The sequence below is a fragment of the Puccinia triticina genome, chromosome 4A (assembly GCF_026914185.1).
Source record: "Puccinia triticina chromosome 4A, complete sequence".
Taxonomy (NCBI): domain Eukaryota; kingdom Fungi; phylum Basidiomycota; class Pucciniomycetes; order Pucciniales; family Pucciniaceae; genus Puccinia; species Puccinia triticina.
Genome location: NC_070561.1, coordinates 377334 through 519085, shown reverse-complemented (window position 1 = coordinate 519085; position 141752 = coordinate 377334). Strand labels below are relative to the sequence as shown.

Below are 141752 nucleotides of genomic sequence, written 5' to 3'. Positions count from 1 at the left end.
AAATTTGACCCACAGTAGCACACTCCTTTTTTGAGTGAGCCAACGCCGTGCAGCTCACCATCTGCTCTTGAGAGGGGCTCTTCTGGCTGTAAAGTCTTTGTGGGCTTTGAGTATCCCCAGTGAGGAGGTATGTTTTTTTTTTTTTTAATTTTGGACAAATTACATGTCCAACTCCCATTTCATGTGGCAGAATTACATTCTGACTCACAAAAAATGTGATTTGGGAGTTGGAATGTAATTCTTGGGAGTCAATTAGTCAAGCCCCTTGTTTTTTGGGCTTTCATTATTACTTTTACTGGTAGCGGAGGCACAGTACAATGTTGCGCTTCAAGGAAACTTGTATTTTCCCAGCCATCAAAATATATGCTGGCGCAATCAAGCAGATATCAGATTGCATTTTAGCCATATTGGTGCTTTTAATGCTTTTTGCGCCATTATCCTATGGATAACGCATTACGTTACTAGTAACACAATAAAAAACTGGCCCACAAGCCAGGCCTCAAAACACTTGTTAGTTATAGCAAAAACACCCAAGAATAGTAACGGCGGAAGTTACCCTTTGCAGATAACGGTGGTTATTTTATTTTATTGTGATTACCATTACCAGCGCAGGGTAGTGATGTTTTGCTATGTTATCCACATGATATGTGTAACATAAGTATCCTCGTTAAGCGCTGCGGCCCATTAATTTACAGGTAACAGAGTGTTTTCTAGCCACGCGCGCCATGTAACAGGCCTCATTTTTGTTGACAAGTAATCCTGACAGAAAGATGAATATGCAATATGACTTCCCCGTTCGGTCCCCGCGTACATCAAAGTCTCTGAGCCCGCATACAAACAGTGACTAGATCGCTGTACGTTTCATCGCACTTACTCCGTCGAACATACAATCCCTTAATCCACTTTTGATAAACGTCCTATTGTGCTGTTCGGTTCCGATTCAAACAACAAGACTAGATTCAGAAGATTCAGGAGGAGCACGGTTCAGACACAAGTGGAGGTATTGCTCGACTTCCCCTTTTTCTTTTCTCTCTCATCTTCTCTTCATCTACTCGCTTGTGTTTCTCTCAATATTAACCTCTTTTCTTTTCATAGGCTTGTCTTGTCTGTTTCCTTTCAATCCTGTTGAAATCTTCCATTAAGAATCTTTTCAAGTTATAGTTAGGACCCGAACTATAAGAAGGTATTTTTGATTTCATTCATTTAGTCAAACTATCTTATATTTTTTTCCTTTTATTAACTTTTATTGTTTTCAGTGTTATACTACTACTAGCTTTAGTTTTGTGTGCTGCAATAAAGTTTATAAGATCTCAAATTCCTACAATTTTTTGAGGCTGTTACTGGAATTATCCCCTGGATAATGCAATAACAAGCAAAAATGGCTGTTTTTGGCCCAAATTTGACTCATTCTCTGGCCATACATTTTAAAGCTCAAACGTTTTCCTGAAAATTGTTTGCTGAGTGTGGAAAGGGATGTATGAGGAAACCTCTGCCTTTCTTGGGTAAATAGACACTAAATCAAGCCCACCACTCTCAGATTGTCAGGTTTAATGTAGTGATAGTGTAGTGTTATCAAAATATAACTGTTGCTATGAAGTGTGAAGTTGCTAAAAATGTGTTATGAGTGAAGAGTCTGTAATTCAACCAGGGGATATTTGGCTGAAGAGGACCCCTCAGAGCGTTGTGTTATGTAAATGTAAGTGCTGAGTTGAGTTGTTATTTTGTGTGTAAGTGTTTTAATGTGTGTAAAACCAAAAGATAGAGTAACTGAGATAAATGTGTGTAAAACCAAAAGATAGAGTAACTGAGATATTGTGGAGTGGGCAATAAGGTCCTGCCTGCTAAAGGTGTCAGAGAGGCAAAGAAGGGAAGCACAAGTTCATGTTGGGTTGTCTGTTAGTCTGCTACCATGATGTATCACCACAGTGTGGAGGGCTGTCAGACTGACCCATGAGAAATACCAACCAATCACCCTGCTGGCAGCAACAAGTGTCTGTATCCTAGTTGGTCAAGGCAGTACTCTAGTATGTGTCTCAGCATAGCTGAGGTTGTGAGTTTTACTCTCATCAGACACAGCTTTATTTGGTGGTATCAGAATTTCAGAGAATGGGAAAGGGATCAAGTAATAGGCTCAAAGGCCTGTCAGAACTCAGGAAGAATCAGGATCAGTATCAATAATTCTCATAAAATGAAGGATGGAATTCCATGGGGGAACTTTTCCAAGCTCCAAAGCGACTTGAACTGCAGTCTGGGGATGAGTGGTGTGCATCCAACCCTCATTTCTGACACATTTCCCTCACTATGACAACAAGATACACATATAAAAACCAAAAAACCAACAGAAAAACCGTGTGACACTCTGCAACCAGACAAAAAAAGAAAGGAAACCCTGATGTGGAGATAATCTGCGGACACAACCAAAGAGAGAAATTGGATGGAACAGAGAAAAATAATGTCAGGGAAAGACACATATCAAAAAGAGTGTATTGGGATGGAAAACCTGCCTTGGCGGAGGCTAAACATTAAATGGGGAGGTGGGGGTGGAGGCAAAACCTTAATTATCCCAAAATTTCTTGAAGATTTTTTTGCTAGCTGTGTGTACCGGTACAAACACCACACTGATTTGAGCCCCCCTCCTAGGGTCTCACACAAAAGTCACAAGACACTGAGTGGAACCCATATATTCCCAGCTCCTCCCCCGCCTACCTAGCTTGGTAGAAATTATTCTCTCCATGCTAGGTATGTCTATTTATATTTTCTCTTCTCCTTTCTTCCCTCTCAACTCTTGATGTAGATACTGAAGAGAGATCATTCTCTCCACACTAGTATTATTCTTTCCTCTCCAGAAATACATCATACTTGGGCCCTGAACTCTAGAGAGGAGCTCCTTGCGCCCCATTTGAGACCTTAAGTGAAGAGTCCCAGTTGGAATCTTACGACCAATTATGGTATTCACTGGGAAATTAAGTTCCAGAGCCAGGATAGGGGTTATCAAGCACCAGAGATCATTACTAAGTTGATTTAAAAAAACAATTATGTCACCACAGATGTTTGCTCATCACCTGTTTACGAGTGCCTTTGCACAATTCATGCCAAGGTTTGGTACGATTCTTGTTAGTTACTGGTTTGAAGTCAGTTTGAAATTGGTCTGATCTTGGTTCGAAGACCAGGTCATGTAATGCACAATCTTTACTGATGTTACCTGGAATCATGCCAGATGTTTTGTGTAATGTAACCGTATAATGTACACCATAACTATGTTGAAACCCAGCCCAACTTCATGATTGTTTGTACTCAATCTATAATTTTGACCAAAGATAAGAATTTTTTGACCATGATGATTTTTAACCTCTGTGTAAACCCATACCCTACAGGTTGCTCTGGAACATTCTTTTTATAATTTTCAGCGCACACAGAATTCAAAAGGAGGTGTGTGAGGTGACAGAGTAATTATCAATGCTGCTTGGACTTGGTCCCCTTGGGCCAAGGTGTTGGGATGACGACTCAGGACACTGACGCTCAGGAGGACACGATGAGAAGAGCCAAGAGGTTCAAGAAGAGGGCAGTGAGATGGGGACGCTCACCGGATGCGGCTCGAGGACGGAGCGGATTTTTGAGAGAAGAACCAATGAGGTTGATTGCGCTGAACTAAACTATGACAGATATAGGCTAAATACACAGGGCAGACTTGTGGTTTGGAACACAATGAATATGCAAAGAAAACAATGGAAGGTGATGGAAAGTGATGGAACTTGGGTAAAGGAAGCAGGTGACATTCTCACTATCACAAGCATAGCGCGCGCGCACATAACAGGCACAGTAGATCAGGAAAGCTATACAACACATCAGAACAGGGATTGAGGTCACAGGCTGAGGTAGGAGGATGGCATGACTTGAGCTAAAAGGAGAGCATGTGGTTGACATGAAATGTGGATAGGAGTGACACCTGGTTTGAGGATCATGAGGTAGAAGGAAGTGAGATAGAAATCCAACACAAGGTATAATATGGAGAAGGTATCTTATCCTTGCCAAAAATATGCCAGTTTTTCTTAAATCATGATGTTAATCTGGTTTGAATTTGGTGTGCATTTTCTGAGGGGCTAGCTGGAAGGATTTGTCATACAACTGTACGCCTGTACGTTTGTGTAACACCTATATTACCACACAGCCAAGAGCAATGCTGAGCTGAGTGCCCACACAACACCGGAATATTAGATGAAATATTTAAAAGAGTTATATATATTTTCACCTATATGTACACACATTCTTTTGTTGGGATTTTCTGAAGTAATTAAGAAACCCTGGATAATCTGGGGCTCCCCTGAACTTAGCCCAGAATTCTGACTCTTTTGTGAAAAAAATCATAAAATTTGCTAAAATAATTATGTGAGAATGCTTGCAGCCCAGATGCCTATCTGCCACCTGCAAGATCACAAGGTGGTTATGGTGATTGCTCAGTTAGCAATTTTTCATCATTTGATGCAAAAATAAAACATCAAGGGGATAGCCAGTGAGTGAAGCTAGCTCAGTTCAGAAGGAAATCACCTTTACTCTCAAAGTATGTGATGCTTATAGCATCAATCAATACAAAAGATATAAGTATCCACTATGTTAATTTTTTTCCACAAGTCTATAAATATCTTGAGTGATAAAAACAGAAAGAAGATTCATTGAGTTTATGCACTTTCATCACAAAGGTATATCTACCAAGCCAAAAGTTTGGTTTTTCATATATGAAAACAAATTTTGAGCGGTGTGGATGGCATAATAAGCACATGATCAATGAAAATATATTATTACATCAAGAAAAATCTGGTTTCTGCCAAGAAATGGAGATTGCTTTGCAATGCAGTTGAACACAGGTTCTGGGAAAGACACAATTACTCAAATAGTCCAGTTGGGGTGGATATCAGGTTGATATGAAACCATGTCCAACATGAATTCATACAAGATTCAGCATCAATTCAAACACACTTGAGCATAAATTCAATCCAAAATTACGCATAAATTGTGTTGAGGTTTCACTTGAGGACTGAGGGATTGAGAGGCGAGGAGGAGGGGTTGAAAGAGGAGCTTTGCTGAAGGTTGGTGGCTCAGGTGGGGCTAGAGTTGTTTTGGCTCAGACTCGATACTTTTATTTCATACTCGAGGAGCTGACACGTATACACAACTAGAGAGCCCCCTGCACAAGATCCAGAGGGGGCCTAACAGCATGTAACATACAAGACAAACTAAACTAACATCTGTAAGAAGTCAGTGGCAGGGACAGAACAGGAACAGGAACAGGGAACGGGTACTGGGACTGGGACAGGAACAGGGAACGGGTACTGGGACTGGGACAGGAACAGGGAACGGGTACTGGGACAGGGACAGGGACAGGGAACGGGTACTGGGACTGGGACAGGAACAGGGAACAGGAACAGGTACTGGAACAGGAACAGGAACAGGAACTGGGAAGATAGAAAGTGAGTGGACTGAAAAGCTCAGATTCTGACAAATTGGTGTCAAGTTCTGCAAGAGATCTTAAAGGGTTCCTAAAGAGAGGGGTGAAGGCACTTGCACCCAAGTGCTGAGCAAGCATCTGTGGTGTGTGTAACAAGAGGGTGTGAAACACTACTACAACAACAGACAAATAATCTGAGACAAGTGGAAGATTGTGCATAGATTAAATCAAAATCTCAGTGTGAGTTAATATATGATTTCCTTGAGTTTCTTTACTTCAAGTTGATAAAACACTATTCTAATATGTGCCTTCTCCTTTAGGAATTTGATTATCCCACCAAAAAAAATGGAGGGTGACTACTCCTCAGCATGCTTACTCATATTGGAGTATCAGCGCATCAATTCATTTGTAGAAGAGGGATTTTTCCTCCAATCCCAATCTCAGCACAAATTTTGCAAGCAAGGTAAAAAAATAGGGGGTTTCAACGTTGGCCAGATGTGACTTGCATGCACTTTTGCAAGTCGGTGTTCAAGTTCATTCTTGAACACCGAGTTGCCAAAGTACATGCAAGCCACACTGTACTACACCCCCTAAGCCTGCTTGGATGTTTTTTTGAAATTTTGTGTTCAATAAAAGCCTTGAACACCAACTTGCAAAAGTACATGCAAGTGGTGCATGGCCAACTTTGAATCCCCCTAATGTATACATATCTCAAAGAGGTGGTGAAGTGTGATGCAATCTGTGTTGAAACCGTGCTCAATCCTCAATCCCAGATTGCGTCTTTGGATCTTTGAATTGTCTTTCCCTGCCAAGTACAAATATATGTTCAACTTACTGAACAAACTTATCAAAACCCAAAAGGCTCAAGTTCAAGCAGTGTTGGAATGATACCGTTCAGACCAGCCCCACAAGTTGTTGATAAACCCAAATCCAGCAAGAAAGCTTGAGAAGAGATCAAATACTTTCCTGATGCAGCTGAGGTGCCTTGCATAGATGAGCTCACCATCTATTTAGGAGGTAATTATAAGTTAACAACATCACGGCCAGCATAATTGGCAGGGTTGAGGTTATCCCAGTTAAACTGGGAGGAACTCGACCAATTTAAACTTGGTTGATCTCAACTGATGAAATATAAATCCAAGGGACCCCCCTTGGTTTTATATTTCATTGGATGAGATCAACCCATTTTAAATTGGTTGAGTGCATCCCAGCCAAATATGCTGGCAGTGAATCTGAAGCAAGTGGATGCTTGAAATGGTGTAAGGTGAGCACACTTTAATGTCTCACCAGGCAAATAGACTGGATTTGAATTTTATTGCTATGATAGGAACATGATCAAGAATTCCCAGCCTTGGCACTCCTAGCCAGGTACTATCTGGCATGCTTGGCAACCTCTGAAAGTGTTGAGAGGTGTTTCTCTGCTGGGGACAATAAATGTGATGGAGATTGAGGGAGTCTAGCCGCAAGAACCATTGACTCCTGTGTTAGTTCTCATCAATGGCTTGCGCAAGGCATTGAACCAAAAAACACTTTTGAAACTGCACAATATATTATCACCCAGGAAATCTCACATAATTCCTCTGAAAAAAAGAAGATGATCCCCAATGACTTGGCATTATAATCTTTTCATTATTATTCTCTCTATCATATCATCAGTGTAGAAAAATCACATGTACTGCAGTGCAAAATAAAAATCCCAGCCAGCCAGGATTGTTACTGTATTACTATTGGGATATGATAAAATGAAAAGCAATGCTTCTTATTGCCTTCTTGATACAATACAATGGTATTGTATTGGGAATTCACTATGATACTATTACACCTCTTTCTGAAAGCATAGATTGGAAAACCAACCCAATACTACATATTGGCCAATCCCTGTCTTGGATCAGATTGGTTTAAGCATTGCTACCACAAAAGGCCTTGTTGACCCCACAGCAGTAGAGAATTAGGCCTTAATCTTGGTGGGGACTTTTTTAAAACAAATCTCCTGTATGCTTGTCTGTACCTTTTTTGCTCTAATTTTCATCTCTGGGATGGCCCATTCTGTCTCCATCTTTCTACTATTTTTTCTAATCCTCAACTCTTCTAGTTGAGCTGCAATCAACTAGAGGTGTAACATCATCAATTTCAGATTCTGTACAGTGCAAAAGGTGACATACCCAATGAAGCGGGCATATTTCAGTCACAAAAAATGAATTCAATGGCCACCCAAGGGCCTGAAAAGTAGCCATATTATGTACAAAGATTCTTTGTGAGCTTGTGCATTTTTTTCCACCTAAAGTTTTATTGCTCAGTGAGAAATGGTGTGTCCAGCAAAGATTAAAAAAACCCATTTTCTTAATTCTCTCGGGCTGTGCCTACCGGATGGCTTCCTCCCTCCAATAGAGGGCTTAGCTAAGCTAGTAGTCAGTGGTTTCCAAGTTTATCTTGGTGATAATTTTATAGCACGGTATAAGGTGGCAATTCAATTTTCCAAGTCAAGATAATATGGATTCCAAGGACACAAGTTGAGAGGAAACTATGCTTAGTAAAACAATGGGTATGGTGAAATGAAAGAAAACAACTAATGTTATGGAGGCGATAGCTTCCGTCGGCCCCGGGCTTGCGCGTTGTGAATATTTTGAAGGTTACAAATGTGTTTATTTATGTGGGATGTATGCTTGAGGTTTTTTAGCTTGAGTGATAACAATAAAGATAATTGATAGTATATAAAAGATTGAGACCAGTGCTTCTACTCTAGTGGATTCAGAAATTGAAGTAAATATGTGGATAAGGCTAGGCTCATCGGGAGAGAAAGTTCGGAAACCGAATATACGAAGAAGAGGGGATGAGCTGGGCAGGATCATAATTTACACAGGGCCAGACACCAAACACGACATCTTATCTGCCGTTGACAGAACAGCTCAAGCGCTTATGGATGAGGTCGGTAGGCTGTAATCTGGAAGCCGACATGATAGAAGATCCGCGGTCGACGAAACCGGCGAACGTTTGACTGGTACCGGAGATAGACCTTCTTTTGGACGGTCCGAAAGCCTCGTCGAGGTCGACGTTCTTCAGCCGATTCATGTCTATCCTCTTGTTCCGAAAGATCGCTGGCACCGGGCCGCATGAATGTTCAAAAGTAGGGCGCTCGTTGCTCCGACGCTCACTCATTGAACGGAAAGAAGCGCCTCGAGGGGTGCTGATGGATGGCAGCCTCGAGGGTATGCGAGTTTTAGGTGGAGGAGTATTGTGGGTGTCTAGTCAATCGGCCAAATCGTTAGTGGCTGTTTTTTTTGTTTTCGCAGTTGCAGCAGGGACTTGTTCGACTTACTATCCACAGTAGGTAACTCTTTCTTCTCTTCACCTAAAACTGGCGAGGCAGCTGTAGAGAAAGAAAGAAGAAGAAGCCATGTTAGTTGTGGGCAGCCTAGTTTGTAGACGAGCAGGTTTGACTTACGAAACGGTGTGGCTGGGCGAGTGCTCAACATGGTCAGAAGGGCGATGTTTTTGAACCGTTGTTGTTTGCTTGGAATAAATGGAGAAGCAGCTGCCTAATAGCCAAGAGGAGGGACCACAGATGATCAGGAGTAAGGTGGAGAGGGGATGCAGGTGAGGAGATGTGGGAGGAGAGTCAGGGATGAAAACAGGGGCAGTTATTATAGTAAACAGTTCAGGTAGACCGATTCCTTCGTGGTGGTCGATGGCGGATGGTTGAGGAGCTTCGTGGGCCAGGAATGAACAGGCTCTGACTGGCCATCTGGACAAGTCTCTTCACTCCTGGTCCACTATCCATCGCGTCTTGCCGAAGGCCGTCGGGCAAGTGTGGGTGGGCTGGCTGCCCATCTCTCTCCCAGTCCGGACACAGACCTCTGGGGGAGGAAGGGAGGCGCAAGCAGTCTGGACCAGACAAACTTGGTTGAAACCGCCCAGGTTCGAACTTAGTCAGTCCCTCTTCTGAGGAGCCTCCGAAGGAGGGACTTAGTCCCAAGTCCCTCCTGACGGAGGCTCGCTTCGCGGGTTCAGCCTACCCCCCGGGGGCCCGACGTCTCGACGGACTTTGTTAAGTTCGCTCGCCCCTCACCAACATCAGTTGCAGATATACCTGGCGATATCGATATACTCATCCAGAAAATCCCGGCGAAAATGGACGCTCCTACTCCGAGAGTCTCTTCGAGCTTGTTGGCCCAGTACGGTAAGCGCCCCCCTACCCTCGATTTTCCTGGCGTTCTTGAAATCCTGCTGTAGCAAAAGGATTCCGATACTGATCGTAGATTCTTTTTTTCATGGGATGTTTGGCTGAATCTGCAGTTGGCCAAGTCGTCAGGATTGCAGGAAAGGTGATCAGTGTGTGTACCCCGATCCACCATCTCCCCACCAATAAGAATAACAACGATCGTGGGACTGACCGAGCGATTCTTTCGCAATGGGATCATCGCCAGTTATCCCCAGAGTTGATCATAGAGTCGTCGGATGGAGGCCAAGTAACAGTAGGCGACACGTCGGCGAGTCCCCATTCCCTGCCCCCCCTTCCGCTCACATCCATCGATCGTCCCGTCCGCTGGGCTGATCCTGTCTGGAGCGATTGATGCTGTAGGCTTGTGCGACAGAGATCACGGATGACTACATCGAGCTGATCGCTAAAGTAGAGACGGAGAGCCGGGTCAAGGCGCTAGACTGCTCGAACTTCGGCGACAAATACGGTGCGTTGCCCCACCTTTGGTTGCACATCACTTTCGACAGCTAAATGGCCGTGTTTGTTGCGGGCAGATCTGAAGCTGGCGCAGGCCGTCGTCGATATCATCCATAACCCGAACCTCAGATGCGAACGCGCTCCTTGCTTCTGATCGCAAAATTATAAAAAAACCCCGTAACTAGCACGGAAAGTCTCTCCATAACCCGTAACCAAATGCAAAAAAAAAGACACAGAATCCGTTATGAAAAATGAAATGACAATCCGTTACGAAAAATGAAATGCCAATTGTGTTCGCAACAAGTACGTGAGATGAGCCGTCACAGTGAGGGAAACCGTTGCCGTCGCGACAAGGATGCGACGAAAGGCAAAGCTCAAGTTCCCGCTCCCCCTGGAGGCATCATTGGTATAAGGAACCGACGGTGTCCTCAAAAAAATACATTCTTATTATTTACTTGCTTCCATTACTGCTCACTTCGACACCCTCCCCATCGTGCAAGCGCTTCCCTTCCAAATTTTTGCTGTCTTCTTTTGATCTCTACTCACCGGTCAGGTGTCTCGATATCCCGGCTATACTAGAGAAAACGCGGCGTGTTACGCCGCGCGATTGGGAAATTGAAATACGATTTGCAAAGGAGTACGGACCGGCGCGCCGGCGTCCCATGTTAAAGGAGTGAGCTGTGAGGGGCCTGATTTTGCCTGTCATTTGGGGTGGGCCTTGCCGCTGTATCTGATAGCTCCTTCCCACATGTAACACCTTGCCTGGTTTTTTTTTAAATGAAAAAAACCTAAGCCTAAGCCTAACTCCCGCGCGATCAGTGTTAAGAAATAAGAATTTTGAGCAGTGTAGAATACGCATATCCGCGTGTCATTGCCAGGAAATAAGGGTCAGGAGCAGCAAAGAAACAAACAAAATCTCTCACTCCAGAATATTAGCTGGGCTTTTTGGTGGGAGTCAGTGGCATTTTTGGTGTCACACCTTGCCAAACTTGACACCTTGGCAAGTTTTTTTCAAAAAAAACTGCCCTGACCCCTAACCCCTAACCCTAACACCAGGAAAAAAAAGTAGTCACTTGATGGCAAGTGACATGACACAGCTTTGTTTTCAGCTCCAACACTGCTCCAATGCTGCTCCTCTCCACCAGCACATCTAGGGCTCACATGATAGGTGTCAGGATCAAAGCACTCAATGTGAAAAAACCAGATGGTGCTCAGCTTTGGCCCTGGCCCAGCTGATGCTCAGCTTTTACCCTGGCTCAGCTGATGCTCAGTTTCTCCCCTGGCCCAGCTGATACTCAGCTTTGGAACTGGGCACCTGATGATCATCTTTGGCCCTGGCACAGCTGATGCTCAGCCTTGTCCATGGCTCAGCTGATGCTCAGCTTTGGCCCTAGCCTAGCTGATTTTCAGCTCTGGTCCTGTCCAAGCTGATTCCCATTGTTTTCCCTGGCCTGGCTCAGCTGGTGCTCAGCAAGCTGAGCATCAGCTGGCCAGCTGGCCCAGGACTGGGCCAAAGCTGAGCATCAGCTGGGACAGGACTAGGAGAACGCTAAGCAAGGACTGGTACAAAGTTGAGCATCAGCTGCGCCAGGACTAGTACAAAGCTGAGCATCACCTGGGCAAGGAATGTTCAAACGGCTTTTTTCCAATTCTGAGAGTGAGCTGCGTGAAAAAGCTGAGTATGAGCTGGGCAGAAAAGCTGAGTATGAGCTGGGTACCAAAGCTGAGTATCAGCTGGAAAGAACTGAGGATCAGTTGGGCTCATCAAAAACTGAACAGGACCTCCTTGGTAAATTTTGGAAGTTGAGGAGATGGTTGGGAGATTGGGGTAGATAGTGGATAGATATTGGATAGATGGTGGGTAGCTGGCTGGAGCTGGTGTAATGTCACTTGTCATCAACTGACTATTTTATTTTCCTGGTGTAACACCCAATAGTCATTCTCTATGCATGTCTTCTCATATTTTTGCACTGCGGCTTGTGCTTCACAGCTGTGATGTGGGGCACAGGTGATCAAATTATGGGAATCCTGAGCGGACCCCACCCAGGGGCAGTGACTTGCCTGATCAGTTAGTTCCATAGATTGGAGTTGAAATTCAAACGGGGAACCTCAATGGCTGACACAGAAGAACTAAATGACTAATACTAACACTCTCCTCAGGAGATTTCACTAATTTTAATAACCCCAGATGAGATATTGATCTCAAAAGTCCAAACGTGACAGCCTCTGCTATGTAAGGTCCATATACCTCCATATCATCCTGATTGAGCTCCTTGGCACCCACCCGTAGCATTTGTGCCAGCAAGAGTCAACACAGTTGCAAAGCTTGTGACAGCCTAAATTTTGAATTTTCCTTTGGGTCAGGGACTCTGTATCCAACACAGATTCTTGACCATAGTGGACGCCAACAGTGTTAATTTTTTTATTTTCAGCCAGTGTTGCATGATCAGAGACAATGTGGAAAGAGTCATAAATTGCACAGTGTCAGACAGCCAGGTATGGCACCTCAATCAGGGGACAGGGCCCAGGATTTAAAATCCCAAGCATACTGAAATTACAGAGGATGAGAAAAAGAAAATAACACAGTTATACATAGATCTAAATGATATAAGGGAAAGAATAAGAGAGTATTGGTGTATAGACTATATATTTGTGTTGTTTTGAGAGTGCTCCTGCCCGCAACACCTTAGAAATTTGAGGTGGACAAAAGTTGTTCTTTTTGTTCCTCCAATGGTTGAGCAACAATTCCCAGTGATAGGCCTGCCACATAAATAAGTCAAGAGAGGGAAAAATATAGCTGCCAGTGGCAGCTGGCTGAAACAGTTCAAGGCCCAAGGGTAGAATACAGCAAATTTGCCAAGGAATTGGCCCTGGGATTTGTTTATTGTGAGAGTGAATGGAACTGCAACAGGTAGTTGGTGACCACTGGAGAATACACCGTGGTTGGCTTCCTTCTCATGAATCAGCCTGATTCTTGTGATAAATTTTTTGATGCTCATGCACATACTGGTTGTATAGTGCAATTCAGGCTTTCAGGTGCCAGAATTTTGATCAATGAAATAGTTCTGTTGATCAATAAGCCAGCTTTTGAATCCATGTTTGAGAGTAGGATGATCAGTATCCCAACTTTCAACCAAGGTGAGGATTCTGGAAACCCAGGTGTTGATAAATTGTGGACTGTTGCTTGCCTTGAAGCGCTTTCTGGTCTTGCATCAAGTGAAGTGCCAGGGGAATTCATTGTACAGGGACGCAGAAGAACATTTTTGGGAATTTTCTGTGGATCAATTTGTTCTCTACCCCCTTTTCTTTGTTGATGCAGTAGACTGCATGCTTGTTTTCAAGATGCAGGGCAAAAATCTGAATTGAAGGCCATCTCTTGCTCATTGGGAATTGTAATATGTGGTATTAGGGGAGATAAGTTTAGCATCTTATTCATAAACCCAAGAAGAATTGAGGGATAGGGGGCTTGCCTTCAGAAGGCCCTATGTATTCACCAGGGGGGAATGTGTGGCACTCTCTAGAGAGTGCCAGACCGTATGTTCCTTAGGGAACTTTGTCAGATTTCAACAGTTTGTGTATGTGTGAATCAAGCGCCAGAAAATGTTGATGTTGTTTCAAACTAAAGCTGATCTCATTGGTAACTCAATATGGCAGAAAAACAGATTTTCACCTTGGCCAATGCATGAATCCATTGCAAATCAACTTAAATTGTATTTGAAGGCTTAGTAGGCTCTGGGCTCAGGTCATGGGCTACTTTCACAAATTTAAGATGCAAAAACAATGATTCTTTTGTGGGATCTCATGAGGTATGATTCTAAATTATAGCTACATAAGGGCAGCAGTAGGCTGAATCATAAATCTGTCTGTCCCAGCACATAGATTATAATTTCAGGGAGGTTGAATCAAACCTCATAGAGCCCAATATTTTATAATTTCTCTTTAGCAGAATCTCAAGACCTCCAAGGTGGTTAGAGTAGGCTCAATGGTGCATCCTTCCTGGAGCCAGGTGGATCTGTGAAGTATGATGATGGAACTTGCAGCTGCGGAGCATGTATGAGTTTCTTGGTCCTTGCTTTCTCACCAGCCCCTCTGAGCCATAATCACACAGGAGCTACATCTTCTTCTCAGTGTTGATTCATGGTCCACATTAGACCTGGGCTCAGTCCGGTAATTGTCAATGGGGACATGTGGTGGGGATTAGCATCTCCACCACAGGATCTAAATGATGCTTCCAAATCCTTGAGTCCAGTGACCGGAGCACAGTTTTAGCACTGTGTAATGGGTGAGCTTAGCACTGCAAGCTGTCATAATTGGCTGCTTATGGTTGTGAATTGGGCGGTATAGGTTTAATGTCAGGGGAGGTGGAGGGAGGATCACAATGGATATGTGTGATACTCACAAAGGTGGGGTGGTATCCTGCTTCCAAATTTCAAATAGGATAGTTCCCAAGAGGCAAATTCATGGCTTTGATGCAGGTTTGCCACCCGCCGTGAAATTGCTAGAGTGGGCTTGGGCTGCCATACTTGGTTTAGTAACCTGGTTTGGCATCAGCAGTGGAGATGCTACACAATCTGGTGAGTTTGCCTGGTCATGGGGCATCATTTCTGTGTCACTTGCGTGACATGTCCACTCCTATGTTCGGCCGAACGTTAGGGTGGACACATACATGCTGGGTCCACCAGGACACCCTTGATGATGCTTGGCCACACATCAGGGTGCTAGGAAATATGTTATGTATGTATCAATAACAGCTGGTCATCGAAGACATTGAAGAATCTGGATGACCAGCTGTGCCAGTATTCAAACGACCGGTATGGCCAATCCAGCTTGTCATCAAGAGAGTAGCTCCCCTCGATGACCGGTCTATACCGGTCATCAAGTGGAGTTACAGCTTCTCTCGATGACGGGTACAGACCGGTCACCGAGCGGAGTAGCAACTCCTCTCAATGGCCAGCCTGTACTGGTCATCGAGAGGAGTAAGTTTACCCTTGATGACTGGCACAGGCTGGTCATCGAGGGGAGTGACAGCCTCGACAACCACCTGTACTGGTCATCGAGGGGAGTAACGACTCCTCCCGATAACCAGTACAGCTGTTCATCGAGAGGAGCTGTAACTCCCCTCGATGACCCGTACGGGAGGTCATCGAAGGGAGTCACAACTCCTTGTGATGACCACTTTTAGGGAAGAGTTGTAACTCCCCTCGATGAACTCCCGTGCGGGTCATTGAGGGGAGTTACAGCTCCTCTTGATGAACAGCTGTACTGGTTATCGGGAGGAGTCGTTACTCCCCTCGATGACCAGTACAGGTGGTCGTCGAGGCTGTCACTCCCCTCGATGACCAGCCTGTGCCAGTCATCAAGGGTAAACTTACTCCTCTCGATGACCAGTACAGGCTGGCCATTGAGAGGAGTTGCTACTCCGCTCGGTGACCGGTCTGTACCCGTCATTGAGAGGAGATGTAACTCCACTCGATGGCCAGCCCAGACCAGTCATCAAGGGGAGTTGTTACTCCCCTTGATGACCAGTACTGACCGGCCATCAAAGGGAGTCACAAGTCCTCGATGACCAGCTGCCATCAGTCATCGGGAGGTGTAACTCCCCTCAATGGCTGCTCAGTATTGGTCATTGAGGGTAGTTACAACTCCCCCCAATGAACAGTACAGACCCGTCTTCAGGAGTCGTTGCTCCCCTTGATGACCACCTGTACTGAGCATTCAGGGGAGTAACGACTCCTCCCAAAGAATGGTAAAGACCAGTTATCAGGAGGAGTTGTTACTCCGCCTGCACCAGTTATCAAGGTGTGAAGAACTCCTCCCAATTGCCGGTACAGATTGGTCTTCCAGAGTAGTTGTTACTCCCCTCAAAAACTGGTACAGAAAAGTCATTGGGAGGAGATTTTACTTCCCATCAGCCTTGTTCTGGTGCCTCAAACTACAGCACTTCTTAAAAAGCTTGCTCTGAGGGAGGGGTCAATTTTGAGTTTTTTATCTTGTTAAGCGACCACTTATGCCTCATCATCATGTATTCAACCTGGTGTGGCTACAGCCATTAGGGATTTTTTTAACTTCTACAATTTTGAGATTCATGGCTTGAGAGCTGGAGCATACAAATCCTCTCACTTTGTAGGGTCCAGTGGCATTGCCATCTCATAATCACAGGACTTGGAGTAGTCCGGTGCACCCAGCCTGAGTGCGGGCAGGTGGCAGTTGCTCCAGTAGTGCCCCAGCATTCATTTCACATCCTATACAGCCATGTGTACACTGAGGATGCAAGGCATCATAATCTGGTGACATGAAAAAGAATCTTGCAAATGTGAGTGGTCCCAGAAAACTTGCTTTCTGGGAAGCACTGTACACATGGACTTTGCAGCAACTTGTTAGAGGAAACCAATCCTGCCAGAAAAAGGGAGAGAAGACAATATCATAAGCCTTCATACAACTGCATATACCCCCATGCCAAGTTGGCTTGGATGAGTGATCACCAATTGGCCTACACATGACACACCCATATGAAGATACTTATCACAGATGCTCTCTGTTGACAGAAAAACTTCAATGCCTATGGCAAGGTAATTGAGGATCAGTCATTGGCATGTCCTGCCAAATCAGAATATGAAAGATGAAGAAATCTAATCTCATGAGCAAGATATACTATAGTTGAACAGCAATTCATGAGGAGTGACTCATGAGTTGAACTATCCAACATGCATAAAATCATCATACTCACATGCAATAGTTCCTAATGAGTTATAAAAAAAAATTAAACAAGAGGTGAACACTGACATTTAACTCACTTCAGACCAGCATCATGATAAAATTACGGCCTGGCACTCTCTAGAGAGTGCCACACTTTCTCCCCTGGTGATTAGTACCAGCCGTTGATGAAATTTACTATTTCATCCTTCTATTCCAAGCCCAATGCCACAAAATCAATGCCCTTTGAAATTTATTTGAACAAATACTTGACTGCAGCAATTCCAGAAGGTATACTATAATTGGGCTGATTTAACAGCTGCAAAAAAGTGAGAGGAGCTTATTTTAAGAAACCATTTCCTGTTGGGGAATATTCTCCGCCCCCCTTCCTGACAGTACCCAACTTAAAAAATTCCCTCTAGACTTTGGGGGTGAACTCGCAAAGCAAGCCTCTGTCAGGAGGGACTTACCACTTATCTCCCCAAACTTGTGCACCAAGAATGGATTATGAAGGTAGTTTGTTTGATTTTTCTACAGCTCACCTATCACATCCGCTCCTATATTTTAGCCCGCTTTCATCAGAAGATGCTGCAGAACATAGTGGAATTTGTTATATTGCCAATGACCCCCTCTATGTTCTGGTGGAGAGCCAACTGTGGAAACAGAGTTGGTGAGCACAGACCCTCTGTGCAAAATCCATATTTTGGGTGGATTTGATGTTTTTATTTGGAATGGAAGGAATACCTTCAGATAACTCAGATTCTATAGGTTGGACAGGAATCAGCCAGTCTTCAACCTCAGCAAATTCAATCTTGATGGAAGCAAGGAATTTTACACATCCAAAACTTCCTTCCACCCAAATTTAGAATCTAGCCCCTGCAAAAAGGGGCAATAGGGTGCAAGTCCCTCCTTCCGAGGGCTGTCGGAGGCTCTCTTTGCGAGTCACATGCCCGTATCAGCAAGGGACTTTGTTATGGTTTGTAACAGTACAGACTTTGTCCAGCCATCGGGGCTGGGCAATCTTGATGACCAGAGTTGGAAATCCTTCTAGCCGTCTGAGAGGATTCCTCCAGTGATCAAGACTGTACTCAGTCACATCCTTCCGGCTGCCAAGACGGTGCAGTTTTGGCGGGTGAGTCAACGATCCCCCCGGTCAAGGCTGTACTTAGTTGCATCCTTCCAGCTGTCGAGACGGTGCTTCTGCGGCGGCTGAGATGACTCCGGTGGTCGACACGTACATAAGCATCGATGATGAGCGCGGTGCAATTGCTACCCTATTGATGATGAGCACAGACAATGTGAATTGGTGTCAGAAGCATCATGATTTGCGTCTCCTGGGCTGGTCTCAAGAATGATATCACGGCGCGGGACTTTCAGCCTGGAGGCAAACTCAACGCAGTCCCTCCGAGGAGGTCGCGCGCAGCGCGACCTCCGCAGGAGGGACTTGCCCGCAAGCGGTGAATGTTGGCACAGGAGGAACTTGATTTTTTGCCAAATTCCCAAAATTTTCAGTAATCCGCCAGTCCCTCCCTCAACTTAGCAAATTCTTTCCTTTTTTTTTGACCAAATGAAAGATCTCCATGTTGCGGAGAGGACCACATTTTCAAAAAAATTATTATCCAATTTCTTCAACCTGTAATTGGAGCAGTAAATCATCCAACTCCCTTCTTAGGTGGAGGGTTGAGTAAATCTATAAAGAGCCCTCGGATAGGCTTGAATCCTTTTTTTACCTTCAAGGTTAGACAGATTGGTTCCACATCATGTTCAGTTTTCTTAGCTAATCTTGCTTTGCACGTTGACCTCATTCAACTGTCAGTGAGCGTGTGAGTTTATGGTCTCTCAGGTTTCCAGTGCATTCCTCAATCATTTTTGCCTTTGAAGCACCCGGACAAGTAAGAATGTAGGGCTGAAGAAATGGGGAAAGGATAGGAATGAAGCCATGCTTCTTAGGTATCATTTGATCCAACACACCATGTAGGAAACCTTTGAGGTGGGGGTTTAAAACTGATTCAAAAATAAAGACCTGGCATTGAGGCAGATTTTCTGTTCCTGCCACCCCAGCTTTCACCGCTTAGGTGCAAGTCCCTCCTGCGGAGGGCCCTTCGGGCCCCCCTCGGAGGGACTTTGATAAGTTCGGCCTGGAGGTGACCTTGCAGCCAACTTCCCGCCACACCTGGGTCCAACGACTTGCATAAATAGTGGCAGTGTTCCCGCCGTTGTTTGCTGCCCAGGGTTCCAAGGCTGGAGCGCATCTGTAGCCGGCGCCTCTGGTATCCCGCCTACTTAGGCCCTGAAACGCCTCACCTGGACTAGGCCACGCCCTTCGGACGCCACGTTCCTTGGCCCAGGTTTCAGGCCCTGGTTTCATCTGTTCCAGGCCACTAGGCCCTTGTGTAGCGGCTCTCCGCATTATCTCTCCTTTCATGCGTTTGTGCTCTTAGGTTGTTCCTTGGGTATATAAACCCATTGTATCCTCCCCATTTCCGATTCCTCAGTCATCTACGTTTCATTGTCATTTTCATTGTTAGCATCGTTTCTGCTTCCTTTTGTATTTCATAGCCTTTTTAGCCTACTTGCTTTGCCGCAGTCATCTTCGCCCCAGAGTCCTGTGCCCCCGCGGTTACACATCAGCGTACGCCATGTGTTGAGTATCAAACTCAGGTTTTATTCTTGTTTTCCTCTTTTTATCTGCTTCCCACATTTCACTTCTTTCTCCAACATTTCACACTCATGTTACACGTTGTATGTAGGCTACCTGAGGCAGCAGGCGTGGAAGGATCCCTTTCATCATCCTTCCACGACCATCGAACACCGCCCGCACCGCTGCCTGCTGTTCTCAGGTAGGTTGTAGTTTCCTTTCCTTTTGTCCTCTTAGTCTCTCTCTCATCTCAGTCTGACATGCAATGTGATCATCCTTCCACGACCATCGAACACCGCCCGCACCGCTGCCTGCTGTTCTCAGCTTTCTGCCTGCTCTCGCTCATCACCATGCCCCTCAAATATCTAGCTAGGCGCATTGGCGCTGAGGCTGACTTGAAATACAAACAAACACCAAAATTACCCACATTAGGGCCTTGGGGCATCAGCCCATTGATCCTTTTTTTACTGCTGTATCAGCACAGTTTCTTTGCTAGAACATCAGCTCCCCACCAAGCACCAGCTGCCGTGCAGCTCCGAGGCCGCCAGCGGCTTCGCCGCAAAATTGCTGCTCCAGTGTTGGGGGCGGCTCCGCCGCCAAACGCGGCTTTGCCGCGACCCAACTTGCGGTCTCAAGGGCCCAGGATCCTGGAGAAACAGGGAGAGTAAATGCCCCAGCCCGCACTTGTGTCCCCCACATCCCTACTCCTTACCTCACCTTCCCCACCGCCAGGCGCCCACTTTGTTTGCGAGCCTCTTAATTGTAACTACTGTCGAAGTCTTCCCTCGCCACATCTTTGCACTCCAAAATTCGGCGTTACTTATATTTCATTGCTCAGAGTCATTGCTCATTCATCATCATACAATACAAAGACTCAGTCAAACCACACCAGCACACCTCTTTCCAACTCCTTCACACAGTCCAGCCATGGAGGTAGAGTGGGGACGATACAAGTACTAGAACATTAGAAGCGAAATAAAAGAAATAAGGTAGTGACGGTAGTAAGTAAATCCCCGATGAGCCAGAGAGGTTAGCGGATCTGTCTGCTGCGAGCCAGAGAGGTTAGCGGATCTGTCTGCTGCTTGAACCGGTGGCCTCCTGAACCATGTTGAGTAATTCCAGCGCGCCCTCCTGGAACCTCACCATGATGTCGATTGTGGCCGCCGCCGCGAAAAGTTTGCAGTTCTTTGGTGCCCGCATCGCCTTGTTGACCCTCTTCAGGGCTCTCAGGCCCGAGCTCTGAAGACTTTGGATCCTCTGTGAGTGCTCCTTGGAGGTCATACTGTTGTCTTGGGCTGTGGGCGGGGCAAGGCTTGTCCTTCTGTTCGCTAGTGGCTGAATTCCAACTGATTGGTTCTCCAACGCGGGCGGTTCGACTGGTGTGGAACCAGATCCATTGGACGAAATCACCTCGATGTCCGAGTCTCCGTCGTACAAGACGTCAGCTGGACAGAGTGATAGTGGCCGCAAGGGTTGGTTGGATGGGTTTGGGCCGCCCAAGCCAACCGGAACAAAGGCTGGTGCGGGGTCGAGCTCGGTTATGGCGCCGTCTTTGGACAAGCTGTTGAGTAACGCTTCGATGTCCATCGGCGGCGCTTCGGGAACGCATCCTGCCTTGACAACCAGATATTTGTACTGTTTCGCAATGCAGAACATGTTTGCACACACTGTTGTGTCGCTGGAAGTGCGGGCACATGCACCTGAGGATTCGCGGCTTTGCGTGCCGCTCGCTTGGCACCTCATAATCCACCCAGTAAGCCACGGCGAGCAGAGAAGTGAAGGAATTGATGACAAACTGTGTAGATGATATAGATGTTGTTAGCAAAAATATTATGGGGATGAACAGAGAAGCTTACATGGTCCGCCCATTGCGTAATAAGTATGCCGAGGGTGCACATGATGTCAGGGGTGTAGCTATCACCGTCCACGCGGGCTTTGAGCTGGAATTCATTGACGCGCTGTTTCTGGATGCCCAACTGGACACGGGCCGACTGACGCTGGTAGTACCCTACCACGTCGTATTTGAGAATTTGGATGAGTTTGTCCATTCGGCGTTTTCAGGTGGGGGGATGAACTTTGTCTTCAACGTCCTATGCCACGACTCTACATAATTGTTGGTATGAATGCCCTGAATGGCATTCTGCAAGCAAGGCAAGTAATCAGTACATGACATGGCCATTGAAGAAAAAAAGTGAAACAAAAAAAGCCAAACAAAAACTTACTGTGCGATAATGTAATGCCCAATGTCTACAATTGCCGTCCCATTGATGTTGGACATAATGAGCAAACAGGCCACTGATCTGGCTCCATTTAGCATTGAAAGCGTTCTGCATTGACTCCGGATTGCCTCCACCATACACAAGCCATCAAAAGTCAGCAAGGGCTTCCTCAGACTGGGCACCCAGGTGGGCCAACACATTGGCTTTGAAAGCCTTGAAGACATGGAACAGGCACCAGAAATGGGGGGGCGGGTCGTTGAGGTCAGAGTAGGCGTCGGCAACAGCGTTTCGGATGGCCAGAGCACAATTGCTCATGACTGCACCGGGTACGTATCCGGTGGTCTGTCGGATCCACCTGAGGATGCTAAGGAGGGGCTCCCTGTGGGTGAGATGGGTGTAAACATTACAAAAAATGTTAGCTCATCATGATTCGGGGTAAGTCGGCAGTTGGAGTGAGGCAAACTTACTTTGCCAAAGAGACGGTAAACGCCCAGCAGATGGGCAAACCCTTGCCTGTCACTGGGTCCCAAATCACAAAGGTGTACAAGCTTACTTTGCGGTTATCGCCAAACAAAAAGTTGCTGACACTGTTGTGGGTCGCGTCAAGCATGAGTAGGTTGCCTCCATGTCTCAACATCATGTCGGTCTGCCATGGTGATTGGAAGGCAAAGATGAATGCCAGGTTGTCGTCCGCAATTGGAAGAAAAGTGTTGTACCCTTTGGCGTCAAGCTGGTCTTTCCATAACGCCACAGAAGTAAAGACGTCCTTTTCCTTCTTTGACAGGACCTTGATCCGCTTCTGGATCAGATACCATACGTGGTAGAACTCCACGTAATGCGCCTCAGGAACGGAACCATTGGACAACTGCAAATGAAAGGGAATTAAATCTCTATGCTACTAAGTGTGCTGAGATGTTGCAAGAGATAATGGGATCATTGAAGCTTACAGAAAAAAGGTCCGGGCAGGACAGAAGTTTCTCAATAGAAGGCCATTGAAGCCCACGTATAACCTGTTTGGTTAACCACTTCATGACAAGCTTTGGAAGACGGTGCTTCTTCATTTCAGTGTTGGAGTCAGGCTGGTGGTTGTGCTGCCATCGCCAGCACACGCGCAAGGAATTGGTGGTAACATTGTGGCTGATCCAAAACCCTGCAAGGCAGCCGCATCTCTGAGATGGTTCAGATCTCCTTGAATTTGGGCGAACAATATGTGTTCCATTCTGGGGGCATTTGAACTCCAGCTTGAAATGGTGTTGTTGGGGGCGGCCGCCTCTGTTTGGAGCGTTGGCAAGGCAAGGAGCTGGCGAGTTGGTCTTGGTCTTGTGAACGGCCCAGTACACTGTAGCCTGCATGGCCTCGACAAAGATGTCCGCAATTGCACGTGTATTTCCCGGGATGGTGAAGTGGTGGGGATGGTGAGGGAACACAGGCATGGCGCCACCGGCCTTACGAACCAACCAGAGCGAGTTTGGGTGAGTCGATTGATCTGCCGGCAAAGGGACCTCCTGTGTCCAGGGCAGCGGGACAACTTTGTAAATATCTTTGACAAGGGGGAAATACGGCTGGGTGGTGGATCTTAATGTGGGCATTGCGGGGTATGAGCGGGAAGCGAGAAGGGGCTGGGAACTGGAAGCAAGAATGGAAGGGGAGCGGTGCTGGGAGCAGGGGATTAGGCTGGGTGTCACGAAGTAGAAGAGGATTAACCAATACACAAGGAACAATGCCCGTGGTGGATGCAGAGAGAGAAGAACTAAGTTAGAAATGTGGGTTTGCTGGATGATTGTGATCTCAGTCGGTGGGAGAGAGACAGTAGAGTTTATAAAGGATGATGCAAGCGGTGGGAGCAGGAATGATGAAGGGTTATAGAAGGTTAAGGCTATTTCTGACACAGCAGACAATAAATATTAAGCTAGGGAGCGGTGGTGGGGAGGTAAAAGTGGAGGCCGGTGGAGAAGCGTTCTCTGGGAGAAATATCAAGCTCAAGCAAGGGAGCGGTGGTGAGAAAGGGAAAGTGGAGGCCTGTGGAAAAAGCGAAGGAAAGATAAAGTGGAAAAGGAAGTCTGTCACAGCAGACAAGAGATATGTAATAAAACAAAATTAGAGGTGAATGAAGCGGAAGCAGTTTAGGATTGGGTGCAAATGATGTCTGAGGGGTCAACAACCTCAAGGGACGGACGAGGGTCCCGTTATTTATGGTACTGGAGAGCCCGGTTAGACATGCGACTTAGAATTTCTCAGTCCCCCCAATGTTTCGCCAACGGAAAACCTTGCACAGCCTTGCACCTTGCATCCCCGCGGTGATAGTCTTCCGCATTGGGGTATCCCAGGAAACTTAATGATCTGGGTTTGTCACCTGGCTCATCTCCCAAAGGAGGTTTTGGGAGCCACCCAAGGTTATGGGTTTCGGGGGGTTTTTAGAAACCTCGCTTCTGATCCCCGAGCCGAAAAAAAAACACTCCTTGCCACTCGTCCGTCCCCAGCGACTTTTGTTCTTGTGGGTCCTTTCATCTCTCGTCATGTGTAGAATAACTTGAAAAACAAAAACAAAACGGAAATCCAGCACAAAGAAAAAAGACTCTTGAACGACTTTCGCTGCTTTGTAAAGTGCAGGACGAGATGCTGAGCAATCATGATGCCTTGAGATGATCAAAATGTGAAGTTTTCAAATAAAGCACGCTATGTCCGCAAGGTCATCCATGAGATTGTGTGTTATCCACTTGATCAAGCCCACCTGAGCGTCGAAACTTAGCTCAGGAATAGACATTGGACATTCATGACATACATGTATTGATTGGTAGTGACTTGCTTTATTCATTTGATATTGATTTCGATTTTTTAAAAAGAACAAGAAAGACCCAAGACTAAACAACACAAACAAAAACAGCTAGATATATATAAATATCTACGTATACGCTTGACAGAGACACGACTGATAAAGAACACATACGTAACACAATAAGAGCACTCAAAAGAAGCCTGAAAAGCTCAAGAAAACAAAGAGACGGGAGCATCTGCATGGCGATAATGATGATGGTGGTGGTGGCAAGATAAGACGAGAACGAACAACAAACGAAGCGAGGAGGACAGTGAGCAGCGGGGGACGAGGGTTACAAAAACAAGGCAGCATTTGTCTACATTTTTTTCTGGTTATATATTTCTTTGGATAGAGTATGCAGTTTTATGGACACTCCTTGCTTCTCTATTGGCAAAAGAAGAAGAGTGAAATGGGATTTCAAAGCGTCTGTTTGACTTGCCGGGTCAGTGTGTTTCTAGACCCCTCCGCCGACGGCGGGCAGATTCTGGAACTCGGGGGCCGACCGATGGCGGAGTTAGTAGTGGTAGTGGCGGACGAGATAGGCATAGTGCGAGGCCTGCCGCTGAGGCTAGCAGGTTGAGGGAGGGCGGGGCGGGGCGGGGGGCCATCGAGGAGCGAGGAGCGGGATGTGGTGGTGGCAGAGTAAGGGCGTGGCGCAGGGAGGGTGTGGGTGGTGCCGGGGACGGGCAAGGTGTTACGGCTCTTCGTCGGGCTGGCCATCTTGCTTATCGTGCCCGTTCCCGTCGTTGTTGTTGCTGATGCGTTGGTGGTGGTGGTGGTGGTGGTGGTGGGCGGGGGACGGGCGAGGAGAGAGGGCTTGGCGGGACTGGCGTGGAAGCGCAGGCGCGGAGAGTTGAGGCTGATAGTGGAGAGCGAGGAGCGGCTCTTCATGGTCTTAGGCGATCCGGAGGGCAGTCCGGGCTTGCCGAGGTTGTTGGAGGGCTTGAGCTTGGTGCGGACGCCAGTGAGAGCGGCGGTGCTGGGGCGGGAGAGCTTAGAGACGAGCGGGGTGATGGCTGGGGCGGAGGTGGAGGGGGGCAGCCCGATGCCGATGTTCGACAAGCGCTTGGCACGGACGGGGACGACGGAGGTGGAGATGCAGCTGGTGCGCGGCTTGCCGACCGGATTCGTCGCCGTCATTTTGCCCTCCGTCGGCTTCCCCCCAGGGAAAGCGACGACGTCCGGGCCTGACAGCCGCTTGGCTGCCGTCGGTCGACGCTCACTGCTCGGTACCGGCGCCTGTAGTTTGGGCGCTTTCGGAGGCGCAGCAACCGGCCGACCGGTCTTCTTCTCTCCCTGGGATACTAGAGAGGGCGGGGGCGCAGACATCAGTTCTGAAAACAGATCATCCTTCGTCACCGATCGGGGCTCTTCCTGGGCCGACAACTTGATCGAGTCAATCTTTTTCTTCAGCCGTGCCGTCACCTCGTCCTGCACCTCTCCTCGCTCGCATAAGATACGATGGTCGACACTCGACATCGAATATCGCTTGGCCCTAGGTGCGCTCGCCGGTTTCTTCATGGGCTCTTTGGGTTGGCTGTTTTTCCATAGTTCGTCTCGATCGGTCGGTAACGGTGGTAGATGAATCTTGGACGACTCAAAAGTGGTTGAGAAATCCGGCGAGCCTCTTAGATTGACTGGTGCCTGCTCATCTTTCCTAGAAACCCCAGAATTTGAAAGATAACAAAAATAATGTAAGTATTCTACTACTAAGCAATCTTGGGTGTAAAAAGATGGCTGACAAAGCCAAGTTATCCGTTGGAACACTCTTTTCATCTTCGAGCTGCCGGGCCAGTCCCGAAACATCGACGGATTCTTCTTCTTCTTCTTCTTCTTCTTCTTCCATGATACAGTCTGAGCCTCTGGTCGTGGAGGTATGCTTGGCAAAAGCGGAGCCGGGCCGAAGCTTGGCCAAGTTTTTCTTGCCCAAGAGTTCCATCATGGCGACATGGTTCAAGTCGATGGAGAGTTCGGTGGAAGGTTCTTTGCTATCTCCGCCAGTCCAGGTGGTCTCGTTTCCGACGAGGAAGCCGCCGCTCTCGTCCAAGATGTTGGAAAGGTTATCGGGCGCGTTGAAGATCAAACTGTTTGAGACTGAGCGCTGTTGGGTGCTCTTCCGATGGGCTCTGGCGTTCATCAGATACGATGCTGGGGGTAGGGAGGGTGGAGAGGGTGATGGGGATGTTGAGTGCCTGGGTAGGATGGGCTCGATGCCGAGGTCGATCGGTTCGGGAATAATAAACTTGGGGGTATGGTGGTGTCGACGGGTAGTCGAGGCAGATGATGGTGTTGGGGCTGTTTTGCGGGGGGGAGAGGGAGATTGGGGGGGTTGATTGAAGGTCTGTTGTTGTTTGGGACGGGTCATCGGGGGCTCGTCCTTCTGAAATTCGTGAATGATTTCGCGTCCTCGACAGTTGCCGTGTTCATCCACCCAGCTAGCTTCGTTCCCATCGCTCTCTTCATCCCCGGTTGGATCAGACAAGACTCGGGGGCTGAAGAAACGGGCCCGGGTACCTTTAGAGGGGCTGTTGGGCCTCTTGAGGATAGATTTCGTGGCTTTTGACTGATGTTTTTGCTGGTGGTGGTGGTGAGGTTGATCGTCTGATGGTGAGAATGCTGACTGAGGCTGATGATCGGTCTGGTCGCGGTGGTGGATGGCTGTGGTAGATTTGGAGCGCGAGATCGGTGGGCGGGGTGTGTGATGGTCGTAGAGACCAAGCAGATCGACTGACTGTGTTCGGGTGATGTTGCTGGCCAGTGCGCTTTTGGGTCTGTCTGGGGTGGATGGGGGGTGGGTGAGGTGGGTTGATAGGATTTTGTTTGTGTGTTTGGGTGAGGTGGGGGGAGGGGTCCAGTGGGGATGGGGCGATGCTGTGGGATTGAAGAGTAGATGGTGCCTATTTCGAGATGACTGGAATATACATATATATAAAGTCAGATCATTCGCAAGAAAGAGAGAGAGTGTGTGTGGGACTGACTGGAGTGGATGGGCTGAGTGCTTTTGGCAGGAGATCGACGGATGAGATGGAGTGGTCCATGAGGTCAGGCTGGTTGGATTCCGATTCCGTTCCCGTTTTCGTGCTGTTTCTGGTTCTGGCTCTGGTGGGTGTGAGCTCGATGAGTGGTGGTTCTGGGCTGATGATGCTGGTGAGTGTGTTTTGGTCTGCTGGTGCCAGGAATGAGCTGCCGGAGATTGCGAAGAGGTCGGAGTATTCCTGTGCTGCTCGGGCGGACAGCTCGGGAAGGATCGATGGTTCTTGAGTCATCCTGCGCTGTTTTCGGTGGTTCTTCGCAACTTTTCCGAACCGCCCATGGCTCAGATACATAAATATTTGAAGTCTCCCTCCAATTGGAGCATCCCCAGCAGTCCAGCCCGCCCGTGGGGCAGCCGCCAGCCAGCGCCAGCCGTCCACTCACCCGGACGCGGCGAGACGCGGTGGCAGCTTGACTGCACATGGAGGCATTTGTTGTACACGAAACAGAAAACAGAAGACACAGATTGTGCCGTTTCTAAGATGCGGCGTTTCAGGGAGACGTCGACGGACTCTAGGAGACACGAGGAACTGTCGGCCTGCCCATCAAACGGTCACACCGACGCCAACCACTCCGGAGACACCCCTTTGCCGGCTAATTGGATACACTCTGCTCTGATGGCGACCGGGCATCGAGACACAAGCAGCCCATGATGAGTGACGGACGATCTGGCCTCCAAAGCTGGATCAACCCATCCAAACCTTCAATTGATGGGCTGATCCACTGATCCAGTATGGACTGAAGTTGACTGCTGATCCGGCTCTGCCTTCTGGGTTCTGGAAGGATGTGTGCCAGCGGAAACATCCGATGGGAGCATAACATATTTATGGCAGCCAATGCCGGCTGCCTCGACCGACGGCCTTGGTTTCATCCCCTCCGTTCTTCTCCTGAGAGATACCAGCTCGTTGACAGTCTCCAGTGAGACTCCACGAGGCCAGGCGCACTGAAACAACTACACCCACACGGGTGCCTCCTCAAACATCCCTATCCATCTTCTTGCTCGGTTGACGTTTGGCAGTGGGTATCTTCACACCCTCCTCTCCGTTTTCTCGTTGTCCTTCCGCCTCGGGAAAACTCGCGCCCCCTCCGTAGCCTCACATCTGCTCTCCACTTCCTGCGCTGCCGTCAACCTCCAAATCCCACATCTGGCGGCGGACTTCCCTGCCTCCAACAGCTCAGTCAAAACTCAAGAAGACTTGAAGCCCATCGGCACCCTTGGACAGATAAGCCGTATCAATGCAATTCATCCACGCTACGCTGCATCCGACACGGTTTTGATCGAGCTACCCACCCGGACACCAGCAGCACTTGGATTGACCACCTTAACTGGACTTACTAGGCCCGATTCGACATCCTTCTTCACAACCTCTCAACATTTCAGGATCTTGATACAGCGGCTGCCTCATCTTGAAATCCTGTCGCGTCGACTGGCCCTACCTCTCGTCGGCCAACTTGCCATTTGCATTCTTGCTCCAAGGGCTTCATCGCATCTAGAGCTCACTTCCATCAGCTTCAGCCGTCAGTTTGACCCACTCGCAAAGGGCATTCAGTCTTGAACGCGACACCCACCTCTGAAGTCTTACAACCACCGACTCCTCGACCTGCTATTCATCCCCACAATCGTTTCTTAAATTAATTTAGCCATACATACCCACAAAAACATCAAAGCTTCATTATTGCAACAAGAAAAAAAAAAAAAAAAAAAAAAACGCTCATCATATAACCCGGTATCAAACCCTCAGCAAGCCGCAGTCGAATTTTTCGCCACCTTTTAGAGTTTCACAAGCATCAACAGTTGACTCGAAACGCTGTACAGTTTGATATTCAACATGCCGCCATCATCACGCCAACCAGACCGACATCATGAAACCGACTCCCTGGAACACATTGCTTTGCCTAATCTGAACCGCGAGGCTACATCCTCGTCGTTTGGCGAAGACGGTGCGAAAGCTGGTGGTGAGAATGAAACCACGACCCATCATTCCCGCTCGAAAGAAGAGGACCTGAAGGACGATCAATCGAGCCACTCAGAGAAAGCAAGCCTTCACAAAAAGACGCCTTCCGAGCCTCTGGTGATCAAGAAGATGGCAGGCATAGACGACATCCCCCTGGAAGACGACTCTCACATGCCAGCTATGACATTCCGCGCCCTACTCACGGGTCTCTTTATCAGCTCGACAGCTGCCGTAATTCAGCAATTCTTCTTGTTCAAACCATCAAGATCTCAAGTACAACCCCTCTTTTTGCAGGTTTGTCTTCACGCTTCTCTATATCTTGTGCCCCCTTAATCCGCCAGATATAAATCTAACAACAGATCACTCCACGCAGTTGGCCTGTCTTTTGGTCGGCCGCAGTCTCCAAAACATCCCTGGTCCCACCTGGTGGAACCCAGGACCCTACTCGATCGTGAGTCTATCATCTGGTCGAAAATCTTGCTGCCGTGATCAATTTCTTATCCTGTGATTTGCCGGATCCAGAAAGAAAACACTTTGAGTTCGATCATGGCCACTGCAGCCGCCGTTGGCACCCTGGCCGTCGAAGTAAGTCTTATTTTATCTCTCCACACATGTGGGGTACACGGCTTGGACCGCATAATGACATCTCCGTCCGAAGATGATAGCCACTCAGGAACTGTATGAAGAGCGTCCATTTCATTATGCCACCGCGATGGCCATCATGCTGTAAGTAACTTGCACAGGTTTGCTTCGCCAGCGAGATGTCATAACACTGATGGTTTGATACTTGCCGCTTTAAAATACTGCGGAATTCCACCCCTTGCGTCTACAAAGGAGTTCGCAGTTGATCGGGTATGGGTTTGCTGGTTTATTGAGAGCTCCGTTGGTACATTCAAAGAGAGCTGTCTTCCCGTAAGTACCATTTTGTCTTATCACTAAATCTGATCGAGTTTTTTTTTTTCCTTTATGAGATGAACTAATCTCTACATATTCCTTGCTTGGTTTGGCTAAAACTTCTAGAGCTGTGCTACCTGCCGTCGCTCTTTTCCACTCGTTTCATTATCGAGATGGCATGCACACTGAACGCCATCTGGGATTATTCAAGACCGTCTTTTTTGGGACTGCCATCTGTACGTCCATCGTCTTCCAAAGTGATTTTCCTCGTAACCTCCGCTGACAAATGACGCTGTGATCGACTTGGTCTTTCATGTCTTTCTTCAGACGAGATTTTCCCACAATACATCGCACCTACTCTTCAGGCAATTAATCCTTTCTGCTTGAGGTGGCAACATAGTCCCGCCGTCACCCGCTTGTTCGGTGGCGCTCTTGCCCATGAGGGACTGTAAGCACTTCATTCTTATTTCCCTTTAACAAAGTTCGTGCTTTTGACTATTCCTGGACGATTGTCATCTTTCTCTCATCTAAACAGTGGAATGCTGAGTTTGTCATTTGATTGGAACGTTGTTGGTGCACTGGGTCCTCTCTTCACACCTTTTGCAGCTCAGGTTAGTTAAGCTTGCACGACATTACTTTCGTGAAACTTTGACTGTACTGAATTTTGTCCGTTTAAACTAGGTTAATGAATGGGTCGGTGTCCTCCTCGCCTACCTGTTTTATCCAGTGGGATGGGAACATTCGTGGTTTGGTATGTCCATTTCCACCTCTACTTTTCATCCCTCGCACCCGCAGCTAATCAGGTCGTCGGCAAATGGATCTGTATGAATGAGTAGATGGCGGCAAACATGATGGCTTCCCATTCCTCAGCACGCAGCTTTTGACCCACGATGGAGAGCTATACAACCGCACTGCAATTATGAGGGAAGACGGTACCGGAAATTGGGAGATGATAGAGAAACTCGGTGCCCCCTATTTTAGCACTTCGTACATTTTGGCCAACATTGCTACCAGTTTAGCTGTCGGTGCGGCCGTCAGTCACTGTCTATTATGGGGATGGGGATCTATCACTTCGATATTCACACGAAAGGGACTAGAAGAGGAAGAAGTTGACAAGCACCAGATCGTCTGCCGCAAATATCCTGAAGTGCCTCTATGGTAAGATCTACTTCGATTTGCAATTTCATACGGAAGTGGAACACTTCGAGCTTATGAAGCGTCATAATTTTTGCGAATATTATAGGGTCTACCTTGCTATGCTCTTCTTTGCTGTTTCGGTTGCGTTCTTGGCGGCCTCTCTCACGGACTCGGGATTGTCGGCTTCTGCATTAGTCGTGGCGCTTGTTTTGGCCGGTTTATTGACAATTGCTTCAGCCTATCTCAAAGCAACTACGGGTGCTTCCTTGGAAGTTGAACCCGTTATCCAAATGCTTGGGTGGGTCTCATATTCTATTGTATTTGTGACTTTGGTCACTGTTATGAATCCTCCTCAGATTACTGATATTCACGAGCACATTTCTATTTTTTGAACCTCAGAGGTGTACGTTTCCTCCACTGATTCCAAGAAATTTTGACGGGAACATCCGAGCGGTCCCGCAGTCGATGAAACCTCAAATAACGCATTTTCTTTTTATTTTCCTCCCGCAGATGGCCTTCCCAAGCGATGCGTTCGGGAATATGTGGTTCACCACGTAAGTGCAGTGCCAAATAAATTTCAATTATACACCCGTTCATACAGGCTTACCTCCATCGGGTGAAATTGCCGACATCGTTAATCACAGGTATGGATCAGCAACGGTATCCCAATCAATCAGCATGCTTCAGGTAAGGTCTTTGAATTTTTGACGGGAAGATCTCAAACTGATTGGCTCACTTCTCATGGAATCAGGATCTGAAACTGGGGCAATATATGCATCTACCACCGGTTGGTTCTCCCACCTCATGTCTCTTCGTTTGCCAGATTGGCACCCGAATTAGTTTTTGCAGTATGCTGATGAATATGATTCATTGATTTTTAGATGAGCGTTCTGATTTTCCAGACAATTGGCACGTGAGTAGCTGTCAGATGCAAAATTATCTGCCGAACTATGTAGCCGCCAGACCAGGACAATTTCACTCATAAGGGTCTGACACTCTACAGGATTGCGGGTGTTATTTTCAACTACATGGTGATGAGCCTGGTGGTCAATACAAATCGAGAATTACTAAGATCAGAATATGGCAATCAAGTTTTCACCGGCGTGGTTTTGGAAGATTTCCAAAGTCAAGCTATCAGGTGAGATAGAACGAAAAAATGTGTTTTTGTAATCCACAAAAGATTAGTGTCACTGACACCACGCAACCCTTACTGACATTCTCCAACAGTTGGGGAATCTTCGCACACGAATTATTTAAAGCTGGTGCTCGCTATGTCAGTTTTCAACAAGGCTTGGATTTTAATTTTCAGAGCTTGAAACTGATATCCCGAATGGTGATCAGGTTATTGTACCAATCAGTCTGGGGTTTGGTTTCTTGTTACCCATTCCATTTTTTATCTTGCACCGTTCTGTACCGAGGTTTCGTTTGGATCTTGTCAACACTCCCCTAGTCTGTGGTACTTTTGCGCTGGTTCTTGATCGTAAGTGTTCCCCCGGTATTCTATAAGGAAGCAGAGATGTGAAACTGACTTTCTCCATTGCCCAGGTGCCAATGCGGGATTTACTATGTCTGTTCTTGTTGGATTTCTGTCTCAATTTTATGCTCGCCGATATCATCCGCACTGGTAAGTGATATACTTGTCAAAGTTAGTGTTGGAGCACAATGATTGATTGTTATCTGATTTTAATTAGGTTCCATTGTTCAAACTATGTGCTCAGCGCCGCGCTGGACGGGGGTGCCCAAGTGGTAAGCTCTGTCTATAATCGCCAACTGATCCAAAATTTCCTAATCGCCTGATAAACAAAGTCCGTACTTACTTGTTTTTTCTATTCAACACAATGATTTCATAGACTGCCGTCCTTCTAGGTTTCGTTGTTGAAGGTGGGGCAGGATGGAAGCGGCTCAAGTTCCCACAGTGAGTACCACATGATCAAGCTCGAAAATCGCAGAGGCACTGTCTAATGTCCTTTACCCGTTCGATGGTTGCGCTGTGATTACAAACAGATATTTCTTAAACCCTGCAACAATACCTTTTCGTGAACGTGCTCCGGATTACTGCATGTTGCACACACCAACAGAATAATTCAATAAAACATGGATCCAATCACTAGAGGCTAAAACATAATTTTTTCCCTTTTCATGCACTGTCCATATCATCACCTTGCATTCCACCTCGCATTCTTCACTGCCTTGATAGACATCATGTTTTCTTTCTAGTGTTTCTTCTCCGGTAGATTTCTTTGAATAGACTATGGACTCTCCCTCATTCAGTCTGTTGTTTTCCTTCCCTTTTGCTTGATTTTTTCTATATATTTTTTTTTTGGCAATTTGATGAAGGCGGCCTGTTGTATCTTCCCAGTTTAGACTTCAGAACATTTTTAGGCCTTGTGAAGTTATCTTATGGATTGTAATGCTTATCTTTTTCTTCGAGTGAATTCAATCAATATTTGAACTTTTCCATGGATTCATGAGAAGCAGAGGGCACGTGAAAGGAAATTTGGGGACATGAAGGAAACAGAAAAAGGCACCCCACATCTGATGGCCTCCTGCTGAAAATATGCCACTGGTAATCGGGGAGCACAGGACATGTGACCTCCAGACATCACGGAGCTCTTTACTGTGGCAAGACCGATTTGTTTCACCAGTTGGTTACCATGCGAGGAAAAATGTGTATTATTTGCGTCTCATCTGTTGCTCCTCGATTGTGCGCATGAAAAAATGAGTACATATTGTTGTGCGCTGTTTCCCCATTTTAGCCCTTACAAACAGAACCTCCGTTTCGTGGGATATTCTGCCCAACAATCATAATCATATCTTATTACACACTTGGAATTACATCATCTCCTTCAAATCACTTTGAAGGCCATAGTGATACAGAATCTGTGTCAATTATTCTCCTTAGCGGATCGTACATGAGCGGAGAACCACAAATCGGGAAACATTCTTTCTCTTCTGCTTTCGAATACTTTTGGCATGAGAGATCAGTTCAATCAATCGGTCCAAGATAGTCCTCCTGAGGGGGTGATTTACAGACATAAAAGAGAAAAGGAATGAACGTCAGTGAAAGTGAAGAAGACTGAGGGGACAAGCCGACTGCGAACCTTAATCGTCCCGATAGCAAACTGGAGTCCAAAGATGGGTCGATATGTTAATTTTATCAAGAGTGTTAAATACGATCATCATAGAAGTCGAGATGCGCTACTACACTCACAATTTCCGTAGCATCGACACGTGTTCCGACAATCTTCAATCGGATTCGTGTCCCCTTTTCAATCGTTGCTTGATCTTCATCCGAGGAAAAACAGGGCGGATTGGCGTTGGGGTCGAACTTGAGGTCTGAGGGGATCAGCTAGGGAAAGTACATTTACATTCAGCATAAGGGCCGGGACGTTGAGAAACAGTTTCATTCGGGAAAATTGTCGACTTACATGACTCGAAACGAAGGCTTGTAGTGGACCGACTTCAACAAAAAAGCCCATCTTGTTTACCTGGCCAACGATCCCATCGACGACTTCTCCTTTGAAAGGCTTCAATACAATCGCCTACGGATACCGACGCACTTAGGACAGCTTTAGAAACCGTTGTAGATTCTCTAGGCGAGAAGGGCATGAGCCTACCGAATATCTCATCACAAATTCGGCCATGCCCGTTCCAGGTTGAATGGTACCAGCAGATGTACTCAGGATCTTGAGGACGGCAATGATGTACCCAAACCGGCCTGAACGCGAAGCAGAGTTCGAACCATTAAAAAGAGGTTCTGGGGAATATTCAGACGTGCATGAACTGACCCGTGCAAGTGCCTTCAACATCTCGATTGAGCTTATCTTCGAGGAATGCAGCTGTTCTTGGACCGAAGAAGGAGGGATGCAGATTGATCGTATGCGTGAGTTCTTTCTGGTAGATAAAAAGATCGTCGAGCCAGGTCGTAAGGATATGTGAAGGATCACATGTTACTGAAACTATATCACGAAAACGGACAACAAGAAGCGATAAGGGAGTTGGCGTACAATAAAGAACATGTTTTAGCTCCCTATCTTCCTTCTCAGTAGTCGTTTCCTGTTGTCGTTGAACCCAACCAAATGTGTGGCTGAAGGAAACCCGGGGGAGAAGTTGATATCGTTGAGGTAATCGCTGGTAATCGGGCCGGTGGAATGGACCCCTCTGGCCGGGGTCTGCCCCGGGGCGTGGATATCCCGATGTCCGAAGCGGAGGATCACTCCGAGTCGGTCTGGTAATACGTCCGGCCCATCAACCCATCAACCCTGTACGATACCTATCACCCATCCACTTCTCCGCTGAACATGTCAGTAGCTTCACTCCGCACTCTCGAAGAGTTCCACTCAGCTGTCAGTCCTATCCTGTTTCCATTATCTGTTAAATGGCGTGAGTTATGAGTGCTGATTTTGTTGTCGAGTGGTAATTCAGATCGGTCGAGGTTCTGAAGAGGAAACCTTCGCCATTGTCGATTTTTCGGCAACCTGGTGAGTACTCATATACCCTTATTGCCTCTTGACTCTCCTATCCCTTGACTCTTCACAAATCTCTCCGCTGCCCTTTTTTGTTGTTATTGTGTGGGTAATGATGCTGGCTCCACAGGTGTGGCCCATGTAAAGTCATTTCGCCAATCTTCGAAAATCTTGCAGCCGAAGATAAGACGTGCAAGGTGAAATACTACAAAGTCGATGTCGATGAATCTCGTGTAAGTCAAGGTTGAATAACGCAGCCAGCGGCTTTTCCTGTTTCTCTTTCCGCCCCCCCTGGTCTGATGACTCTCCTACGTGCTCTTGCAAAGCAGCTACATTAGCTGTGGATTTTGAACGTCCAAGACTGACGAGTTCTGCGTGATCCTGGGAATTGACAGGAAATCGCCTCGGAGGCTGGTATCTCTGCCATGCCAACATTCATCGTTTACCAGAAAGGCTCTCCAGTTGATTCGCTGAAGGGCGCTTCGCACGAGGGTCTAAATGTTGGTTGATCACCCACCCTTCTTGTCTTTGATTGCATCGACCCCTTGGTTTCCAAAGACGGCAAGTTAGCTGACGCTGGATTGGTTAACCATATTTTGTTTATCGATCGGCTACTCAGAGATTGATCGCCAAGTGTCACTAGCACAACTCAAATCGATCTTGTAGGATCATCGCTCCTGCCATTTTTCTTTCAAGCAGCAGAGCCAAACTTGTTCTCAGCAGGGTATGATACATGTTAAGATTTCTCCTTATCGGGCCAAATAAATAACTCGAAAACACCTTGGAGTTGTGACCCCTTCATCTATCAGATTGTTGATTGGATTCAGTGATACACGGATAGTTGACCTTGAGAATTAGTCAAGTTGTGTTGTTGGGTAGGCTGAGTGTACAGAGAAAAGCTTCAGGAGAGTGTTGAGCTGGAGGTTGAAAAGGCGAGTCGCCAGGGCCGTGGATGCCACGATGACTCAGACTGTGTGTACGCTGCACTTCAGGTCGAGTGGCTAATGTTACTAAAGTGCGGTTGATCACGAATCACGAATAATGTTTCCAATCTTCGGCAAACCGCCGAGGTCAACACCCAGATCCACGTCAGATTGCAGGCACGTGCCGGTCTCAGGCAACGAGCTTGACAACCACACGATCCATCATTCCGTTCGAAAGGCTTTGTTAGGCCAGGATCCATCCCGTCTCTTGTCTGCTTCTTTCTGATCCTAAACCACCAACTGTCCCTGCGGTCAAGACGTATCATGTATTCATTTTTTTCGAAATTTGATGCCACGCCGAGTTGTAGCCACGCTCGCTCCCGTTGAGAATTCCTCGCAAGTCCTCAGTGGTCACCCGGGTCGTGAATTCCAAGCTTTCCCTGAGATGATCAATCACCTCCGTAGCAGTAGTGATCCGGACATGCTGCCGCATGAGTTCTGGAATCTAGCCTGTTGTGTCAACATAACCATCAATCACCTCCGGAGCCTTCGTGATCCATACCCACAATAATTGTGCCTGCCGAAGCTCGAAACTCACATAAGATGGCTGAGCTCGGAATAAGCCTCCACATCCGTTTCTATAAACATTGTCCCATTTGTTCAAATAATTGAAATTCGCACCGATTCCCTCGCATCGAATAGTAGTAGTACCCAGTTTAGTCTCATCAAGCAACCGTTCCAAATCTCACAAGAAGTTGTTGAAGTTATCCAATAACCTTCGAAAATGAACCAATTCACACTCATCCTCTCCTTCGTCTTATTGATCGCCGTAGCGAAGGCCACGATCCATACCACATGTTACAACCACTTTTTGAAGAAGGACGGATGTATTTACTCTTCTGCAGCCAACAATACCCGCTGCCAACTTCCAGCCAAGAACAACCCCTCTCCGGCTGGTCAGGTTAGTTAATCTGCCATCCCATCGGTTTTGGATTTCTGATGGTGTTGTAGCTCCAACCCTGACAATTATTGTGTCACATTTTTCCCTAGCTCTCCACGGCTTCCGAGAACACAAAAAGGAGCGAGCCACACCGTCTAGACCGCCGCTACGACTCTCAACAACCAGTTTGTTGCGAATCTTTGTTGCTCAACTTCAGAGTCAGTACTCATTAATTTTGAAATGTACACCATTTTCGCAGGTCTTTCCTATTGGTGGCGGTAAAGGGGTATGTTTTATTATTATTATTCTTCCTACCACTACCACTACTGACAATAAGCTTTCACATCCATGGTCGGATTCATAGAACTGTGGTGAGTATAAATCATCCGAAGTGCTCGGGGTATGTCTGTGGAGTGGAGCCGAGCAGGACAACCCTACCGTTGAAACCGCAGGATGGCTCAACAGGTATGTCGAATACTCAAAACTAGTTCTCAAGTCCTCCTTGCGTTTACTAACATCCATGCAAACCGAATAGTCTCAAGACATCCAACTGTGGAAAAAGAATGTAATTAGCTTCCTCTTATCGAAAGTCTGAGACAAATCGAGCCTAAGCTTATCCTCAAATCACTTTCTCAATCTATGAAAGATACATCCACCGAACCGGAAGGCCCGATACGGTTCAGTATGCGAAGGTCGTTGATGGTGAGTTGGAGATCCTATGCAAGTCTCGATATTGACATATTATATCTAACCTCTGTCTCGTTTACCAGGCTGCTCGTTCGACACTAAAGTATTAGATCTCGGATGTTCTCAGATTGGACTGTCCGTTAAGGTGGGTAATACATATTTTCGAAACAAGTAGAGCCACTCTTTTTAACTGATCAACTCCAATATAGCTGTTCAATAAATTCAACCCCACGGACAAAGAAAAGAAAGATCAGTTCCTTTACGGTGGATTCACCTGGGACTTGTCAGTCCTACTTACTTTTCCTACGTTTTTCTTGTTTCTAATTAATTTTTTATTCCTGAATCATTCTTTAGTGACAACTTGAAAGGTAAAAGTCCCCAACAAGGTCCGGTCTAAAATCATTTTGTGCACTTTTCTATTTTCATATTTAGTTGTACCATACTCATTGTTATTTGTGATATAGTTAAAAAGTCCATTGCTAGTACCTTGTATATACATGATATGGCAGATCCAGTCAACTTTAAAGACATCCACAATGTCCGAAAGGTTTCAATGTAAATATATAATTTTGAATTAGTAGTTTAATAAGAAGTGTGGGAGTGCTCAGAAAGATATAGAATATTGGGAATGAGCAAAGAGCAGACAAGGACAATGTCCATGACAGACCATAAATGCCCTCAAACAAATAATGAGAAGCAAATAATGAGAAAACCCCTAGAAAATCTACGGCTATGCTTATCATGGATCAAGATTTGTAAAGGGCTTTGTAATGGGACCCTGGAAGCCCCCATAGGGGTGGTTAACCAGAAATCCAAGATTTTGCCAAATCCATACATTGGGGGCCACTGGGGAGTGGTTTTTATTGGCTGATTCATACATTTTTGTGCCTCTGCATGGGGCAAAATCCCCTGAAGAACCTAACAACCCCAAAGACAAGCGGGGCTCTGCGGGCTTTGGCGGATTAAACTGAGCATCAGCGGGAATTCATTCATAAATCCCACATTTGGTCCTTTTTGGATTTCAAACCCGATTCATACCAAATTTGTGCCTCACATTTTTCAAAAAAATATGTAAAAACTCATATATTTAGGCTACCCACCTACCTTGGGGGTTTCCAGGGTCCTTTTGTAATCCCTAAATTAACACTACTTCCCCCTGATGGGAGGCTCACTCTCCAGCCTTGGCTCTGGCCACAAAGCTTCCCCTTCACCTGTGGATGCACTGCAGCTCATGAATGGTACTGCCACCCAGAATGCAGTGGGGAGATGAGGGGTTGATTCCTCCCGCCTGCACTATTCCTTTAAATTTCTCTAACCTAAAAACCTTTTAGTCTTGCTATGGCTCTACACATACCCATGAATCCTGAGCATATTCTCTATATTTTGGCATCCTCAGAATGTCTCTATCACCTGCCATTGATTTTCCAAAAGAAAAAAATGAAGGTGGTGCACTTCCTGTAGATGGATGTGCCAAACTCAGTGTATATAGTTTGAGGTGTCTTTTTGTGGACCCAAACATCACTTCTGACCAGTTATGTCACTGGAAGTAAAAAAAATCATTGGCTATGGGGGCACCGTGCACTGAGGATTCAAAATGGCACACAGACAGATCCTACATCCTGCAACCATATTGATTTTATGATTTCCTGCCTGTTTTAGAATAAGGGTGTTTGAAGTTAAAATCATAAATTTTTCAAATCATAAGATCATAATAATTTTGTGTGATAATTTCTTATGTACCATTTTAGAATCATTGCACTGTTTTGAGTGATTAGGGGAGTTCACCATGGAATTTTAGGCCCCGTTTGGCTGCCGCGTTATACGTAATAAATGTGCAAATTTATCACGCGCGACCCAAAGTTTGCCCCCCGTCTCCAACAAAAACTTTGAGCCCCCAGGGGTCATGCATGATAAACAAGCCCATTTATCATGTATAACGCGGCAGCCAAACAAAGCCGTACAAAGATTTAGGACATATTTTAAGGTGTTGATGAACATTTTTTCTAAAAAATTGATAGGTTGGACTGGTATCACTTGCTGCTGTGCATTGTACCAAAATTATAGAATTTTGTTCACAATGGCCTTAAATTTAGGGGTTTGAAAATTCAACTCCCCCAAAAATTAAATTTTCAACTGCCAAATGGAGCGGACGTCCTCAGGACTGCTGTGAGACTCCTAAAGCTGTTTGCACCTCTTATGGCTGAATTTAGAGAAGTATGTGTGGGAAATCCCCTGCCTCTCTGAAATACAATGACTGACAACACCCCCAGCTAGGCTGGAAGCAACAAGACAGTGGTCTAGTGTAGTTGAACACTTTTCTCACAAGTGGCTCAAAATGGACTGTATATTGCAAAATTCAAAGCTAGTATTTTATTATGGTGGCAAAGAGTGTGAGGGTGACAATTTGTTTGAATCTCTTGTGGGGGATTATCTCTTGGATTCAATAGGGGAAAACAGAAAAGAGAGCCCCTCCTTATATAGGAAAAGGTGAGGTGTTTGTGCTGGTGGTCTATGTACATGAGGGGTTTTGGCTGGTGTGCCTTTTCCAAATGAGATGTTTTGGCTGGTCTGCTGTGCAGAATACAGCAATTTACAGTGTGGCAGTGTAGACATGAGAAAATTTAGCTGGTGATATAGTTGCAAGTGTGGCTTACACAGCCCTCTGGTTGCTATGTAGTCTTCTCAAGTGACCTGCACAGCTTTCTGTATTGCTCTGTATTCTGCTTGAGTGACTTGCAAATCCCCATGGTTAATATGTGCTTTATTAATGTGGCTTGTGGTTGCTAGGTTACTGTAATAAGTGGCTTGCAGTTGCTACACAGCTGCATCTGAGGCTGGCTGGTTGCTATGCAGCAACGGTGGGTAGTTATTGCTACAGTAACGCGTAACGTAACGATAATGTAACGTTTTTTGGCCGTTATTGTTATTGTTACCAGTAACGGCAGTACGATATCAATATCACACCAAGAGTTTTTTTTCTTTTGCGACGGCCGTTACTATATCTGAGCGCGTAGCAACAGACATCGGGCAAGATAACAAGCAATGAAAAGGCCAAAATAGGGCCAATTTGGCCTTTTATTGCTCAATAACACGTTATCCGCTGGATAACGCGTTACTTTACTGGTAACGGCCTCAAAAAAAGAGGCCCGTCACGTTACGCGTGATGCCGCTGTTCGCGCGTTACTGCTAACAATAACGGCGCAAAAAGTAACAGCGGGTAGTTACTTTACAAAAATCCCGCAGATATCGTAAAGTAAAGTAACTACCCACCGTTGTATGCAGCCACATATATACACACAGATTAACAGTTTAACATTAAGCGGACCGCCGCGCCCACCATCAAAAAAAATGGCAGCATTTCCCCCCTCCCCTACCCAAAAAATCAATTTCAGGCCCCAATGCACCTGGATCGCTTGGCTCTTTAAGCAATTGGCGCCAAGCAAGAGCCAAGCGATGACCTGATCCCGTCTGCAGGCCGTGTTCTTTTATACTGTGGCCCTCCCCCCATTGTCTTCATACACAAAGCGGCTAAAACATATGACAAATTTTTTATTCTTTCCTTTTGCAACCTTTCAAGTAATGCCATGTCCACGTTGCATTCCATTTTTGTTGTGTGGAAGCTGTCAAAGACTGCCACCAACGTTGCCTGGTCGACATCTTGCCAATACTTCCTCAATGTCCTCAACCGGGAGATATTCGCATTTCACTGCATTTATCGATCCCCGTTCCCCTCCCCCCCAAAAATGGGAAACTCAGGTCGCTTCTGAAAAACGTTGATGTGAGCGCGTTTCCGGTATTTGATCTTCCTCCGAGGCCTCCTGAGAAATCTTGCCTCACTCATCACAAGTATAATAATACTTTGCCATGTTTTTTCCCTTTTCCCCTCTCACTGTCATCACCCGATATTGCCTTGCCCTTTTGCGGTCCGTCAACCGTTTCCGTGCTCATGACTATCCCCCCCCTCCAACATAAATAATGTCTTGCCATGTTTCTTTCCTTTTCCCCTCTCACTACCATCACCCCATATCGCCTTGCCCTTTTGCAGTCCGATGTTTCTCAATGACCATTAATAAGAGCCAAGGTCAAACTTTGAATGATGTAGTCGTCCTACTGAAGTCTCAAGTTTTTGCGCATGGTCAGTTATATGTAGCTTTGTCGAGGGTGACATGCCCAGAAAATTTGGCAGTTTTCCAGATTGGGTCGTCTATGGACCTATTGAATGTGGTTGATAAATTTGTGCTGCATTAGATTTTGTGTAGTTGATTACTAAGTCTTGGTCCAATTGTGGTGGGAGTTATAATTGTGGTATAAGTGCACAAGTTGTATACTGTTTTTCCATAGCACTTATACATTGTTGACGGAAATGATAACATCTTTCACAGGGCGGCGAAGCCGCCCTTAAACCCTAGTATATTTAAAAGGGTAGTATGTAAGCTGTATGCATGCAGTTTTGTACAACGTTGTATGTAAAATGAAGGGAGTGTGTGTGTCAAAAGAGGGTGGAATGTAACACTACACATGTAAACTAGAATTTTTTGATTTTTCCCACCCAGAACAAAAGTGTTTATCACACCACAGATTGATGTCTACCCTGGGTCCCCAGGACCCAGATTTGGTCCGGAGGATTTCTGGGAGTTGGAATACTAATTCTGCACTATCCAGATTGGTAGTTGAAGATTTAATTTCATAAAAAAAATTCTTTATGAAATTAAATTCTTGACTGCCAAGTCCCAATCTGGATAGCAGAATTAGTATTCCAACTCCCAAAAATCCTCCGGACCAAATCTGGGACCTGGGGACCTGGGGCAGACATCAATCCGCGGTCTTCAGGATATCTGCTCCATTTGGGAGTTGGAAATTTAATTTTTGGGAGTCAATTTTTCAACCTAAATTTAGCTCCAAAGTTTAGTAAAATTCAAGATGAACCCCCCCTTTCACATTTGAATTTTTCAATTCGGAGCTAAATTTAAGGCCTTTGCAAACCAAATCTTAAAATTTTGGTAAAATGCACAGCAGCAACTGGTACTGATCACTCAGCCCAATTGATCATTTTTTTAAAAAACTGTTCATACCTTAAAATGAGTCCCAAAGTTTTGTAAATTTCAATTGTGAACCCCCTTGGGTGTTACATATTTTTTTCAGATTATAATTTTATAATTTTATGGTGTTATGATTTGCAAGTCAACTTTGAACACCCTCAAATGTATTTTTGAAATTTGTGCCGGACAATCCTTTCCTCTACCATGTATGGAGAGCAGACCAAGTGGGTTCCCCCGGCCCCTCCGTTTGACTCCAGGTGAGTGGCTTTGTTGAGCCAAAGGTAATCCAGATGACAAGCACTGTTGTTGACTGGTAAGAGTTGCAGTGCACTCTTTCCCCTATAACATATGAAAGTGCAAATGTGTTTTGTGTTGAGAGTTGGTAGATTCAGTTCAGGAGAGCTTTGAAAGCTTCTTCACTTCGATCAGTTGGCATTTATTGTTTCTGTGGGGGTTGAGCTTTTTCACAAATCCTAAAATTCTCAGAATTAGTTATTACACATCCAGGATCTATGCTCCTGAGCTTCTCCACATTGGCTTCGAGTATCGACATCATCAATTCAGCAGTCGGGTTGTCCAAGGGGTTTGTACCGGCGTTGATCAAGATACAAGCACCAGTCAAGGAGGAATCGCAAAGGCTGAAGCGTTAGATTTAATTAGAGTTTTATATTTAGCGATTCAATTAATTAGGAAAGATACGGAGGGCGGATGTGTTTAGGGATATGTCAATCAAGGAAAGGAGAACAATTGGCCAAGGAAATTCAAGGAAATCATTGACTGGACCTCGATCATTGCCTCCTGGATTTTCCCCGGCAATCCCTGAAGATGAGCTGGATTTATTGGAGTCGAGACGGGCAACTGGTGGATAGTGATATTTAACCTGTAGGATTTTAATGCACGGCAACCCAAAAATCTGAAATTTTGAGCGCCCGAATTCAGACCCAGAAAACCACAACTTTGCCCGCCCGGCACTTCAACTCTCCGCGTCTCTCCGACTTTCTTTACTTCGACTCCTTTGTAAATTGTGACTCATCTTGGCGAATTCCTCATCGGCAACCACCACTACTTCAGCAAGTGACTGTGTGCTTATTATTCCCCCTGCGATCTCTGGGCTGTTTGGTTCAGAAACCGTTACAAAGAGGTACAGATACACAATTGCATCACCCCCCAACTGCTTTTTTTGCCTGGAAGGATTAAGAAGATTAACCTCGGAGACTTGAAACACCTTTCTTCTCGCAGATCCCCCTACATAGCACACATTTAGTGCTGTACCAGCTCTCGACCCTTAAGATGGATCACCTTCTGAGTCTCGACACGATTTCAGCCTCGGTCGGAGTACCGGTAAGCACAACATGACCTATTTATGTTTATCTTTCTCGCATGAGGAACAATCGATACCCGTTTTCTTCTCATCCTTTGCCAAGCGTCGATGCTATTTTTACGTCGGTTCAGTTCTCAAATTATCATGGCGTAAAATGCCAATCTCTACACATAAAAACAGCTTTCTCCCCACGCTTCTGAAGCCCTTATTCCTTCGCCTTTAGAAAACGATGGAATCCAAAGATCAAATATGACAAAACACACCGAAACTTAGCTGATCCTACAAATTATACAAAAAACCACAAGCCGAATGCTATTTGATCGAGCCTTCTGCTGATCGGGCTTGTGATCCCCCCGGATTCCGAAGCCTGTCAATGTCATCAAGTGGAAATATTCACATATCGACCCCTCAGCTTATCTGGGTAGCGCCCTGATCAGGTTGAGATGCGCATCACATCGGTTGCCCACCCAGACATAGCTTTTTACTGCTTTCAATTTGATGGAGGTTTGCTCAAATAAGTTGAAAGTATAGCGGCCCCTGTCGTGGATGCATTAATGCGCTCGATCTAAGTGATCTTTAGGGTATATCCACAAGTCTTTTACCCCACACCCACAATGCGCCCGCATGAACATCAGATCGATCATTTTTCATTTCGTTTATCAGGCCGTGCACCATCCATAACTTCAAAACACTTCGAATCTTGTTTGCTGAGAATCAAGATAAAGAGTGAACCCGAGAAAATTTCATCAAGCTGACTCTGGTTTAAATATTTATCCGATCAATCTATTTTGATCTTCCACATCAATTCCTCCAGAAAGATATCCTAAAACTCCTGGGCCTTTTGATACTTTCAACACCACTTTCGATCCCATTGGCCAACTTAAGATCGACATCAATCCACATTTATTCGATCCTTTGTTCCACCGTATTCCTCCTGGGCGTCTTTCACTTAAAATCCGGTTTTATTCAGCTTGTCTTGAGTTGCTTGGCCACTTGGCTGGCTTTGAAACTTCAACTCAACTCCAAAAACTTGAAACCCAAAACCCCATGGTTGATATTCTTCGGTTTGCTTGGACACTTGACAATCAAGTTGAGCCAGCGTTCTCTTGCTCATATCATCTTTTTTGCAGACTCAATCTAACCCAAAAGTTTCTGTACATGGAAAATTCAGTCATGCTCGTCGTCTTTTTTGGAATGTTTCACCGGATACAGTTGAGGTTCGTCGTCTTTATTTTCAGGTTTAACTTTGAGTAACCGGATCTGATGGTTATGCGAACATCCAAATTAGATTACTGGCTCTCAAATGGTCCTCGTCATGAAACTTTCGACCTTTGCTTGGAATGTCTACGATGGTCAACAGCCACCTGAGAGTTTGGACCCATATCAACGTTCTACTGCAATCAGGGAGCTTCCAGGACTGCTCGAATTTTTCGGTTACTGGTAGCTTCCAAACTTATCATCCATTAACTGAGCAAACTAAGGACCTTGTGAACTGAATTTCTTCCATCTTGACAATTTCAGCTTCTTCTTCCCATCCTTGCTCGTCGGACCGGCAATCCCGTTTAGCGATTACTCCAAATTTACTACTGGTCGTGATCAAGGCCTTGGTATACCTTCTGGCCGTGGAGCTCATGCGTTGCGCAAAATCGTCACTGGTCTACTTTTTGCTGCTCTCGTTGGCCTGTACGGTGGCCAATGGAGTTACGAAAGAATATTGGAAGACGAATTTCTAACCAAAAGCTGGTTGCAGAGGTAAGTTGTTCATGCTATTAGTAAAACACTGTTGATTATATCTTCATCAGCAAAATATCGATAACATGGCCCACCTTCCCAACAATGCGTCTCTCTATGGGCATGATCGACTCTGTTTGTCAAACGATGGTAAAACAATGTTTTTTGTTATGGCCTTTTCTTCTTGAAGACTATGGCATTTGCAGGTTGCTGGATTCATGTCAAGAGCGAGGTATTATCTAGTCTGGAGTCTAGCGTGCGTGCATTATTGCCTACAAACGAGCCAAAACACATGAACAAAAACTAAAAAAACTGTTTGCATTACACTCAAATAATCCCGAACACAGTGAGGCCTCGTTAGCGATGTCCGGATGTGGATTCGATCGAATTAAAGGCGACTGGTCCGGTGGACGCAACATTGAAATCAAGGAGATCGAGCTAGCACAAAACTACAAGGCAGTGTTTGACAATTGGAACATGAAAACGAATATTTGGTTGAGGGAATGCGTTTATAAACGAGTGGCTGTCATTGAGGGGAACAAACCAGGGTTTTTGTCGACGATGGCTACATTTGGAGCATCCGCTGCGTAAGTCACAGCCAAGTTTTCTTGGAAACATGATCCGCGTGGATAAGCTGACGGTCCTCCCTTCGATCAACATCAGTTGGCACGGCCCATTACCAGCCTATTTCGTGGCCTTTATCTCAGGGGGCTTTCTACAAGCCCTGGGTCGGTCGATCCGAGGGGCCATCAGACCATTTTTCCTTGCTTCTTCGCGGACGAGCAAGATGGTCTATGATGGCACGTGCATCATTGGTACACAGACCACGTTAAACTACCTGGTCGTGCCGTTTGTATTGCTCGACATTGGAGGAACAAGGGTAGTTTACAACCGACTCGGCTGGTATGGCCACATCATCGCTGGCATCCCGATGCTCGTTTTATGGGCTGGCGGATTGGAACGCAAACTGCGAAAGCGTCACGCGACGAATGTCACCGAGAAGGACAAGAAAGCGCCGAAAGTACACAAGCAAACCAAATTCAACATCACCGAGCCCCTCGTCGTCGCCTCTGGAAATACCAAGACACTCATCACTGCCACTACCAATCCCGTCGATGGCCAAAAGACTATCTCTATGACCACTGTCATTGACGCAAAACTCAAATCAAGCTGAGACAAAATATTTTCATGTTGCCCAGCTCACGGCAAAAAACAGAACGTCTCCTGCTAATCACTTTTGATAAAATATGACAGATTGACAGAGCTTATCTGGAAGCAATGTCACCAGTTCGTTCTCATCTGCTGTGCCTTTCTTTTGTTGATTGTATTCCTAGCAACAAAATAACTGCTCTGCCAATCAGTTTGCACCTATCAAACCTTTGTGATGCTTATCACTGTCTACCCCTTCTTTTCCGTTTTCCATGCTTATTGCTACGGGATTTTACTTTAGGCTCCTGTCAAGTTTCCTTTATTTATCAATTTTTTCCAAGCTGGAGATTGAGAAGGCTCAGCCATGTCAGTGAGATCAGGGTGTTGTGTAGGTTGAGTAACATGTGAAGAATCCATAGATCTTTTCAAGCCATCAGGGGTGTTCATAATTGAAATTTACAGAACTTTGGAGGTGAATTTTAATTTTGCAACCTACATTTTTTGCCTGTTACTTACATAGTTCTCCATTTTGATACCCCTCAAAACCTATCCCCCCCTCCCTCTTTCCCCTGCTTCATGTTGCAAGATTATGCTCATTGATACACCAGACTCCATAAACACACAAGATTAGATACATATTTATGTACAGGAGATTAGAAACCTTTATACATCTGCTTGTCATATATACACAACAAAATAAGCAATACAGATACTGCAATGCATGTGATGCACCCAATATGCATTTCCATCTCCCCACATTTTGTTGAATTTGTGCATCACCAAAAAAAGGTGATGCAGCCAATATTTATTGGCATTGCATTGTTTCTACAATGGGTTCACAATTGAGTTTTACTAAACTTTGGAGCTAAATTTAAGGCTGTTATGGACAAAATTTCAAAATATTGGTCAAATGCACAGCAGCATGTCATACTGATCAATCAGTGCAACTTGTCAATCTTTTAAACAATTGTTCATAAACACCTTAAAATGTGTCCCAAAGTTTTGTAAATTTCAATTGTGAACCCCCCTAATATATGCTTGGGTCTCTCTATGACTTTATATAGTCAAAGATACTACAGCAGATTCAGAAAAGGATGGCAGTCTGACAAAATTTTGGGCCTCCTCCCAAAATTATTTTTGAGCCTGCAGGCCGTGTATCTGAACTGGGGGGTGCAGATGTCTGGCAAACCTGCCAAACTGAGTCCAAAGCTCAAAACAGGATTTGAAAACCAGAAAAAGCATCTTCCATACGCCAATGACTCAGACTGGTCCGGCAGGGCCACCCTTTTTGTATCCCCCCATCTGCCACCAACAATCAACCCTTCATTCTCAATCCAATAACCGCAACCCTTACAACTTGAATTTCTGATATTGCAATCCCAGAAACCACTTTTAAAATGTCCAATCAGCAGTACAGTCAGTAATTTGGCCAGCCAGCGCCAATCACCTTGGCCTCCGGATTAATGGTTAGGCAATGCAATAGGGGGTTTCAAATTTGGCCAGGTGCAACTTGCCACTTTTGCAAGTTACATGTCCTCCACCCCCCCAATCTGCTTAAATGTTTTTTTTGAAAGTTGGTATTGAAGAAAAGCCTTGAACATCAACTTGAAAAAGTGTATGCAAGTCATGCATGGCCAACTTTGAATCCCCCTAATATGTAGTAGGGGCAATAAAGCGCATTGGTTGAACAATGCAATGCCAATAAATGAGCAACACTGCATTGGATCACATCACCTACAGTATTGGTGAGACAGTCCAATCTATCAATTTTTGAAAAAAATGTTCATAAACACCCTCAAATTTGTCCTAGAGTTTTGTAAATTTAAATTGTGAACACCCCTAGTATCAAGCCAAAAACATCTAGGGTTTCTTTATTTTAACAATAACTGTAAAGTAAAAACAAACTTGTTTATGGAGAATCAAGATCAATCATTCATCCAGAGGGAGAGGAGGAAGCTGAGTTCTGCTTGTCAGTGGATGACTTCCCTTTGTGTCTACAGCCCTCACAGATTTGCCTAATTCTTCATTTTCATTCAAAAGTAATATCTTTCTCAAAGGCTGGGATTAATTATTGTCACATGCACTGATTGTGATGTTGATGGCGGTGTTAATTTAGGATCTACAAGGACATCTAGAGGTGTCTAAGACTAAATGCCAACAGGAAGTTCTCCAGTATTAGCCTTGGAAAGATATGAATGGATAGGAATGGCATCATGGATGATTACATTTTTCAAGTGAAAGTCCAGATCCCAAGGGTGACTGTCGCGTGACAGACAGTGACAGGGTGTGATAGGCCACACTCAGCTGACAATCACACGCGGGCTGGTCCGACACGATCCGGTGTACGCGAGGCAATAGGAAAACTATGTACATATTTTTATTTAATCAGCATAACTTCACTCACTTCAACATTTGGCGGCACAAAACATCGACACATCCTGCCAGAGTACTGTCTACTCCCTCTCCAATCCCTCTGCAACTGGCTTTGTGTTCATTGACCTGTTTGCCTGTCTCTTTCCCGCGTTGCAGCTCCTCCATTCACGCGTCGGGACCCGAAAACTCAGTCGAAGTTGTCACGTCACGCGCCCCCCAGCCTTCAAGCACCAGGCCATATCATTTTCCTCGTCGAGTCCAGCCTGCGAACTTACGCATCCTTCATCAGCCTTTTCTTTCGTGACAACAGACTTCGAATCCCATGAAAAATGGCCAAACCTTCCAGCATTCCTCGCAAAGCATTTCGGGCTACTTCGTCTCACAAGCCTCCGTCCTCACCTTTGAGACCCCAAGTTTTATCTCGGCCAGCTCCCGTTCCCAATCAATACTCTTCCGATGATGAGGCCCAGGACGACGATCGGGGCAAAGCAAGAGAAGACGAGGAAGAGGATGAAGAAGATTTCAATCCGTTCACTTCCCACAAATCAAACGAAGCATCAGCAGCTGCCTCATCGTCTCGCCAGCAAATTCAGAGCCAATCACTACAGGCCGAATCATCTCTTTGGCTTTTCAACGAAGACAGAGGGGCAGATTCAACTAATATTATGCAGACCGACATGGCCACTTGGGGTCTTGCTGCATCTGAAGACGAGGAGACCAGCTTCACTCATCTGGGAAAAACACTCCAGCGGGCTCCTTCAAATAACAGTCAGTCCGTCTAACTCCTATGAGGAAATTCTCTGTAAAAATAATTGTCATTTGCTCTTCACTCGCTAACTATCATGATGTCGTCCCACGATCTGCCCGTCATACCCGAAAGAACAACCGACCGACCAACTTCACTCTAGACGGGCTCGCGTTATTTCCCCCGTAAATGATATGGCCTCAAGACTACTATCTCCAACCCATAAGCTTACCCGCCAGTTATACCAAACAGGCAACGCGAACAGAAGGCCCCTGTCAAGCTGTAGCATTTTACCATCCAAGTCTTCCGAATGCCCAGCTACAACCAACTCTAAGTCATCTCAAACGGCCAACAAAGTCAGTCAACAGGATCCTACCTATCAATCTCCAGTCGCATCTCGCAAAACCAATATCTCGTCAGACCTTGCTGCCGAAGTCACAGCAAAGCCCATACCCCACCCTTCGGCTATGAAAAACCATCGCGGCATTTCGCTGGAACCCCCAAAATCCCTCAAAAAGACACGCTTTGCTGATTTCGATGAAAATGTTAACCGGTTCACCACATCCAATCCTGGATCGATAGACCCCGTTCCAGCTGCAAATGATGCATCGGCTATAGACCCCTCCCAAGACGTTGCAACCCCTCGAACGGCAAATTTGAGTGCAAGACTCGATTCAGCAGCATCTACATTAATTTTACCAACCCGACCTGCCATGGACTCAGCCGCGTGCCCTTCTAAAGATCAAGAACGAAATAACCTACCCACAATTCCCAAAGCCGTCAACCAAACCACTGCCTTTTCATTGGGATCAAGCACACTTGAGCAGACTTCTACGTCAGCCAGACGCCTCCCGCCGATCAATGAGGCTCCGAATACGACACACCCTTCCCCCATAAAAGTTTTGCCCATCCCACTCTCGCCAGAACGCCCCCTTGCTTCGCGGTTACAATCATCTGGGATCAGTAGATCTAGTCGTGCGTTATCTGTAGAACTATTATCTGCAAATTCCCGGGACCATGCCAAAGTTAGCGACCCTATGGAGAAAGTAAAAACTCAACACACACCTTTATCGAGTTTCAAGCGGCTGTCCCGCACCAACTCAGCAAACAGCAAAGTTTTCCAGACCGTTCAAACCGCACCCACTTCTACCCTTCAGAGAGCATCATCGGTGTCCAATGCTGAGATGCTAAGGCCCTCACGGGTTGTGCGCTCTCTTGCCTCCCTCAGCGGGGCCTCCGAACCTGAATCCCAAGTGGTCCGAACTAGCATAAGCTCTGGCAATCATTCCAATCCTGCTTCTGAACCACGAGGAAAGACAGTTGAAGCTCAGCCCACCAGTAGTCTCGAGCCATCCAGTGCAAGTCAATTGGTTTCAAATATGCGTAAGGATAATGCCCAGCGTTTGCTTTCCGGGCAGTCAGACTCGTCGAAAAGGAAGTTGTCGAACCCTAGAAGGCAAATCAACTTATCTAGCGATGAAGAAGGCCCGCGAGAGCCCAAGAAGGCAAATTCCTCAGCTGATAGTTCGCGGAACTCGAAGGCAGAAAGCCGAAGACCGTCCAATCGCATCCATGTTAGTGAACGTGCAGGCTCAAGGCTCAGTGCGCTGATTGAACTACCTACACCGAACTCGACGGTTGAGGCTATCAGCTCTGGGGATCTTGAAGGAGGGGGCATCGGCAGTAACCTCTCGATGGTTTGCCAAAACGGCGGCGTGCCACAGTTTTCGACTCCTTACTCTGCTGGCCCGGTCAGCCTTCCCTTGCCCCCTGATACTATCCACCTCTCAGCCTCAAGGCTCAGAAGAAGTGGTCGAAAATCTTCAGCCGGCAAACGTGATTCACCATCTCTAGTAAAGCCACCACTGGTGCCGTTAACGTTCGGGGATCCACCTTCTACATCTCATTCCCCCTCTCATCCAAATCATCTTGCTTCAACCCCTCCCTCGAATGACCACACGCGTCCGTCCAGAGAAGTAACAAAGCTTCCTGACATTGCTCCAGTTACATCCACGCCTAGCACTACAGAAGCCGTATCTTCTCATCATCCAAGCCGGAATGATAGCGCGAATCCCACATCAACTGTGGCCCTCAACGCACGTGTTCCTAAAAACCAGGTATGATCTCAGTCCAACTTTTCCATTTTTTTCTAAACCCTCCAAAAGCTCAGCATACTAATGAGTCGAGCATTTGCAGGAATCGAATGCGGCATCTTTGCCTTTGATTGAAGCCAAGAAAGGTAAGGCCAAATCTGTCGATGGTCCTACCGGTCCTGCTCACTCTATAAGAAGGGAATCACACACAAACGTTTCGAACAAAGGTGGCAAGCAAGCCAAAGTTATATCGAAACCCCTTCCTGAGAACAGGGCAGATGACCCGCTATTTACCGGACATTCTAAGCCCAAGGAGCCCGCTGCCTGTCCCCTCACGCCATCCCTCAGTAAACCACAAGCCGTGGAGCAACAAGAACAAACACAACGAGGGGAGTTCACTTCGCAAGTCACGAATAAGCGGTCAGAGATTGCCGCAATATCTCCAACCTCACCTGCTGAGCCCATGCCCAACGCCAGGGTCCCACCGGGCTCCCTGCCAGAAGCTACGGGGGCCTTGGCTCCAGCACCGCGCTTGATCAGAGTGAAGCGAGCCCCTGCACTCGACGTCGATTCCACTTCGGCCGTCTCAAAAAAATCGCGCGTGCCTTCAACCTCAATCAACGAATATTCTGGCGTCCCCAATGACCAGCTTAGACCTGCGAACCGTCCTCCCACGTTTACCGCTAAGTCCGCTCTCGACGCCATGCCCCCAGCATCTGTGCATCCTTCCGAAGCTACCGATGTGATGGCCCCAGCAGCTCGCTTGAATGGAGCGAAGAGGCCGTCTACACTCGATCCTGATTCCGCTTCAGCTGCCCCCAAGAAATCACGCGTGCCTTCAGGTTCATCTGGCGAATCTCCTAATGGCCCCAGTAACCAGCCTGGAGTTAGAGACCCTCCTTCAACGTCAAGCGCGAATTCTGACGCCAGACCTCTATCGCCCGCGGATCTTCCGGTTGCTGTAGTCCGAGGGAAGAGACCATCTACACTTGATGGCAATTCCAACACAGCTGTTTCGAAAAAGTCACGCGTTCATTCAAGGGAAAGTGGAGAACCTTCTAGGGCCATCAGCAATCAATTTAGAGCTGAGAACCGTCCTGTAGCATCAAGTTCAACCGTAAGATCAGTTTCTGACGCTCGCGCCCGATCCCCCCCATATTCTCCCGAGGCGGCTCCCGTGCCCAACTTACTCAAAGGCAAGAGACCCATTGTAATCGATGTCGATTCAGTTTCTGCCACAACCGTTGCGGCGAAAAAGTTACGTGTACCTTCAGCGGGAACTGGCGAATCTTCCAGAGTCCCCACCAATCAGCCTGGACCTGCCAACCATCTTCCACCGTCAACCTCCAGGTCCGCTTCCGACGGCAGGCCCCCATTGTCCGTGGGCTCCTCAGAAGCTACGCATGCTCCGGCTGTAGCCTCGCACTTGGTTAGAGTGAAGAGACTATCCACTCATGATGGCGATTCCGCTTCATCTGCGTCGAAAAAGAAGCGCCTGATTTCAGCGGGAACCGGCGAACCTTCCAAGCCCCCCAGCAACCAACCAAAAGTTGATAATCCTTCTGGAAAGTCTTCAGGCCTATCCCGGAAACCCTCCAGCGTACAACCTCGCTCTCGCGTGACTTCCAAGGCCCAGGATAAGATATCCTCATCAAGACCATCAGCCGGCGCAAGGTTGCCGCCCAGTCAACAAGTTGATGTTTCACAATCTTCTCGCGATTTGTCACCTGTAATTCCCCCCGGTATAAACGAAGAGTTGCATGTTTCAAATGACCCAAAGATTATGGAAGCCGCTGGTAAAACTTCACATACTACTACCAGGTCTGCGGACTCGCATTCAAGACCAGTGGTAGAATCACAGGGCAGCCAATCCCTCGAGTCTGTTTCCATTAAGCACTCGGGAGAAACAAATGCGACTGATAGTAACTCTCAGCGGGCAAGTTCCGTAGATGCTACTTCATTGCCCCATGCGGACGAAGCTCCCTCCATAGAATCTGCGGAGGCTTTCGATGCGAAATCTGCCCAAGCCAAGACAATAGGTTCGTCAACTGAACGTCGGTGCACTGTTCTACTCGAAGTGCCGTCTGATTCCGATACTTGCCACTCGGTCGCTAATCCAGAACCATCGACATCTTCTGGCACACAACCTGTCACCAAATCAGGTCATATTGAAGCACCACATGTCCAGTCCTCAGCACCTTCTAATAAACAGCCAGTCAAGAACAATGCATCAAGTGCTAGCACAACAAGCCATGAAACCGGCGGCCGTAAAACATCAAACCATCCCACACAAGCTCCGATTTTGACCCTTCCAAAAGAGTTTGATTTCGCCTTTCGATCAACAGTGCCTACCAAGCCAAGAATTAAGGAACTTCGAGCCCAAAATGGGAACTCAACCCAGACAGTCGCGCCTTCCAGGCGGCCGCCCGTTTCCGCGACATCGCAGGCAAAACCTTTGACTAAGTCAAAAACTCTCACTAGGTCACGCCCTGATGACGGTGATGTTGATAGAGCTCCCAAGGTTTGTTCATTTTACGATAAATAATCAATATCTATCCTTCTTTTTTCGTCATCTAAACTGATCCCAATCACGTCGTTTACTCTAGCGACTGCGTGGTAACCAGCCTACTCTCGCCTCACCATCCCGTACAAGAATCGGGCCTGCTCGCCCTGGTCCTTCGAACAGGGTCCGAAATGCGGTGGGGCGTCTTAACAGTCTCGCCAAAACTAACAGTCTCGCCAAAACTGCCCCGGCTCCAATGACATCTTCCCTCGCTCGTGGTATCCGTCCGAAGCCATTAAACAACCGGCATCGAGCGACTGGCGGCTCATCGCAAACTATTGGCGCTGCTTCCCAATCTCTTGCCTCTGAGAAAAATGTTCAAACTATCTCTAACCACAATAATCGAGTGGCGCCAAATGCCTCAGCTCATCAGTCCGCCTTGAGGAATCAACTCATGAGGGAAATACGCCAAAAGGCTGATATGCGTGCTTCAAAACAGGGAAGAAGCATGTCTGACTCGATTACACCAGCTTCCCGATCTTCATCTGATAATATGGGAGGAAAAAATAAGGCAAACCGTTGCCTAGCTGATATCCCTGAGGCCTCATCTCAGCCGGCCCCGCATAGAGTCATCCAAAGAAACGTGTCGGGCGCTTCTTCATCTAAGGTATGTAGAACTTGATGTGGCGACGTGATATATGCATACATTTAACTTACGTCATCAAAATTTCACAGGAACATAATCCGCCGAGGCCCCAAGAGGGGAGGTCACAGAAACCGATTCCCCAGAATTCTCGTCCACCAGCGAGTGGGTTCCAAAGCTGTTTGAATCAGGTACGCTTTGCAGTGAAGCAGGTGTAGATCTATATACCCCAGCCTTAGAGTTTAGGTGCTGAAGCATATTACCAACGAGTTTCAGTGGCGAGAGGTTGAAGCGCGACAATCAACGAGTTCTGTACCTGGCTCACTAGGGAACAGCGTCCAGTCAAGGAAACTCCCAGAATGGCAAGACGTCTCGCTTGTCCACCACGTCTTGCCAGTCAAGGACCATTCAAGGCCCAAAAAACCGACGATGAGCTTCGGCTTGGCGACCGAACGAAGAATCTTGGAAAGAGAGAATTGGGAACAGACGAAAGCAAATAAGGAGAAGATTGAAGCTGAGATCAGGGCGCAAGAAGAACTTAAAGCGCAGGAACTTGAACGGGAAGAGTTTATCAGGATGAGGAGAGAATGTGTCATCAAAGCCAATCCAGTTCCTGGTTATCTCAAAAAGCATGCATAAGTTTTACTTGTTTAGTTTTCTTTCACATGTTAAGGCGTTTCCGCTATATTTCATGGTAAATATCCTTTCGTTTTTTTTTAAAAAAAGTTTGTCTAATCTTCTAGTGTCTTCTGTTAGTTCCAGTAACAATAAGTGAAGTAAACAGGTTTCCATCGGTCCTGTTTTATTTTGCAATGTCCATTGCATTTCCTTGGAACACTTTGTATTTCCACTTGACTGTTGCTATTTGTTGTCAGTGTAATCCAATATACTCCCCTCTTCTTGCCTTGTCATCAAGTTGGTGATAGATAACGAACCGAGGCCCGGCTCCAGCTGGAAATTCTGTCGCGAACTCGGGTGGATGTAAAATCCCTCCACCTGCACTCGGCTTTCGTCTACACATTTCAATACATTAGGCTCCACTCCAGCCCATACATGTTTATTTACTTGGCGGCGGAATTCCTTTTCACTGTTCAGAATGTCGGCACACATGTGACAAAGTGCATTGCCACCTATTGCCACCCTCTTTCATGCGAGTAGACCACAGCACATATGTACATAAATATTTAAATACATCAATATGATATTTAAATACATATTTTAAGTTTGACTTGGTCTAAGATTGATCAAAAAACCAACCCTGACGTCATCCTCATGCCCACTTTGCTGGTATTTAATAAGCCGCAGTCCCCAAAGTGTTGACCATCGAGGAACCCATCGTCTTCTGCATCAAGAGGCACAACGAGCAGAAATATCATCGTATTGCACCCATCTCCAACCCGAATCCATCAGTGACTATGCCGTCTTACAAGCTCACCTACTTTGACATCAAGGTCCGTGACGGACGTAAATTCCATCGAGCATCACAAGGTTCTCTGTTCATTGTCTGATAAGATGTGTCTTTCATTTCTGAATCGTTCTTTCAGGGAGGCAGAGGAGACAGTATCCGACTCGCGTTCCATTGCGGTGGAATCCCGTTCACAGACGAGCGCTTGACTAGGGAGCAATTTGGCGAGCGCAAGGAGTCCTGCCCTTTCGGTCAACTGCCCACCCTTACGGTTGATGACAAGACTGTGATCCCCCAAGAAGGGGCAATCTTGCGCTACATCGGCCGAATGACTGGTGCTTATTCTGACGACAAAGAGAAAGCCTTAAAGCAAGATGTGATGATGGAGTTTGGCGATGGTATGTCAAATCTCCGGTATCGCTTACAAAACCCTTATTGATGCATTCAATCGTACGCAGACCTTTACTCTGCCGCTAGCGTCTTTTTCGCAATGGACCACGCGGGCAAAGAGATGTTGAAGAAAAACAGCATTGACGAGCGGATCCCAAAGATGTTCGGTTATCTTGACAAGCATCTCTCCAACCAAGGAACGACCTACAGCGCTGGAAACGATTTGAGCGTCGCGGATTTCAAACTCTATGCGGCCCTCACCCTCTTCAAATCGGGTATGCTCCAAGGCTTGTCCACCGATATTGTCGACAATTACTCCCACGTTGCGAAACTCTACCAGGCGATCGAGAAGCATGAAAAGATCGCCAGCTGGAAGAAAAGTCAGGCCAATTAGACTCTTCAGATCTATCTGACTATGTATTACACTACCAAAATTCCTAGCATATTCGCCAACTTATCCCCCGAAAAACAAAATTACAATTTGTAACATGATGCGAAAATATGTATGTTGCTGCCCACCAACATCAGTGCAGCTCTTCCGGTATATGGTGTCGCAAGCCCGTCTTGGCACACACCAAAGTTTGGTCACAAAAAGGCCAAGCGCGCTGGGCCGCCCTTGTTGCACACTCTCAACCCCCGCTTGGCACTGTCCCTAACTCAACGTCCCCCCTGGTGGGAGGCTCGCTGTGGCTGGCCGCAAAGCGGCCCCTCCGTGCAGGGAGGGACTTGTGCACAAAGTCAAAACTTTGGCTGAGAAAGAAGTCACAAATGGCTGGAGGAAAAATAACTAGAAGCCTCCCCCTCAGCTCCTGTGGATCTGCCCCAGAGCCAAAATACACTTCTTGACCTCAGCTTTCAAATGGTGCTGGTCTCATCTCCCCAATCCCTATCATTTTCACTGTACTAATCCTTTTTTTTTAAAAAAAAAAACACAAAGAAATGTAAACTAAGGAATCACAACCATGGTCATGTCTTGTGGATCTTGGATTCACAAACCTGCAGATATCTGCAGATAATACCCCTGCAGCCACTCAATTGTTGCAGATAGGATATTCAATCTTGCATATCATCAGAAAATCCAAAAATGTATCTTCAGAGCAATGGAATATCCTTCAGGATTCCTTTGACCTTCAAAATAGATTCCTTCAATCTGTTTTGGAGTTTAGGCCTCAAAAAGATAGGTGAGGGTGCACATCAGTGTCAGAGTACAGCAGATGAGATGCTGCTAGCCAAGTGGCATAAGGGAGAAACAGGCTTTGCTGCAATGCAACGTAAGCCACATGTTTCATTCCCCCAAGACAAAGCCTCAGACACTGATTACAGCAATTTCCTTCCATCTCACACAGATGAAACAAGCAATGTGGCTCCGAGGGCGCAGACCAAGACCGTGAAGCATAACGACGCTACAGCATCCACAAGTTCCAACAGAGCAACCCAAGTGCCAGCCTCGTGAGTGCTTAAAGACTGGCTCTCAGCAGGGAAATTGATCCTCAGACTAACAGTTGATTTTGCCTCACCAGCTCTATAGCCTCCAGAATATCTCATTCTCTCAATAGCCTAGCAACTTGGATCAGTCCCAAGACAAAAGAGTAAGCCCTTATCACAGATCATGTGATGTCAGCTTGAGCAGTTAGAACTAATAGGATATCACAAATAGCCTTGAGAGGAACACCGTGAATCTCTCCCAAGATCCCAAACACAATTAAGCAAGCGTGCGGAAGAGATCAGGTAATTAAGTCACCTTAGACAAACATGTCCCCATCAGCAGCTTGACTAATGACTGCATTGACTTGTTTGGCAATCAGACTCTTATTCTCTCTCAGCCAATTCCTTCTATACCATCTCTCCTATCTCCAGATTCATTCTTCTCCTCTCAGTCTCTTAGACATCTCAGACAGCACGGCTATTTCACCTTCTCTTAGGTAAATACCTAACTCATTCCTATCTCTTAGATCATTGATCAACATTTCATTGTACATAGTTTTATTTCATTCTAAATTTGAAATATTATCTTAGTTTTCCAAAACTTTACAGATTTGCAGTCTCAAATGCTCAAACAACCTCCATTCCAGCAACTAGGAGCAGGATTGAAAATGCCAACAGCTACTTGCCAGGGATCCCTTCCACCAATCAGCATCTCGAATCCAGGCACTGCCGTTGCTTTGAAATCCAAGAAGTAAGAGAAGGAAATAATTGTGATCCCAACTTTCAATGGAAGCAACTATGCCAACTGGCAGAATGCTATGAGTGCGTACATGGAATACAAGAAACTCTGGCCAGTTGTTGAGAAAAGCACAGAAGACTCAAGCAATGAAAAGATCAAAGAGCAAAAGTTGGAAGCGTGGTTGATTCTGAACTCAAAGATTGTCCCAGAAATCCTAACCAGCTTAACCAGTACCTGCGGTTGGGATCCCCACAAAATCTGGACCCAACTCAAAACCAATTATGCAACAGCTACGATCTACGGTGTAAGACTCAAAAGTGGTTGTGAAACCCTTTTGCTGAATGGAGAAGGGGATGATGAAGGTGCAAACTCTGCCCTTCTATACTATCAGATAACAAGACCCACCAAGCTAAGCTTGGCAAGTTTTAATCAAGTGATAGGTCTGGCCTAGTTCCAGATGAAGTTGTTTGATGACAGGTATGTGAAAGATGAGAGAGTTTATGAGGAGTGGAAAGGGTGAAAGTTGACTTGATGTTTCCGGTGGGGGTTGAACACAGGTCCTCAAGAGGGTGATATAAGAAGTTGAGAAGAGTGTCTGGACTGAGCAGGGTATATGTCTCAGTTGGGAGTTGAACCAGGAAACGGGTGACTTGTGACAGGTATGTGATATGTCAATCAAGAGAGATGAGAGTGAGTTCAGTGGTTATTGCAGATGAAAGGGATTATATGGTATGTTATATGATATAAAGTATAAGGATAAAGATAATGGCTGATGGGTGATGTCTGTATGACTGGTGGATACTGAACTGAGGGAAAGAGCTCCTTATATAGACAAATGTGAGGGATTTTAGCTACAAGGGGGACCCTGGATGAGGGATTTTAGCTGGTGGGCTGTGTACAAGTGGTGTCAGAAGATACTAAATACAGGCAAAAAGTGGGGTGAGAAATGAAAGATGATGTCATACTAATGCAAGGAGTGCATAAACAAAGCGTGGAAATGTCAAATACAGGGGTACCTCATGCAAGGGGTGCATGAGTGGTGTCAGACTAATGCAAGGAGTGCAGAAATGGGGTCAGAAGAGTGCATGCAGCTGCAAGGGGTGTATAAATGAAGCGGGGACATGTCAAATACAGAAGAAATGGGTGTTGAGGGGGACCAGGTGGACTGAAACTCAGAGGGCTACCGGGATCACGAGGGGCTTGACCGTGAAATATAAGGATAGATTTCAGTGGGGAAAAGCTAGAGAGTGAGAGGCCAGTAAAGGAGTACATCTGGGCTACTTAGTAGAAGCATAACTAACTATAAGCATACAAGGAGTACATACGGGCTACTTAATCTTAACATCCCCCCTTGCTGATAACTAAGTTATATTTTCAGTATCATAACAGTAATAAAAATTTGGAAATTGTTTCTCTACAAGTTTGAATAGACTAGTAAAGATAAAATTCCCGTTCAGTAGGCTGGTGATAAGCGTACTAAGAAAAAAAAATAGGGTGATAGTTAATTGAGGATCAGTTACTCGTAGATTACGTTGACTTCGTTTTCATCGTCGTAAGAACCTGATTCATAACCGCCCAGCTTGACGGCGATGGCGGCGCCAGCTTTTGTTTTTCCAAAGTTCTTTGGTTTCAGACACTCGTTGGAACGATGTCCACGTTTGCCGCAGTTTGAGCAGGCGACACGTTTGTTATAGGCGGCAGAGGCAGAGGCTAGATCGGTGGTCCTGTTGCCGTTTAAGCTGACTTTGTGGGCTTCCATAGCTCTGATGACGTTGTCGAGGGACATTTCCGTTGCTGTGTAGACGATGCCATCCCGAACGTTCGACCAAGAAGAGTCGAGTCCTCCAACGAGACGATTGGTTGGGAGTTCTTCAACCGTCAAGAGATCGTCGGCAGCTACCCAAACATGACCGATCCACAGAGCAATAGGCTCATTCGGGTCGTGACAAGCGTTCCAAAACGCTTCGTGGAGACGCATACGCCGGGCCCTAGTGTTTTTCTTGTAGGCGTTGACAATGGTTGAGAAAAGCCGAGAGGCCGGTTTAACCTTGCAATATTGTTGGGAAAGCAGGTCGGACAGGGTTAGCCGGATTGTATGACAGGCTAGATCCAAGAGTGAATCCCAATCGGAGGCTATCTATTTTGGGTTGTAGCCTTTGGTGAAGTCGGCCGAACGGATTGCCGAGGTGTCCTGTTTAGTATCTTCTTTAGGACGAGGTAGAGTGCCTTTGACGATGTTGAGCGTGTTCTGCATACCCAGGACACCTTCGAGTCAATCGCGCCATCGAGGAAAAACGGACTCCGTGCGGTCCAGAGTTTTGGCTAAGAAATTCTTCCATTCCAAATGGTGGAAAACAGGATCTCATCCTCCATTTGGAATGGAAGAATCACTGGAGCTGGCTGTGGTCAGCTCTGGCACGTTCAGTCCAAATTCCAGCTCACACAGCTCCACCAAGCCAGCAGAATTCCAGCTCACCCATATCCTGCCACACCAATAATCCAGCTCATGCAGCTCCCTTCATACCCAAAAAACCAGCTCACCCAGCTCCACTGGCAGCCCAAATTCCAGCTAACCCAGCTCCACTGGCACCCAAAATTCCAGCTCACCCAGCTCCCCTCCAGACACAAAATCCAGCTCACCCAGCTCCAGCTCACCCAGATCCTGCCACACCAATAATCCAGCTCATGCAGCTCCCTTCAAAACCAGCTCACCCAGCTCCACTGGCAGCCAAAATTCCAGCTCACCCAGCTCCACTGGCACCCAAAATTCCAGCTCACCCAGCTCCACTGGCACCCAAAATTCCAGCTCACCCAGCTCCACTGGCACCTAAATTGCTCCTCATGCAGCTTCCCTTGTCACCCAAAAACCAGCTCACCCAGCTCCACTGGCACCCAAAATTCCAGCTCACCCAGCTCCCCTCAGGACACAAAATCCAGCTCACCCAGCACCCCTCAGCACACAGAATTCCAGCTCATGCAGCTCCCTTTGTAGCCAGAAAATTCAGCCCACCCAGCTCCACTGGCACCTAAATTCCTGCTCATACAGCTACCCTCATCACCCAAAATCCAGCTCATACATCTCCCTCTGCACCCAAAAATCCAGCTCACCCAGCTCTCCTCAGCACCCAAAATTTCAGCTCACCCAGCTCTGCTCTTCTCAACACACAAAATTCAGCTCACCCAGCTCTACTAGGGCACCCAAAGTAAAAGCTGAACTAGTTCCACTCTTCAAAAATTCTCAGCTGACCTAGCAGCACCTGTCACACATTTGCAGCTCACACAGCGGTGAACAGAGCGAATTCAATTAGCCCTGGAAATAGCCTGTTTTTGATACACTCAACACACAATGTAAAATTTTTGGGTTGAAATAACTTCATAAAAAAAGTGGATATTGAATTTTACAAAGTGTTATTTACAAGGTACAAGGCAGTAAAGAATTCTGGGGGGTATGTGTAATTTTAAAATTTCTGTTCTAGATTCCCACCTTTCAATATGAAAACAACCTTGTAAAAATATACCTGAAGTCTTCCATGTGGAATTTTACTTGGTGTTTTTTTTACAAAGTGCCACCTTGTAAAAAATGCACCTTGCAAAATTGCATATTTGCAGACAAAACCTGAATTTTACAAGGCCAATTTGGAGGAAGCAGTACACCATGCAAAATATACCTTGTAAAAATCAATAAAAATGGCAACCAGGTTTGAAATTACTAGCTGTTGTGTAAATTTCACAATAATGGTCATTGTACCTGGTAAAATTCACTTTGTAAAATTCACCCACAGCATAAAAAAACTACTTGGGACGTAATTACCATATGACAACCTGCAATATTGTATCAAATTGTTCAGCAATTTTTGGACACAGCATTATAAATGGTAATGTTAGTGGAGAATGAGGAAAAGTTTGGGTTGGATGAGTCATAATTTATCAAGTATGAGTCCAAAAAAAAACTTGCCCACATGCACCAGGAAAAAAAAGTAGTCACTTGATGGCAAGTGACATGACACAGCTTTGTTTTCAGCTCCAACACTGCTCCAATGCTGCTCCTCTCCACCAGCACATCTGGGGCTCACATGATAGGTGTCAGGATCAAAGCACTCAATGTGAAAAAACCAGATGATGCTCAGCTTTGGCCCTGGCCCAGCTGATACTCAGCTTTTACCCTGGCTCAGCTGATACTCAGCTTTTACCCTGGCTCAGCTGATACTCAGCTTTTACCCTGGCTCAGCTGATACTCAGCTTTTACCCTGGCTCAGCTGATACTCAGCTTTTACCCTGGCTCAGCTGATACTCAGCTTTTACCCTGGCTCAGCTGATAATCAGCTTTTACCCTGGCTCAGCTGATACTCAGCTTTTACCCTGGCTCAGCTGATACTCAGCTTTTACCCTGGCTCAGCTGATACTCAGCTTTTACCCTGGCTCAGCTGATACTCAGCTTTTACCCTGGCTCAGCTGATACTCAGCTTTTACCCTGGCTCAGCTGATACTCAGCTTTTACCCTGGCTCAGCTGATACTCAGCTTTTACCCTGGCTCAGCTGATACTCAGCTTTTACCCTGGCTCAGCTGATACTCAGCTTTTACCCTGGCTCAGCTGATACTCAGCTTTTACCCTGGCTCAGCTGATACTCAGCTTTTACCCTGGCTCAGCTGATACTCAGCTTTTACCCTGGCTCAGCTGATACTCAGCTTTTACCCTGGCTCAGCTGATGCTCAGTTTTTCCCCTGGCCCAGCTGATGCTCAGATTTGGAACTGGCCACCTGATGATCATTTTTGGCCCTGGCACAGCTGATGCTCAGCCTTGTCCATGGCTCAGCTGATGCTCAGCTTTGGCCCTAGCCTAGCTGATTTTCAGCTCTGGTCCTGTCCAAGCTGATTCCCATCTTTTTACCTGGCCTGGCTCAGCTGATACTCAGCAAGCTGAGCATCAGCTGGCCAGCTAGCCCAGGACTGGGCCAAAGCTGAGAATCAGCTGGGACAGGACTAGGAGAAGGCTGAGCAAGGACTGGTACAAATCTGAGCATCAGCTGCGCCAGGACTAGTACAAAGCTGAGCATCACCTGGGCAAGGAATGGTCAAACGGCTTTATTCCAATTCTGAGAGTGAGCTGTGAGAAAAGGCTGAGTATGAGCTGGGCAGAAAAGCTGAGTATGAGCTGGGTGCCAAAGCTGAGTATCAGCTGGACAGAACTGAGGATCAGTTGGGCTCATCAAAAACTGAACAGGACCTCCTTGGTAAATTTTGGAAGTTGAGGAGATGGTTGGGAGATTGGGGTAGATAGTGGATAGTAATTGGATAGATGGTGGGTAGCTGGCTGGAGCTGGTGTAATGTCACTTGTCATCAACTGACTATTTTATTTTCCTGGTGATGATTCACAGTCCAAAATATGGTCTGTTGTGAAAGGTTGGTGATAGCCTGAGACATCCCCTCAAGTTGCATACTGACACGCAACCTGAGCCTGAGAAAGCCCACTCGGGAAAATCTACCAAGAACTAGCTCCAAACAGCATCCGAATCAGAGTCACCAACCTAGCTCCAAACAACATCTGAATCAGAGTCACCAACCAAGAGATATAATACTTCAGGTAGCTGATTTATGCTTAAATGACTTCTCCCTTTAGCTGATTTTGTAATTCAATCTCATTTTTTGAACAGTCATCATGGTTTCAACCCGATCAAACAGAGGCCAAGCTGGCCAACAACCCCAACAAAACCGAGGTGGGAGGGCCAGTTCTACTCGTGGTAGAGGAGGAGGACGACTCAATACCAGAGGTTGTGGTCGATCTCAATCAGATTCAACTCATGATGAGCAAAATCGACACCAAAGCTCACCTCAGCCAAGTTTGAACTTCGGAGCCTTATTGCTGGACAATTACAAGATGCAGTTGCCTTTGTGGTCGGAAAACCAACTTCTAAATGGTCTAGCCAAACAAACCAATCAATCCAATCGGATTTCAAACGAAGTTCAAGAAGCACTTAGATTCCATAAGAACAACTACACCAAGATCAAGCTCATGTTGGCTTTGGTTGATAATGTTTCTATCAAAACAATCAATTCCTGGTTGTGAGTCAATGGTTTGCTTTTCACAATTCCTCAAAACCCTTTTGTTCTGAAATCCTGAATATTTGTCAGAGGGGAAGATCGCCCTCCTAGGAAAAAATGCTGCTGGAACCGGTTTGTTGCATTCAGTATGGCCAGTGCAACTATTCCTGGTATGTAAGTTTTACAAAAATAGTTATCTTTTTTAAATTGACCAGTGGTCAATACTTAGTCCCCCATAAAGGATCGACTCTTGGATGGGATAAACAAAATGGAGACCTTGGAATTGCTTGGAAATCATTATCTCTAGAAGAAAAGGAGGTTTTTGACTCACGAGTATTTAGATTCTTTTCCAAACTACCCATTCCCTATGAAGGAGAAGACGAAGATGATGAAGAAGAAGACAACACTATCAAGGAACTTATCTCCCCTGAAGAAGAAGCAATTTATCAGCCCCTGTACGAAAAACTTGTCAACCACAAAAAGGTCCAGTTGTTGCTCAAAACAAAACACACCCCTGATGCCCAATCAACAGTTGAGAAACAAGCTATGAATCATATTACTCAAATCAATTCTGAGGTAAGCAATCCAATTCCGTATCTTTTTTTACCAACCATTCACAAGTTGAACTTATTTTTCCAATGTTCAGCTTTATACGATATCAAATCTTTATAATTTAACTTACTACTTAATGGCAGCTACCCGATTTCCTGGTAGGGGTAGTTTCTGTAAAGAACTTTCCAATGATCCTGTATGGCTTGGTTTTGCAGAAGATAAGTGGACCTCAAAAGACATATTTGAATCCTATAGTCAAGGTCGATCCATTCAAGAGATTCTCGAAGGACTTCAACCTCCAAAAAAAAGGCCAAGACTATTGCAGGCCAAACGATCCGATGCGATACGAACTAAGTTAAGGGAAAAATTGAATATGTTGCTCCGTGTGTAATAGAACACTATTCCTGCCTGATTATTCCTTTATTTATTTTTGGAGGCTAATTGACATTTGAATTCACATAACAGGATCAGTTGTCAATCTTCCCAACACAACATTTCCAAAGAAACCAGATCCGGAGGCCATCCTTCTTGCCAGGTTCCCGCATTTAAGAATAGTTCAATCTGAAGAATCTACCCTTACTAGTGATAATTTGAAAATTGGCTTAGATTCAATGATCACCGATGTTAGAGAATTGTGGTTAAGTGACATTGATAGTGGTGCCTTCCAAATTGTTCATGCAGTCACTATTCCAAACACCCGATGAATATCCCATTTTTCAAACACTTCTCAAATTGTTGAACATTGTTTTGTTGTAGTAGAACTTAAACAATTTACCCTGAAAAGTTTGACTTCTATTACCTGCCCCTAGTGGTCTCATGAAAACAAGATCCCATCTCTTTGGTGAAAAGTTTGACCAAACTGGTTTTTCAACTCTCCAAGTTCAATCATCAGTTGATCCAAATATATCAAGGGTGCAACCACTGTGCTGCACTTTGTGCAGCACAGTGGTTTTGGCATCTGCTTTGCTGCACAGAAAGTAGCTGCCCCACTAGCTGGACTGCTTTAGAATTAGGGACCTCTACTTTCAGCAGTGAACTACCACTGTTTGGCCTGCTGGCATAGCGTTCCCCTGCTGTGCTGGCAACAGTGGGTCAGGCGCAGCACAAATGCGTCATTTTTTAGTGTAGCATTAGCGCAATCCTGTGCATCTGTGCTAATGCTACGCAAATTTGCACCCTGTGTGCGTAGCTTTAGCCCAGATGCGCGTAAATTAGCTAACACTAAGCTGTGCTAATTTTTAGTGTAGCATTCACAAAATTGCGCGCATTAATACTACGCAAATGCGCACAGGGTGCAAATTTGCGTAGCGTTAGCGCAGATGAGCGCAAATTTGCTAACACTAAGCATGCAGGAGATGAGCGCAAATTTGCTCACACTAAGCATGCAGGGCAAAAATGTGAGTGCGCTACAGCGCTTTTTGTGTCAAAAAAAGGCCTTTTCTTCACTAAAAGCACCTTAGAGCAACATGGCGCAGCGTAGCAGCTGTAGCAGGCGCTAAAGGCCTTTTCTTCACTAAAAGCACCTTAGAGCATCATAGCGTAGCTTAGTGGCTGTAGCATAGCCCTTTTATTGGCTGTAGCATAGCCCTTATTCTAAACAAAAATTGGTGCTAAATTCAGCCCAGTGCAGTGGCGCTACCAGCTTGCTAACACTATTCAAAAAAGGCTGGCGCATTTTGCTGCTTGTCTGCGCAGTTTTCTGACTGAGTTTTTCAATCAATTTGCCTAATATGAACCCAAAAAAGCCTGAAAAAGTCAAACAACTGCTTGGATAAGACTGCATTCATGTGAAAAAGTGAACAACTACCAATTTTATTTGAAACATGGAACATAGGAAACATGGCACAAGGTTAAGATTTGATTAACTAATTGGGCAACTTATTCTTCTGCTTCATTTCTTTGTGTTCCTGACGAACTAGATACTTTTGATCTGACCAGATCTTTTCAACTTTTGTGCCATCATAGACCGGATAAATGGGGAGCCAGTAAGATGATGCACTAAGTTTCTGTAGTTGAAAAACACTGGCAATCAGTTCAGATCAACCATCCACATGATTTATCATCATTGTACATGATTTCCAGTTCGATAGGCTTCATGCCTAGCTATTGCAGCAAAGGACGAAGCTCGACTCCAGAAAGCCACTGAAAATTGTCTTGGTTTTTCCTCGTGCTCTTCAAACCCAAACTTTCCAACGCCATGCCAGAGTATCTTCATAGGACCATGAAACGAGTAGCCAGAGCCCCCAAAATAGGCTACACCCAACGAGGGAAGGATAAATTCCCCACCTTTGTGATTCCCAAAGAAGAAAACCGAATCAAATAAAAACGAGTTGTTGAAATTGCAGTGGGTTTGGACCTGCAAATTGACGCTTATTGTTTGGGCTGAAACATTTTGACACCATGAGCTTTTCAATTGTTTTTTTGGTTGGTTTCGCAATGGAGGAAACACTCACAGGCAACAATTGGATTTAACTCTCTAGACAAATCGGCCTTGAGATGCTCACTTCCCCACTTTTGAAGATACCTGACTCCTTTTTCAGCAACTTCACTGGCCTGCGATAAGAACCCCTTGTTGATCCAAAGGGACAAGATTGCGTAGTAAGCCATATTGTTTTTCAGAAATATACCAGAGTCCAATACTTCGTGGCGGGGGTCTTTTCAGAGCGGATTTGGAAGAGCAGGGGGGGTTTTCTCTTTCCAAATCGGATCGATGCCTTGCAGTTGAGATACTACTATTTTTTTATTGTAATGTTTGATTTTCAGATCCGAAACACCTTTGTAGTTTTTCTGAAAAGTGAAATCAAGTGATCAACAAATATTCTTCTATCTGTTGTGAAAATTCAACTCACAGCACCTTCCCCGTACCCGTAAGTTTGAAACAATACTGAAGCAGCTTTGGCGTCTTCTTCAAGCCCCTTTGCAATCCGTTTGGTTCCTTTGTTGCTCTCGTTCAGTGGGTAAGGTGTTGTGGGCCATGATTTCTGAACGTATGGTTGTTCGGTTCTCTTGTGGCAGTTGGTATTGAGCTTATTAGTTTGCACAAAATGTTCAAGACCTTCCTTTGCAAGTTTCTGTACACCAGATATCAAAATTATGCATTTAAAAGGCTTTGCAGTACTATATATTTGCTTGACTAACCTCTGCTGATGGATGAACACTTAGCAAATTCTCCTCCAGTCGTGGGACCCCAACTCCGCAACACCTTCTGCTTTCATCCAACAGAATCACCATTTTCTGGGTATCAAGAAGTCAACATTGACCCTCAAGAGAAATGGCATGCTTCAAAACATCAGCGTGAGTTGGAAATCTGAGGCAGAAAGGTTTGGGGATTGGATCGTCTGAAGGTGGATGGGTTTTATATTTAAGAATCGTTTTTTCAACCTGTAAAACCGCATCCTGGTATTGCTTATGCAGCATAACTTGGGGTGGTGAAGTTTCATTAAAGGCCTCTTTGATCATGGTAATGATCTCTTGGATGTGAATCCCTGGAAACTCCTGCATTAAAAAAACTGCAAGCAGGTCATAATAAACATGCTTTACTACAGCTTCTTTTCGAAGTTTCATCAACCTCTTGAACATCCTCTCTTCCATGGCAAACGTGTTGGAGTACGAAGACCCCTTAGCATCCCCTTCTGGTGCCTTTGTGGGCAGATGCTGCAACCTGTAATTATAAAGACAAGAAAGGTCAGTATCCAGCTGGAATCACCCAGTTGTTCCCAATTGGAATGGTGGCAGCATATTCCGCACAACCACCAGGGTCCAAGAAAGCATTGGCTTTAGAATAGATTGGTTGCAGCATATTCCGCATGACAACCCAATTCTACTGTGCAACAACTTGAGGGTGTGGAGAGGGGGCCTGTCTGAATCCTATGCAGGTAATATGGGAACAACTTACTTGGCTTTTTTGTTCGGCATTGTAGAGGGAATAGGTAGGTTTGTTGGGCCCTGGACGCTTACTAGTTGTCTGCAAGACTCGGTGGAGCGTCAGAAAGCAGGGAGCAGGCCCCTTTGCAGCGATGGAGCTGCAAAGGGGCATAAGAGAACTTTCTTGAATCTACTGACCTCGTGGACCAGTCGGCCGGGTGCTTGTGGCTTGGAGGCAGTCTACAAGACTCGGTGGGGCGTCGTAGAACAGTCTGAACAGTCTGAACGTGTCGGCGGGCTGCTCGGGCTTGGAGGGAGGCTATAACACTTGGCTGGTCGTCAGAAAGCAGGGAACAGGCCCCTTTGCATCGATGGAGCTGCAAAGGGGCATAAGAGAACTTGACTCGATCTACTGACCTCGTCGACCAGTCGGCGGGGTGCTTGTGGCTTGGAGTCAGTCTATAAGACTCGGCGGGGCGTCGGAGAACAGTCTGAACCTGTCGGCGGGCTGCTCGGGCTTGGAGGGAGGCTATAAGACTTGGCCGGTTGTCAGAAAGCAGGGAACAGGCCCCTTTGCATCGATGGAGCTGCAAATTAGGGGCATAAGAGAACTTGACTTGATCTACTGACCTCGTCGACCAGTCGGCAGGGTGGTTGAGGCTTGGAGTCAGTCTACAAGACTCGGCGGGGCGTCGGAGAACAGTCTGAACCTGTCGGCTGGCTGCTCGGGCTTGGAGGGAGGCTATAAGACTTGGCCGGTTGTCAGAAAGCAGGGAACAGGCCCCTTTGCAGCGATGGAGCCATGGAGCTGCAAAGGGGCATCCGAGGATCTTAATCAAACTACTTACTTTGATATGTTTGATTTGTGGGCCCAAGCGAAGCGATTTCTGGTTGTCTGTGTCAGGTTTGGAAACAGTTCTTTGAGAAAAACAGTGCTGCTCTCGACACAGAAAGCAGCAATCAACCTTAATTCTCACTGTCTCCGCACTGCTTTGTGTGCTTTAATTCTTTGTCATCTCTCTATACTCTAGCTTGTGTTCTGCCCCATTAGTACTTTCTTCACCCATCTTATCCACCACTGCTTCCTTAGCAGCACACTCACTCTTTGTCCAATAATCCTTACTTGAATCTACCCTTGCTCTTAGGTAAGAGGAACAACTTGTCCCTGATTCTCATTTCTCCATTTATGGTCCTTAGTCTAATCAGAAATAAAACTCTTGGTTCTTCTGAATCTCACAGTCTGGACTGGTTGGCAGGGTATGAAAGGCTTGGCTGCTAGTCAGAGAGCAGGGAACAGGTCCTTTTCAGTGACTTATCTTGCTGTGGAAGCTTGTGGAGGTGTGGGAACTTGGGCTTCAAAGCAACAATGGGCCTTTAATTTACAGTTATTGGTAAAGTAAAGATTTAGTAGATGTTTTTGGCTCAATACTATAACAGATAGCACTCCAATAAATACATAATTTTTCTTTACTATAACACATATTTGATTTTTTTAATTTTTTTTATAGAGGTACGGTATCAGTTAAAGTAATTTGTCTTGTTTTGTTGATGGGAGCTTGCAAAAGGCTCTTTATAACCACAAAAATGCATTTGTACCTAGTTTTGCCTGTTTTTATTTCAATAAGCAGGGGTAAAAGTACATTTAAACTGGCTTTTACCCCTGGTTATTGAAATAACTAGGGTTTAAACATGTTTAATAGGGCTCTCTACTATATCAGCCCATTGGAAAAAAATCCTTTACTACAACCAGTAAAGTACCAGAGATGATAAAAACATCTATACTCTACTGGAAGGGCCTGGTTATAGTAAAGTATAGTAAAGGCCCACTGTTGTTCAAAGTGGTCTCAGTTTCAGGATGCACACTGGTGATTGGTTTCAAACGTACATACACCAAGCATACAACTTGGGCACATAAATTCTAACCTTCCAAGTTGCAGCCAGCAGGGGACCTTGCCTATGCATTCTTTTCTTGTTTAATTTTCCCACTGGTGTTGCTCAGATTTGATGAACAAACCAACTTAACCAACAACTACATGTATTTGTATTCAACTAAGATAGTAATCAGATTCTGACTGAGGATTGGACTGTATACTATCTTAGTTGGAGGAACATTCCAATGCAGAAGTAAAATACAAGTGGTCCATGTGTTTTGGCTGCATCCATTAGGTGCTGATCAATTTTTCAAAAATTGTTTAAGAGTTGATACTGTTTCCTCTTCAACATTTATACCCAGTTCTTTTGGGGTTTTTAAATCAAAAATAAATGAGGGAAGGAAAAAATAGGAATCTGGTTTGTGTTTATTACTGGAGAAATTAAAGGTGTTCAAAGTTAAAATCATAAATTTTTCATATGTTCAAAGTTGAACTCATAAAATTAACATTTGTTTTTGTGTGGTGTGTGTGCTTTATTGATGCAAGCCAACTTTAAACAACCCAAGGCATAAGTAAATAGATGTGGGAGTTCATTGAATGGTATCCATCTGGAAGTGGTAAATGGATCCTACCCATTGGATGACCAGTCTTTTGCCAATTGATTCAACTTCTATATGATAGCTGTTAGGTGAATATATTTGAATGGATATGCACACTCTTGATCATTGGATTTCTTGTTAAAAATTTTAATTGACAGGAATTGTTTTATGACCCAGTAGTAGCTATATAAATGCCCTGGGCAGTACCAGTCAACAGTTCACTTAGGTATATTTTGACAACAAATTGGTAAAAGTAGGACAGCAAGATCTCTCAGGAATGTGAACAGAGCTGTTGAACCTGCAGCTAGTAATTCCCCTTTTTGTCAAACACTTTGTGGCTATAATTGTAGCTGAGATTGGACTACTATGTAATATTAGATTAGTGTAACAAGAAATGCTAGAATGAACAGCTACAACACCAAGGCAGTGTTTGGCAGGTTCATATTACGCAGTGTAAAAAGTTGACTTGCATAAAATCATAACACCATAAAATCATAAAATTCTGACCTGAAAAAAATATGTACCACCCAAACACTCAAATTACAGCAACATCTCTAGAATGGTACATATGAAATCATCACTTGATATATCTATGATTTTATGATTTTATGTATTAAAAATTTTATGATTTCAACTTTGAACACCTTAAATGAATCAAAAAAACCAACCTTACATATTTTTAAACCACATTTGTTTAGGATAAACTCCTAAAAGTAATCTTTCATTAAGCTTGACAGCTTACTACCAAATTATCAGGCCAAACAATTATGGTTTACATGTTGTAAAGGAAAATGCAACACTGCCAGACCCAGCCTAAATGTAGTGTAGTAAAACTTGAAAGCTTACTTCCAAATTATCAGGACTAACAATTAGGGGGGTTGCTGATAACTCTATTTATCTTCTAGAATATTCTTGCATTGACCTGAATGAGCAGCCATCAATCTTTAGCAAGGTTTGTAGACTGATTTCGAAATCAGGCTAACTTGAACCCCCCTATTATGTTTTACATGCTGTAAAGGAACATGCTGCAATTATGTATTGTGTGAGAACTACACTGCCAAATGCAGCATAACTGTAGTGGGGCATGTGAAGCCTTGCTCCGAGCCCCTTCGCTTTTCACTAAACAACAAAAAGTTGCATATCAATCAATTTATTGGCCTTTGTCGATTGATCGATCCCAACAATCCACCTACCAGGTTGGTGAGCCCCTTTTATTTTTACTAAAAGCCAAGTGTTTTTTTACTGTGGAAGATGAGATTGACCGATCTACATTAGGACACCGGTCAAAAAACTCATTAACTTGTCAGCAGCTTTGCTTTTCACTTTCACTACACATCAAGAACTTTGCTTGGCTGTTGAAGATGTGACTAACTGATATAATCGCCTTTGGTCATGTAGATTTATTTCAGAGCTGGATAAATTGACTGTATATAATTCGATCAGAGCGGTTAGCCAGTAAGCTATTCTTTGTCAAATATATAGTTTGCTGGTCTATTACTGTTAATTTCTGACCTTCCACAGTTTCCTGGAATAACCGGTGATTCACTATCTTGTCGAAATGAGAGGCTATGAAGGAAAAGGGGGGAAGAAGCCCAAGAAGAATAAACGGCCAAAGACCAGCAAAGGAGTTGCCCTTTCGGAAGAAATTGCTGAATCAAGCAGACGAATCGTTGAAACAGCTGGTCCTCTCCAACCCCCAAGAGCAGTACCATATCAGCAAACATTTGAACTTGATGACCAAAGCGACCTCCATATCAACCAACAACATAGACCACAATCAGATGATCCCCAGGTTGACCCAACAGCCCAGTATACCGAAAACCAGAATTATGCAAGGCAGAGGATTGCGGAAGAAGAAAACTGGGAAGAGGCTTATGATCAAATGTTCTCTTCGTTTTATCAGTGTTTGCTCAAGACGTCGACCTGGGGTGATAACCAAAAGTGGAACCATGACTGGAAGCCAACATGCAGCTGTGCAAAACCTCGTAAACAACCAGTGGTCCTTGTAGATCTCCTCAGTTGAGTATTAATTTCTACATTTTGATCTTATGGACTGAAAACTAGAGCTCGATGTTATAGTCCGCAAGCAATCAATAATCGACTTTTGTGCATGCCAAAGTGACCAAGTACGACTCATTCAGATGGGGTACATCGGAGCCTCACCAAAATTCCCAAGAACCGCTTTTTCAATTCGCCTTTTAAGATTCAACCACATAGTTTGGAAACATTCAGCAATACCCATTCTCCCCTTTGCGAAAGCAATTGATGAGTTCCTCAAAGCCGACAACCCACCCATCTGGGTCCCCAATCGGAAAGAAGGTTCAGACTCTGGCTTTAGTGTCAGTGATCATATTTTTCTACTTAATCAATAGAAGACCAACTGAGATCATCGTTTGAACCAGACTCGAGAGTGGAGGAGAACATTAACTTCAGCAATTGATGCTTACAGGGAAATGTTGAGGAGGGAGCGATTGTTGGCTGCCGAGATCATGAGCATGAAACCTATGGACCACATGGCTGAAATTTGTTCTAAATGCTACGGACCTCAAGTTTTTGGGAGCAGACCAGATGAGCCTGATTATATTGTTTGTATGGATGGTAATTTTCAGCACAGACTACACTTAGCAGCCAGTGTGGAGAATCCAGAACACCTCAAAACACCAAGTCTTTTTGTTGATCCTCAAACAGTATTGGAAATGGCGCTATCTATGAACCCTCATTCTATTAATAACAGTGTTGTGAGTCAATTAGGATCTCAAACTAATTGAAAAAGCTTTCTCATTAATTTCCTTGAGATTTAGGATCGGTGTTCTCAACAACACACTGCGGCGGATGATACCAGAAATGGAACCACTTGGAGAGAGTGTGACGAAACCGGTCTTTTTGGGATGGCTTGTCGCCATGACCAAATCATCAGTCTGATCAACATTGTTCAAAGCGGTGAGAAGTCAGTACATGGATTCTTCACTTTGTTAGATACTCCGAAATAACACACTCAACCTCAAATGACAGAGCATATTATCCGATGACCATGATTGATCATCTGATCAAAAATACCAAAGAAGAAACTGGTCAGCCAAAGAAATTGGCATTTCTTTACGATATTGGCTGCCACATTGAGAAGGGAATAATATCTGTATGTAATTTCACCTTAAAGTTTGTTTCTCTATCACCTGAAAATTGATGTAACAAATTATCAGAGGAATCAATTTGCAGAAGAGCGCGAGAAAAAACTTCTAAAATTTGGAACCAGTGTATTTCATGCCTATGCACATGAGTGGTCTTGCCAGCTCAGGTATAATCCGCGACTGAATGAGGGCTGGGGTATGTCAGATGGTGAGGGGATGGAGCGGTATTGGTCGGACATGTCACCGCTGATCAGTCAGCTACGATACTGCACTAAAAATCATTGACTTACAGCGTTGGATTTCCAATCCATCCATCACAATGATAATGGAAAGCTTTCTGCTAGTGGGTCACTTATGTCATCCAAACTGCTTCTTCTTGGTCTAATATTTTTTTTCTAGTCCAATTGCTTTTAGAGAGAGGTGAAACAGTGGAAAAATCAATGAAAGACTCACAGAGAATCTTGTATCAAATCAAACAAGAATATGGTCACACCACTACCTATTTGAGCGAACAATGGACTCGTCAGCGTGACATGCAACTTGCTGCCATGCAGAATGAAACCAAGCTTGAAATGAGGAAACAAGTTGAAGAGCTGGTACTGCTGGAAGACAAACTTCGTGAAGCACAGTGAGAATCATATGCAACTCCTTCCAATCAAAAAATGTTCAAAGAATTAATTTGTCTTTCTGTTTACAATCAGACAAGAGATGCTTGAACTTCGGCAAACCAGACGGAGAAATCGAACCTTGCTTCAGAGGGCGCAGATGGAACAAGCACCTGATACCCTTGTTTTCCTAGAAGGAGAAATAGATAAGATCATCGGAGATTTGGGCTCCGATTATTTCAGGAACTTGCCTGGTGCCTCAGGTAAGTGAAATGTTGGTATCCTTGAAAACAAGCAGATTTTCATTTTCTTGACTTCGTGTGCATAGATGAAGAAACCAAGTCCCTCATCAAGCTGAAAGTTAGCAAGTCCAAGCTTTATGAAGCCAAGGTTGGTATCATTGAGATGCAAAAAAGATGGGATCAGCGAGGATCAGGTATTTAATTGAAATGATTGCATCTTGAATCGCTCTTTCTCATTGTTTGCATATTGTTTTCAGGTACCAGGGTCCAAGAGAGATTCAGGAAACAAATGAATTCCAAAATGAAACTTTTTAAGAATAAATGGCTGTCTTATAACAACAGGTCGATCAAGTACAATACCAAATTTTCTCCGGATATCCAGTTGCCGACCCCAACATTTGAAGAAGTGAGATCATTTGAGGTGGACAATCCTTTCTGGAGTATCGGCTTGCTTGATCCTCCAAATGAGCCCTGGGCTGTTGATTCTAACATTCAAAACGGGATTCAGGCTTATCTTAATGTGATACACTGTTCTGATGAGTTGTGCCGAATATCGCGGGAGGTCCGACAGGCAGTCAAATGGTCAGTCAAACAGGCAAGAAGTTTGGAATCAGTCTACAAGGCATTGGAAACTGGTGGGTCATTATGTGAGATTTCGACGCAATTCACACCTTGTTCATCTTCTTTTTACTGTAATTTGTTGCAGAGATGAATGAAGAAACTACCCTCGGCCCACTTCAACAACATTTGGTGGAAGTCTACACCAATCATCGTATTCCAAAGCAAGTCTTACAGGCTGTAGTACATAATCTTGCTAAAAAGCAATGTGGACTATGGATTTCGTGGAATACTCATTGTGTTAAGCTGCTCAACTGGAGTAAGAAGTGGATCGATTCACTGCATCCTGATTTTGATCTGACCGAAGATTGGAATTCAGTCATCATTTGTTCTTGATCAATCTTGGAACAGCTAACAAGTTACCAATTGATAATTTTTGAGCCTGAATCAGAAGATGAAAATGAAGAAGGAAATGACCAACCAGAACTCAACCAGTTCCAACACCATGAAGATCAAATTGAAGAAGACATTTAGCTATACCTAATTCTTGTATCATGGATTCCAGAAACAAAAATCAAATCAATCTTTTTTTGAGTGAAAACTAGTTGGCTCTCCAAGAACTGGTCTTTTTTGTACAGTACACCTGCACCATTATCAAAACACCAGAATCCAAAACTTAGACCAAGAAATGTGGCAACTTAGTTATATTGTTATGATGGATGCTTTATCTGTGTGATTTGTGTAATTTAACTACCAACTTGATCCACCTTGATCCACCATAACCTGTTGGGTTACAAGCAACAGCTATTTAATTGGCATATGGTTATAATAACCATTTTTTTTTCAATGCTGTAGTGACACTAATTTATTGCTTGGATAACACAAAAATTAGGCATCAAGTGCAAGCAGTTTTCGCGCCCTGGAAAATGGTGTGTCATCTGGCGCACTGCATACCTGATAATGTAAAAAGGATAAAACAAGATACAATAAATGGTTGAATAACTTATTGCACTAAAAATAGCTTTCCTAGCGCAGCGCAAATACACTTTTTTTTAGCGTAGCAGTAGCGCAATCAGGCACATCGGCTATGCGCACAGGGAGCAAAGCTATATTAGCTTTTACGTTAGCGCAGATGGGCGCAATTGCGCTAACGCTAAGCACCCAGGGCGCAAAGCTGCGCTACAGCGTTTTTTGCGGCAAAAAAGCCTTTTCTTCCGCTAGAAGCGCCTTAGCGCAAAGTAGCGTAGTGTAGCTGCTGTAGCAGAGTGCTAACGCTAAACAAAAATTGGTGCGCTGTTAGCCGGCTGAAAATTAGCACAGCGTGCCGCGCTAAGGCTATTCAAAAAGGCCGGTGCTTTTTGCTGCTACAGTAAAATTTAGGGCTAAAATAGCGTAGTTTATCCTAGCAGCCTATGGTTGTTGTAATCTTAAGGCTGAAATAATGTTAGTTTAATGTTACAGTCTCACAGTAAAGAAGGTTTTGATACAAGCATGCCTGCACCCACACCCTTAAAAAAAGGGATTATTGCACAGCACACCTACCTTTAAACCAGCTAGATTAGAGATTGTGGAATTGCACCTGTTGTGGGTACCAGCCACATGCAACAGGTGCCAGAGGGTCCGGGTGCTGGTGTGGGTTTCTGGAATTCTAAGTAAAATCTGGTGGGTACTGTTGAGTTAGACTCAGGTTTCTGTTTTCTGTTTTCTTTTTCTGCTTTACAAATGTCTCTTTCTTTTCACACACATATCACAGATTGTATGTAGTGTACCTGAGGCAGCGGTTGTGGAAGGAAATTCTCCTCATCCTTCCACAACCTGGTCCGCTCCCCACACCGTATCCCCTGTCCTCAGGTATGTAGCTTTCTTTCCTTTCTCATCCTCTTTCTTTTTCTTCTCTTCCTCTCTCTTGTCTTCTCTCAGCTTCATGACTGGTGTAATGAATCTCATCCTTCCACGAGACTCTTCCGCTCCCCACACGGTGTCAGCTGTCCTCAGTCCCAGTCTTGCTCATCAGGTACAGTAATTAAACCACGGCCGCCAGAACCTGCCCACCTCTTTGGCCAGAAGGTGGTATTCCCTTCCAGTAGCAAAGGTTGTAAACCCAGGAAAACCAGGATGAACCCCTCCTGATTGCAGATGTTAGCCTCTGAGACCCAAAGGAAATCCTCCTGGTCAGAGAGGTTATATAAACTAGGTGTTTCAGCAGCCAGATTGAACTCGCCTGACTGGGGACATGGTTGTAACAGAGGTATTTTGCCTGTTTCTCCTGAGAGAAAGAGTAGAAAACGGGTTGCAGAAAGGACATAGGCATCCTGGCCTTTCTCCTGCAGATGGTGGGTCTGGGCATGGAAAAAATCTTCAAGTGGACATGTGCCATCTTTTGTTGGAAATCCACAAGTTCTCCTTCCCCTCTGAAAAACAAACCAAATTGATATCAGAATCACGCAGGAGTGGATCCAATATGGTGTCATCTCATGCACTCAAGATGATTCTTTCTTTGAATTTGGATTGCATGAAACAATCCTACAGTACTGGCCTTTGTAATTTTTCCTGCTGGCTTTTGGTTGTTTTCACTGTCCATTACTATGTGATAGTAAATATGCATAATCTACATAGTAAATATGCATACTATTCACATTATATACAACATGCAGGGTTTCTTGCCAAGGGCATGAGAGCCAAGAACTTCCAAAAAAGTCAGGTGTGCCCTGCACACCTTCTTTTTCAAAGGGTATGGGCGTGGGCTTGGGTGTGGGCTTGGGTGTGGGTTTGGGTTTGGGTGTGGGTGTGGGTGTGGGTGTGGGTGTGGAGGGTTTTTTTGCACACGTATATATCAACATGCAATCAAGTTGTGATCTCACCAAAGAACATGATCTGGAAGGTTGCAAGACCAATCTCATACAGTTGTACATATCCCCTTGATGACCAGTCTGTACCAGTCATCAAGAGGGTTGTATGTTCTTGAATGGCGGTCTGGTTTGGGGCAGGAATTCAAATTGCTCTTGTTAGTAGTGAGTACTCCATCAATTTTTTGATGCACAGGTGGAAGAGATTGGTCTGTAGAATTCTGCACCCCAAGATATATTGTGGTGTAGGAAGTTTGGTAGTGCAAATGGTAATTTTTGGTAGTGCCTAAACCAGCATTGTGGGTAGTTAAGTTACTTGACTTTCTCCACGAAATTTTGGTAACATAAATATCCTTTTTGCGCATTCATTGAATTCCTGTTATTAGTAAAAGATGATTTTTTAGTCTTGCACTTAACAAAACAGTCCTGATGCTGACATATGTTTAACATTATGGCTGCAGAAGAATTCACTTAGCCCTCTGCACTAACACAAGGGCTAAGTTGAGCTCATTTTTGCCTAGCATCTCACTGGTGATGAAAGGGAGATGGGGAGCCAGTTAATGTTAGCCCTGATGGGTCTGTGTGAGCTGGAGGTGTTTTGGTGGTGGAGGGGGAAATAAATGTGCTTTATTTTGGTACCAGTGGGGAATTTTGGGTGCCAGTGGGCTGGCTGAGCTGGATTTTAGTGTGCTGAGTTGAGCTGGGACAGAAAGAATTTGCAATGATGGGGGAGCTGGGTGAACTGGAATTGTTGGTGCAGGGGGAGCTGCATGGGCTGATTTTTTTGGTGCAACCAGAGATGAATGAGCTGGATTTTGGGTGAGCTGGATTTTTAGGTGCAGACAGGAGCTTGATGAGCTGGAATTTTAGGTGAGGAGGGGGCTGAAGGAGCTGAATTTTGGGTGCGAGGTGAGCTGCAGGAGCTGGATTTTAGGTGCCATTGGAGCTGGGTGAGCTGGGTTTTTGGGTGTGGGAAGGACTTTTGGGTTCAGAGGGAGCTGAATGAGCTGGATTTTGGGTGCTTGTGTGCAGAGGGAGGCTTGTGAGCAGGATTTCGGCTGCCGGGTATTGAGGGTAAAAACCTTGATTTCATTGCTTCCCCCCCGGACCTCCTCTTGACTCCCGCACACTCCAAATGTGGAGTTTGTCCACCCCACACTCCAACACCCCCCCTCAAACTCCACACCTCCAGATACAACCATAGAAAGATTTGAGAGAAAATGAAAAAAGAATTGGAAAACTGAGTGGGGATAATGAAGAGAACAAAGGAAGAAAAATTTGAAGGAAACTGAGTGGAGATAAAGACGGAGAGACAACAAGATTAAAGAAGAATCACAACTGAAGATACAACAAACACAATTTAAGGAAAGATTTTGGCCATTGATGTCGAGTGAAGATTTGCGCGCAGAGGTTTGGTAAAGAAATCAGCGATGTTGTCGGATGTGGAAACCCAGTGTAGTTTTATCCCATTTTCACGGACCGCGTCATTCACAAAAAAGAAGTTGCGTTCAAGGCTTTTCATCCTGCCCTTGGATGCGTTGTCGTCAGAAACCAAAACTGCCGCGCGGTTATCGCATTTGAGGATTATTTCTGGAGTTGAGTCGAGAGATCGAACAATGGGAATGAGAAACAACAAGAAGTCGACAGCCGAACCGATTGAGATGAATTCTGCAGCACATGTTGATGTTGCTACTAAAAAGATTTCAAACAACTGAAAATAATAATTTCTCCGTTTAACCATTTGTATTTACAAGCTAATAGTTAAAGATGAGAAATATAATAGGACAGAAGCTCTTACCTGAAAGCAACACTGGAGGGTGCTTGCTTAGGGCTCTTCTGTCCGGTTGCTTGAGTCTGGGTCTGATGGCGTTAAACGTGAGATCGGGGTCTGTCTGGACGTAAATACGATACTAGAGCCGATCTCTCCGTTAGCTCTTGATCTTACGCCACGCTGCGCTGTTCTGTGTCTTGTACTCACTGAGACAGAGACCAATCAGCGTAGCAGCTTGGTCTTATCCTGTCGGAACGGATGTTCTTGTTGTGAGTCTGTTTGTTGATTGCGCAACGTTCTGAGTCAGTTTTCTTCTGTCTCTTTGTTCTGTCTTAGCTGTGTTTCTTCTGCTTACCGGGCGCTTGGGCTTCCGATAGTCTTACGAGTAGGTCTTGTTTCTTTCTGGGTCCGAGTTGATCCGCAAGAGTTCTATGGCAGAAAGATAAGATCTAGTCAGCCTTATTTCTAAGTCTTCTATAATCTAGCTCTTGGAACATACAAGGTTGGTCTTTCTTGTTTATTTGGCTGGGCTTTGACCTGTGCGGTTCTTGCTGGTTGATCCGCGGCTGCGATCGTCACTACGATGTTCGTCAGCTTATGGTCTGGGGCTTTGTGCTGCGAAAGGGGCTTAATCAGCTTACCTTTCTTAGCTGCTGGGCTTGGTCTGGTTGCGAGCTTCCTTGCGGAATGCTGCGCGTCTGGGGTTAACCGCGCGAGCTTCCTTGCGGGTAGCACATGGCTTTTCGCACACGTGGACGACATCGTGATAATCAGTCGACGCCCGGAGGTCTTTAAAGTCGAGATGGAAAGGGAATTTGATATCAAATACCCTGGGGAGGCCGAGTTCCTTCTAGGAATGAATATTGAGCGCTTCGCCGACGGTCTCCAGATTAACCAAACGCAGTACATTGAAAGAAAGCTGGTTGAGTTCGGACTGGAGAACGAGCACCCCGCGAGCTGCCCCCTGAACCCTAGAGAACGGTTATCAAGAGCAACCGAGCAAGAAATGGTAGCCTTCAAGAAGCTTGAAATTAACTACCGTGGTCTAGTCGGCTCATTGAACTACCTGAGCATCCTCACGAGACCTGACATATCATTCGCAGTCAGCCAGTTATCTCAGTATCTCGAAAACCCAGGCATCAGGCAGTATCAGGCCGCCGTTCAGGTTTTTCGCTACCTGTCCGGAACTCGATATGTCGGTCTGACATTCAAGAAATCTGAAGGCGCCAACCTGAAGGCTTTCTCTGATGCGGACTGGGGCAACTGCCAGGACACTAGGCGCTCGACCACCGGCTTTGTTGTCACCCACGGCACACACTTACTCAACTGGAAAGCTAGCAAACAGCCAACTGTCTCGCTATCCACCGCGGAGGCAGAGTACAAGGCACTGTCGGACCTGGGCAGGGACCTAGCCTGGTTTGCCAGCCTCATCAAGGAGATTAACCTGCAGTCAACGGTCAAAGACATTGAGGTGGCGGTTGACAACAAAGGAGCGATCGACCTAGCGAATAGCGAAACGTCCCAAAACAGCTTCAGGACGAAGCACATGGATATACGTCTACACTTCGTTCGGGAGCTAATCCTAATGCACCTAATCAAGCTTCGGTACGTCAAGACCACCGCAAATGCCGCCGACTTTCTCACGAAGGCCCTCGGCAGGTCGGTAATCCGACGCTCTCTCGCCCAGATCGGGGTAATCCAAATCTCGGAAGTTGCTTCGAATCTCACTATATGGACCCAGACCCCCACCCGCAGCTACCCGCAAGGAAGCTCGCGCGGTTAACCCCAGACGCGCAGCATTCCGCAAGGAAGCTCGCAACCAGACCAAGCCCAGCAGCTAAGAAAGGTAAGCTGATTAAGCCCCTTTTGCAGCACAAAGCCCCAGACCATAAGCTGACGAACATCGTAGTGACGATCGCAGCCGCGGATCAACCAGCAAGAACCGCACAGGTCAAAGCCCAGCCAAATAAACAAGAAAGACCAACCTTGTATGTTCCAAGAGCTAGATTATAGAAGACTTAGAAATAAGGCTGACTAGATCTTATCTTTCTGCCATAGAACTCTTGCGGATCAACTCGGACCCAGAAAGAAACAAGACCTACTCGTAAGACTATCGGAAGCCCAAGCGCCCGGTAAGCAGAAGAAACACAGCTAAGACAGAACAAAGAGACAGAAGAAAACTGACTCAGAACGTTGCGCAATCAACAAACAGACTCACAACAAGAACATCCGTTCCGACAGGATAAGACCAAGCTGCTACGCTGATTGGTCTCTGTCTCAGTGAGTACAAGACACAGAACAGCGCAGCGTGGCGTAAGATCAAGAGCTAACGGAGAGATCGGCTCTAGTATCGTATTTACGTCCAGACAGACCCCGATCTCACGTTTAACGCCATCAGACCCAGACTCAAGCAACCGGACAGAAGAGCCCTAAGCAAGCACCCTCCAGTGTTACTTTCAGGTAAAAGCTTCTGTCCGTTGATATTCCCCCCCCCAGTTAGCATCTGACCAAGTAACTAGCTGGTTGTCGGTGTGTTCCAGTTTTAGTCGTTTCGATCTTGTGGTCGAGATATACTGAACAAGGTGTTTGAGGCCGCTCCAATGGGTTTCATCTGGGTTGGAACTGAAACGTGCTAGGTAATTTACCGCAAAACTGAGATCGGGTCGAGACCCCAATGCGATGTAGTTCAGCGATCCAATCAAAGATTGATATAGGGTCGCATTAACCGGTTCTCCCGAAGATGTTACCAGATTGTCGCCAGCAAGAGGAGTGTACGTCGGTATGACCTTCTGTTGAACTTCCGCTTGAAACTTCTTGATCGTCTGGTCGATTAACAGCGGTTGGCTCAAGAAAATCGATCCATCTTCATATTCCATTTTGATACCAACAAGTTTGTCCGGTCTGTTGTCCCATTTAACCCGTAAATTGGACTTGAGTTTCTGACGGAGGATCTTGAGTGCCGTATCATCGTTGCTGAAAACAATCCCGTCGTCGACGTGGATCCATATGATTACAATTGAATTGCCCTTCTTATACCTGTATAAGCATTCCTCAACCTCGTCGCAGGTAAACTCCCACGCTTCTAGAAGACCTTTGAAGTGTTTCCACCAGCATCTACTTGCTTGGCGGGTCCCATACAACGCTTTCTTCAATCGGAGGACTTTGCCTTTCAGCTCCGGAAAAAGTTCGGCTGGAGGATCAACATAGATTGTCTTGTCTATCGGACTGTGCACGAAGGCGCCGGTCACGTCGAATGAGTTGATCTTCCATTTGTTGACGATTGATAAGGTCAGAAGGAGCCGTAATGTCGTCAGGGATGCCGTGGGTGCGAAAGTAGACTTCACGTCCCGTCCGATCCTTTGCTTGAAGCCTCGGACAACAAACCTAGCCTTCAATTTCTCAACCGATCCGTCCGATTTACGTTTGATATCAAAAACAAAGCGGGTGCCGATGGAATGTTTATTTTCTTTTTCTTCTATCTCAAAGGTGTCGATCTGGACCAGTTGGTCCCACTCGGTCATGCATGCCGCACGCCAAGAATCCCGTTTGGGGCATGCCAGTGCGGACTTCAGATTCGTGGGAATGTCAGCGTCCGAAATCGCTTGGATTGAATCGAGTTGATCATCTTGAGCGTCACATATCTCCTTTGTCGGCTCCTGGCCGAGGGTAAGAGTTCTACGAGCAGAAGGAAAATCAGGCGAATTTTCGGGGCCAGGGATCACCAATTTCCCTTGAAAGTCAATGAACTCAGCACACTCTGAGTTTATGACCCTTTTGGTCTCCGGGTTCCAGAAGAACCATCCACGCTCATCGTCCTGGTAGCCGACTAGGTATCCGAGCCAACCTCGTTGATCTAACTTGCGGCGGCGTTCCTTGGGTATGTGCACGACCGCCTTGGTGCCAAATGGGTAAAAGGAAGGCCCCAGGGGTTTTCAATCAGACCAAAGTTCGAGGGGTGTCGTTTTGCAGCGCGCGTTAGGTATGCGGTTAATCAGGTAGCACGCGCATTTGTATGCGTATGACCAGAGAGAGTCGGGAAGTTGAGAATGCTTCAGGGTCGTACGGGCTATGTCACCGAGGGTACGATTCAATCGTTCGGCTTCGCCATTTTGTTCAGGTGTGTACGGAGAGGTGAAAATTATTGATGTGCCGACCGAAGAGAGGTATGTCGAGAAGGATTGGGTTGTGTACTCCTTAGCATTGTCGCACCGGACGTATCGTGGAGCCGATTTGAAATGGGATATAATCCGCTTGATGAGAGATATAATGATAGAGGGTACTTCGGAACGATTTTTCATGGGAAAAGCAAACAAGTAGGTGGTCGCGTGGTCTCGCACAGTGAGTAGGAATCGATTGCCGTTGATGTCCGGGTTGAGCGGTCCCAGCACATCAGTCACAAGAAGGTCTAGTTTGTCGCTCAAAGGAATAGATTCTGGGAGGTGATGACGGCGTCGTTCGCTCTTGGATAATTTGCACGATTCACATATAAATGGAGTCCAGGATTTGATGTCGAAGTGTGGCACGAATCTCTTCAGAAATTGTTTGACGATGTCGTCCGAAACGTGCCCAAGTCGGCAATGCCAGTCGAATGATGGATTAAAAACAGGAATAGGGGGAGAAATCGATTTAATAGAGGAACAAATGGGTTGAAAAGCGCCGGACGAGATAAACCAAGAACGGTTACGATACGTGGCCGTGATAGATATAAAGGAAGAGGTTAGGCGGATGTCGTTGTTCGGAAGGAACGCCGGGTGGAAACCGGAATCAATAAATTGTCCCAAGCTAAGAAGCGTTCCCGTCATGTCCGGGCTGTACAGGACCTTCGGCACCGCCAGTGTACCAGCCCCATTGGTTATCCTGAGGTGACCACTGTGCGTCGCAGTCATATAACCATTCGACGAAGCGAGATTCAGTCTCAAAGGCGGTTCCAAAGCTGTCATAAAAGAAAAATCACGGAAAGAGCCGCTCACGTGATGGGTCGCCCCAGAATCCAAAACCGTGCCTGCGCCAGCGGCACTTGTCGCATCCGCACCCACTGCCGATCGAACCGCCGGAAATTCATCAGGCCGAGTGGGTGGGTCGTTCGGAAGTGCGGCTTGGCGGGCGAAACCGGAAACGGGGCGACCATTGACGGGGGTATTGGGTTGTTGCAGACCGGCGTCTCTGCGGAGGATCGGACAGGTCGATCTCCAGTGACCCAAGCCCCCGCAGTAAACACAAGGTCTCCCTGCGAGGAGATTGGGTTCGCTGGGTCCCGTATTTCCTTTGCGAATGTTGTTGATGGCGGAAGCAATGTCATCAATCGTCGGATTGCCTGGTCGACCAACGTTTTGATTGCGGGTGTTGTTGTTGGGCTGTTGTGGTCGTTGGAATGATGTGTTCTGTTGTCGGGAGTTCGGGTTGTTGCGTTGTTGTCGGCCTTGTTGGTTTTGCCCAAAGTTTTGCTGTGGGGCACCCCATGGATTGGCTGTGGTCTGACTTGGTCCCGCTTGGAAAACCGACGGAACTGTTGGTCCAGCTGAATCAAATCGAAGTGATTCACCGTATGCCGACATGATGATGGCTTGAATGTCTCGCGCAGATACGTCGGCTTTATTACCAAGCTGCAAGGAGATGTTCTGGAAAAGCTGCGATCGAGACATCGATGTCGGAGGCGGGACAATACTTTGGAGCACAAGACTCTCCACGAGTGGCGAGAGTGGAGCGCCGACCTTTTGTAGATCGGAAAATATGTCGAAGGTTTTATTGAATAAACCGGGTATTTGCGAAGGCTCGGTATTAGGGCCGGAATTGCGCAATTCCAAGAGCTTGTCGACAAGTTCCATCTGGCGAAAACGGATGGTCCCCTGGAAGTTGGACTGGACCGCTTCGTTGGCTTCGGTACCAGTAGTGAACCGATCAACCAGGGATGACAGTTCGTCATGTACCGTGATTTGAATGAGGAAAAGGAGGCAGGTGTTCTCCTGTGCCGATAGCTTGGTGTAGTTCTCCACCTTGTCGAAGAAATTAGCGTGGCCGAGCGTGAGAAGAATGACCCGAGTAAGGCCCCGTTTCCATTTGTTGAAGTTGGAGCCGTCGGCCAACAGCAGTTCCACATCTTGCTTGTAGATACTCGGTTGTTGTAGGAATTTGGTTCTGGGTGAGATCTCGGTTGTTGTAGGCTGAGACATAGGAAGGGAGGTCGGTCGGTGCCTTAGTTCGAGTTCAGATATGGTGGATGAAGTTTCCGACGAAGAATGTGCAGGTGATGTTCCTCTTGGGTGGTTTGATCTCGGTCGGTATTCCGGCTTTGGGATGATGGCTGTGATAGGTAGTCCTAAGGGATTCGGGACCGTCCGGTGACCAGGCAGAAATGGGATCGAATCTAGTTTTTCGTTGTCGATGTGTCGGGTTAGTGTCTTAGAGAAAATTTAAGAAACGGCCGAAATGAAAGGAGACGGAGGACGATTGTGTTCGAGTGGATCGTGTTTCTCCTCGACAGGCGACGGCGGGAGTGGGGGTAGTTGGAGAAGGGCCTTGTAGGCTTTTGTCTGTTTCGGACGTTTCGCACGAGTCGGTGGAGGTAAGGGTCCCGATAGTTCAGGTTGTTCCCGACGAGTATTGACCATAAACCGGGTCCGTCGGTGCCGATAGTCGAATGTTGAAGAGTAGCTCAGTTGGTGGGCTGAAGACTCTTAATCTATTGAGGGTAAAAACCTTGATTTCATTGCTTCCCCCCCGGACCTCCTCTTGACTCCCGCACACTCCAAATGTGGAGTTTTTCCACCCCACACTCCAACACCGGGGGAGCTGGGTGAGCTGGTATTTTGTGTGCTGGACCAAGGTGCGTAAGCTGGATTTTAGGTGCTATGAGGAGGTGGGAGAGCTGGAATTTTGTGTGCAAGTGGAGCTGGGTAAGCTGGTTTTTTGGGTACAGAGGGAGCTGCATGAGCTGGATTTTTGAGTGCTGTGGGGAGCTTCATGAGCTGGATTTTGGTACTCAGAGAGCTACATGCTGATTTTTGGGTGTTGAGGAGAGATTTGTGAGCTTGTTTTTTGGATGCAGATGGCAGCTGTATGAGCTGGATTGTTGGGTGCAGAGGGAGCTGCATGAGCTGGAATTTGGGTGTGAAGGGGCATGAGCTGGAATTTGGGTGCGGAGGGGTGCTGTTTGAGATGGATTGTTAGGTGCAGAGTGAGCTGCATGAGCTGGATTTGGGGTGCAGAGGGAGCTGAATGAGCTAATTAGGATGCTGAGGGGAACTGGGTGAGCTGAATTTTGGCTTCTGAGATGAGCTGGGTTAGCTGGATTTTTGGGTACAGAGGGAGCTGGGTGGGCTGGATTTTGGAAGCTGAGGGGAGCTGGATGAGCTAGATTTTTGAGTGCAGAGGGAGCTGGCTGAGCTGGAGTTTTGGGTGCGTAGGGAGCTGGGTGAGCTGGATTTCTGGGTGCAGAGGGAGCTGGGTGAGCTGGATTCTTGGGTGCAGAGGGAGCTGGGTGAGCCAGATTTTTGGGTGCAGAGGGAGCTGGGTGAGCTGGATTTTTGGGTGCGGAGGGAGCTGGGTGAGCTGGATTTTTGGGTGCAGAGGGAGCTGGGTGAGCTTGATTTTTGGGTGCAGAGGGAGCTGCATTAGCCAGATTTCTGGGTGCAGAGGGAGCTGCGTGAGCTGGATTTTTGCTTGCAGGGAGCTGGGTGAGCTGGATTTTTGGGTGCAGAGGGAGCTGGGTGAGCTGGATTTCTGGGTGCAAAGGGATCTGGGTGAGCTGGATTTCTGGGTGGAGAGGGAGCTGAATGAGCTGTATTTTTGGGTTTAGAGGGAGCTGCATGAGCTGGATTTTTGGTTGCAGAGGGAGCTGGGTGAGCTGGATTTCTGGGTGCAGAGGGAGCTGGGTGAGCTGGATTTTTGGGTGCAGAGGGAGCTGGGTGAGCTGGATTTTTGGGTGCAGAGGGAGCTGGGTGAGCTGGATTTTTGGGTGCAGAGGGAGCTGGGTGAGCTGGATTTTTGGGTGCAGAGGGAGCTGGGTGAGTTGGATTTTTGGTTGCAGAGGGAGCTGGGTGAGCTGGATTTTTGGGTGCAGAGGGAGCTGGGTGAGCTGGATTTCTGGGTGCAAAGGGAGCTGGGTGAGCTGGATTTCTGGGTGGAGAGGGAGCTGAATGAGCTGTATCTTTGGGTTTAGAGGGAGCTGCATGAGCTGGATTTTTGGTTGCAGAGGGAGCTGGGTGAGCTGGATTTCTGGGTGCAGAGGGAGCTGGGTGAGCTGGATTTTTGGGTGCAGAGGGAGCTGGGTGAGCTGGATTTTTGGGTGCAGAGGGAGCTGGGTGAGCTGGATTTTTGGGTGCAGAGGGAGCTGGGTGAGCTGGATTTTTGGGTGCAGAGGGAGCTGGGTGAGCTGGATTTTTGGTTGCAGAGGGAGCTGGGTGAGCTGGATTTCTGGGTGGAGAGGGAGCTGTGTGAGCTGTATTTTTGCCTGCAGTGAGCTGGGTGAGCTGGATTGTGGATGTGGAGGGGAGCTGGATGGATCTTTTACACAAGGCAGAGCTGGGTGAGCTGGAATATTGAATGAACGTGCCTGAGCTGACCGCAGGCAGCTCCAGTGATCCTTCCATTCCAAATGGAGGATGAGATCCTGTTTTCCACTATTTAGAATGGAATGGAATTGAAGTATTTCTTAGCCACAGGTGGCCGTCCAAGGTTGCAATCGCTGCGAGGATGGAGGAAACATTGTGAACTTGGCGGAGGTTGGACATGCTGGTTGAGACAATCAAAGATGTAATCGGATGATTAGTAATTCGGTCAAAGGACAGCGGCGAGTTGATGTTCTGATTCCGAGAGGATGAAGACGAGCGGTCAAAGCAATGTTATTGAGCAAGACTAGGAGGGTCTCATAAACTGTTGAGGGGGACCAGGTGGACTGAAACTCAGAGGGCTACTGGGATCACGAGGGGCTTGACCGTGAAATATAAGGACAGATTTCAGTGGGGAAAAGCTAGAGAGTGGTGTAAGACTCAAAAGTGGTTGTGAAACCCTTTTGCTGAATGGAGAAGGCACTTCAAGGATAATTAAATTCCCCAACAAAAATATTCAAAGTTCAAGGTACGGGAAATCATAATTTTTTTTATACTCAAACGCACTAAAAAAAGTATGTTGAGCTGAGTATCCTCAGTCCCCACAACACATGAGCAGATTTTTTGCTTCCTTTCACTTCAGTAATGATGTATCATTTGATCTTATTTTTTGTTCATTTTTTTCTTCATTTTTGAATTGTTTTTCATTTTACTTTTCAATCAAGTTTATCTCATTCACTTACATGTTATTTTTCAGCTTTTTTTTCCAGCCTCATCTGGATTTCTTTTTTATTTGTTTTGTGAGTAGTTCTGCACATAATTGTATTTTATACTCTCAAATGAAAATCTTGTTTCATCATACTTCATCTCCCAAGTTCACCCCAGTTATAATTTTTTGCTGAACAGGAATAACCAAAAAAAGTGATCATCCTGAGTTGACAAATTACACATATATATGGGATTCCTAATTCATTGTATGTAATGTAATCCAAACATGAAAATTCATTCTCGATCAACAGACACCAATGCAACAACTGGATAGTCTATTTCAGAAACAAGCTCACTTGCAGAATACTCAAGCCAAGCGCAGTGGGAAACTATGTCTGTACTTTTAATCATGTATTCATCATTGATAGCCGGTAATCGGAGATGTAGTTGAAGATGAGGGTGATTTAGGTTGGCAAAGACATCAGAGGTGGTGACTGGGATTGGTGGCAATGGCTTAACTTTGAGCCAAGTATCGGTTATATGTTCTCCATTGGTGGTTTTTCTGACATGGGTGAATATGGTTTCAATCCGAGCAAAGTGGAGAAGTTTTGGAAAAGAGGTATCCACAGAAATGATGCTGTTGTTAGGATTACTTTTCCACATTGAAAAGGAAACATCCTTATGAGTGATCTGACCATGAAGCTCGCATTTAGAAGACAAAGGAGCAACATTCAGTTTTTCGGACATGCTCAAGGAAGCAAAATTACTGGATGTGACCCAAGATGTTTCGCCAGACGTTGCGTTGATATAATCGACTAGTTTCTGGCAATCCGAACTGCTGAGGGATTCTGTTTCCATTGGGTGGGTAGAGTACTTTGGGACAAAGGGAGTGGGCTCGTAAAGCTTCTTCAGCCTAATTTCGTGCGACGGCAGTCTTCATTCAATCTTTACCACTCGGAGTCATTGCCACCAAACGTCGCCATGCCCAAAACACCAATCCAGCGACGGGAAAAAACACTCAATCCGAATGATCCCAAGGTAACTCCTCGAGAATTAGTCAACTTTATAAGACTTAGGGCGGCCCCGGGAGAGTCGAGTGGATACAATTTGAATACACCAATAGCTGAACTGCGAAGTGTGGCGGACAGTCTCTGCAAGCCACGTACGCCTGACTTTTCACGCTTTTGTTTTTCTGTATTTATCTTGTGACTGTGAGGTATCAAAGACGGAGCACACGCTGATAGCGAACTTGACCTCTTCAGGATTTGGTGAAGGACCTTTGCAAACGGAGCAGCAAGTTACAGCCCCGTCAAAACCGCGCCTCAAACTGGTCCTCCGTCGTGAGGGAAACAATGGAGATGGGATTCCGGCGACGATTCCGGCAAATGCGAGCCAGACGGTGGGAGGGGGCGATCCCGGGCCTATAAGTAGTCCTTTAACTTCCGTGGATGGCGACGAGGGGACAAGAGCTAATAAATGTGGCGAGAAGAAAGGTCCAATTAGTTTCATAGCCACAGCGCCGAGGGGAAGGGCACTTGAATGTAACAAGAAGGAGCAGATGGTTTCGAGTCGGGGGAACGGTACGTGTGAGAGTTAAACCAATCATGCCATTATTATCCAGAGCTGAGGACTGATCCTTATTGACATACCTTGTCATTGTGCAGGTCCTGCGCGTCGTAAAAAAGTGAAGTCTGCGGCGACCAGTGGGCGATCCAACTTCGAGCAATTGGAGACAGTTGCTAGTAGTTCGAAGAATGCTTCAAACAAGCGTTGCCTTGAGGAAGTTTCATCGGAGATGGCCGCCACTGCCGGACGCGACATCCCAAAGAGAACAAGACTGTCCCCCAAACCGATTGATACTGTCCATATTGCACCTCTGATTTCGCCAACGGGAATAGAACTGTCGCCGGAGGATTTACCGGGTCAAGGACCTATGATTTGGTTCGAGCCAGATCAGCCGTTGGAATCATCATCCCCTGGTATGACATCCAGTTGGACTCCTCTTACACCCACCTTCAGAAATATATCGACGCCAACCAATGAACCCGTATATGAAGCCGTGAATCGTTTCGTGGAGGCCGAGCTAGAGGAAATCGAAAGTTTACGTTTGAAAAATTGTTTCCCCGTTGATGAAACGTTGAGTCAGACCGTGGCGCAAGTTATGAAGACGTTAGAAATTGGGTTGTTAAACAGTGAGTTTCAAACAAAGAAGATTTTTAATGGCTTGTGGGCTGATAAATTTACTCACCAATGCGACGAATGCTGGGATCAACCAGCGAGTGGGATAGATCTATGTGATACCCAAGGTGTTGATGGATTTTTCTCCGAGAGATCCATCTGTTCGAGGGAAGAGCCAACGGATGTCTTCTTGGAGAAATTAATAGAGAGGGGTCTCATTGTCCGTCCTCGGCCACCTCCACCAGCGTCAGATGCTCAAGCCGATCTGCAAATGGGACCAGCCAAATTGGTGACTCCGTCCTCAAGCGAGAAACCGGGAATGGTCATTGGATGTCTCGAGTCGATCCTTCCGGTAGATCCGCTGATCGTTTTGAGTCCGCCCCTATCCACGCCCGCCGGGGGGGAATACGACCATTCTCAGTCTGACTACGGAGTTGCAAAACATCAGATCATTGGCCCTACACGAGCTTCAGCAAGCAAAGTAGCCCCAAACCCTGACTGTAAATCAGGAAGTTCCAATGCAAGTGCTCACCGCCTTTCCTTGCCCCCCTCCCGCCCGCCCATGGATGAAGTCAATGCAGCGCGTGATGAGATCAACTGGGACAATATTGAGGATAATCAGCGCACTGACCCATACAAAGGTGAAAACCGTTGCCAGTAAGAATTTAAATGGAAACCGAATACTTACGCATTGGCCGTGTCCTTCCGCTGGTATTACAGATTTCTTCGAGGATGTTTACAAGCATGCCTATGAGGCCTACTGCAATGCCAAGCCTTCTGGACGCCAAAATGGGCCTTCTAGTTCCGCCACTGGAATCTTCAAAATCCACCCGCCGGTCTCCGCGACATGTCAAACGGATATGGCTTACTAAATCAGTTGGATCTTTTATTATGCACAGTCAAACCTCTGTCATCCGCGTTGCCCATGGATCTAGATATAGAATCATCAGGTAAGCGACCTTTGCCATCTAATGAAGTCAAGAAAATTGCCTATCACCCAAAAAAACATGTTTGTCAAACTCGTGGATGGTTTACTATTTACATCCCGTTCATGAGCAGTCCAATCCGCCTCGGCCAGCTTTGTCCCTATGGATCTAGGCAGCAATCGTTCAAGTAAGGTTTAGAGTTTCACCATTGCATTGCATGTAATTCGTTATCAAATCCTTAAAAACGTTAACCTAATTGGTGGGATGGTTTACAGTCGGACCCGAGTCATCCGCCTTGGCCAGCTTCCCCTCAAGTGATCCAGACATCAAATCAGGTAAGGTTTCAAACTTGAATGACCATCCTTGGGTATAGCTGACACTCATGGTTCACACACACCTTTAGGGTCAGGAAGCGAACCCACACCAAACTTTCTACCCGTAGACTTAGATGGATCATCAGTCACGGGTGACCTCGTGTTTGCGCCGGGCAGGGAACCAAATATACAATCGTCACCCTTTCTACCCATGGAATTAGATAGATAATCAGTCACCGGTGAGCTAATTTCACTTATATGTATTTATAATATATCTAAAGATCAACATTTTGCTCTTGTGTGACGATAACATTGAAACTCGTGGACCCATCCACTCTTCAAACCTCTGCTGCAGATTCAACTTCTAACTTGCCCTTTCGGTCACAATGGCCGGGCGGGAACGCGGATGTAAATAAACCAATATGACGCAAGATCCAGCCGCGCTACATTCGGGGCTCTCTCCTATACTCTCCTCCCCTTGTGTCATTCCTTGTTTCATGTATATACACATTACAATATACTTCTACAATCAACTACCGGGAAATTATACATGTATTTAGGTATACATAATTATGTATAACTGTGTAACTTTGGAGACCACTTCGGCACCGATTTTCTAGCTGCCTTTGATTTGTGCAAATGAAAGCTTAACCATTGGCCCCGCGCATCTTCATACATCATGTGTGTCGCATGACATCATCAAACACCAATATTGATTGATCAATGGGATTTAAATGTTTAGCGCTCTCCTCACGCATCTCCCCCTCTCCCTGGCCACGGCGGGGCTTCTCACTCAAGACCGCACTGCACGCATCATTCTCATGCGACTCCCCCTCCGCCTTCGAACCGCGTGGCATTCATCTCACTCTCAAGATCGGAATCCGGAAGCATCATCAGTTGAGGCGTATGTATAGATCTAGTTTTCAGGATAACAACAGACCGTATGGAATTTGATATTTACATTTATATACAGGACTGATAAAAATACATCGCCAAAGAGGCCAAAGAGCAAACAAACTAGAGAAGACAACCTGGATAGCCGAAGAAACCACGACAAAATGCCAAGTTAATCACACAAAATCTATCCACAAGCGACGAGGATTTAGACCACCTGTGGCCGCTGGAAGTTGTATGGCAGCACCTACCCATAGAATAAAATTGTAAGTATTTTGGGCACTGGACACCAAACAATGACAATATAAACTCAGCTCGTATAATTTCCACATCAGTTATACCTTGCGCGCTTGCTTGAGGGACCAGCAACAGGCTCCGAGTCGACAATATTTCGCTTTGATTCATTCCCAGTCGCGACATTCAGGCCCCGTTGATCCTCAGCCGCGTCGACCCAATCCTCCTCTGCATCATCTGCTGGGCTCATGCGGACCAAATCAGCCGTCGGACTTGCTCCTGCTTCGCTACGCTCAAGTGACTCGGGGGCCGGACTCGCCTCTGGAGCTGGTGATTCGACTCGCAGTGGTGGTTGAACTTGAAAAGCCTGGTTGTCCTGTTGAGCAGCCTCTTCGGCCATATCACGAAGTTGTAAGAGGCCGGTAATCCTCCTCATATAATCCTCATACCCTTCCCCGTCATCAGCCACATCCGCCCAATCCTCTTCGAAGTCCGCTCCTTCCCATCGCATCCTCACTTCACGTTCGGCGTACCACTGATCTTGAATCCGCCTGTGTTCAGCCTGGGCGTCTTCCTCCTCATCGTAGAAAGTCCTCAAAAGCTCGGCGTCACTTTCCTCCAGTAATTGCGTCGCACTTGCAATCCTCAATTCGGCCCGCGCAATTGTCCGCCTGGCCCTTCTGATGGTCCCCTCCATCGCTCTCATCTCGGACCGAATCTTGTTCCTCCTTGCATCCCTTTCCCGAGCCCGATCCGTGAAAGTTGGCTCCACCCAATCACCATCATCTTCACCCCGATCCACGACTGCTGGCTCCACTCGACCTTCATCCTCACCCCGTTCCACGACCGCTGGCTCCACTCGACCTTCATCCTCCCCCGGATCCACGACAGCCAACTCGACTCGACCATCATCCTCATCCTGATCCACGAAGACCACTTCTTCCGCCGGCTGCCGCTCAATCATCAAAGCTGTTCGGTATTCGGCCACTTTCTGCCAAAGATGTTTGTCAAACTCGGCCGTTGCTTTTTGTTCAGTCCCAAGTAGACTCCAAAACCTTGCCCGGAATTCCGCCTCGTCTTCCCAAGCCGCCCGGTTCAAGCCGTCCAATACACGTCCCACAAAGGCCTGGTCAACAATTGCGCCCACCTGCGCAACCCCATGCACTGGTGGAATCCCAGCAGCACTCAGCAGCCGTGCCTTTTCTTCCTCGGTAATACGACCAAAAAGTTCCGAGTTGAACATCGTAGATAGCACAGCACGAGAAATACTCTTCTTCATTGCTGCGACCAAGCCGTGCAATGCTTCGATGTTGTCGGGAATTGTTTCGCCATCGGGAACGTTTGGCTCAGGGCCCGCGCGCTCGTTCGTCTGGTGGGGATCAACTGAGTGATCCACGTCCATTGTATCTTCTCGTTCCGCTGCGCCAGGTGATGTTACATCTTCTTCCTCCACGGTATCTGCCACCCTTGCTTTGGGAACACCGACCATCCCACGGCCTTCAATAATTCGCAACAGGCCATCAATTCTTTCCTCCACCGCTTCAATATCGTTATGGAATTGCCTAGCTTCGGCGTTACATACTTCTACCCCCACAGCAAAAAATAGGCAATCATCAGCCAGTGAGTTGAAGTTGACTACAACTCACGGCAAACTTACGAATTATTTGATTGACTTTGTTAGTCAGGGATCTTAGGCGCGCATCGGTGTCCATTCCTTCGGGGTTTACTACTCAAGCAAAACGTCCATTGAAAGCTGTCAGTAAAGTTCACTCAAAGCCAAATTTTTGCAACGAGCCACTCACTCTCTTGGTACATCTCCGGAAGCGCACTCTCAGGGACAATCCGACGGTCATTAAAGTATATGATTGTGCGACTGACGCGACGATTGCCGCGATTAGAGGACGAGGGCATATTCGGGCGCCTTGGTTGAGGAGTCAGACGAGGATGAGGGACAGGGATAGATATTCCCGATTTTTGACCACAGTTAATTAAAGAGGTTTTGAAGTTGTAAGACTTGGAAATCACGACGAGCCAATAGGAACGGACGACTGCGAAATAGGTAAGAGGTAGATCAAAATTTCAGTCTTGAGCTGCAGTGGCCAACGTGTGGGGAGTAGCTCTCTCCGACTAGTAATTGTTGTCTTTGCTCAATTCCCTTCAACACGACAGCTTGAATCCATTCACGATTCCTTTGATCATGACAATTCCTGGCCCATGTGTGCCATTTCCCCCGGCTTCTCTGATCTGGTCAGACCGCCCGCGGCTGCCACAATACCCAAACAACATAATTTGATTGTTTTACGCTTATTGAATAAGTTTGAAACAATAAAATACGGATCTGGACCCCCTTCTCCTTCCAAGACATATTCGGGTCAGGACCCAGTTTTGACCGCCTAATTCCACTGAATTCCTTGGCCACCTATCGCCGAATGACCGCACCATTGTCATTGTGAACTCGACCTGGCCAAGTATTAGTTCCCAAACTCATACACACCAAAACCCTGATTTTAACTGTCAAATCAGACAAGCTCAATTAACGGCATGATCGGTCCTCTTATCTTGAGTTACTGTGCACTTTTTTTTCTACCTACACTTAGTCTCAACCGGACATCACCTTCCCCTTTGATCACCAATAGCAGCCACCACTTGACTTTTTTCGACTTAGGAATGTGTCACGCAATCACTAATCCCCCTCTCCGATCATCCCACCGCTATCCAACTCGACCAAACAAGGAAAACTTTGTCACCTGTACCATTGTACACAGAAACAGTTGAGTGAATCTCGCCACCGGCAATTTATTACGTTGCGAGTCCTTAGTCCGATCAACCCACCGCTAACTAACTCCACCATTTTTTTTTTTTCATCGGCTGTCCCCTCTTACACAGAAACCGGTGAGCGGATGTCTCAACCAACAATCTGTTTTGTTGCAAGTCCTTTGTAACATTTCTTTCCCCCCCCCCCCCCCCCCCCCCCCATTCAATACTACCAGCCCCAGAGAAATTTACAATGGCCCTCCCATACGCCATTGGTAACGGCTGCCGATTCACTCGTGAAAAAAAACTTGGATTTACGTTACAATATAACAAGCCATCAAAGACAAATGGTTAATCAATTGTGATCCCCATTTGTCTTTGATTCCCTTTGTCAGTTGTTCATCTCAAGCCTGGTGCTTGCCCTCAGATTTTTGGAAAATACTGACATCCGATTCGTCTGCCCACATTATTGATCACCGTTTTCATCTGTGATATTTTATTGACTGTTCTTTGAATTCACCTGCCAAAATATTCCTTATTAATTAAAATTCTACATGCCACCCAAGCGCCGACGCCAGATCCCCCGGATCATCCCACCCTCACCATCAGACCCGCAACCGACCCTTCATCAAACACTTGCGCCGCGACAAACACGCTCCGGAAAAACATTTGGTGCACCCGGAGAATCTTCTATACGCTGTGGGTTCATTCATTCACAATCCCTGACGCTTTGTGTCACATCGCTCATGTGCCCCTATCTATCTCCATCCAGCGCGGCGCAGGCATCCCAGACACTTGACCCCAGGATCTCCGCCTCACTCACCTCCTCGAGCTGCACGAAAACGAAAGTCCCGGGCTGTTCTCGAAGATAGTGATAGTGAAGAATCAACCAATGATCAAACCTATGAGCCTCGGATTACTCGTCCGCGTCGCGGAAGTGCCCCAAAAGAACTCACCGTGATTGACGGCCAAGCCCATCAGCAGACAACCAACGAGGCAACCGGTATCGAAGGAACTCGACAGCCCCGACGAACCATCAACTTCCCATGGGGTTTTTCCATACCTTTGCCGGAGTTAAGCCAAACCGACCGGCACCTGTCGCTTTTTGCCCCAGTTGAAGAAGAGAAGATGAGATTTGTCCTTCGGGAAATCGGCTGCAGTGTTGTGGGAAAAACTCGACCTCAACTCGTCAACTTATGCATTCGATTCGCACAGCTGAGTATGTGTCTCTTAAGCTTAAGCTATTGCCATTACGTATATCTACATATCAAGCTGACATTCCAACATAAAAAACAAAGTTGAATCACTTCCTAGCAACTCTTCTCAGTCCGCTTTGCCCAACGCTTCTCCGACCCCGGTCACCACTCTCTCAAACTCAACCAATATCCCTTCTAACGGTGCAACACAACAGTCACATGATAACTTAAAACCTCCATCTCCGCGTCCGTCTCGGTCTCCTCTAGGCAACACTCCTCAGACGCCGGACGCCACTCATTCAAACCCAACAAACATCCCTTCGAACGGTGGACCACAGCAGTTGAATAGTAACAACTTGAACGTCCCATCTCTGCGTCCGTCTTGGTCTCCCCTAGGCCAAGCTCCGTCTCGGTCTCCTCTAGGCAACGCTCCGTCTTGCTCTCCTCTAAGAAACACTCCGTCTCGGTCACCTCCAGGAAACGCTGCTCAGACGCCGGAAGCCACTAATTCAAATCCAGCTCAAGTACAAGGGGCAGACCCCACTTCCATTGTTGAAGATCTGATCCAGTGGAACACACCGCCTAATGCTCGAAAAACCCCGCCTTGGCGAAACATACCAAATCGCCGTAACCTACCGCCTGACTCTCCAAACACACCTCCTAACCCTTGGCACCAGCCAATGTACATAGGCTCCCCCGGCCCATCCTCTGTTCCCGTGATTTGCCATGCAGGCGATCCTGCCTCATTGCCGGGCCTTAATACAGATCTTCCCAAAAACCATGAGTAAGTTTCTTTCTCGCATCAACATCCATCCAGAGTAAAATTGATGTAATTGTAATGGTGACCGCTGCTTGTGATGTTCCAATGAAGTGGAGACCATGCCGAGGCCTCTAGTAATCACTCCGACGGAGCGCTACACACGATGCAAGATAACCAAATTGCAATCATTGAGCTGCTCCAAACGCACTCCAAGAAGTTTTCAGATCTCCAAGACGACATAGCTATAACACTTCGAAATCAGCAGGAAATCAAAGAGAAGTTAGAAAGTTTATCAGGCGTGATTCTGCACCAGAACGTGCGTCCGGGGAGACCTGCGCGCGCCAACCCCATGGAAAGCAATGTCCCTGCGCCGCAGGCTTTCCCTCGGACGGCAAGGCTCAAAGTATGTGGACTTTTGTTTCACAAACATTTGCGCTTCTTACTGATCATCTTTTCTGCACAACACATCTAGCAACTCCTAAAACTGCATTTTGAATCGTTGTTTGGGTTGCCCGCCGGGGCTGATCTACCTCCCTCTCCTCCAACTACTTCGGAAAAGGCAAAGTGGCGTGTTCATATAGATGATGATTCACCAGACGACGCGGAAATGGAATGTGACGGCAATAACCCTGAGTCAGACAAAGAGGCTTCAGATCCGCAATTCCCGTACCGTGGCGGTCCTGGCCATCCCTGGGCCTCACAGGAGCAGCTCAAGATCATGCATCGGATGTTAAGAGAAAAAGGCATGGAACGATTTCGTATGGATCTCACCTTACGTTTGGACGACCCCGAGAACAAGTTCTGCTTGTCTGTTGCTCGCGATATATTCGTCCAGCTAGTTGAGTGTGGCGAATACGAAGGTCTCCAGCCTCACAAGTGTGAAGCGGACTTTATCTTGCAGCAGCTAACAGAATATGTCAGGGACAAGTTTGCACGAAAGTAAGCCTTTAGATATATTCCCCTTTTACACACACTGAATGCTTTTCTCTTTGTTTAGGGTCAGAGAGAGCGCCAAATTCCCCATGGCAGTTCAGCTATTGCGAGCAAAGGAAAAAAGCAGGAGTACACAAAAATTGACTGTAAGTTTTTTAGGCCTGTCCACTTAAACAAACCGGGACCTTGTACTCCAATCAGTTAAACGCATTCCACATCGATTCAAGGTGCGAAATAATCGAATGAAATCCGCTCTCGAAATTGGCGGCCTGCAGCCGTTATTCCCAATCATCAAAGCTTGCACCAGTGACGATGAAACCGATGATGAAATCACTCCAGCCCCCGTAGCCTGTGGGTCTTCATCTAGACGGAAGAAAGAGGTCAAGTATTGCAAAGCCCGGCAGCTAGTATGGCGTAGCAAGGAGGTTACGCAGGCGTTCGTTCTACTAGATGAATACCGCGAGAAAAAAATATCCTCGACATGCAAAGCTCGCAGAGGAATTCCAGCACGGTTACGACGACGACCGCCGTGCCCAAAAATCAGTACAATCAAACCAGCTCAAGCTTTAGCTAAAGACGCTTACGATAAAGACTGGCTAGAGGCCCAAAATCAGATCATTGTTGATGAGTTAAATGTTGTATCGCAACCAGTCATGAAAAAGATACTGAGCAGATTACAATCACTTGCCTAATCTTTTGGAGACAGTTGACTGCCTTTTTCGTTTCATAATGTCCATATTATTTTGTTCTGTTTCACAATGTTAAATAATTGTTTTTCTAACTTCATGTCAATAATTGCATCACATCATATTTTTACCTTGCACCAAATCAGGCCAAAAAACCAAAACAGGCTAAAAAGAATACAATGCCATGAATGATAAAATTGGATTGATTGCCAAGTAAAGGAAAAAAATAAATCCAAAATGAACTAGAAAGAGAACAAAAAATAGCATAAAATAATAAACATTACAAAAGTGAAAAGAATAAAAAAAACTACATGAGAAAGCATCAAAAAACAAGAGGAAAAAATTTATTTGTTGAGGCTGAGTTTTCTGGTCATGTGTTGTGGGGACTGAGGATACTCAGCTCAACATACTTTTTTTAGTGCGTTTGAGTATAAAAAAAATTATGATTTCCCGTACCTTGAACTTTGAATATTTTTGTTGGGGAATTTAATTATCCTTGAAGTGAGGGGATGATGGAGGTGCAAAACTCTGCCCTTCTATACTATCAGATAACAAGACCCACCAAGCTAAGCTTGGCAAGTTTTAATCAAGTGATAGGTCTGGTCTAGTTCCAGATGAAGTTGTACGATGACAGGTATGTTAGAGTTGAGAGGATTTATGATGATGGAAAGGGTGAAAGTTGACTTGATGTTTCCGGTGGGGGTTGAACACAGGTCCTTGAGAGGGTGATATAAGAAGTTGAGAAGAGTGTCTGGACTGAGAAGGGTATATGTCTTAGTCGGGAGTTGAACCAGGAACCGGGTAACTTGTGACAGGTGCGTGATATGCAACCAGTGATATGAGAGTATGAGAATATGAGAGTGAGCTCAGTGGTTACTGCAGATAAGAGGGATGATATGGTATGTTACAAAAGTGTAAGGGTGATGATAATGGCTAATGGGTGATATCTGTATAACTGGTGGGTACTGAACTGAGGGAAAAACAACTGGGGGGAGAGAGCTCCTTATATAGACAAATGTGAGGGATTTTAGCTACAAGGGGGACCCTGGATGAGGGATTTTAGCTGGTGGTTTGTGTACAAGTGGTGTCAGAAGATACTAAATACAGGCAAAAAGTGGGGTGAGAAATGAAAGATGATGTCATACTAATGCAAGGAGTGCATAAACAAAGCGGGGACATGTCAAATACAGAGGTACTTCATGCAAGGTGTGCATGAGTGGTGTCAGATTAATGCAAGGAGTGCAGAAATGGGGCCAGAAGACTGCATGCAGCTGCAAGGGGTGCATAAATGAGGCGGGGACATGTCAAATACAGAAGAAATGGGGTTGGTCCCCTGCATATGCAGTGGAGATAAGAGGGATAGAAAAGAGTATGTGTTTGGCTGGGGCTGAGTATGTGTATACCTGGGAAAGTTGACTTGAGGGTTGTGACAGGTTGATGACTGGGGCTGGCCGTGTCCATGAGGGTCCAAGAGGGTGTAACTTCCAATCCAGCGGGGTTCCAGTGACGCTTCCAGTGGTGACTAGGGGTAAAATTTGCCGTAGAATCCATTTATGAGGTCTATTTGGTGGTATCTTGAGGCCTAGGGTGAGTAAATATATGTATGAGAAAAAACTTTTGATTTTTCACTTTTCCGTCTACCACACCGGTAAAGGAGTACATCTGGGCTACTTAGTAGAAGCATAACTAACTATAAGCATACAAGGAGTACATACAGGCTACTTAATCTTAACAATGGGGTGAGTCCCCTGCATATGCAGTGGAGATAAGAGGGATAGAAAAGAGTATGTGTTTGGCTGGGGCTGATTATGTGTATACTTGGGAAAGGTGACTTGAGGGGTGTGACAGGTTGATGACTGGGGCTGGCCGTGTCCATGAGGGTCCAAGAGGGTGTAACTTCCAATTCAGCGGGGTTCCAGTGACGCTTCCAGTGGTGAATAGGGGTAAAATTGGCCGTAGAATCCATTTCTGAGGTCCATTTGGTGGTATCTTGAGGCCTAGGGTGAGTAAATTTATGTATGAGAAAAAACTTTTGATTTTTCACTTTTCCGTCTACCACAACGGGATCTTTTGAGTGTGGTCGCAGTACCTTCAAATCTTGTACAATTGTGATATTCTCAGATACATAATCAAGGTTGAAGCAGCTCTGGCTGAAATTAGTACCATTGGTCTCAATGTTATGAACGAACTCATTTCAGTCAGCATCATCAAGACTATCACCAAGAGAAGACCAATCATAATGGAGAGAATCTTAGGGGACATGGAGACCCTGTCCAACCTGTTTCTTCTGCTTGACAAACTCAGACTAATCACGAACCATGAGCAAGTCACAAAGCTGAAAGTCGCCTAGTCCGGCGGTCCCAATCCACCATCTGGACCACCATTGTCAACCGCACTTGCAACCAACCCAAGAAAAAGGCCATTTGTAGCCTGCAAAAACGGGAGACACAACCCTGATGTGATGCATGAAGAGCATCAGTGCTGGATTCTGCACCCAGAACTCCGACCAGCCAAGAAGAAAGCAACAAACCTCACCACAACAACCAGAAACAGCCACAATGAAGGCACTTCCCAGAGTTATGCTTATCACATCACGGCAGATGAGGTAGAAAAACATTCAGTTATCCTTGATTCCGGGGCCAGTCAACATATGTTCAACTCGCTGAACTACTTCACCTACCATTATCATCACAATAAGACTGGTAGCCTGGCTCAACAGTCTTAATTGGCAATCAACACAAATTTATTTAGCAGTGTCTTAACACCGATTATGGCAGTTATCACCAGGGAGGAATCTGTGGCACTCTCCAGAGACTTCCTGGCTGTAATTTCATCTGAGGTATTTACTGGTGTGTAGTTCATATCACCCATAACCTCTGTTTTACTTTCAACCCCATGAGGAGTTTGACTGTAAACTAAAATATGTTGAACTGATAAACAGCTCATTCATTGTTTATTTTGAACTAGTGTTTATCTGTAAACCATGTTATGCAACTTCATACAACATGTATGAATGCTCCGACCGTTTGACAAGAATTGCCAAATATTCACAGGTATAATTTTTCTGCACTTCTGACTTGAAGAGATGAGCATTAAAAGCTTGCTTGAATCCCCAAACACTCAGATGGTCATGCCTCCCTACACCAATCATTCCTCAAGTTTACATAAACACTGAGCAGCCTGTCAGTTTGCTTGGCGCAAGGTTTCCAATTCAGTCTGGATGCTGTTTTTAAATCTAGAGAATGTGATGATTGACGTGTCTGAAGCATGGATGGTAAGGGGTTTTTGATTCTTTTTACCTACATGGCTTGGTTGTACTGTAATGCTAGAGTGGGCTCACTGTGTAATGAGAAGAACAATAGGGGTCCTGGTGGTGCCTCAAAGATTTCCTCTTGATTGCTGCAGCCCACAATATTGGAACACCATAATTAGTGTATTTGAGCAGCAAAAAATCTCTAAATTCACAGCATACAGTCTTGAAAGAATCTCAGAGAAACTTCAAGCACTCTGCAGCTCTAATCAAGTTGCAAACAACCCTGCCACCCATCATAACTCAGGAGATTCATCAGCTGGCAATGCCAGGCCAATCGGCACCTCAAGGGGTTCTTCTACCTCACTTCGGGCTCATAAGCATGTAGATTAGTTTTTCTTCTCTAATTGTGCTGTGTGTTTCACCGCTGCAAGGTCCTTGTCTATGATAGCAAAAAGTTGTCCAATATCTCCTGGCTGCTGGATTCCTGTAGTGCAAAATATATCTGATCTGAAACTTAAATTTTGGTGGCAGGAGGCTGGGCCTGTGAATGATGGTGATGGCATCATGGCTTGACATGTCGTGAGCGTGTCTAACTTTATGGAAGGTGTGCAAGGTCATTGGATCAGCAGGAACTTTTGTGGGGTAACTCCATTCTCTCCGGTGTGGAACTACTCAAAGGGGAGAATAGAGCTTGGAAGGTAAATGGATAGCAACACTAGTACTAATGTAAGCTATGCAAGGGTGCTGATGAGGCTGCCTTCCTGACTAATGCTGAGGGGATGAGAGTAACACTAAGAAAAAAAGAAGAAAAGGTGTGGCTGATTTCTGCTTGATCTTAGGAGCTAGTACTATGAGCTTTAACTACTGACTACTGAGGGTAAGAGAGATGGAGGATTGATGAGAGTGGGGAACTTATAATTTCTGTATCCAAAATTATCTATAAATTCTGTATATATTTCTCTGCATGAGGTGCAAGTGAGGGGGGGGAAGACAATTCTTATAGTAAGGAGGGATGAGCACAGACAATGAAGAGTTCTGGCTATGAGAATGAAGGTTGTACAAATGAGGAAGAGTGATGTGAACATAGTAACAGTATGTAATGATGAGCAATGCTGAAAAGGGAATGCTGGTTATGGGAATAAAAGAATGTACTAATGGGGAAAAGTGATGAGAACATAGTAACTACTTGTAATGATGAGCACTACTGAAAGAGGTAAGCACAGATCTAATGATGTAATGTGTACAATAGCCATAGTACATAATGAGGAATGTATGTAAAGGGTTTAGTATGTGAAAGTAATTATGTAAAAGGGATGTACTGTAATGATTCCAGTAAGTTACTAATGAATTGAGTATTGTAACTAATGAAGACTGTAGATTATCTGTAAGTCTTATATCCTCTATAACTATTGAACCATTGAAGATAAGAGTATACTATGTATGAGTGACTATATGTAAAATTTGATGTAGAATCTGAATATGCAATAATAATGAGGTATTTGTGAAGGGTTATGGAGAAATGGGCAATGTAATGATGAATATATTGTAAAAGAAAGCAATAAAATACTACTTATGGTTTGGAATGGAGCACCACATCCTCCCCCAACTTATTGTCTGTCCCCAGGCAATGCACCAAAGAGAAGAGTGATCCAGAAAGAGTTGAAGAATGTTGAGTCCAAGAGTCCAAAGTCCAAAGTCCAGTGTTCTTCCTCCAAAAGGTGAAATCCAAAGTCCTGAGTAGCAGTCCAAATCCAGAGTCCAGTGTCCAAAGCCAATTAGAATCCAAGTATAAACCAAGTCCAGTATATCTGCGTCCAAGGTATGCAAGTCCAATCCAAAGTCCAATAGTCCTATGTATCCAGAGTATCCATAGTCCAGTATCCAATCCAAAGAGTCCAGTATCCAAAAGAAGGTCCAATTATCAATGAGGGTTGAATGTATAAGAATATCTAACTCTGCTGAAGGCAATATCCTTGAGACAGACACATATTAGACTAATTTCCACTCTGGAGAATAATTTTCCCGCCTAACTGAGGCTAAGGAAGAATGCAATGATTGATGATGATTGATTGATTGATGGGGTTGATAATTGTAATTTCTGAAGGGTGTGAATGATTTGGAATTGAATGACTGGATTTCTGAGTTTCTGAGTATATAATGTAAAGTTCAGTGAAGAGAATTTGAAGTCCAGAGAGGTTGATAAGCTGTCCAAAGAATATTCTTGCTCAAGTTGGGTGGTTTCTGAGCTGCAATGTGTTGGAAGAAATTGATTATAATGATGAATGAATGAGTGATTGGATTGCTGATTGAATAATTCCTAGAATACAGGGTGAAGATGATGAAGTTCCAATATTGTGGTGGTTGGATGTCCAGTAATTGCTATGGGATGGTAAGGAATAATGATGGATGGATGGATTGATTGATGGATGATTGAATTGATTGATGATCCATAATTGATATTAGATGGTAAGGAATAATGATGGATGGATGGATTGATGGATGGATAAAAATGAGTGATGATTCCAGAATGAATTCCTTTTCCATGATGATGATTCTTTTTCTTCCCTTCTTCCTTTTCTTCCATTATTCTTGAGTACTTGACTCCTTTTAATTTCCCCATGTCCACTACGAAAAAAAGCGTTAATTTTTGTACAGATGAGGAATGGAACATGTGTCCATGCGCGCGTGCTGTCGAAAGAGGGGTCCAGTTGTCTGAGTGGGGGCTCCAAGCGGGAGGCGCGCGTGCGGAATGACGAAAAGAAAAATAGAAATTGATCGACCTGTATCTCCGGAACGGCTCGATGAAAATTCTTGAAACCAAGTTCATTCGAAAGAGGCAATTCTGCAGATTAAAATGGTATATACTGGTTATTTTTAAGGGTTGAGTATCGATTGTGTAGGGCCGGTTAAAGATCCAAGCAAGACCCGCGGGCGCGCGTAGTAGTAAAGCCGTGCAGATTAAGAGACCACTTCCTCCAGATATAACTCAAAAACCCGTCGATGAAATTTTCTAATTACGAGCTCATTTGAAAGGCAAGAAGGAGGAGATGAAACTAGAATAGATTGATATTGAGATTCCTTTCGGCCGATAGGTCGCCGTAAACGTTTAATGAATGGCACCCGCGGGGCCGCGTAAATCCTAGGGAAACTTTGAGGGGTTATAACTTCTAAACGGCTCGATAGAATCGTCCAGAACCGAGTTCAAATGAAAGGCAAGATCGCATTTATGAAGACTGTAATAATCAATATTAAATTTGAAGCCGGCCGACCGATTATTCGAGCGATTAAAGCTTTATTATGATTTTCCGCGGTTTCCATCGTATAGGAGTTGAAGGGAGATGAATACATGATGAAATACTCTTAAGGTAACGCCAAGGAGCTGTCCAATTAGAATCCTGAAGCTGGCCAATCGATTGAAAAAAGTTATAGGCGAAAAGAATGACGTGAAAGCGTTCCAAGAATTTAATTAAACTGGGTCGAACACCAGAGTCAACATTAAGAAAATGAAAGAGAATCCGCGCCACACGATTCTGAGCGGTGAAGGCGTCCATAGTGACGTCATAAAATGAAGAAAAAATGAGTATCTATAAGGCCCCTGGTTGTCGGCCAACGGAAAAGTTCCGTTATCGCATTCAATATCCGTAATGTTTGCCTCCAGCGCCACTTCCACGCCTTCTTCGCCGAAAGAAAACCTCGATAACTCATTAGATTATTCTTCAAACACGTCCATATCATCTTCGCAGCTTGACGAAGAGGCCGTCATTAGCCCCTCTTACGAAATACCCTTTTCTATTCGTAGAGCGCACTCGTTTGTCGACAACATTCACGCGTACAACGCCGGTATGAGAGATTCTTTTAAACCTGAAGAAGTCGATGCCTTGCGTCACTATATCCAACAAGGACTCCTCGCCTTTGCTCGTGAAGACCTCGACGACCCGGTTGCCGCACGAAACGCACGCCTTAAATTGTATAGCTGGTTCCACGACGCTTTTACACATGTATGTCGAATGGATTTCGTATGTATATGAATAAGAATTTGAAAAGAAAGAAGATTGATTATAATACTGATATTTTTCCCTGTTTCTATTTTGATTTTTAGATGGATACTCATTCCATAATAGATGCCATGATAGAGGAAACTGAGGAAAAGAATGCCCTGGAATTATTAAGGATGAGGGACCAAGTGGAAGAGGAGGAAGATGGTTGGAGGGTAGAAGCAGAAATGGAGAGGATAAGAGCTGAGGGTAAGTTCTATTTTTATTCTTTATTGAGGATTTTTACTAATGTTATGCTTTAATTTTTCTTTTGATGTCTTTTGATTTTTAGATAAGGAGAAGGGAAAAGAGAAGGAGAAAAGTGAAATGGAAGAGGGTGATGTAGTGATAAAAGAAGAAGAGGTGAGCTTTTGATTTTTATATTTAGTTATTTTTATTTGAGAGTGTTTTTGAGACTGATTTATATTGATTTATTTCTGATTTGTTTATAGATTTTATTTTATTTTGTTGTTATGTTATTGTGTAAGAAGATGAGAAAGAGAAAAGAGAAAAGAGATGAATTGATTATTCCTTATTTGTTTTTACCTGGAGTGGTATTCCTTGACATAAGTTGCAGCAAACCTTCTGGCTAATTCTGTGCCATCCAATTCTTCCAAGATGTAAGATCCTCCTGGGTTTTGAGCTTTGATTCTGTAAGGGCCATTCCATTTATTTTCAAAGAGCTTGCCAAACTGAGAGTCCAAAGATTTATTATACACTACTACTAATTGACCTTTCTTTAGTGGCTGCCTTGATGTTTTCTTCTTGTTCCAATAGTCCACAGAGTTCTTCCTGGAATCCATAAGCTGCTGGTGTGCTTGCTGCAAGATGGTATCCCTGTTTTCAAGCTGCTGAGTCCTAGCCAATAAAAGATCCTGAGTTGATTCTACCTTTGACCAATCCACTCCAAAGAAGGTTTCCAATTCTAGGTCAATGGGTAAGATGGGGGGCTGTCCAAGAACTAGTTCATAAGGTGAGTATCCAGTTGATCTTTTGGTGGAAATTCTGTCTGCAAATAAAACCACAGGTAAATAATTCCTCCATTTCTTGCCTTCCTTTCCACAGAGCTTGACCAAGGTATCCTTAATTGCCTGATGTCCTCTTTCTACCATACCATTTGCTTCAAAATAATAAGGGGTGGTGACTTTGATTTTGATTCCAGATTCCAGAAGGGATTTTTGAAATTGTTGTCCAAATTCAGAGCCTCCATCCACTGTGACTGACCAAGGGGCTCCATATCTGTAGATCCAGTTGTCCAAGAACCACTGGGAGATTTTCTTTGCTTGAATCTTTTCTAGTCCAACTGCTTCTACCCATCCAGAAAGGTCATCTCTTGCAATTACCAGGTATTTCCATTTGCCAGCTTTGATGTGAACTGTATCCAAACTGACTCTTCCAAAGATGGTTGCTGCTCCTGTAGGTTTCTTGGGTTCCATTGGCAATTTTGAACTCCTCTTCTGGCAAGCTTCACAAGACTGGACCCACTTGGTAACACCTCTCTTGAGACCTGGCCACCAAAATCTGAGTTTAATTCTTCTGTAGGTTTCAGCAATACCTCTGTGGCCTAAGGATTCATGAAGGGAATTGAGGATGGAATTCTGAGCTGAAGAGGAGGTGACTACTATCTGGGAGAATGGTTTGTTGATCCTGTGCAAGACTCCATTGGAAAGGAAGAAGTTGGCTGATTTGTGCAAAATTTTCTTGAATTCCAGGCTGCTGCATCCTGGAGGTTTGTTCATGGTTGAAAGGTATTCCTGGAGGTGCTTCCAAATTCCTTGCTGCAAGTTACTTACCCCCTCCCCCAACTTAGCTGATGTCCCCAGAAGCAGGCCAAAAGTAGAATGTTTAGTTCCAAATCCAGGGTGAGGTTTGATCCAGGTTTCATCTTCATCAAAGCTAGGACAGTCATCTTCATCAGAATCAGGGGGTCTTCTTGAAAGTCCATCAGGTAAGGTGAAAGTTTTTCCAGGAGTGTGAACAAGGTCATAGGAGAATAACTGAATAAATCCAATCCATCTGTTCATAGGGGCATTGGGAAGTGAAGGGTTGTTGATCATTCCAATAAGGCACTGGGCATCCACTCTGAGTTGAAAATGTTGGCCCCACAGTTTGGTTTGAAGTTTCTTGAGGATCTTGGCAACACCACAGAGTTCTAATTTGGATTGTGAGTATTTTGATTCCCTGGGTGAAAAGACTACTGACTCATATAACACAGGCCTATCCAATCCATCAGAATCCTGTTGAGTAAGAACAGCACCTGCAGCAATAACACTGGAGTCCACTGAGAGTTTGATTAAGCCAGCATTAGGTCCATAGTCCAATTTCTTCAGGGTGATATCAGTTCCAACAATCCTTTTAAGGTCCTCAAAGGCATCCTGGCAATCTTCAGTCCAATCCCAAGAGGAGTCCTTCCTGGTGAGTCTTCTGAGTGGAGCAGTAATGGTTGAGTAATTTTTAATGAACATTCTAACATATACACAGATACCTAGGAATCCTCTGACATCTGAAGGAGTGGTGGGAGTTGGCCAGGTTTCAATTTTGTTGAGCTTCTTGATGGATATCCTTCTGCCTTCCTTACAAACCACATGGCCTACCAGATCCAGAGCAGGTACACAGCAAGCAAATTTCTTCCCAGAGATGGTGAGTCCAGCTTCTTCAATCCTGAAAAGAATCCTTTCCAGAGTAATGGCATATTCATAGATAAATCTTCTGATCTGGGGGTTGTCCTTTAGAGTTTCTTCATTGTAGTCAGAGGTTGGTCCTTTTATACCTCCATCATCCACAAAGATTCCCATATGTTGAGGTAATTCATCCTGGAGTATCCACATCATTTGGGCCTGGTAAACTGCAACTGAATTGGTGGCTCCTTGGGATAATCTGGTAAGTTGAAATCTTCCAAGGGGTGTTTCAAAGGTGGTCAAAGGTCTGGATTCTGGAGCTAATTCTCTTTCATCATATCCTCCCATAATATCACCTAGTCCATAGCAAGCCCTTCCAGTGAATGATTCAATGAGTTCCTCTGTCTTTGGTGGTAGTCCAGCGTCCTTAATGGTGACTCTGTTGAGTTTCTGAAGGTCATGTACAATTCTGAGCTTACCATCCTGCTTCTTTACACAAAATATAGGGCTGGAATAACTGGAAAAGGATTGTTCATAGAGGCCAGTGCTGAGTCTTTCCCTTACCAATTCTATAACCTGGTCTTTGATGGGTGCAGGGATTGGAATTGGTTTCTGTTGCCAAGGTTCATGGGGAATGACTGGAATAATATAAGGCTGTCCATAGGTGTGTTTAAGAAGGCCTCTTTCTGTTTCTACAAAAGCCAAAGCACCTTGTCTAATCACAATTACCCATACCAGCAGGAGATATTCTTGAGGAGAAAGCCATCCAGGAGGTCCAAAATTGATGAGGTCCAGCCTTTCTTGAGTAATCTTGGAGGTAGGAGTGAATGGTGGAGGAAAAGGGCTTAAAGGAGTGAGGTAAGGATCTCTTGAGAGTGGTGGCCTTGACAATGGGGGATTGAGAGATAATGGCATTGGTTGGTTTACTGGTTTTATTTTTTTTAGAGTTGATTTATATTTTGCTGAATGAGTGACTACAGTTTGTTGCTTTTGGTTGTTTTCCAGGGTTGCAGTTGTAAGAGAGGGGAACTGAAAACCTGGTCTCAATCTAAAAAATTTAACAGTCCAGAATTGGCAGGTATGCTGGTTTCCCACTTCTGATTACTGGGGAGTATGATTGGAACCAAAAAAGTCTGACCAGCTGAATCCATGATTGAAAGTGCTTCTCCTCTGGCTCCATTGTAGTTGATGTTAGCTGAGACATCCATCAAGAAAGGCTTTCCAATAATCATCTGAACTGGTCCTTTGGCTACCCAGAAATGAACTGTCCTAACTACTTTCCCAATGGTTACCTCCACATCTTCAGCAATTCCAGGTATATCAGTAAGGTGGCCTCCAATTCCTTTGAGCTTCATAGATTTAGCAGTGAGTACCAATCCAAGTTTATGTGCAAGAGTTTCAGGAATAATGTTGACCATAGAACCAGTATCCAAGAGTGCTTGATGTTTCTCTCCTCCAATAGTGATGGTGATGTATCCAAGGGGGCAGGAGTAGTGAGTAGTGGGTTGCTCCTGTGCTGGTTCTTCTCCATCCTCCATGTCTGTGAAGTTTGCTGATTTGACACCATCCAATGGGACCCTTCTGTTGGTTATCTTCTTCCTAATACAGTCAGTAACTCCTGGTGATATAGCAAAGATTTCTCCAAAAGCCAACTCCATCTTTCCTGCAGTCAACATCCTACTAGCCACTTCCTCTTCAATTCCTGGGTACTCCTTGGCCAAAGTCTTTTCCAAATAGGTTTTCTTAGCTGGTTTGTCCTTAGGTGCAGTGGTTGAATCCTTGTCCTTATCCTGGAATCTGACCTGAGGGGAGCCTTTTGAAGTAGGGGATTTGGAAGCACTAGGAGTAGGGGGCTGTGTCATGTGAAGTAAGTCCTCTGTATCCATGTCCATTAGGTCCTGTTTCTCCTTCCTGATCCTTTTGTCTGCCTTGGCTGATTCATCTTCATCCTGATCCTTAGAGTTGTTTCTAGTCCTCTTTCCAAGGTCTGCTTCATAACTATGGGCTTGATAATAGACTGGGTCCTCCTCTAGTTGGCCAAAAGAAGATGTGAGCTTAGTTTTAGAGTACTCTTCCACTGGGGTTCTGATTGGTCTGCTTGGAATCCAGGGAATAACTGATTTGTCTGGAAGTCTGTAATCTCTTCCATCCTTGATAACAGCACCACTAGACATGTCCTGGGCAAGTTGAGAGCAGCTGTTGGTTCCATGGGTTTCCTGATGACAATAATAGCATTTGAATGGCCAGGTCCTGGCAGGTTTGTCCATGTGGGGAGGTAGTCCTTTGCCAGCAGTAAGGGATGCAAGTTGTTTGGTAAGGAGTTCCACTTGTTTGTCCAGAGAAATAGAAGCAGTAGGAGCAGTTCCCTGAGTAGCAGGTGTAGGTTTGGAGGTCCTAGGTGAGTTGTCCAAAGTGAATTTCTCTTCTGCCCTCCATTCAGTCCTTCTGTTGACCACTGATCTTGAGTAAACTTCCTGGTGAATGTAGGTAAGAAGAGTTTCAGTGTCTGGCAAGATATCACCTCCATCCTTTGAGGCTAGCATTTGATTGTCCCTCATCAAGCTCCTAGTAACTCTTTGATCCAGATCCTTTTGAAGAGTTTCCAAAAGTAGGTGTCTGAATTCCTCCAGGCTAGTACTGTACCCCATCCTTACCAAGTAGTGAGTGATGGTTTCAAACTTGTTTCTGAATGTGTTGAAGGTTTCCAAGGTGCTGATTCCTCCATCCTGGGCAGATTTGTAGACTAGTTTCCTGAGATCCTCCCTGGTATATCTGACCAATGGCTGAGAAGTTCCAAACCTGGTGAGTAGCTGTTTCTTCAGGGTTTCCCAATCCAAGTTTTCATGGCCTGACATGTCTTCCACTTCATCCTTAAGGTCCAACCCTTTGATAAAAGCAATGATTTGTCCAGCCAGTTCTTTAGAGTTAGCACCATCATCTCTTCCAGCACTTTCATACCTTCTAATAAACTTCTCCACAGGCATGTTGGTTCCATCAAAGAAGAGCTCTTTGTCCATGGGTTTGATCTTAACTCCTCTGCTGACTGGATCCTGGTACCTTGGCATGGCTGGTTCTCTGTTCAAGAAGTGGGTGTTGGACCTGGTAGAGTGAGTTGAGTGATCCCTTTGGCACTGGAATCTGGAAAAGCGGGGTGGTGGAGCATTTAAATCCTCTGAATCATCTGATGGCTGATTGGTATCCCTGTATCCTGTGAATCTAGGAGCACTGGAAGTCTGAGGTCTAGGAGGAGGTCTGCAAGAACTTGAGTTGGCCTGTGGAATAGAAGAACCCTGTGGATCTGGAGCATTGGAAGGAGCCTGAGGACCTGGACCAGTAGAAGAAGTGGTGGAGTCCTGAACTGCAGCAGTACTGGAAGGATCCACTGGAGGGTAAAGACTGGGGGCAACATTGGTGTTGGGGGATCCTTGGGCAGACATGATTGAAGCAGGTAAGTTGAATCTGAATCTGAAGGTTGTTGAAGGTTGATAGTGGAGATGCTGATAGTGTTACTGTTGGCTGAAGTTGATTCTAAAAGCAGGGAGTTGATTTGTAAAGAAAGGAGTGTGAGGAGTGTAGGTGAAGTAGTATGTAGCTGATGGTAAAAGTGTTACTAAGGCTGAAGATATCTGAAGTATAGAAAGGCCACTGTTGGGACACCACTTGTGGAACTACTCAAAGGGGAGAATAGAGCTTGGAAGGTAAATGGATAGCAACACTAGTACTAATGTAAGCTATGCAAGGGTGCTGATGAGGCTGCCTTCCTGACTAATGCTGAGGGGATGAGAGTAACACTAAGAAAAAAAGAAGAAAAGGTGTGGCTGATTTCTGCTTGATCTTAGGAGCTAGTACTATGAGCTTTAACTACTGACTACTGAGGGTAAGAGAGATGGAGGATTGATGAGAGTGGGGAACTTATAATTTCTGTATCCAAAATTATCTATAAATTCTGTATATATTTCTCTGCATGAGGTACAAGTGAGGGGGGGGAAGACAATTCTTATAGTAAGGAGGGATGAGCACAGACAATGAAGAGTTCTGGCTATGAGAATGAAGGTTGTACAAATGAGGAAGAGTGATGTGAACATAGTAACAGTATGTAATGATGAGCAATGCTGAAAAGGGAATGCTGGTTATGGGAATAAAAGAATGTACTAATGGGGAAAAGTGATGAGAACATAGTAACTACTTGTAATGATGAGCACTACTGAAAGAGGTAAGCACAGATCTAATGATGTAATGTGTACAATAGCCATAGTACATAATGAGGAATGTATGTAAAGGGTTTAGTATGTGAAAGTAATTATGTAAAAGGGATGTACTGTAATGATTCCAGTAAGTTACTAATGAATTGAGTATTGTAACTAATGAAGACTGTAGATTATCTGTAAGTCTTATATCCTCTATAACTATTGAACCATTGAAGATAAGAGTATACTATGTATGAGTGACTATATGTAAAATTTGATGTAGAATCTGAATATGCAATAATAATGAGGTATTTGTGAAGGGTTATGGAGAAATGGGCAATGTAATGATGAATATATTGTAAAAGAAAGCAATAAAATACTACTTATGGTTTGGAATGGAGCACCACACCGGGCACCACACCATTGTACAATATTGGATAATTTATTGGTTCAGCAAGGTCTATTCCCATGAGTTTTTTTACTTCCCTGAATTTGAACAATTCCTAATATAAGGGAAAACATGATTTCAGCATAATAATCAGGTATTTCAATGATCACCAATCACCCACATTGGCCAAGATTCCTTTTACACTAATGGTGAATATCTCATTATCCCACACACTGATTGACTCCCAATTGACAAAATTAAGGAGGGTTATTATTCTCTCTCTTGATTTCCGTACCACATCCCAATATGGCAGAACCAACTTCTTCATCTTAAGGAAAATCCTGAGTTGGAGGTATTTCACACGTGAAATGAGATTGTGCAAATATCCCATAATGAGGCACACCATGAAATCCTGAAAAGTTAGACACAGCAACTGAATGAGTCACATCATACAAAACTGTGCCAAATTAATTGGTAATACCATACCTCTTCACTTTTGAAAGGATCCCAATCCACTGCTGGATTTCCACCTGCTTGAGGGGTATTTTGTGCTTCTGCCTGCTGTGCAATTATTGAATCTCCAAACATCTCCCCCAAGATAGAGATTCTTCAGAATAATCAGAAGGGGGAGGATTTACCCCTGAAGATTCTGAGCCAAAACCATCATCATCATCATCATCCCTGATGTTGAACTCAGGCCGCACTGTCTTGGGGCATTGAATTTCAGTGTTGAATGAATCCTGAGCAGGCCAGGCATGGTCCCAATCCATATTTGAAGGCCCATGATGTACCACCAGACCAGTGTTTACCATCTCTGGCTGCCTTATATTTAATTGGTTCATCATCACATTTTTACAGACAGCATTCAGGTGGGAAGCCAAGCTTAAGTGCTCACCCACAAAATTCATTCTGCGTCCATGACAGTAATGAAATTGGTAGCTTGGAGCACCATATGCATCTAAAAACATTGTGAACCCTGAAATTAAGTTAAGATCAATCAGTTCTGACCTGCACAAACTTTTCAGAAAAGCCTCACCAGGTATTTCTGCCATATCAAAAATTTTCAATATTATTCTTGCAAAAGGAATCCAGAACAAAATAGTCTGAAGTTAGATGTGATGATGACATGATGCTTGAAATATTTTATTTTCTTATCCCTTTCCTCACTGAATTTATTAGGAATGTGAGAGGATCACATGAAATAGGAAGGTCTTTGGCAGTTTAGTAAGATTTCCCGCTTTGAATTTTTTTATTTTCAGGAGTTTAATAGTACTAGAGGCCAAGGCGGCTTCGCCGCTGCAGGGCCCAAAAACCTGTGTCAACTTCCTAAGGGCCCACCTACCATTTCTCCCTTGGCATAGTCATTCCCTTCCAGGCGCCCCCAAATTAGGTATAAAATTATCTCATACACATTCATAAATTTTGATTGGAGGACTTCTGGTTGGCTAAAATTCTTAATCTAGAGGGAATAGCTAAATCTGACTGGCTTGTTGAAACTTATCAAGATCAAGTTTTCACCAGCAGACAAGTTTTAGCACCTTCCTCTCATGATATTCATTAGGAAATGGTAAGTCTGACAATAATGAGTTCAGTAAATAAATATTCAAAATTGTGAATAGATTTCCAAAAAGAAAAGAGCCCACCCCCTCCACAACATCTTGCTTTATATTGTGAATAATCCACAAACAATAATTTATCATAAACAAAGTGAGACCACCTTGTCACATATTTACATATATAATTCACTTGATGTTACAGTGGGAAATCTCAGAAGGTCCTCTATTAAGCAACTACAATTTCTGACTCAGGGTGGTCCTTCAGCCCCACATCAACTCCAAAACGTACTTCAATCAAAAATTTCAGGGATCCTCCATGGAGCCATACAAATCAACATTTCATTTGGTATTTAGAATGTTACATACATCCTGTGAAGAAATAATTCTAAGTCAGTCCAGTTGAAGTCTAAGTCAGTCCGGTTGATTTTGAGCTCCAGAAATCATTAATTCACCTAGGTACCAAGCTTGATGCCAACTCTTCCACTCTGCCAACTCCCTGGAATAAAATCCCCAGTCAATAGTCTTTTCTCATTTGTACCTGAATTACTTACCTCCACAGTAATTTTTTTGCTATCTGCAATTTCACCAGTGAAAACATTTCCTATTCCACAAATCTTTCTTTCAAAACAATCAAAAGCCCTCTAATTATGTGAGCCCTCTGCCCTAACAGAGACCAAGCACCCAACCCTTACACAAGCTGCAGGGAACATGAAGGTCGTGGGATACTTTGGCCAGAAATCAATCTGGTAAGTTAGAATAAATCCATAAAACAAAAAAACAAAAAGTTGAAACGGTCCAACGTACTTGGCAAAGACAATACATTCAAATTACTATTCTGTTTGATGCCATGTTGGACCAGTCAACAAGATTAGCGGTGTATGCAATATTTATGGCACAATGACACAATTCTTACAGGGGCCCACTGACTTTTGTGTTGATACATACAAAGAACGATTGTGGGGGTGGTCTACTTCCTGCGAGACTTTCGGACTTCGAGAAAGTCGTCTAGGATAGAAGGGTTGAGTTTTTTGCGTTTGATCGAGGGGAGAGAAGAAGATTGACTGGAGACATGAGCGTGGGGAGTGGCTGACTGAAGCATGGATGGAGGATGAAGATTTGGGGGTTTAACGGTGGATAGGGGGGACGGGGCAGGAGGCAGAGAGGTGGGAAGCGTTTGGCGAAAGCCGAGGACTCCAAGCAGGCTCCATATTTCTTGGAATAAGCGCAATCGGATCGGTTGATTTGGAAAAAGAACGGCCCGCCGGCTGGGATGTTGTCATGCTTATGCTGGCTCAGCAGCTTATTCAATCGCTCGGGTGGGTCCAAGGTCCGCCAGAACAGCTCGAGCTCGTCTTCTGATCGCGCAGGCCGGAAGGGGGACTGCGTGTGATGGGCCGCCTGCGGTCTGTTCAAGATGAGCGGCGTTGCCTCTGTACACGATGTGCCTGTGAGGTCTGATGGACCAGTGCGTGCAGCACCTGATGATTAGTAGAACAAGAGATAGTCACGCCAACCGCGAAATACGCCAAACTCACCTATGGATAACAGGTTTGATACCGACTCAGGTGTTTTGCGGAGCGGTCAGTCACACAATGCAAGCGCCTCAAACTAATCGACCTGAGCTCTCTAAACGGCTCGTCGGAGGGAAGTTCGCTGGGCCGGTCTGAGGACTCTTGCAGAGCGGTTGAGAGCGAGCGAGCAAGATGGGCGATGCCGAGGTCAGTGACAGAGGTATGGTCGAGGACAATGGATCTGACTGAATTGCCGATGAGATTGTGCATGTCCAGGGCGCACTGGTGCTCGGGTCCAGTGCAAGAGGAAGGAATGAGGGCGGTGCACGCGTTGAGGTAGGGGCAACAGTTGCGGGGCAATTGTGAGGGATATTCTGAATGGCGAGGCGGCTGAGGCTTGCAAAAACCTGTACGGAGGGCAGTGTTTATCACCGTCTACGGCTCAGACAACAGTCAATATGGTGATTGCCATAGTGAAGCCGAAAATTTTCAAGGTACATACATGAGGTGGGCCGAGTACTTAAAGAGGTGGATGCTGGAGCTGTTTCCCCCCAGGGGATCCGGTTTCGTCCTACCCCCTCCCTGGAGGCCCCCTAAATCATTTGATTAGGCCCCTCCTTGATTTAAAATTTGACCGACACTTTTTTGTGTGTTGCTGCGGCACAGGCTGGAGGGTCATTCCAAGGTGCTTCTCATGAAGTGTTTGGGGAATATTTTCAACGGTTTTTTGGGTTTTGTGAGATCATTGACTTACATTGTGGTCTGAGGAGGTGTTTTGGAGGGTTTTTTGCTAAAGAACACACGCCAAAACTTAGATCTGAGGCACCAAGATTGTGTGAATTCAATAAACTTGGATGTATATAATGCTATTGGAATCACCACCCCCAAAAGGAAGGCAATGTGCACACATTGCCATGTTCAATACATTGTTGATACCAAGGTATATCACACAGCCAACCTAGGTATTACAGAATATCAACCTTGTTGTTCCAGAAGTTTTTTTACAGAAGTTTAACCCTCTTACAGGAGTTTAATTCAGTTGTCACAGAAGTTAAACCCATGCAATAAAAAATTCAAGAAGAAATTTGAACTGATAATTTTATTGAAATATTTTTTGGTGTGGTTTAAAACTCATGCCCTGGAGCACCCTGTCATTGGTTTAAATTCCTTTGAAAGTGCATTATTGCCACATATGTAGGAACCTATCTGCAGGGGTTATCATTCTGAAATCTCCATTTAGTTGTTGTATTTTAGCCAAATGGAGGTAAAATAAAAGATTTGAGAACACAGTTCATATATATTTGTGTAATTCTCTTCAATTTTCCTTGTACTGAACATAAAATTGTTAATCATGTGTTTTCTCAAATCAGTTTTACTGCTTGGTTGTTGTTTTTCTATCATAAGTTGATTTTCTCTTTCAAATTGAATAAATACTTTTGTGTAAAAAATGGTTGAAACAGGCCAGGTGACTCTGGAAAATCATCAGTCACATTAAAGATGGTGGAAGTTCAAAATCCTTTGGGTGGAGGTTGCAGCGCTGCAACCCCTACCCAATCCCAGTAGGTATTAGCCTGTCCCATCCAGGAGGGTATAGGTTGCCAGACGCCTTCGCTACAATTCCAGGCGCGCTGTAACCTTGCAACATGTACCAGGGCTTAACGGGTATATCCTGTCCCTTCCCGGTGGGTTTGGGTCACAGGACAGCCCTAAAACGGCTGGGTACCCCGCGAGTTCCAGACTAGGTGCACATCTACCCTAAAAGCGACTTTGGACAATCATCCAAATTCACCTGGCCTTGATTTGGCCTCCCTGACAAAGGACAAACTCCGTTTTGATTCAAAAGGAGGTTTGACCTTCATTTGGACCTCCATCAAATGGAGGTTGTACACCCATCAAATTAGGTTGTACACCCATTGGTTGGAAGTACAACCATCTTTCATCAGACATTGCATTCACATCCAAGTTTTGACTACGCGCACGCCAAAAAGCGTAGACAGTTGTGTAAATCATTATTTTTTCGGCGGGCAGGGACACATACGCCCAGATACCCAGTCCTTGGTCCCGTACGCCTGCATAATTGGCGTACAGGACTGGGGACACCAATTCCCCAAAGTCCAGCTCTCCAAGAGGAATACATACCTCTCAAAGAGATGGACTTTGAACAGCTCGCCACGAGGAATAAAAAACTCTTGGCGAGATGGATTTGTACCAGCTCGCCAAGAAGAATACATCCCTCTTGGCGAGCTGGGCTTTGATCAGCTTGACCAGAAGAATACTCTCGGCGATCTGGTTTACAAATTCAGCTCTCCAGGAGGTATGTATTTTTCCTGGCGAGCTGATACAAATCCATTTTGCCTAGAGATATGTATTTCTCCCGGCAAGCTGGAATTTGAACAGCTCGCTGGGGGCAATTGGCTGGGGTTTCTTGGTGTACTTCTCCCTGCACGCCAAAAAACAATTGCATACACACCTGTGTCTGCCTTTTTGGCATGCATGTAGTAAAAATTTGGTGTGCACTTAGCATGAACCAAAAGAAAAATAAAAGAGAAAAGGAGATTTAGAACTCTATTCAAACTTCCCTTCCATGAGGGGGAGTGGAGTTCTGACTCACAAGAAGCTGCAAGCCCCACATTCAAAATTTTAGATGCGCCAAGGCAGTGTAAGCAACCTCCTGGGAGCCAGAATCCTAATTCTAGTGAGTTTTTATGTAAGGCCACAAATAATTACACATCTTATTATAAACTGCACACCTTTGGGTTTTTCAAGGTAGAAGGTAGGAAGAAGCATATATGATCTTTTTAGGTTCAAAGTTGAGGATATATAAGAAACATAACAAAAGTTTCAGCATCATTTGCTCTGTTTACAGCTGTTGTTATATATATATTTCAGCATGGCAATGTGCACTTATTGCCTTCTTTTTTTGGGCAGTGAATGTTGTTGGATAGATTTGAAGTTGTAATTAACTATCTATTATTGATGTGTGTCTTTGGTGTTTAATCTGATGATCAAAATTGAAATGAATTTGGACTCAGAGGCACGTGGATTCTTGGGGAGAGCAAAGATGGCTGATCAGGTCATTCAAAATCACGGGAGGTGGCTGAATTGTTGTAAAAACAGGGACCAGTCATCCATGACAAGTGAATTGTTGTAATCACAGGGATCAGTGATCACTGATCAGTCAGATTCATGGGAGGGGGAAAAACCGTTGGAATCACAGGAGTTTGTGTTCTGTCAAAATCATGGGGACATGTTGTGAGAAACAAACAGATCATTCATCGGAGATTGCTCCGAACGTCTCTGACAAACTTGTGCTCACTCCCACTCCTCCTGCCACCCACCAAAATTGCTCTGACCGTCTCTGACAAACTTGTGCTCACTCCCACTCCTCCTGCCACCCACCAAACAACTCCCCTCCTGCCAGACTCAATACTCAAGATAAAACCACGACTGCTGCTGCTGTCATGGGTCAGTTTCTCACCTCTCTCCTTCATCCCTTATATCAACCAAGAACACTAAAATGAATATTGATTTCTGATCTGATGGCTGGTACTGCCTTTCAAAAACCTGGATGCTGTTTCCCTCCTTGCATCCGCCCATCACCGCTAGCATCTGCAGGTACAGGTAAGTCCCCAAGTGCAGCAGAGTATGTGACACAAGTGATCCCCTGAAACAAATTCGAGTTAATCTGCAGGAGTCATGGGGACCATTTGTTGGTCTGCAGCAAATGGCACCCCCGCTTGATTGGCTGCGGCCCCGTACTTATCCAGTAGCCCCATTGTAAGACTCAAAAGTGGTTGTGAAACCCTTTTGCTGAATGGAGAAGGGGATGATGGAGGTGCAAAACTCTGCCCTTCTATACTATCAGATAACAAGACCCACCAAGCTAAGCTTGGCAAGTTTTAATCAAGTGATAGGTCTGGTCTAGTTCCAGATGAAGTTGTTTGATGACAGGTATGTGAGAGTTGAGAGGGTTTATGATGATGGAAAGGGTGAAAGTTGACTTGATTTTTCCGGTGGGGGTTGAACACAGGTCCTCGAGAGGGTGATATAAGAAGCTGAGAAGAGTGTCTGGACTGAGAAGGGTATATGTCTCAGTCAGGAGTTGAACCAAGAACCGGGTAACTCATGACAGGTGTGTGATATGAAACCAGGAGATATGAGAGTATGAGAACTTGAGAGTGAGCTCAGTGGTTATTGCAGATAAGAGGGGTGATATGGTATGTTATAAATGTAAGGGTGATGTTAAAGGCTGATGGGTGGTATCTGTATAACTGGTGGATAATGAACAGAGGGAAAAACGACTGGGGGGGGGAGAGAGCTCCTTATATAGACAAATGAAATCGGGACTCGAATCAACTCCGCCGCGATGTTGGGAAACATCACATTCCCAGGGAAGAGATCTGTCAGCCTACGTGATGCCAAGGATGTTATCCTTCTAGCTACACGTGGTGCAAAGCAAGAAATTAGAGTTGTAAAGCTCTAAGACAAAGGTATAAGGGCTAATTCCAACGTAAATGTTGGGAATTATGGCGTAAAAATAGGGCAATTTGAGCCAATTAGACGTAATAAAATTGATATAATTAATTTTGTGAGGGGCCTGATAAATCAGGGGTGTTTAATCCCTCTAGAATGAAGAACTGGGGCCTGTAAACAGGGGTGTTTCAAATCCCAGAAAGAAATGGCGGAGAATCTCAAGAGAAGGGGCTTAAACTTACTAGTATAAGACCCTAGAGGCACTTGAGGTTCTTCAGGCGTGAAGTTGGGCAGTTGGAGGCGCTCAGAGGAGGTAATCTTGAGGGAAGGGTGATTACTGGACAGCTTCAGGGCGGAAATTAGGGCTAAAAATCACGAAAGTAGTTATTTTACCTGGCAAATCACAGGCTAATGAGGCTGTTGAAGGCGGGTAAAATTCTAATGGGTAATGTAAAGCTGGGGAATCTCCTTTTGGGCGGAGAAAGGGCCCTTTTTATAGCCTAGGCAGGCCTCCAGGGGGACACTTGTGGGCGCATTCTGAGGCAATTTGGTTGCGCTAGAAGGCGCTGTGGGTCGTGGAACCTTGGGGCTTGGATACAAGGGTTGCCAAGGAACATTTACAGAGGTTCTGCGTGATTTTACACATGCCTTACACATCATGGGGGCTGGTTTGGGGATTCTATGACGCTCATTTCCGTGGAAATGTGCCACAGAAGGTACTAGAACTGGCTTCTGTGCACTTGTACACGTGCAAGCAGTGCTTTATACATGTTCTGGAGGCGCTTATTAAGTGCTCCAGTTCATTTGACCCCTTCTACATATTTACTACAGTTGTAATTTACATGTAGTGAGGCTTGGGAGAAGCTGGGGGCTTTCTAGTGTCTCCTGTGCACGCTGCAAGAGCTCTTTTCAATCTAGAATGTTTTTATATTGAATGACGTGGTAATTACATCTTGTTTGGTGATTAATTACATGTGTACAAGACATATAACACATGTAATATTGTCATTGGGGCGTATTCTGGCCCATTCTTACTTACTGGTAGCCTGAGCGCTTTGGTTGCGGGCTAGTTTATGCATTATGCATATATGTACACTATGGGCGCGGGCTTGAGCTCTAGGCAACAGAGCACGCGGGCTTGGGTGCGCCACGCAACAAATAAAGCCATCTTTTAAACTGTACACAACACCTCAGTTACGTCACTGAAAATGGGTGTAAATATATGTACTTATATATGTATTTGCATACAAGTGCATCCACGCGGGGTGTGACGGACTTGCGTAAACTTTGAAGTTAGTTTACACAAGGAAGGGATAATAATTAAGGGTATGTGTAATTGAGGTACCCTAGGTTATTTTACCCATAGAATAAGAATCTTCTGTAATATTTTACTTATTGATTACATAAAGCTGAGTAATTAATTATTTATACGGACTTACTTCGCGCACTGCGGAAAACTCTTCGCGCACTGTGGGGGTCGTTGTCTCGACGTCCAGCCCCCAGTGCGCGCTTCTGCCACGGCTCTTCGCGCACTGCATTTTACGCCAAAAAAACGGCTTGCATTTCTTGAGATATTTTTCGATGAATCAATAGAATGGCTTTTTATGATCCCCCTAAAAAATAATCAAGTCATTTAGGGGTCTCCTTGAGCCTAGAGAAAATTGACATGAAAAAATCATATTTTAACGCGGCAGGGACCTGTAATATCGCTTCCTGTGCCCCAGTAGCCCCAAAAATTTCACGGTATCATGGCACATGTGCAAATTCATGACCTGATAATTTTCAGAATTTTTCCCAGAGATATAAGGGGTGCGCGGCAGGCTTAGTAGGAAAATTACTGCTAACTGTATAGCTTTTTTGTTACACACTCAAACAGTCCCAAAATTTCAGAAATGTTTTCATTGTGGATATTCTCCGCGCCATAAATTTCTTGGCAATAGTGTGTCATGATAACATGAGATGTAGTGCGGCGGGCTTAGTTGGAAAATGACTGCTAACTTATCTCATGTTTTAATGACACACTATTGCTAAGAGCTTTATGGCGCGGAGAATATGCAAAATTGAAACATTCCTGAAAATTTCAGACTGTTTCAGCGTGTAACAAAAAATCTATACATGTAGCAGCCATTTTCCTACTAAGCCCGCGGCGCACCCCTTATATCTCATGTTATCATGACACACTATTGCCAAGAAGTTCATGGTGCGGAGAATATCCAAAATGAAAACATTTCTGAAATTTTGGGACTGTTTGGGTGTGTAACAAAAAAGCTATACAGTTAGCAGTAATTTTCCTACTAAGCCTGCTGCGCACCCCTTATATCTCATTTTATAATGACACAATATTGCTAGGAATTTCAGGGAATTAATTTGAAGCATATTTCTCTGTGCTTTCAAAATTTTGTGCCTTTGGTGTGTGTAACAAAAAAGTTATACATATACGCAAAATAATAAATGCAATACCTATTTGGGCTACAGGAAAGCTGGTGAAAATTCTGAAAATTATCAGGTCATGAATTTGCACATGTACCATGATACTGTGAAAGTTTTGGGGCTACTGGGGCACAGGAAGCGATATTACAGGTCCCTGCCGCGTTAAAATATGATTTTTTCATGTCAATTTCCTCTAGGCTCAAGGAGACCCCTAAATGACTTGATTATTTTTTAGGGGGATCATAAAAAGTCATTCTATTGATTCATCAAAAAATATCTCAAGAAATGCAAGCCGTTTTTTCGGGGGAATGCACAGTGCGCGAAGAGCCGTGGCAAAAGCGCGCACTGGGGGCGGGACGTCAAGACGACAACCCCCACAGTGCGCGAAGTAAGTCCGTATTTATATATATATTTAATGTTTTTGCGTAGTTTCACATATGTAAGAGTAATAATGTCTCTTTCATATGTAAAACTACTTTTTACATTTTTGTTTGTATATTGTCACGGTGGCTCTGCCATAGTAGCCAGCTGACAAGATCCCAATCACGCCTCATGATGAGTAATGTAAATCTAGCAGAGGAGGACAAGGCTAGTCAGCGTACATAGAACTGGTGCCCCGTGTTAGCAAATGAATCGGCAAGAAGAGGGACACGTATGCCTGAAGTTCTACAAGAGTCTTCTCCCGAATGGCCTCTAACTGATCATCTATCAGGTCCCATTGGAAGCTCGTGTCCCCAGGAGCACAGTGTAGAAGATGATGGACTGTCAATAAGCGGAGCATGGCAATGCACACCAGGACTCCAGAGTTGATATCTCCCCAGATGTCGTCTGGACCTCGCAAAATCCCCCTTGGCTGGAAGGAGCGCTCGATAGAGACAATTAGATCAAAGAGCTTTGGGACCGGCCCAAGCTCACGAGGCCGCGAGTCTTGTCAAACGTTTGACAAGAGCTGAGAGGATAAATATCAGAGATCAGCCAAGTTACCAAGACAAAAAGATACAGAAATATCACCCTCAAGAATCAGGAATATTGGACTGACTAAGTTGCGCATGTGAGTTTGCTCATGCTTGACCATTTGGCGCAGGAAAAGGAGCCGATGGAGCCAAGTGAGGTGCGGAGCTCAATGGAGGATGTGATGTGGATGGGGTGTGGGCCGGGCAAGGAGGAGGCAGGCGCAGAGGGACACATCTGAGGATGTGGGTTGGTGAGGGTGGGGGAGATGGAGGGTGGTGGTGATCCGGTGAGCGGACTTGGGAAAAATGAGGCGGGTGGATGGGCAAAGGCCAAGGGTGACGTGTCCCTCTGATGGGCGGACTTTGTCTTGGCCCCCTCTGCCCTTTTTTGGGGTTAGCCTGGAGGCCGGCATCTTGCCACTGTTCCCACCGGCGACCCCAGGCAAGTTATGTTAAACTTGCCTGAAGTCAAGTGCCGGCAGGTACGCGGTTAATTCACACGTCATTTTGACAGTTGATGGGAGACCCGCTGTGAGCGGTCAATCTCACCGGCCAGTTGTCTCTGACGGCAGTTTTGATGGCCAAAACCTTAATCGGCGCAACTGCCGTGTACAGTTGCAAGGGGCATATTACTGTACGGCCTTGCTCGCAAAATCAGATCCAAGATGCGGGCTGAATTAAGCCCATGATGCATGGGCTTAATATGACATGTAAATGATAGTTTTGGGCCTTTTGGAGGCTGTAGTGTGAAGCCCCCGCGTACCGCGAGGTTTCACAAGGACAATCACAGGCACATTTCCCGCTTGACTATATCCTCCGGTCCTCGCACTTCGCCTAGCCGGCAGAGATCCCTGACTCATATCTCTCCCGGCTAGATAAGCCATTTCCCAGTTTCCTTTTCTCCTTCCCTTCCTACTTCCCTTTTCCTCTTCAATTTCTCTATCCCTGGTTGTATGTACTCACAAGAGATCCCTGACTCATATCTCTCCCGGCTAGTGTTTTTTCCCCTTCTCCTGAGCAATACATAGCCCCGTGAACCAGAACTTCCCTCAAGGTTCATCCTCTGCGCCCCACTCAAACAAACAGTGAAGGACTCCAAATTGGAGTCCTTACACTTTTTTTTTCTGGTTCCACCCTTTTGCCAACTCCTCATTTCGGCGAGCAAATTTTTTTTTTTGATCAACTGCGACTGCCCTCCCCCACTGCTCACTGCTGCTGTGACCTCACTGTTACTCCAACTGCCCTCCTCACTGCATACTTTTACTGCACACTTCCCCCCCTCTACTGACCACCAAACTGTTTATGGGAGCAATCGACGACTCAAACTTTCCTCTTATGAGCACTCAACAGTTGAACACCAACCCCCTCCTTCCTCTGCAAGACCCAGAACAGCTTGCTTGGGAAATCAGGCGCCGCTGTGGTGGCCCATTTGATTGACCGCTAGTCAGAAGCATTCTTGCTGCTGCTGCCAGCAAGATCAGCAAGTCTCAGATTCATTCTCACCCTTCAAGATTTTCAAGATTCAAGACTTCACACCTCAAGACCCAAGATCCTCACTCATTCCTCAAGATCCTCAAAGTTTCATCTCCAATACCCTCAAGATGTGATCAAGAACCTCAAGCTTCAGTTTATTCCTCCCAATCCTCCTCATCCTCTTCCTCAAGTTTCATTTCCCCCTCTGGTCCACTCCCTTCTGTTGAGATAGTGCATTAGCATTCCCTTATGCAGTATGCTTCTAATCTATACACCCACAACTTAGCCTATATTGTACATGTATATAGTCTAGTTGTTTCCCCTCACTGTGATCCTCACTGAATGATGATTATACTTTGACTCATTGTGCTAGGACTTTTGTCCTTGACATCTCGTCAAACTTCTCTTAGTCTCGTGTCACCCAAGTTACCCTCAACAGGTTATGAGACCCATGTGCTCCGCCTGTCGCACCCTTTCACATTTTTTTTTCAACACACTCATTATTTCTCCGGTTTCACTCTTTCCCCCGGAATTTTTTTCTGTAACCCGCCCGCCTCTTTCCGGCTTTCAGGAAGATCTTTAACTTGTCTGTCTGGAACGGTCTCATCAAAATTGCTGCTTCGCTTGCCATACCTCCTCGGATCATTTTTGGAACTCGTCGGGCTTGTCGGAACTCGTCGGACTCGTTGGAACCGGTCGGACCCCTCAAGAACTCTTCGGAACTTCTCAAAGCTCCCCATGACTCGTCACCGTCGTCAGGACTCTTCAAAGATCGTTTGGAACCTGTCATTTCTCGGAAACATTTGGAAACAATGGAACGATCTTGTTTCTCCGGTTCTGGTCGCACGTGTTTGGAACGAACAAACGACCAATCTCGCTTTGCTGCTCATGCCAAGAGTCTCCAGTCTCTCCCAACTGGACGCAATCCCATCAGACTCGTCGACTTGGTCCTCCCTTTTTCTCAGGACTCGTAGCAGCCAATCAGCTGATCTTAGCTCTATCGGTCGATGCCAGAGACATCCATCCACTTGGTATACCATCTAGAGATCCCCAGGAGCCTCTCAAGGGCCTGCAGCCACCATTGAAGTCCTCTGACGATCTTCTAAGCTCTTGATCGTCGATCAACTCTCCAGTAACCCTCGGTGACGCCCAGCAACGATTGATGGCCTCGAGCGACCCTTGGTGGCCTCTAGCAATCCTCGGTGGTGTCTAGGGACCCTTGGCGGCCTCCAGTGACGCTTGATGGCCTTCAGCAAGCTTAATTGGCCTTCAGTGGCCACCACATATTTTCTTATCTAACATTATTGGCAGATGTAACCGCTTGGCTAACACTCTGGTTTAATACTGCCTATTTTTTTTCCTTAAACTTTCATCCCCCCTAGGTGACCGGTCTAATTTTTTTGTTGTTGTTTTTCTGATGGTTTGTCTCAAGGCTATCAGAAACCAGCAACACCCGTTCTGGCGATGACAACTCCAGTCTAGCCTTATAGGTAATTCCTACCCCCTTGTGTTGAGTATATTGACTGTCATGGCCATTCCCTGTTCTTTACAAGGGATGGATCTCTACCTTGGTTTAAAACCCTCGCTTGCTTTTCTCAGTTTGGATGTTTGTACTCACAGCTGCTTGTCCTGACCAACACCAGGAAAAAAAAATAGTCACTTGATGGCAAGTGACATGATGCAGCTTTGGTTTCTGCTCCAGAGCTACTCCAGCGCTGCTCCAAGTCTGCTCTAACAGCACTTGTAAAGCTTGCAGGACTGCACCAGAGCACTCAATGTGGCACAGTCAGCTGATCCTAATTTTTTCCCAGGAACAGCTGATGCTCATCATAAGCTGAGCAGTAGGCATTGACTGAGCCTGGGCCAAAGCTGAGCATTGGCTGAGCCTGGGCCACAGCTGAGCATTGGATATTTCAAGCCTGAAACAAATCCAAGTGTCAGCTGGACCAAGAATATTCCAAATCTGAGCATCAGCGTATCTAACAATGGTCCAAAGCTGAGCATCATCTTGGAAAAGGCTTGTGCAGAGCTTAGGATCAGCTGGGACAATACTGTTCCAAAGATTAACACCAGCTGGGCCAAAAAATTTCAAAAGCTGAGCATTGGCTGAGCCAATGCTGGTACAAAGCTGAGCATTGGCTGAGCCAAGGCTGTTCCAAAGCTGAGTATCAGATTTTTTGAGACTATTCAAAAGATTAATATCACCTGAGCCAAGGCTGTTCCACAGCTGAACATCAGCTGAGCCAACGCTGGTCCACAGCTGAGCATCAGCTGAGCCAAGGCTGGTCCACAGCTGAGCATAAGCTGTTACAGGAATGGTCAGACTCAGAATCTGAGCATTGGCTGGGCCGAGATTTATCCAAAGCTGAAAATCAGCTGAGCCAATACTGGTCCAAAGCTGAGCATTGGCTGGGCCAATGATAGTCCTAATCTGAGTATAAGCTGAGCCATGACTGGAATAAAGCTGAAAATAAGCTGGGCCAGGACTGGTTCTGATCTGGGCAACAAAGCTGAGCATGAGCTGGGCACCAAAGCTGAGCATAAGCTGGGAGCTAAAGCTGAGTATCAGCTGACCAGAAATGGGGATCAGTGGTGCCCAGCAAAAACTGAGGATCTCCTGTGGAAATTCTTAAACTGGTTAGATGGTGGGTAGATGGTGGGTAGATGATGGGTAGATGGTGGGTAGATGGTGGGTAGCCCGCTGGAGCTGGCATGATGTCACTTGTCATCAAGTGACTATTTTTTTTTTCTGGTGCAACCCCTTTGGCCTAATCAAGCCATTCAAGACCTGGGTATGTGAAGGTTGGACAAGTAGGACTTGTTTTGTATAGATTTATCAGCAAGGGGGTGTGTTGAGATAGTGCATTAGCATTCCCTTATGCAGTATGCTTCTAATCTATACACCCACAACTTAGCCTATATTGTACATGTATATAGTCTAGTTGTTTCCCCTCACTGTGATCCTCACTGAATGATGATTATACTTTGACTCATTGTGCTAGGACTTTTGTCCTTGACATCTCGTCAAACTTCTCTTAGTCTCGTGTCACCCAAGTTACCCTCAACACCTTCAAATTCTTGGTCCCAACACAGCATGTGCTGTGGGTTTGTCTCTTGTTTTGTCTGTGGTTTTGATTCTTCTTCTCCCTTTCTTCTCTTTCAATTGGTGGTTGATTGTTTTGTGTATGCGTCTGCTTTGGTTTCTGCTTTTTGTCTTGTGTTTTTGTTTTCTTTTCTTTTCTCCCTGTTGTCTGTTGTGTTGTGCGCGCGCATGGCGCGCAAGGAGATGATGAAATGTATGTGACAGGTCGCCTCCCTGAGTCCAAGTTTGTCAAACTTGGAGGATGGGAGAGGCATGGCATTCTGATCCAAGAAATAAGGCCATCACATTTTCCAAATCATCATCAAGAGTCCCTTCCAAGAGTCCACCCTCTCCCATCAAGAATTCTTTTCCTAGATCCTTTCCCAACAAACCAAACCGCTGCCGAGGATCTGAACCCCGGCGAAACAACTCAAAACCACTTCCACAGCTATCAATTCGAATCCGTACAACTCTTTCTGGACCAATCCGTGAGGGCAGTCACCCCAACACCTTTTCCCCTCCCAGCGCTGCCATCAGCCTAGCACCAAGCGGAGCTCCATACCGCGCTTGTTTGGAAGCCACTCTTGCCGCGCCTACCACCATTAACGTTCCATCGCCGAGCGCCTTGACTGATCACAGTTTGTTCACCAACCCCAACACCACCTCAATGAACCAATCCAGTCAACAAGGCTCCTCTGGCGCCGGAGGAGATGTCAAATAAAGACCTGATCCAAGCAATCCTGGTCCTACAGCAGAACACGGCGAAGCAACTCCTTGCGGCGCAGGAAGCGGCACAAGCCGCACAGGCGCAAGCTCGAGCCAAATTGAAGGCGGTTCAGAGCCAAGCTCAAGCTGATGTGAAGGCCGCGCTGGACGCCTGGAGCAAGAGCGTTATTCCAAAAACTGAGTCTACTCCGGCCCCACAACTCGCTCCGGGCCGCATCGACCTTCAGTGATTCAAGATTTCGGACGGGCCATACTTCAAAGGCCCCTTTCAAGAGGTTGAAGCCTTCCTTCGCTGGATCCAAGCCCTGCAGATTTTTTTCGCGACAAAGTCGGTCACGCATGCGGACGATAAGCGCCTCATTGTGGGCGGACTCATCTCGGAAACAAACCTTCTCTCGTTCCACTCAAACAAATTCTCCAAATACAAAGGGAAGTCTTGGGAAGACTTCAAGGAAAAAATGTTTGAATTTGCCCTCCCCGTCGAGTGGAAGACGGCCCTCAAACGCAGCATTGCCCAACTGAAGATGGCTGAAACCAAAACCTTCCTGGAGTTCAGCACCCGTGCTTGGACACTGCAGAGCTTGGTCAATTTCGATAAACACTTGCTCAATGACTACGAGCTAGCCGAGGCGGTGACTTTTGGCCTCCCAGAGGTCCTTCAAGCAAAAATCAACGACCATCAAACCTTGCAATCGGCGAACTTCAAATATGGCGAGTTCGAAAACCGCACCAGTGGGTTCTACGCCAACCTACTTAAATCGTCCGCCTTACGACTACGACGCAATGCATCCACCACCACTGCCTCTAGCAGGATGGCGGACACGGTTTGGCGCCTCCACGCTTACTTGGACAGCGTCGGGCTGTGCCATTTCTGCAAGAAACACTGCGGGAGCGCCCCAAGAGCTTGCCCCAACCCCATGGACAAGAGTCGGGTGGACATACCGGCCTTGTTCGTCCCGCCCCCAAAACCGGCAGACTACACCCCCCCAGTGGCATGGACAGAAAAAAATAGCGGGCCTGCGAGGACGAATCCTACGACCGCCGGCCGCCCAATTGGTCGTCCCGCAGGTGTTGCAGGACTCAAGAACGAAGCGCCTGATTTGGACGAACTGTCTGCCTCTTGTCTGGCGCAAGTTGATGGACACTTAGATGACTTGGCTCATGGATTTGCAAACTGGCACTTGACTGCCGTCAAAGACGACATTCAAGCGGCAGCTATAGCGGGTGACCTGGATGCAATCGAAACGCTTGGTGTCTTGGCGGCCACACAAGACAAAAAATTTGTCCCTGAAGTCCCTCAGTTTGACGAGGCCTGCGGTGCCATCGCCAAGGGCGGGAGCGCCAATTCGGAGAATACAATCACTCCCACTGATTCAGAGGATACAATTGCCCCCACCAATCCTGGACTGGCAGATTCCCCAATCAACCTTGAAGTGGCCGTCATCGATGCCGTCAATAACCACAACTAAGATGCAGTTGTCCCTGCGGGATCCTTGTGGCATGAGAACGCCACCCCGCCGCCCATATCCATCATTCCCCAAAACCTTTCCCACCGCCCTCGTCATACAAGACCATCGGCATTGCCAACCCATCAGACCTCCGCAACTCAAGCGCCCTGCGACTAATCCGCTGCCCCCCCCCCTCCCTCCCAAGTGTCACCTTCAAGCTGGAGGGACCCTCCCCCTCTTTTTTTTATAGGGGGGGAGACTGTGAAGCCCCCGCGTACTGCAAGGTTTCACAAGGACAATCACAGGCACATTTCCCGCTCAACTATATCCTCCGGTCCTCGCACTTTGCCTAGCCGGCAGAGATCCCTGACTCATATCTCTCCCGGCTAGGTAAGCCATTCCCCAGTTTCCTTTAATTCTCCTTCCCTTCCTACTTCCCTTGTCCTCTTCCATTTCTGTATCCCTGGTTGTATGTACTCACAAGAGATCCCTGACTCATATCTCTCCCGGCTAGTGTTTTTTCCCCTTCTCCTGAGCAATACATAGCCCCGTAAACCAGAACTCCCCTCAAGGTTCACCATCTGCGCCCCACTCAAACGGACAGTGAAGGACTCCAAATTGGAGTCCTTAGAGCATCCTTACCGGTGCAGCTAGTTTGGCTCGCAGCTAAAATTAGAAATTAGCTTAGCTAAGTTAGCGCGGCCATTTCAACAACACCGGTCTCAGCTAAACCATTGAGCTATACTAGTAAGCTCGCCCAATCACACTCAACCGTACCAGTAGCAATCTTAGCTACTGCAAACCATGAACTGTGAACGCAAGCGACACCGCCTTCTTGATGACCTGTTTGGATCTGAAACTGAGGACAAAGAAGATGAAATCGACTTACTAGATGATTTTGATCTCAACAGTGAAGAAGAAGAAATTCCTAAGCCCAAAATCCGACGCCGCCCTAACAAAGACCGACAACATGCGGAGGGGAACGAAAAGCTGATGAAGGATTACCTTCTGGACGATTCGACATACTATGATTGTGATTTTGTGTGCCAATTCTGACTCAGAAAGGAACTCTTCCTGAAAATTGTCCAAGATGTCGGTTCAGTGTGCCCTTACTTTGTTCAAAAACCAGTATGTCCTTTATTTTTTCTTTATAATCTGTCTACACAGTATGCTGAAGAACCTTTGATCTTCTCTAGGACTGTACTGGTAAGGTTGGTTTGTCAAGCTATCAAAAAATCACCTCTGCACTTCAACAGCTGGCGTACGGATGTGCAATGGATGCGACAGACAAGTACCGTCGGCTCAGCGAAACAACCGCGCGCAGGTGCCTGATCGAGTTCACTAGCACAATCGACTGACTTTACAGCCGAGAATACCTTTGAAGGCCCAATCGTGAAGACCTGATTTGGCTCCTTGATGTCAATAACAATCGGGGCTTTCCTGGCTGTATTGGCAGCTTGGAATGCATGCACTGGGAGTGGAAAAACTGCCCAAGTGCAGTGGCTGGTGTGGAACTACTCAATGGGGAGAATAGAGCTTGGAAGGGAAATGGATAGAAACACGAGTACTAATGTAAGCTATGCAAGGGTGCTGATGAGGCTGCCTTCCTGACTAATGCTGAGGGGATGAGAGTAACACTAAGAAAAAGAAAGAAAAGGTGTGGCTGATTTCTACTTGATCTTAGGAGCTAGTACTATGAGCTGACTACTGACTACTGAGGGTGAGAGGGTTGGAGCAGTGATGGAAGAGGGGAAAGCAATGGCAATGGTTCAATAGCAATGGGTTCAGGAGCAACTGCAATGGTATCAATGAGCAATAGGTGATGAGTGATTTCTACTATAATTTCTGTATATAATCTCTGCATAAATCTTCCATTTGCTGGGGTACAAGTGAGGGGGGAAGGACAGTTCTTATAAGAAGGAAGGATGAGCACAGACAATGAGGAATTCTGGCTATGGGAATGAGGGTTGTACAAATGGGGAAAGGTGCTGGCTATGGGAATAAAAGATTGTACAAATGGGGAAAGTGATGTGAACATAGTAACAACTTGTAATGATGAGCACTACTGAAAGGGGTAAGCACAGATTCAATGATATAATATCTACAATAGGTATAGTACATAATGAGTAATGTGTGTAAAGGGTTTAGTATGTGAGAATATATATGTAAAAGGAATGTAATGTAATGATTCAAGTAAGTTACTAATGAAATGAGTATTGTAACTAATGAAGACTGTAGGTTTTCTGTAAGTCTTATATCCTCTATAACTACTGAACCATTGAAGATAAGGGGGTACTATGTATGAGTGACTATATGTGAACTTTGATGTAGAACCTGAATATGTAATAATAATGAGGTATTTGTGAAGGGTGAAGGGGAGATGGGCAATGTAATGATGAATATATGTAAAAGGAAGCAATAAAATACTACTTATGGTTTTGGAATGGAGCACCACACTGGTCAGTATAAAGGAAAAGCTAAGAAACCAACCGTTGTTTTAGAAGCTGTGGCCAATCAACGGCTAGGGATATGGCATACTTTCTTCGGTACCGCTGGGGCGCTCAACGATCTTAACGTGCTTGATCAATCACCTCTCTTCAACAATCAAATTGCAGGGACTGGTTGGGATGTCAAATTTGAAGTTTGCAGCCGAAATTACAAACACACTTATTACCTCACTGACGGCATCTACCCGGACTGGTCAACACTTGTCAAAGCAAGAGGGATTGTTCAAGATCCTCCCTCCCAGCACTTCAAAACACTCCAAGAGGCATTCCGAAAAGATATCAAACAAGCGTTTGGCGTCTTACAAGCCCGCTGGGCTATCATTACTATACCGTCTTGCATATGGAATCCTCAAATAATTATGTCAATTATGAGGACTTGTATCATCCTCCACAACATTATTGTGGAGGACCATGAGCGCGATTCGACTGATACATACAAATTACCTGCCTTGGTCACTCTGGTTCCACCGCAAGCAAACCCTTACACATTCAGAGAACAGCAGATTCTAACGGTGGAACTCAGATCAGGCTTGCAACATCAAAGACTTACGAACGATCTGATTGATTGTGACCTCGCGCCCTGCGGACTCACAGATCGTGACTCCGCGCTCTACGAGTTCATAGGAACAATCACAAGGAAGTCACGGAACCACGCCCGGCAGGACTCTTAGGCCTCAACTCCCCGCGCCCTCCTAGCTCAGTAGGGAAGTACTGACCACTTCCTCTGAGCTAGGTGAGCACTCAACCATTCTCTCCCCTCTTCCCCTTTCTCATATCAGTTGTATGTAGAGGGAAGTACTGACCACTTCCTCTGAGCTAGTCTTTTGCAATAAAGAAACAGTGGTTCTAGAAACTCCCTCCAAGACTCCCCGAGAGTCTTGTCCCTGAGCCTGTCCCTGACACCTGAACGCCTGACCCTGAAGCCTGAGCCCTGTCCTGAAGTGAGAGTCTATCTGAGACTCTTACATTGATCTCAACTGGGCCCGTTATGGAGCAAGGAACAGGGATTGAGATGAATAATTCTGATGATTTTTCTTCTACATATTCAGAAAAATGAAATAAGAAATACAATATAACTAAGATTTCTTCTACGCTTTCAATCTTGTTTGCAATTGAGTCCAAGAGACATAAAGACCAACCGGAAAGAAATTTTTATTTTTGTTTATTTCTTTTTCAAGAAAACAGATGCGTGTTTTTCCGTGTGAAAAAGATTTCTTGAGAGAGAACATTTTGAGAGAATCACAAGGTCTTCTTGAAAGTTTATTTCTTTGTGGAAAAAAAGAAGATATACAATTTTTGAGGGAGTCACAGGAGTTGCAGAGGATATCAATATCAGCATGAGAGTTTTAAAGATAACCAAGTGTTGGATCAATATCAACATCAATGTGGCCCTCTACATCCGAGTTGTTTGAGTTGGAGGCCTCTTCTTCATCAGACTCCTCCTGTTGATCAGTAGACGCCTTGTTTTGACCACTCCCCAAGGATTCAGAGCACTTGTTTGCCAAAGATCCCAACCGCTCGTTTTCCTTAGCCTTTTGGGCTGCTAATTTTTTTCTTGCCTCAAGTTGATTGCGCATGTCCTGCAAAATCATCTCCTTTTGGAGTCGCAGGAATTCTTGGGAGGCCTCGTCCGGTAAGTTTTTGATGTCCTTGGACATTATCTCCATGTTTGTCTGGCTGACTTCAGCTTTCGCAACCGCTTGACGAATTTTGTTCGTTTTTTTCATTGCAAGTGTTCAGTCATGGTAGTTGCTTGAGCGGTTCGATAATATCTTAATTTTTTTTGCATTATAATGATCTTGCTTCATGGCTCGTTTGGTAGCATGAACACCTGGAGGACGCTTCCAAGAACCTTTGGAGACCATTTGGGATGCTGACGGTGATTGAGACGTGATTGGCAAAGTGTTGGCTGGAGTTCCGGGTGTAAATGGATTTGGAGCCAAGATTGTTGCACCCAAATCTTGAGGGTTCCGATTTTTGAAGAGGTTTATCCACTTCGGCGAGTCCTTGATAACCAACCAAGCTCGCTCAAAAGAGAATTGTTTGCCTTCTTGTTCATAGTAAGTCTTCTTGGCATCAGGAAGGAGATCCGTTAAGACAGAGCCGGGCGGTCAGTTTTTTTCAAGCTTGTAATATATTGCAGAGAATTTTAATGAATATTTCTGAATGTGTTGGCCCCAACTGCATGCAAGGACACAAAAAATGTCAGACAACAATTGGAAAAACAAAAAGAAAAATCACAAACTGGTTCTTGCAGTGGTTCCAATCTCTTTCAACAGCACCATAGGCATTGAAATCCTTGGCAATACGCTTCCAAAAATTGTCTTTCTTTTGGCCAGGGGATTGGATGGTGTCCTCCAAGATTTTGATCCAGCTCTTTGCAAGCTGTTCATCATCTGGGGGGAGCCAGTTTGGGCATTGTTCTGATGGGATGGTATGGCGGTATTGATGGGACGATGTGGGGGTATCAATTGGATGGAAGCCAAGGTGTGCGTAGCTATTGTGGATTTAGCTAAGAATTTAGGTCGTGACTAACCGTCACTAGATTTAGTGACGGTTAGCTGAAATTGGAGCTTCCCACTAATTTAGTTTGGGCTTAGCTACGCCCAGTGAGGTTGAGATCTGCGGCTAAACTAGCTACCTGCGAGCTAAACTACACTACAAACATTATGTACTTTACATGCATGTATAGCAGTTCAAAGTCATGGTATAGCGGTTTGACATATAGTGGTTGCATTTTTTTAAAAGTAATGCAGATTGTATTGTTGAATTGAAAAAGCAATTGAATTTGTATAGTTTCAAATTTACATCTTCATGTCAAAATGCATCTTTGAAAATGGCCCATTAGCAGCATTTTCCCTCATCATCTGGAATAGAAGTAGTTTAGAGCATGCACAGTGGCAAAAATGGACCTTTACTATACAGATATTGGTATTGTATAGTTATTGTATTTTTTTTTGGTCCAATAACAGTACTGTTCTTTCCATTTTCCATAATGAATTTTTAACAGTGGTGGGTAGTTACGATATGCTACAATAACCGCCGTTATCTGCGTAGCGTAACACTTGCCGTTACTGCGCTCAGGCGTGAGCGCCAATAGTAACGACCAGTTGTAACCCCGGGCATGTATTGTAATGGGCCTGATTTTTTTGGTGTGTTACTCACGTAACTAGTAGTGTAACGCGTTAACCACCAGTTAATGTGGCAAATGGCCCCCTCTGGATCATATTCAGTCCAATATCTGCCCCTTCGTGCGGGCAGATATCGTAACAGATGTCAAATTGCAAACATCCTGGGTGTGTGATATCGTAACGCACTTCCGTTATGGTTAACGGTAACGGTAACAAGAGAAAAACCGTTACAATATTGGTACATTACCGATAACCGTACCGTAACTACCCACCATTGTTTTTAATACTATATCCAATTACATGAGGATTTTTTTTCTTTGAAAATACTATATCCAAATGAAGGAAGAAATCAAAAAAAAAATCTCAATACTATACTGGCTAGATGTGGCCAGTACCACTACTCAGTAGGGATGAAAATCTATCTATTTCTTGGGCTTGGGGATCAGAGCACCCAAAGCCTTTCCGGCCTCAGCAAAGTCCCCTGAGAGGGAAAAATCCTCACAAAGCCACATAAGGCTGCTAAAGGATTTTGAAGTGGTTGAAAGGAACAGACGGCCACGTCTGGAGCCACACACGTCTTCAGCCGCAGAGAACAATCTCTCAACAGAACAAGACCTACCTGTTGTTCCTAAAGAAGCCCTTCCTATTGCTGCAAGGACCAGGTAGGTGGCATGGTTTTTCTGTACAATCATCAGGAGCCCACATGTCATTGCCTTATGTTTACACCTGTTTAAGTGCGTTATCGTGGCAACCAGGGGCAAAAAATGCTACTATACCTGTATTTTTTGTTACAGAGAAAAATCACAAAATACTATACAGACCAATTTCAGCAATAGCCAATACTAGTACAGTTATTAGTATAAGGTGGTACAACCAGACCTATACAATAACAGAAAGGCCTGGTTATAGTAGAGTATAGTATAGGCCCATTGTTGACAGTGGGGTGGACAAGTTCCACAACTGTGAATCAAATGGTGCCCAAATGTTCTCCATTGAATAATCTTCCATGATAAATACTCTTCTCACTGATTTTGGCATTACACTCTGGTGCAAAACAGCAAAAACAGGGGAAAATCTTGCTATTTAGGCTGGGAGAATGCACATTGGTATGGAAAAATGGTGCAAATGTAAATTGAATGGTGCCCAATTATTCTCCATTGAATAATCTTGCATAATAAATACTCTTCTCACTGATTGTGGCATTGCACACTGGTTCAAAACAGCAAAAACAGGTGAAAATCCTGCTATTTAGGCTGCAAGCATGCACATTGGAGTGGAAAAATGCCGCAAATGTAAATGGAATGATGCACAAATGTTCTCCATTGAATATTATCTCACAATCAACACTCTCCTGACTGATTGTGGCATTACACACTGGTGCAAAACAGCAAAAACAGGTGAAAATCCCGCTATTTAGGCTGCAAGCATGCACATTGGGGTGGAAAGATGCCGCAAATGTAAATTGAATGGTCCCCAATTGTTCTTTATTGAATATTCTCTCATAAAGAGCACTCTCCTTACTGATTGTGGCATTACACACTGATGCAAACCAACTTATATTCCAGATAATGAGGCAAAATCCTGCTAATGGCAAATTTTCAAAGATGCATTGTGTGCTTAATGGGCTGTAAATTCTGATCAATACCAAGTCAAATTCATTTTCAATTCAATAATTTTCATTTGTGGTACTCAAAAAAACGC

General features: G+C 45.4%; 19 protein-coding genes across 19 annotated transcripts; 11 read left to right on the top strand and 8 right to left on the bottom strand.

Moving 5' to 3' along the window:
- Window positions 1–8326: 8326 nt before the first annotated feature.
- On the bottom strand, window positions 8327–8916 carry PtA15_4A49 (uncharacterized protein; the record flags this gene model as incomplete). The annotated part of the gene is made up of 3 exons (XM_053168389.1): window positions 8327–8685; window positions 8760–8810; window positions 8886–8916. 3 exons carry the CDS (start codon window positions 8914–8916, stop codon window positions 8327–8329), a joined length of 441 nt encoding a protein of 146 aa, XP_053019156.1.
- A 655-nt stretch (window positions 8917–9571) lies between these two features.
- PtA15_4A48 (uncharacterized protein) lies at window positions 9572–10272 on the top strand (the record flags this gene model as incomplete). Its single annotated transcript, XM_053168378.1, has 5 exons — window positions 9572–9620; window positions 9737–9774; window positions 9868–9930; window positions 10023–10128; window positions 10196–10272. The coding sequence occupies 5 exons, from the start codon at window positions 9572–9574 to the stop codon at window positions 10270–10272; spliced, it is 333 nt and encodes a 110-aa protein (XP_053019155.1).
- A 10239-nt stretch (window positions 10273–20511) lies between these two features.
- PtA15_4A47 (uncharacterized protein) lies at window positions 20512–23257 on the bottom strand (the record flags this gene model as incomplete). Its single annotated transcript, XM_053168367.1, has 2 exons — window positions 20512–21084; window positions 22874–23257. The coding sequence occupies 2 exons, from the start codon at window positions 23255–23257 to the stop codon at window positions 20512–20514; spliced, it is 957 nt and encodes a 318-aa protein (XP_053019154.1).
- A 1920-nt stretch (window positions 23258–25177) lies between these two features.
- Window positions 25178–27521, bottom strand: PtA15_4A46 (uncharacterized protein; the record flags this gene model as incomplete). The annotated part of the gene is made up of 4 exons (XM_053168356.1): window positions 25178–25203; window positions 25284–26140; window positions 26226–27394; window positions 27462–27521. The coding sequence occupies 4 exons, from the start codon at window positions 27519–27521 to the stop codon at window positions 25178–25180; spliced, it is 2112 nt and encodes a 703-aa protein (XP_053019153.1).
- Window positions 27522–28352: 831 nt separating this feature from the next.
- Window positions 28353–29072, top strand: PtA15_4A45 (uncharacterized protein; the record flags this gene model as incomplete). Its single annotated transcript, XM_053168345.1, has 2 exons — window positions 28353–28420; window positions 28535–29072. The coding sequence occupies 2 exons, from the start codon at window positions 28353–28355 to the stop codon at window positions 29070–29072; spliced, it is 606 nt and encodes a 201-aa protein (XP_053019152.1).
- Window positions 29073–29345: 273 nt separating this feature from the next.
- On the top strand, window positions 29346–33585 carry PtA15_4A44 (uncharacterized protein; the record flags this gene model as incomplete). The annotated part of the gene is made up of 23 exons (XM_053168334.1): window positions 29346–29765; window positions 29845–29922; window positions 29994–30056; window positions 30130–30197; window positions 30306–30383; window positions 30492–30601; window positions 30693–30813; window positions 30901–30976; window positions 31047–31116; window positions 31202–31523; window positions 31609–31800; window positions 31902–31905; window positions 32013–32056; window positions 32147–32189; window positions 32254–32289; window positions 32384–32415; window positions 32506–32640; window positions 32730–32775; window positions 32844–32982; window positions 33048–33126; window positions 33194–33248; window positions 33353–33417; window positions 33507–33585. The coding sequence occupies 23 exons, from the start codon at window positions 29346–29348 to the stop codon at window positions 33583–33585; spliced, it is 2355 nt and encodes a 784-aa protein (XP_053019151.1).
- Window positions 33586–34488: 903 nt separating this feature from the next.
- On the bottom strand, window positions 34489–35521 carry PtA15_4A43 (uncharacterized protein; the record flags this gene model as incomplete). The annotated part of the gene is made up of 7 exons (XM_053168323.1): window positions 34489–34515; window positions 34604–34624; window positions 34714–34851; window positions 34931–35044; window positions 35120–35220; window positions 35291–35396; window positions 35510–35521. The coding sequence occupies 7 exons, from the start codon at window positions 35519–35521 to the stop codon at window positions 34489–34491; spliced, it is 519 nt and encodes a 172-aa protein (XP_053019150.1).
- Window positions 35522–35803: 282 nt separating this feature from the next.
- Window positions 35804–36477, top strand: PtA15_4A42 (uncharacterized protein; the record flags this gene model as incomplete). Its single annotated transcript, XM_053168312.1, has 4 exons — window positions 35804–35848; window positions 35928–35983; window positions 36099–36201; window positions 36364–36477. 4 exons carry the CDS (start codon window positions 35804–35806, stop codon window positions 36475–36477), a joined length of 318 nt encoding a protein of 105 aa, XP_053019149.1.
- A 1198-nt stretch (window positions 36478–37675) lies between these two features.
- Window positions 37676–39077, top strand: PtA15_4A41 (uncharacterized protein; the record flags this gene model as incomplete). Its single annotated transcript, XM_053168301.1, has 10 exons — window positions 37676–37852; window positions 37942–38016; window positions 38091–38117; window positions 38196–38296; window positions 38367–38396; window positions 38478–38533; window positions 38602–38663; window positions 38728–38801; window positions 38873–38904; window positions 38983–39077. The coding sequence occupies 10 exons, from the start codon at window positions 37676–37678 to the stop codon at window positions 39075–39077; spliced, it is 729 nt and encodes a 242-aa protein (XP_053019148.1).
- Window positions 39078–46181: 7104 nt separating this feature from the next.
- Window positions 46182–47783, top strand: PtA15_4A40 (uncharacterized protein; the record flags this gene model as incomplete). Its single annotated transcript, XM_053168290.1, has 5 exons — window positions 46182–46318; window positions 46400–46630; window positions 46800–46865; window positions 46957–47196; window positions 47273–47783. The coding sequence occupies 5 exons, from the start codon at window positions 46182–46184 to the stop codon at window positions 47781–47783; spliced, it is 1185 nt and encodes a 394-aa protein (XP_053019147.1).
- Window positions 47784–50796: 3013 nt separating this feature from the next.
- Window positions 50797–56754, top strand: PtA15_4A39 (uncharacterized protein; the record flags this gene model as incomplete). The annotated part of the gene is made up of 7 exons (XM_053168278.1): window positions 50797–50899; window positions 51012–52993; window positions 53073–55008; window positions 55090–55490; window positions 55576–56139; window positions 56208–56306; window positions 56392–56754. The coding sequence occupies 7 exons, from the start codon at window positions 50797–50799 to the stop codon at window positions 56752–56754; spliced, it is 5448 nt and encodes a 1815-aa protein (XP_053019146.1).
- Window positions 56755–57530: 776 nt separating this feature from the next.
- PtA15_4A38 (uncharacterized protein) lies at window positions 57531–58304 on the top strand (the record flags this gene model as incomplete). Its single annotated transcript, XM_053168268.1, has 3 exons — window positions 57531–57566; window positions 57660–57918; window positions 57979–58304. 3 exons carry the CDS (start codon window positions 57531–57533, stop codon window positions 58302–58304), a joined length of 621 nt encoding a protein of 206 aa, XP_053019145.1.
- An 11022-nt stretch (window positions 58305–69326) lies between these two features.
- Window positions 69327–70583, bottom strand: PtA15_4A37 (uncharacterized protein; the record flags this gene model as incomplete). The annotated part of the gene is made up of 5 exons (XM_053168257.1): window positions 69327–69455; window positions 69518–69649; window positions 69807–69902; window positions 70050–70329; window positions 70564–70583. The coding sequence occupies 5 exons, from the start codon at window positions 70581–70583 to the stop codon at window positions 69327–69329; spliced, it is 657 nt and encodes a 218-aa protein (XP_053019144.1).
- A 147-nt stretch (window positions 70584–70730) lies between these two features.
- PtA15_4A36 (uncharacterized protein) lies at window positions 70731–74396 on the bottom strand (the record flags this gene model as incomplete). Its single annotated transcript, XM_053168246.1, has 6 exons — window positions 70731–70851; window positions 70950–70979; window positions 71030–71119; window positions 71209–71274; window positions 71381–71427; window positions 74375–74396. Coding segments are annotated over 6 exons (376 nt in total), but the record flags the coding sequence as incomplete, so codon positions are not given.
- Window positions 74397–91700: 17304 nt separating this feature from the next.
- Window positions 91701–92264, bottom strand: PtA15_4A35 (uncharacterized protein; the record flags this gene model as incomplete). The annotated part of the gene is made up of 1 exon (XM_053168235.1): window positions 91701–92264. The coding sequence occupies one exon, from the start codon at window positions 92262–92264 to the stop codon at window positions 91701–91703; it is 564 nt and encodes a 187-aa protein (XP_053019142.1).
- Window positions 92265–92387: 123 nt separating this feature from the next.
- Window positions 92388–94883, top strand: PtA15_4A34 (uncharacterized protein; the record flags this gene model as incomplete). The annotated part of the gene is made up of 7 exons (XM_053168225.1): window positions 92388–92568; window positions 92669–92986; window positions 93071–94225; window positions 94305–94433; window positions 94484–94534; window positions 94644–94697; window positions 94786–94883. The coding sequence occupies 7 exons, from the start codon at window positions 92388–92390 to the stop codon at window positions 94881–94883; spliced, it is 1986 nt and encodes a 661-aa protein (XP_053019141.1).
- Window positions 94884–95558: 675 nt separating this feature from the next.
- PtA15_4A33 (uncharacterized protein) lies at window positions 95559–95894 on the top strand (the record flags this gene model as incomplete). The annotated part of the gene is made up of 2 exons (XM_053168214.1): window positions 95559–95728; window positions 95798–95894. The coding sequence occupies 2 exons, from the start codon at window positions 95559–95561 to the stop codon at window positions 95892–95894; spliced, it is 267 nt and encodes an 88-aa protein (XP_053019140.1).
- A 155-nt stretch (window positions 95895–96049) lies between these two features.
- On the bottom strand, window positions 96050–97863 carry PtA15_4A32 (uncharacterized protein; the record flags this gene model as incomplete). Its single annotated transcript, XM_053168203.1, has 3 exons — window positions 96050–97536; window positions 97610–97678; window positions 97755–97863. 3 exons carry the CDS (start codon window positions 97861–97863, stop codon window positions 96050–96052), a joined length of 1665 nt encoding a protein of 554 aa, XP_053019139.1.
- Window positions 97864–99260: 1397 nt separating this feature from the next.
- On the top strand, window positions 99261–102287 carry PtA15_4A31 (uncharacterized protein; the record flags this gene model as incomplete). The annotated part of the gene is made up of 7 exons (XM_053168192.1): window positions 99261–99405; window positions 99479–99925; window positions 100005–100686; window positions 100774–101065; window positions 101135–101589; window positions 101660–101741; window positions 101823–102287. The coding sequence occupies 7 exons, from the start codon at window positions 99261–99263 to the stop codon at window positions 102285–102287; spliced, it is 2568 nt and encodes an 855-aa protein (XP_053019138.1).
- Between the last annotated feature and the right edge of the window lie 39465 nt (window positions 102288–141752).